Genomic DNA, 142,842 nt, shown 5'->3' with positions numbered 1-142,842 from the left:
TGGGCTGGGGTGGAGGTTGGTGATAGAGCATTTGCCTAACATGGGCAAGGGCCTGGGCAGGATCCCCCCCACACTGCAAAAATAATAATAATAATAAAAAAACACAACATAACACAAAACAACAGCAACAACAAAACTGGGAGTGGGTTAGGGGAGTTTGAGTGAGAACAACTTTCAAGAGTGACAGGCCTTTGGAGCCTCAAAGTCACAAACCTTTCAAACCTCCCAACCCTGGGCACTGGGCCTAATGAGGCCAAGGGAAGCATGTTTGGACCAGGGACTGCACCTGAGACCATCCCCTGACACCAAAACAAAAGTGTCATTTTTACTTTAATTGTAAGCTCCCAACAGCCCTTGGGTCACTCTATCCCCAAGCACTGCATCTGCAGTCATGCCCACTTTATCAGATCCTTGATTCACACATCTAACCTCTGACAGCTGGGCCCACCCAAGACACCCCTGCTTCAGCATAAAGTAGCCTAAGGTTATTAAAGGAAGATGTATTTTAGGGGTCATGTTCCAAAGCCAGCTACCTCTAACTACAGATCCATCCTTGACCTATGCCAAGACACACATTAACATGATTTTGCATTTTAAACAACCTACCAGTCTTTCAAAGAGTACTGATTGATGAGTAGCAATTAACAACTAAGTAATCAGCTGCAAATTACCAATAATTGCTATCATTTTTTCTTCTTCATTTTCTTCCCTCTGTTCCCTGCCTCTTTTTTTAAACCAACAAATATTTTTTGATCTTCTTTTAGACAGGGGTGGGCTAGAAGTCTGGGGGGACAAAAAGGTATATCAGCCCAGTATTTGCATTTAAGATATTCATAGTCTGGCTGGAGTAGTAACATGATAGACCAAATGTCAAAACACAGATACATTGATTAAATACCAATTCTTTAAAGGTAAAGGGTACATTGGATGTGCAAGGAGTTTGGTTTCAAGTTCTTTGAGTTTGTAAACTACTTCTATTTCCTGTGAGGGGCTTTCTTCTATATCAATGGTTCCCTAACTTGGAGGTCTATGAAATACTGGCATCAATTTCATGTAAAACGTGATCGATCTATGGCCAGAAAAATTTGAGAAACATGCAGTTTTTTTTAAATTGAAGAATATGACAGAGCTTCAAGAGACAGAGTGCATTGTGAATCAGCTTGAGACAGGGCATACAGCAGATTCCAGAGTTTACCACCGAATAGTCCCTCCTTCACGCCCTTTTTCCCAAAATCAAAAGGAATTAGCATCCTTCTGGACACTGTGATCCCAGAGAATCTAAAAGTTGTTTAAAAGGTGGGGAAAAGTGCTCAGGAAGCCTTGCTCTCTCCGTGAAGTTTTCCCCCTGAAGTTCAGCCTGTACTGATCTCTCCATCTTCAGATTCCCTAAAACACTTTGGTGTTACCAAGTAAGAACCCAGACCTCATCTATCCCCTGTTCATACACTTCTGTGTCTCTCATACCACTCAGCTCAGTGAAGAACACAGCCAACACTCACTAATGACTAGTTACTTGATTGTTAAATGTGCTTCACCATCATGGATAAGACCCGACCTTGGACCCAGGAGGCCAGAGTTGAAATAATGACTCTGGCTTATTGACTCTACAACTTTGGAAAAGTTACGTAGCATCTCTGGACCTCTGTTTCCTAAACTGTACCTTATAATGTTGCTATGAGAATCAAACTAAAATGACCACACAGCATAAACATGCAATAGGTATGTTATATATTTTTTAATATTTATTTTTTAGCTGTAGTTGGACACAATACATTTACTTATTTATTTTTCTGAGTGTGCTAGGCAAGCACTCTACCACTGAGCCACAACCCAAGCCCTAGGTATGTTATATTGATCACCAATCCTAAGCATGTTCTAAAACCTGGTTACCAAGTAAAGGACAGAGCATGGCCAGTGCCATGGCTTTAAGGGGACTCCATAACATGGTCCAAAACATGGGGATATGGCATACTTCATCCAAGATCTTGAAGCACTTTAAAATCCCAACATCAGTTCCTTGATGCAGGTTGAAGTTCAGTATAATCACTCTAGGGATGACCTGATCAAGGTTACGTGCCAGGGTCAACCACAGGCTAGGAATAGAAATTGGCTCTGCGGTCACCCCTTTGTCTCAGCAATTTCCTCCGGGTGTGGTTTTGGCAAAGAGAAAACACCCAGGAGTGATGCAGCAACTGGAGTGAAGGTCAGAGAATAGCATGTGAGGTTAGCAATGCCACTTGTAATTCATTCTCCCACAAGCAGGCCTATACATACAGCAGGCTCCTGTCCTGCTCTAAGCATCACACAGTTGCATTTCCTGCCCTCCCTCCACCCAGGATATGCCAAGGAGTGAGGAAGTAGACACATTTAGAAAGCCAAAGAAAGGCTTCCACACACGAAGGGACTCCCTGACACCAGGAGGGTCTGCGTCCACCCATCCTTATCCCTGCCTTCCCCCATCACTGAAGTCTCACCAGCACCTTGGCTTGGCCTTGGATGAAACCCACAATTCTCTCTCTACTCTCCTAGCAGGAAAATGATCTCTGCAGCTGGACCCCTGCCCAAGCGCCCTGGGACCAAGTTGGTGACAGCCCTATTTACAGCTGCAAAAGCAGTCAAGTACAGGAAAAAACAGAACCGAAAAACCATGTCACAAGGCCACTGAGAAAGCTCATGGTGTGTGCACACGTGTGTGTTTTCAAACCCCTCTCTGTCTTCCCTCTCCAGTTACGCAGAGCTCTTTGCTTTTACAATTATAACAGTGAATTATTGATGGAGTAGCATACTGCATTCAGAGTCTCCCAGGATCATGTAGATTATTACAGCCTCAGGAACAATGGGCAAGCGGGGCATAAGGTGGACAGGGACCTAAGTTGGGGCTCCTGGCTTCACCAAGGGTTAGTAGGAACAGGTGGGAGAGGATGATGGAAGAGTATGGTTTGCCTAAATTCCTGGTGGTAGAAATCTGGATATGAAAGCAGGTAGAAAGAAAAAAAAAAAAAGAAATGATAAAAGCCACAATGAATTCCAGACCAAGCTCTCAGGCAACTTCTGTTGTCAATTCACAGTTCTGGAGTGAAAACTGGAGAACCCAAACTTTCAGTTCTAGGGCTATGATGAGAATCATGCATAAGCAGATCAGAATTTGGCAGTCTAGCCTAGGGCTGAAGCCTTGAGCACTGGGGTATGCTCTGGATCCTCCACTCGTCACCTCTGGCACCACTGGCCTGTGGCTTTCCTTCTACAAACTTTCTGTTCAGTATTTCTGCTTGCATGGCTTTATGTCTACTCGATTGCTCTTTATGCAGAGAGTATCAAGATGTGCCTTCCTTTGGGTCTCTCTCTTCTTAACAGCTTACAAAATATGGCAGAATGGATGAGTGCTACTTTTGTGAGCAAATGTGCTGGAATGCTGTTCTGGAATTGTGCTCTCAAAATTATGCAAGCCTAGAACAGTGTTCCAAATCTCATTTTTAATCTCCCATTTAATATTTATATCAAATAATTAAAGCTGCTTATTTGCATTTATATGCATTTTCAATGCCTTCCCCTATACTGTATTTCACCAAGCTTAAGAAACCATCAATACTAGATGTACTTTTTATTTTTGTATAACCACAAAGAAAGAAAAAAAAATTCCATTGGTGGTAACATGCATTCTGATTTCAGAGATATGAAAGTGTGAAAAATGTGCATCTTAGAATTGATAAATATTACACATAAAGGAATTTCATTTTCATCAGGTTCTTGCCATAAATCAGAGAATGCCTCCTTACATGCCTGCAAGTCTGATGTGGTCACCTTCTTTTATAGTTGATACTATGGAAGAAAAATCAGGAGAAAGAAAAGCAAGGGGATTCATGTATATATGTACATCCATTCTTCTCATCTCTGTTTCCTTAGTCTTCCTAGGAATTGACTTCTTTTTTTTGGTTGTTGTTGTTTGGTGCTGGAGATTGAAGTCAGTGTTTCAAACAAGTTAAGCAAGTACTAGACCATTGAGCTACACCCCACCCCCCAGTGAGCTCATTACTAATGGAGAAGGAGATGCCTTCCAGACCTATCTTTCACAAAATGAGCTCTGTCTATACCTAGGCAGCACGTAGGCTGGGCTACAGGAATGATTCTAGCAGTGGTTTGGGCAATGACATTGAACTTGACTTTGAAGGGTGGGCAGGCAAAAGCATTTCAGGACTGAGCAAATGCAGAAAGACAGGAAGACATACAGCCTGGTTGACTCTTCAGTGACAGCAGACAGTGGGCTCTTGCCCACTGGAGAAAGATGTTGGAATCAGACTCTGAGGTAGTAAAGAAATGGTTAAGAATTTTAGACTGTCTTATGCTGGCAGGGAGCCACCATACTGGTTTTGAGCTCAGAAATAATTGATGTGAAACAATATTTCAGGGGTGAAAAACAGCATTTCTGAAAAAAAAAAAAACTAACAGAATTTCTGGAAGATAAATCAGCAAGCAGTTCTGCATATGAAGAACTCAATGGGAAGAGGTACAAGTTGAAAGAACTAATGAAAATAAAAATGAACATTTATCGAGTGAGTATGAACAGAAACAGAAATTAAAGTAAGAGTTGTTTTGAGACTCTGGGGTGGTAGAGATAATTCACTTAGATGATAAATTCGACATAAAAGAAGAAATAGGCATTACGTGGGTGGAGATAGAGAAATGAGGCTGAAAAGAAAACCAGATTTGGGAATCATTTTCATAGAAGTGAGAGTTGAGTCAAAGGGTTCTAGTGTCATGATGAAGATGAGATTTAGGAAGGAAGAACTTTAGGACTGCAATTAAAAAATTAAAAAAAAAAACTAAAAAATACTTCAAATGTGCAGGATAGTACAGAGAACAACAATATGATAAACACTCTGTACCTGTCATCCGGATATTCAAACGTCGCTTTTTTGATACATTTGCTCCAGATACTTTTTTTTTTCTAAAGGAAAAAAAACACATATAGATACATTACAAATACAGAGAACTAATGTCATTCCCCTCCATCCTTCCCCAGAGATAAACACTATCTTCCTATTGCTCCATGACCCTGCTATTTGTTTTTGTTTTGTTATCACATATATACTGAGAGCCAAAGCTATTATGATAAGTATTTTAAATTGTTTATGTACATGATATGTCCTTTTGCAATTTGTTTTATTTCAGTTAATATTATGCTTCAGAAATAATTATGTATACACATGTATGAAATGCATTCATTTTAGCTTCTGTATTATATGAATATATCTTAGTTATTTCACCACTTTTTCCCATTTTAGTTAATGTAAACATTCTGCAATAGATGGTCAAGTGTGTGCTCCAAGTACACGTTATGCATTTCCCTAAGAGTTTCTGGGGAGTATGTATTGAAGTAGAATCCTTGGTTGTAGGATATACATGTGTCTAACAGATATTGACAAATTGCGTTCTGTCTGTCCATATTAATTTAAACTCCACATCTCCACTGATACTTGATCTTTGATACTGTCAGACTTTAAAAGTTTTGCTAATACAATGTACAGGAATTGTTTTATTTTCTAATTTATATTGTCCTGATCACCAGTGTGGATATCACTGTTCAGTTTTCTTCTGGGAATGGAATTGTTTATTCTCACCTTTGCTGATACGTTTCTATGGGATTGACAGTCTTTTTTTTTTTTTCCCTAAACTAATTATAAGGAATTCTTTGTGTATTTTGGATAGGAATTCTTTGTAGGGCAAGTGTTCTAAATATCTTCTCCTAGGCCATGGTTGTTTTTAAACACTATTTGCAGGTTCTTTAATTTCTTGCTCCCCCCTACACACACCCCGCCCCCCGCAGATGAAACCTAGGTTTTCTGCCACTGAACCACATCCCTATTCCTAATTTTTTGTGGGGGGTGGGAAAGGGGTACTGGGAATTAAACCCAGGAGTGCTTAACCATTAAGTCACATTTCCAGCCCTTTTTAATGTTTTATTTTTTAAATAATGTTGATACTAGTCTCTAGATTTTTAAAAAATATTTATTTAGTTGTAGATGAACACATAGTATATTTATTTTTATGTGGTGCTGAGGATTGAACCCAGTGCTTCACACAGGTGAGGCAAGCTCTTTACACTGAGCTACAGCCCCACCCACTTAATGTTTTATTTTGAGAAAGGGTCTCACCAAATTGCTCAGAGCCTCGCTAAATTGTTGAAGCTGGCCTTGAACTTGGGATCCTCCTGCCTCAGCCTCCCAAGCTGCTGGGGTTACAAGCATGCACTACTGCACCTGGCCCTTATTCCTAACTATTTTTTAAATTATGGAAAGGCTCAATCATCCACAAAAGTTGAGAAAACAGTATATGCAGATCACATTACCCATTACCTAGACTCACTAACAAGATTTTGCCAAATTTGCCTTATCTATTTTTTCTTTCTTATGTTTCTAACATATTTTAAGGCAAATTCCAGATTGTGTGTAATTTCATTCCCACATACTTCACTAAGCAGGTATACAACTATGGACATTTTCTTACATAGTCATCATAAGAAAATTAACAATTATTATCAAAATTGACAATTATTCTTTCATATCACCTAGTAGATGGTGATATTGAATACACGGAAGTCTTTAATGGAGTCTCATTTTTCTATGGCAAAACACAAATAAATGTACTATTGCCTGGCCTGGGATTGCAACATCTGGCTTCTTATGTGAGGATGCCCCAGGGGTGATTTCATTACTGTCCAATCAGCAGGTTCCTCTCTGGAAGCCTGCAGGCCCTTCACACCTGGGAGAGCCGTGAGATGCCTGCTTTGTTCTATAGTTCTGGCATCTGCTTAAAGCATGTGACCACCTAAGTCACTATCTCTCTGACACTTATGCTGGAAAATAGCCATTGCCCCAGAGGAGGTAGTCTGTCTGCTGCTGGAATTTCCCAACAACCACACCAATGCTACCAGAGTTCACACATAAAACACTTTAACCTTTAGGGAAGATCAAGCTGGAGAAACCTGTTCGAGGATGGCTTGGGGGATGGGCTAGGGTTAATCCTTCAGTCATGATCTCAAAATGAAGAAAATAGATATTTGTTTGTTTGCAGTACTGGGAATTGAACTCAAGACCTTGCACATTCTGGGCAAGCACTGAGCTACATCCCCAGCTCTTTTAATTTTATTTTGAGACAGGATCTCTCCATGTTGCCCAGGATGGCTTTGACTTTAGCAATCCTCCTGCCTAAAGTCTCCCAAGTGTCTGGATCAACAGATGAGCGCCTCTGTGATGATCAGCCTCAGCAACTTAGCAAGACCCTGTCTCAAAATGAAAACAAAGCAAAAAAAGGACTGGGAATATAGCTCCGGGGCAGAGCACCCACGGGTTCAATCACCAAAACAGCCCCCACCCCTATATTTACTGGGAAAAAGAACAGACTTGAATACACGTTAGAGTAGAACTTTTAAACTTTGTGTGTTCTGTAACTCCCTTTACCCAGAGGGGGAAAAAGGCTATATAGATTTCTCTCTATACTGCTTAATATGGCAAAAGACCCCAAACTGCTGGAATTAATGGGAAGACTGGAGTAGCTCTGGATAAGACACCAGTGAGGTAATGTCTGGTTTTTGTTAAATATCCCAAATAGATTACTCACTCTTGCTAGATAAGAGGTAAAGACACTGTCATGTTATAAACACAAATCCTGCTAAAAACAGGGCCCCATGGGTACCTGGACTGGGGAGCGGCTGTGCTATTCAGATCAGTGGCAGTGGTGTCACAGCTGAACAGTATCCTGAGGGGGGGAAAAAAAAACCCCAGTCAGCTCTGTGATCTTTGCAAACTCCTTTTAATTAGGAATCCCAAACACCAATGAAAGCTTGGGATGCTCACGTTAGAAGAAGTCAGAAAGAAGGTTTATGAAAAAGGTCCCTTTTCTGTGTGTTCAGGAGAGGAGCTGATTTGGAACAGAGCCAGGCCCAGAAGGCTCCATTCTGCTCCTTTTGTCCTCTAGGCCTTCAATTCTGTGCCTAGAGCAATACCTCCCTTTTGAGGTAACTTTACAGTTTGCAGATGCATTTTTTCAATGGATCCTCACAAGAGCCTTTTCAATAAGCTAAGACTATGGAGGGTCAGATTGGTTAAGGCATTAGGCAGGACTTCCTACTAGGATCTGGTTTATTGAAAGGACTGGAGAAAGGGCTCACGGTAGTCCCCTTCTCAACCTTACAGTTTAGGATTATCAGAGACCTGGGAGGGACTGGGAAGAAAGCCAGGGAACTGGCAGAATCTTCTGTTCTGCAAAGGGACACATGGAACACCAGGGACATGGCCCGATTAGCCTGAGGATTCTTGCTTTCAGCCAAGTCATCCCACACAATCTCTGGCTCTGGTTGGGTCCTTGAAATTTCATTTCACAACTTCCTGGCAGATATCAGGGCAGCGGATGGTAATCCCGTTAGTGCTGGCCAGTCTCCCGAATAGGCCCCTGTGCTGTCTGCATGCACTTCCCAGACTTCCTCCTCCCCCACATAATGTTGCCCAGTCAGATGACCTTAATCTTGGTGGCAAGCTCTGTAACCTCGCCAAGAAGTCTCCGGACATGTGAAAGTAACTCCTGATAGTGAACATACAGCGAGGCTGACACCCCTCATCCCACCCCCACCCTGCCTCACCCACCTCCTCACCTAGTTCTGCATATAACCTTGCCTGTGCCCAGCCTGCCTTGCAGGAGCCCTGAGACACAGCCAGACTTACAGAAGCTAGGAAGCAGCACCCCCACCCAGATCCAGAAGAACCTGAGTCTGAGCCAGGGACCGTTTGTGCTTGTCATATCTGATGGGATCATTCATTAACTTTTCCTCTAAGGAGCTCAACATGTCTCACTGTGCTTCTTGTTGCTCCCAGTTCCTCCTTCTAAGGAAATCACCAGCCTCCTTGGGGTCACGAAGCTTTAGTAATCAGAAACTAAATAGCACGGAAAACAGGAACAATCACACGGAGGCGAAGCACTCTCTGCTATTATTAGTCAGACCAAAGCGCCTGCCTTTTTCATCATCTCTCAATTACCCGTGTGATGGACCTGGGGGGTGGAGAGAGAGCAGAGAGAAAATCATGACTGCCCTGTGTGTTGCATTTTAGTTTACAATGAGTTTTTTAATTTTAATTTTTGTGGTGCTGGGGATTGAACAGTGCTCTCCCATTGAGCCTGCCCCAATCCCTAACATACTTAAAATATGTTCCTTCTCTCAATTCTCAGAAGAAAACTGTATTTAGAACATGAATAGATGCCAATGTTGGTTTCTCTTTTCTCCCAATGATGTCAGAAGGGAAAATCTTACTATCCCCACTTTACCAAGGAGCAAGTCAAGGTCATAATTATTGAAGGTCAAATAAGTATATTATATAGACTCTAGATTCCAATATAGCTTTCCTGGCTATAAATGTCCAGAATCCCAGAATCCTAGAATTTGTGTATAAGCCCTTTCTTCTTCTTCAATCCTTCATAAGTTAGTCCTGTGATAACAAGCTTTTTTGTTTTGTTTTGTGTTTTGGACTAGAATTAAACCAGGGGTGCTTTTACCACTGAGCTACATCCTCACTCCTTTTTATTTTGAGACAGGGTCTCACTAAATCCTGCAACTGGCCTGGAACTTGCAATTCTGCCTCAGTCTCCTGAGTTGCTGGGATGACAGACATATGTCACTATGACCAGCAATACCAAGGTTTTCTAATGTTTATACACGGGCATGGTTCTGAGCACTTTGAATTCATTATCTAATTTGATCCTCATAAAACACTAATTTCGATAGCAGTATTATTCTCATTCTACAGATGAGGAAACTGATGAACATAGTATATGAGTTTGCCCAAAGTATATTGCTTGTAAGTGCAGAGCAGGAATATGAACCCAGCCAGTCCTGAGTCTGGGCCTTTGGTCACTCTACTACAATGGCTTTCACTTGCTTCACAGTAAGTACCTACCTCTTTCAGAGGTCAATAAGGTCCCTTGAAGGCAAGGACTTTTTATCCTTATTCCCAAGCCCTAAGCACCATGTGTGGAACATGGTATGTGCTTAGTAACTATCTTTTGAATAAATGCATGGATAACTGGTCAGGAAGAAATCTAGGAAAGATCATATGTTTAAATCCAAACTCCCAGAGCTGGGCTGGGGGTGTCGTTCAGTGGAAAAGCACATGCACGAGGCATTGGGTTCAATACCCAGCATTGCAAATAAATAAAATAAAATAAAATACCAGAGTTTGAGTCTTTTTCTGCTTTTATCCAAGATATTAAACAAGCCACTAGAAGAGATTCTTGATTCCAACTTAGTCCATCCTTTGATGAACTTTGAGTGACGGCTCTCCTAAAGGCAGCACCAGCTTTTGAAGACCTTTTAAAGAGCTCCCAGAGACCCCATCTGAGCTCTATCTTCAGGTTCCAGGGCTGTACTTTAGATCAGGGTTTAGATAAGTAGTCATCCTGCAGAAACTGGAAATCCAACCCACAGCCCCTGTGCTGAGGAGGAATTAAATGGTGAGGACTTCCCCAACAACCGAGGGAATCAGCTGCTCAGGTTGGGACAAATCCAGAGCACATGCCCACAAAGGGTGGCGAGTTGCAAATTGAGATCTAATATGAGCCATCTGGTCGTGTGAAATAGCCAACTGGAGGGATGGGGGCCTGGACACTGCCCAAAAGCAAACTTATCTCAGGGAAATGATGAGTCAGATCTACCAAGAAACAAAAGCCTCTAATGAAGTCCCCTTGCAATAGGCTCCATCAAATCTCCCTGGAGGAGGTAGACGTGGGTAACTCCATCTGAAGGTTGCTCCTGGATTCACAGTTTTAAGCTACCTGGTCTCTGAGCACGGCACGGGTGATAAACCTACATTGCTTTCAGACAGCATGAGTTTCAAGAACCTTTTCACATCCAGATAGGTATGCCAGATAGGATGTGATGGGACATGCCACACTGGCTAGGAGCCAGCATTGTCTCCTAGAATTGGGACAGTTCAGCTTTGGTCCTGGAGGACAACTTTCTGGTGTCTTCTGCTCCCAGCCATTGTCACTATTGCCTGTAAAAAAGGAAAAAGCAACCAATTACCAGGTCTAATTATCTTCCTTCAGCCTCTTTCCTGGCAGCAACTGCCAAGGCTCTTGCCAAAACTCTGCTTCACCAATACTCTGATCCAAAAAGTCTCAAGTCAGTGAAGGGAAGGCTCTGCAGCCCAGAGCAGCTGTAAGGCTTCCCAACACCAAGACAGGGCACCAGAGGTCAATGACGGCTTCTTCAAAGCAACTCTCTCTCTTGAGCCCCGTTGGCCTCAGCATCTGCATGGAGGAGAGGTGGTGGCGCCTGCCACCTGGAACCGCACCAGAAAATGACACAACAGCAATCAAGGCACTAACCTTCATCCCCACCTCCCCACCCCCAGGAAGTTAGGAAGCTTTTTAAAGGCCTGTTTGTGCTTGTAGTGGGAACTTCAAGGTCAGGGTGAGCTCCATGGCCATTTCTGTCAGGGCTTGCTCAGACTGGAGCCTGCGCCTCACAGCGGAGCCAGAGCCAGGAGATGGGCCAGGAGCTCACAAGGGAGGTTAGGTGTTCTTAGGGAACCAAGTACTGATCTGTACCACTTTGGACTTCCCAAGTAGTTCTCTACCCACAGGTGAGCCTGAGACCTGTTTAGTCTCTCCCACCTGGAATAAGAGGTAGCTCACTCCTGAAAAATGACCTGAACTGCCAAGGCTCTTCTGACTCACACAAGACTGAGTCAGTCTCCAAACCCCAGTGGCCTCAGGAGCCTGGACTTGTATGAGCAGGGAGTGGGGAAAAGGGGCCCTTGTTCCCTGACTATACTTGCTTTTACTTGCTTCTCTGTGAGTCCTTATTCCCAAGTCCTTCCTTATTCCTTACTCCCAAGCCCTAAGAGGTATGTCTGGCACATGGTATCTGCTTAATAACTATTTTTTTTTTTTTGTACCAGGGATTGAACCCAGGAGCGCTTATTCACTGAGCCACATCCCTAGCCCCTTTTTATATTTTATTTAGAAACAGGGTCTTGCTGAGTTGCTTAGGGCCTTGTTAAATTGCTGAGGCTGGCTTTGAACTCACAATCTTCCTGCCTCAGCCTCTCAAGCCTCTGGGATTACAAGTGTGCATCACTGCTCCTGCAGTAACTATTTTTTTTTAAAAAAAATAAATACATGGTTTTCTGATCACAGGGAAGACAGTCTGTTTAAGTACAAAATCCCAGGGCTGGGCTGGGGATGTAGCTCTGTGGCCATCCACTTGGCCTCCAACCTTGAAGCCCCAGGGGAAGAAGGGCCAGGTGCAATTCCAGGGCAGTTATGAAATCTGAGAAGAGGCTGGCGAGACTTTGGGCTGTACCTTGAGAACAGGCGGTCATTGTGTGACTGGGTGCAGAGGAGGTATAGGATACCCATCAATCAATTCATGCACAAACTTGATCCCAGCCTTGTGCCAAGGGAGGGCCTAGATGCAAGGGAATGGGAAAAGGAGGGTTGTGCCCACGAGGGTGTTGGTGACCTATACCCCAAAACCAAGCTGTATATGTTTCCCAAATTTCACCCCTGGACAAAGATAGTTCCATAGATCACAATGCATATGCCTGATCTAACATCTCTGGAACTACAAAAATTCCATCAGTCAGTTGTTAAAGAAGAATGTTTTCCTTAAAATATTTATGGAGGCTAGTTTCTCCATATGTTGTCATCCTGGGCATTGGCAAATATTTCCTGAGCAGGATTGTCTGCATGATCCTGTCTGAGATATTGTGTTACAAAGGTCAGTTTTGCCCTCCCAGCCCCTGCACCTTAAAGACAGATGATAAGGGATAGTGAAGCTTAGCAGATCCAAGCAACCAGACACACTGTCTTTGCAACTGGTCAAACACAAGAGACACAGAACAATGGGTCATCTGTTTTGAAGATAAAAGCTTTGAATATTTTGTGATTGTTCTCTCTCACAGTGGCCAAGAGGCTGGGTAAAATGAGAAAGGAGTAAATGCAAAGAGGAGAAATTGGGTAGAGAGGGTGATCCATGGTTGCAGGGGAGGCTGGAGGAAATGAGGAACCAGGGCTACCAGGTCTGAGTGGGAGAAGGATCCAGGGCAGGCACCTAATGAACGACTCATCATTTCAGCTCTCCCTCTCTGGGCTTATCTTCTCCATCTGCCCTTCCACAGTTACCCAGGGCACTGAGCTGTTGGAGATTTTTAAACCTTTCTCTTTACTGACTGTGATGAAAGCTGTGGTTGTCAGGGTGCTGGTTCCTGCAATCCCAGTCACCACGTTAAGCTCCCAGGCCACTTTCCAACTTTGTGACCTCTAAAGACATAAAGCTGTGACAGGGAAGTGGGAGGATCTCCCTCACCATGTTTCTAGTCCTCATTGCCCACTCCAGAACCTTCTTTCCCAATCAGTCATTCTAGGCATCTCTGCCACTAAGGTCATCACCATATTCCCTGTATCCTGCACCCCCCCGCCCCCAAGAAGAGCTACACTTGTTCCCTAAAAGCTTGTCTTTGCAAACACCCTCCTTGTATCTGGTACAATCTAAATTTTCTCTCTCTAAAATCCAGCTCCTCTCTGGAGCTTTTCCTGACTCACATTCCCACTTAACCTGTCTCAATTAACTTGAACAGAAGTTCAGCAAAATTCTGGAACTTGGCCTATAATCCCAGCAGCTCAGGAGGCTGAGGCAGGAGGATCATGAGTTCAAAACCAGCCTCAGCAAAAGTGAGACAGTAAGCAATTCAATGAGACCCTGTCTCTAAATAAAAATATAAAATAGGGCTGGGGATGTGGCTCAGTGGTTGAGTGCCTCTCAATTCAATTCCCGGTACCCCCCCAAAAAAAAAATTCTGGGACTTGATTGTAAACACTGTTTAAAAGAGCCACTTCTGCATACAGATGTTGCCTTATTCATGCTGTGTTTTTCTGTATTTCCCACCCACCCCCAAAACAAAACAAAACCTAAGTGAGTCCTTAGGTAGACCTGAGGAAGTGTTGATTGTCTTGGTGGACTGAATGACTGGTGATGTGGCAGCTGTGATCAATCAAGATTCTACTGTCACCCTTCCCCAGGCCACCCAGAGGGTTTCCATGACGGAGCTGCTGCGGAGTAGAGATGCCATCTGATTTATTAATTAATGCAAACATTGTTCATCCAAATGCTCCAGGGCCTGGTTAAAACAAAAACAAAACAAAACATTTAAAAATGATAAAAATAACATTCGCCAGCATAGGAATAACTGAAGTTTTCCACCTAACCCTTCCATCCCAGCAGCAATCCTTCCCTCCCCATCCCTTCCCCGCACCACACACCAGTTTGTGGTCCCCTCTTCCCACCTTCCCTACCTTGTGCTTCCTTGGCAGTGGACAGAATTCCTGCCAGAGTTTGCTAATTGGGTTAATGGAGTGACTGTGTAACTGTGCTCCCCACGGCCCATCCCACCACACTGGCTGCTTTCCGACTACCTGCCTCTCATCTGTTCCAGGATCACTAATTTGCAACAACAACTTCCATTGTCATCCACATGTGGGACTTTGGGGTTTTAAGTGAATCTCCCTAAGGCAGAGGAGAGAAAACGCTGCTATTTTAGTTTGCCTGCTCTACAATGGGGCCATTCTGCGGGATTTCTGGGCAGTGCGGGGCTGCCTGTGTGAAGGGGAAATCGGAGCCTTGATGGGACCCAAGCCAGAGAGCAGTGTGCCCAAGAGGCAGGAGGGAGGGACAGAGGGGAACAGGCGGGGGTAAAATCTTGACCTTTTCTTCCAGCTACTTGGGTTAGCATTTCATTTTAATCAGTTTCAGATGAAATTTACAAGCCCAGAGCCTTGGGAATCTCAGTGCCCCTGACATCGGCCTCAGGTCTCTGGAACAGCTAGCCACAGAGGTTGGGCAGTGTGTGACCTGGCCTGACCCAGCTTCCCCTGGAGGAGGCAGCACTGAGGGTGGCCTTTCCGACACACAAGTTTTAATGGGAGCTCGTTCTCGCTCAATACCCTTGGGAAAAAACAAGGCCTTTGCCTCCTGTTGTTTTTTTGAGGTGTGTTAGATTTGCTTGAAATCTGTTTCACTTAAAGGGATCATTATCTGCCCAAAGTATGGAAATGTCAGCATTCTTGGAGTGGGGTGCAACAGGGACAGAGAAGGACAGCCTTCAGGAACTGTGAAATGCCCCTGGGGGTGCCTCTGAAGTAGGGGTGGCATTACTGTGCTAGTCCAGTCTTGATTCCCCAGTCCCCTGAGACTGGCTCCCCTGGGGGCTTTGTTTCTCAGATGAACTTTTTCCCCCCTATTTTTTTGCTCCTCCCTCCCCACCTTTCTAGCCCTCAGCCACCAGGCAATCCTTAAGTTCCCTAGGCAGTTCCAGGATTATGCTCAGAATGGGGCTGGTGGTGTAGCTCAGTGGTAGGGCACTGGCCCAGCATCCTTGAAGTCCTGGGCTCAGTCCTCAGCACTGCAAGAAATTAAAATAATAATAATAATAATCCAGGAAAGTAGTGAATATAGATCTTAGAGTCAGCATTAGGCTGCTCCCACTGATTCACAAAGGCAAAAGGGTTTTTTTGTCCTTCATATACACAATAACACTTGACATTGTTCTATTTGCAAATGGTTTACCTCCTGACTCTCCCAAGGCAGGAGATACTCAGACCTCTTTGGAGGTACTGTGCCAGGTTATGTCCATCAATGCTTGTTTATGCCTTCAGTTTTGATGCTTTTGTGTACATGCCTGACTTTGCATCCTCCTCAGCACTCATCAGCTTGTGAGTTTCTGGTGCATAGCTTTGGATTTGCTGCTGCGCATCTAGTAGGGTGACAGATCCAGGATAGTTGTTTAATAAGAAATGAATGAATTCACCTCCATTGAAAATAGAGTTGGCAATCAAATAATAGCCAAGGCTGTCTCAGGAAAGTGTTGAGGTTGAGCAGGGTAACCACATGCACCAACACCTTCCCAGCTGAGCTGGGTAGGTGCAGAATCCCTGCCCCACTCCTCCTGTGCCCTCAGAGACACTGTCTCCGGTGACTCTCTGCACACTACTGCCCTCCACTGGACATAGCCAAAGCTGCCCTGAGACCGGCCTCCTGTCAGTACTCAGGTTTCCTTTCCTCCCTATTTGGGACACAACTCCTGGGCAAACCGGTTTCTGGCTGGCTTCTCTTACCAGGTTTGTTTTACCCTGACTGCCTTGCATTGAATCCATGAAACCTGGGAAGGTACAAGAAGAACAAGGTCTTCTTTGACTCCTGGCATATACTGGGCTTGATAAATAGTGAATGTGAGAAAATAAACATAATGACACACATTCCTGGCATGCCAGCCCTACTTTGGACTATTATTATGATCATTAATGGAAGAATCCATTTAAGGAGCTCCACCTGTTCTTAGTCTGGAACAGCTACACAGCTATTTTTAGAAGACAACTCGGGCAAACAAAGGGAGACAAAAAAAATTCAAGCAGAAGAGTTCAAAACCAGTCATTCATCTCAATTTAAAAAATAATAATCTTTTGCAGTACTGGGGATGGAACCCAGGACCTTGTGCATGTTAGGCAAGCTCTCTACCAGTAAGCTACAGACCTCCCACCTCAAAAGGAAGCCCCACTTCCTCCTTCTGCCTGCCTCTGCAGTCCTTTGGTGAAAGATCTGGAACTGGAGATAAATGGAAGGGAAAACAAACACAGATACTGTCAAATCTCAGGGATTAGACTGCTCTCTCCCTTGCTGTGACATGCTTTCTGGCTTCAGTTTTAGGTACTTGTAAACTTGTCTTATTGTCTCCACTCCTGACCTCATTAGTTTTTAAAACACTTGGCCCAATACAATGACTGCCCTGTAAAAGGTTTGTGATACATCATTATTGAATTTCTGAAAGTCAAATATCATATAGGAGTGGCTAATAATTTGCCAATGGTAACAATAAGTTTTAAGAAAGGAGGTTTTATATTTATTGCTTATATATTATTTTGATTTGCTGAGAAATTATTTTCATCTCCAAAAATGCAACTCCAGGGTTAGTCCAGGACCTGTCAGGCAGTTGGACATATGAGTCTGAAGCTCAGGGATAAGGTTTTGACTAAGAACAAATTTAGCTGTCCTACAGTATAGATGTAGTAGATAAAACTCCAAGGTGTCACATAGGGATAACTTGAGATGGTGAAAGCAAAGTCTGATATCTTGGGATCCTAGTGCTGAAGGATCAGAGAGGCAGAGGAGACCAGGACAGAGACAGAGGGGAGGAGGATAAGCTAGGAATAATGGGGTCCAAATAACCCAAGGGCATAGGAAGTTTAGGGACAAAAGAGTGGCCAGTGCCTCAAATGCAGCTGAATGACCTAGTCAAGAAAGGACTAATAGATATATGCATGTGAAGGTCAGCTAGTGACCCCTGAAGACAGCTTTGGGTGGAGATGGGGTGGACACAGTGGAAGTCAGACTCTCACGGGAATGGGATTGAATGGGAGGCAAAGACACAAAAATAATTACAGGAGGCAATGAACACAGGGAATGGATGAGGGCTAATCCAGCTTCTGTATCATCAATAGTTACATTTTCCAAAATTCAAAATTATTCACTTCACTTCCTGTTGTGATTACCATCTGCTGGTTTGCCCATTTGCTGGACCATCAAGAGCAATATCCATGCCAATTTGGGTAGTATAGTTTCTCAGACTTGGTTTCTTCAACTCATGTAAAGGAGAGTTGCAAAGTTCTGTAACTCTTAGGGTCAAATCCTCATCTAAAAACCCATCGGGCTGGCAGGGCTTGGTGGTACACAACTATAATCCCAGTTGACTTGAAAAGTTGAGGCGGGAGGATCATGAATTCAAGGACAACCTCAGCAACTCAGTGAAGCCATAAGCATCTTAGTGAGATCCTAATTAAAAAAAAAAATTAAAAAAAATGTCTGGGGATGTAGTTTAGTGATAAAGTACTGAGCTCAATATCCAGTATACAAACTAATAAATACATTCATAAAAAAAAAAATCCTTGAGGCCACATGTGTCCTGGAGTACATAGCTTGTTGGATTCTAGAAAGGTAATAGGATGCACATACCATGTATTACATAACACTGCCTGCAGAGTCTGCTGGGTTCCATTTAGTAATCAAACAACACCAAGTAAAACCAAAGGACTTTAAGCAACCTTAGTTGAGTTCAGGACTGAGATACTTTTATTTTCTAGAGCTTTTCAGAATTTGGAATTGTGATAAGAACCACCCTGGCAGAGTTGTTTTAAGTCTCAAATGAGAGGTATATGGGAAAACGAAGCAGAAAAGGTAACTACAAAGGGCAAGAAGCTCTGCTTTTCCTGGATGGGAATGAAAGGAATTTTTCTTTTTCTGATATTGTGCCTGTGTGAGCAATTTATAAAGGATAAATTGATAGTTTTTGGAAGCCATGTCTCCATGGTTGGAAAGGAATGACCCAGTTTAAAGAATGCATCCGAGGGTGGCTGGAAACATTTGAATGATGAAGGGCAGTTGTCCTAACTTACTCCTCATCTTATTTATCTCCCTCTTCAGGGGCTGGCGCTGGGCTCTAAGCTGGAACTATAGGGTTGGGGAGCTTCACGATGGAAATCAGATTTTAACTGTCTTCCTCCTGGGCCGTGAGCTCTGTGAGGCAGAGCATAACCCAGCTCCAGGTCTTTGCCTGGGTGGGTGCTTCAATTGTGGGGTGTTTATTTTTTTCCCTGAATAGAATTGAAATTGCTCTCTTATGTTCTTTGTTGTGACAGAAGGCAAACTTAGCATTGTCATAACTTCCATTGTTTGCATCTTCAGACAAGAATTCCTCTTCCCAGAGGGTCCTTCTGACCAGCTCTGCCCCTTGTCTCTGCTCGCTTCTGTTTTTTTTCTTTCCATATTTATTTTTTGTAATTGGACACTATATTATTTTATTTATTTTTATGTGGTGCTGAGGATCGAACCCAGGGCCTCGCTTGTGCTAGGCGAGTGCTCTACCACTGAGCCACAACCCCAGCCCCTTGCTTCTGTTCTTTATGGCTCCTACATCCCTACCTCACATGCCAAACCCCACACCCACCCACACACACCTTATTCTCATTAACTGAGGATTTGGGCCCTTGGCTTCTTCTTCGTCTTATTCCTTTTCTTATTCACAAGTGAGTTTAATATCTGTGTAGATGACCCAACTGGCCTCACCAGGAACCATTGCTCCTCTGAAAGGTTAAAACCTCACATTCAATCTATCTCTTTAGTTCCCTTTTCTTATTATATTGACTTCAAATTTCCTTGAAATTCTGAACCCTTAACTTTTCTCTTTTGATTTAATTACCACTTATCTCACCTGCATCCCATGAATTATCACTTCAACCATTCTTTTTCCAGTACTGCCAACATTTTTGTTCCTTTGTCCTTCTGCCTGACCTAACATCTGCCATTTTCATTTTGGGTGGTGCTGGAGACAGACTCCAGTTAAGGATATACCCAGAGTGTAACTTCCAATACCAGCAGGGCTTTCAGCTCTGCTTAACAGACTGCTTTTGAGGGTTTTGTTGACTTCCTTACTCATTCTTCACAATGGATTTTCTAAATCTTCTCCTAAACCCACTCTTGCTCTCCTATCTCAGAAGATGCCTTTTAGGTGAAAAAGAAAATGTACTTTATTGCCCTTGTATCTGCACATTCACTTAGACTCTCACTCCTCTTTTTCTCCTTCCCCACTACTTCAAAGGCAATGGTGAACCTTCTCTTTTCACTTCTCTGCACCTTCGATCTTCTCTTTACCTTTCTCCTTCAGATCTTGCTTTCCTCAATTTCTCCATCTCTTCTGCATACTTCCCTGAAAGTTACAAACATGCACAGAATCTTTCCATCTTAAAACACATTTTTTTTAACCCGGTGTTCCCCTCTGATCACAATAATGCATTTATAGGGAACAGAATAAAGCAGCTTCCATCACTTTCCTACCTTTTCAGCCTCCTGCAGTGAGTTCCACCCTGAATTCTAGTCTACTGAGGCTTCTTTGGCACAAAGTCACCATAGACCTCCAATAACTAGAAGCAGTTGATTCATTTTGGTTCTCATTGGACTTACACTCTGCCATCTGATACAACTGATCACTCCCTTTCCAGAACCCTCATCACCTCTCACTCTCAATCTCCTTTTACCTCCTTGATAATCTCTTCCTCTTTGGTGGACTCTATTTCTTCTCTCTAAATCTTTGTCCATATAATCATTACCCAGAGTTTGTCTTCTTACAGTATATCTTCTCCCTGAGAAAACTCAACTCAGACCTATCTGCTGATTACTTCTGTATCAAACCTCTCCTGGATTTTCATGTAGAGAGGCTCAGCTCAGCTACCAGCCATCTCCACAACTCCACCTGAATGTCACAAAGAAACTTCATGCTTATCAAGTCTAGAAATTAATCACTGTCTTCCCTGATATATTTCCTAAACCTGTTCTTCCTTTTCCCCTACATCAGTCAATGGTATCACCTCCTCCACTGACCTAAGAGTCACTCTCTACTCCTTTCTTTCCCTCATAGCCCTCATCCAATCATTGACCAAGTGAATCTCAAATCTGTAACTCTCCATTCCTAAACTAGTGCCTTAATTCAGATCCATATCCCATAGTCTCTCATGCCTTTTTATGCAATAGCATCTTTCCTGTCTTTCTTTTCTTTTCTTTCTGTGCTAGAGATCAAACTCAGGGCCTTGTGCATGCGAGGCAAGCATTCTACCAACTGGAGCTATATCCTCAGCCCCTGCAGCATCTTATGAGGTGTCCCTGCCTCCAGGCTTGTACCATTTCAATTCAGTCTTTTTTATTTTTTGGTACTGGGAATTTAACCCAGGGGTGCTTAACCACTGAGCAACATCCCCAGCCCATTTTTTATTCTTTTTATTTAGAGACAGCGTCTTGCTAAGCTGCTTAGGGCCTTGCTAAGTTGCTGAAGCTGGCTTTGAACTCTCAATCCTCCTTCCTCAATCTCCCGAGCCACTGTGATTACAGGCCTGCACAAGTGCACACAGCTTTCAATCAGTCTTAACATGCAGCTGCAGCCCTGTAAAATGCAAATATGGTTAGAAGCAGGAAGAATGCTTGAGTGCTAGCCTGGGTAATATAGCAAGATAGGAGCGGGGGAGGAGGAAGAGAAGAAGGAGAAAGAGGAAGAAAATTAATAAAAAAGGGGGGGGGGATCTGCTTAAAGCCTTTCAAAGAACAAAAAGTACTAATCTATAGTAGCAGAAAGTATATCTGTACTGGATAGGATGGCACACACCTGTAATCCTAGTGACTCCAGAGGCTGAGAAAGAGGACTGCAAGTTCTAAGCCAGCCTCAGGACTTAACAAGGCTCTCAACAACTTAGAAAGATCCTTTCTCAAAATAAAAATAAATAAATAAAAAGGACTGGGGATGTAGCTCAGTGGTGAAGTGCCCCTGGGTTCAATCCCCAGTACCAAAAGAATTTTAAAAATATGTATATGTTTAAAGCATATTCATAGCAATAGGAGTGAAAGTTTGGAAACTGAATATAAGGAAGCATGAGGGAAATTTCTGGAGATGAAAAATGTTCTATATCTTGATTGTGGTATTTAGGTATGTGGGTATATACCCAATGGGTATATACATTTGTCAAAATGCATGAAACTGTACACTTAAAATTGGTGCGTTTTATTATATGTAAAATATACCTCAATAAACTTTATTTGTAAAAGGTACCTTTCTATGGCACCAATGGCCTGATGGACAAAATTCAAATTTCATATCCTAACATATACAATGATATGGCTCCTCTCCTTTCTACTCTTCTCACGTCCCCTAAACACCTTTTATATTAATAGTTCACTGCAGATCTACAATGGGCCTCTTCCTTGCCTGCCAGTTCAACTTGTGTCAGCCTCTGTGAGCTTATCCCCCACCCCCAAATAACCATTCTTTTGGGCTCGCTGCACTGGCTCTAAATAAATATTTACCATAGAAAGATTTTGATTTCAATCCTGTTATGTGTCTCCCTTCCTTCACCAGACTATGTGTGTGATGGCTGGACCTTGTCATTTCATGCTTATATCTCCGCTCCTATCACATTCTTTGTGATTGAGCCGCTCAATCTTTGTTAAAGGAACCTGGGCTTCATTATTGCAGTCCAACCCAGGGGGCAACCGGAGAGACGCTGCCCCTCCACTCCTGCAGGAGGCGCTGTGGCAAACGCCATCCATCGGCCTGCTCTTGACTTCCTTGGGCTACACGCTGGGGGCTCCGCCCCCTCCCTCGTAACATCCCTCTTGCCCATTGGTCAAGCGCGGTCGGAGCTGTCCAACGGAGCAAGGCGTTGGTGCGAGGAGGCACCACCATCTTTGAGCAGCTGGGACTCCTACGTTGGTCGGCTACTGCAGGTTGTAGGTAGGTAGGTGGGCCAGGCAGTGCCGCCTCCGGTCCCTTAGGCTTGCTTCTCATTCCCATTCCATCCCAGGCCACGATGCCGCAGTACCAGACCTGGGAGGAGTTTAGCCGCGCGGCCGAAAAGCTCTACCTCGCTGACCCTATGAAGGTAAATAGTGGGGCCTCTGCCTCGGGTACCAACCCGGGATCAGAATGTCTTCCCTGTCGTCCGCTTGAGCTCAGGGGGTTCTCTAGTATTCCCAGGAGGTGGTGGGAGGGAGCCGAGATGGACCCCGCCAAATCTAATTGTACCTGCTGTCCTGTCCCTATCCCCGACTCGAGTGGCCCAGTGAGGTCCTGATGACATCAGTTAGGATCGTTTCATTCATAACCGTCAGTACAGACGCTTCCAGTCCCTGAACTTCCTCTATGGCTTTGATGGATTTACGTGTCTCTAAGGACGGGGCTCCTCCCTCTGCAGCTCCGGATTACTGTCCGTTAGGTGTCTTGGTGCCCATTTCCCCTACCACCAAGATGTAAATAAATGTACCTCGGATATATAAAACAGTGATGTTAATTCTTTTGACAGCCCAGGCTTTCTTTAAAGAAATCTGTTTGGAAGCAGATATGTCCCTGCCCAAAGGGGGTTCTTAATGTTTTGAGGGTCCGTGGCCTTTTTTGAGAATGTTTGCACCCTGTTCCAGGAAAACGCACTTATGCATAAATGTTTGCAAAAGGTTTCATTCCCCACCTCACCATGCCAGATTTACTTCTGTGGGAAACACAAAGGGAAGATTGCAGCCTATCCCTTAAGGAGCTGGTATTTTTGGAAGGTACTATGGATAAATGTGAATATATCCTTTGGAGAAGAAAGAAAAAGAAAAGCGGTTACTCTTAAGAAACGGGGCTCAGATTTTACTGAGTCAGATTTTCATTGATCAATCAGTAAATAATATGAACTGTGTTTTAAAGGTATATATTGGGCTGGTAACCTGTAACTCCCACGCCACATGTTGTTTATATTGAGCATCATTTAAATGGGGCAGCAAAATGTGTTGATACTATAATTAAAAATAGTATTAGACCAATGGAAAGACCTAAATAACCAAAATACTAAAACATTTTCAGTGCCATTTTTAAACTGATATAACAATACTTTATTAGTTTCATTTGTAAAATATTAAGGTTCTTCATAAAGTGATATAATAAATAATGAAGTGAATTAGATATTTTTGAAATCAAGTACTTACTTGTGACACTAGTGAGTGCTGACTGTTCCATTTGGTGGTTTTCCTTTCCCCTGGTCACAGGGTCATTTGTTTCTTCAGTCCATGAAGATAGTATAAGATTTTTGTCCAAAAGCACCCACAGATTTATATATTCAAATATTTTTGTATTTGAATATATAAATATTCAAATATTTTGAATCAAAATATTTTCAAAAATATTTGAAAAGACAGTAAAGAATATACAGAGTCACCTCAAGAGGGGCTATATTTCAAGAATGTGGCAGTAGTTATAGGGCAAATGAAAATTAAAATAGTAATTGGAGAACATCACTGTGCAAAAGCATTTCTAGACTAGACAAGAGGGAGAACCTTTCAGTTCTTCACCCAGCTGAATAATTTCAGTGGCCTAAAAACTCCTGCATCCTCATGATGGCTTTCTACTGCCTTTTAACTGATTTTTGGATGGAGAGGATGAAAAGAGTTTTATTGAGTGCGTTCTATGTGACAGGCATCTTTCATATATGTATAGTTTAGGGCTAGAGATGTGGTTCAGTGGAGAGTGCTTGCCTGGTAAGCATGAAGCCTGGGGTTCAAAACTAAAAATAAAAACAGCAGAATGTATAATTGGAATGTGTATGTATAATTTATTAAAACAACTGCAGCAACTGTGTTAGTTAGCTTTGAGTCATTCGTGTCCTTAATACTTAACAAAAGCAATTTAGAAGAGGGAAAGTTTATTTTGGACTCATGGGTTCAGAGGTCCATGGTAGGCCGATGCCATTTCTCTGAGTGAGGCAGAAGATCATGCCAATGGTGTGGTGGAAGAGAGCTTCTTAGCTCAGGGCAACCAGGAAACAGAGAAGAGGCCAGGGACAGATATTGCCCCTAAGGTCATGCTCCCACTGACCCACTTCCTCTAGCTGTGCCCTCCCTGCATATTGTTAGCACCTAGAAGGCCATTCAGATTATTAATCCATCAAATGGATGAGTTTACTGATGAGGTCAGAGCCCTCATGAATCATCATTGCTGCATTGCCCACAACATGAGCTTCTGGGGAAACATTCAAGATCCAAACCATGATAGCAACCCATTGAAGTGGATAAATAAACAGTCTTAGATTCCATAAATTGTTTGCCTAATATCTAAGAGATTAAGCTGAAATACAGATTTAGGCTCTGAACTCCAAGTCCATTCTGCTCTTACCAGGGATAAAGAAAAAATTTTGGCCAGGTGCAGTGACACACCCCTGTTATCCCAGTGACTTAGAATGCTGAGGCAAGAAGATCACAAGTTCAAAGTCAGCCTCAGCAACTTAGGGAGATTGTCTCAAAAAATAAAAAAGACTGGGGATATAGCTCAGTTGGTAGAGTGCTTGACTCGCATGCACAAGGTCCTGAGTTCAATCCCCAGCACCACAAAAAAAGTAAATTAAAAAAAAAAAAGGGTTGAGGATATGGCTCAGTGGTTAAGTGCTTCTGGGTTCAATTCCTGGTACTAAAAGAAAAAGAAAGAAAGAAAGTTTTTTTTTCAGGACTCTGGAGTCTATTTTCCAAAATCTCTGTCCTCTCATACCAGCATATTTAGGTTGATGATTGTATCTGTCATCTTTTACCACTCTCAACATAGCTCTAATTGAAAATGGTATTACTGATAGACTGTATAATAACTTCTTAGTTACTCTGTCTGCCCTTTTTAGTCTCTCCTTCACACCTGCTACAGCTGTCTAAAAAATAAAAATTGAATTGTTCCCTGCTTTAAAAACTTCATTAAACTTCACTAACTCTCAGTCTCTGTCTGACCCTCTTTCCAGTCAGGCATTATTTACCCCCATTTCCACCATCTTCAACTATAGACTCAATGAAACTACAGAATTCATCAGATCATTATTCAGAATACTTATCCTTTCTCCAACCTTCTTTCTTAGAGGGGGGAAAAATGCATTTTTCTTTTAGTCAACTTTTTGTCACTCTGACCAAAATACCTGACAAGAACAAATTAGACAAGGAAAGGTTTATTTTGACTTGCTGATGCAGAGTTCTCCATCCATGGTTAGTTGACTCCATTGCTTTGGGCCTGAAGTGAGACAGAAGAAAGGTATGGTGAAAAAAGCTGCTTAGCTCAGGGCAGCCTGGAAGCAGAGCAGAGAGTGAGAAGCCAGGGACAAAATATAATTTCCAAGGTGTACCCCCAGTGACCTCCTTACTCCAGCCTCATCCCACCTGTCTACAGTTACCACCCAGTAATCCATTGAAATTATTAATCCAGTAAATGGACTAATTTCCTTATTAGGTGATAGTTCTCATAACCTAATTATTTCACCTCTGAATGTTCCTGCATTAAGTTAGCTTTTGGGGAGGCATCTCATATCTAAACTATAACACATTTTCAAGGATAGCTCCTAAAAGAAGTGACTCTTTCCCTTCTCCCAGTGTAAATTGTTTTCTCTTTTTAGTGGTTTACCTATGTATGCCTTTATAGGACTTAATTAATTCTGTTTTATGTTTTGATTATTTTGGTTGGTTGAATTCAAAGTTCCTAAGAGGGCAAAAATCTTGACTTTTTTCCTCTCCTTTCCTGGCACGTGCATGACACAGTGGCTCAGGTGCCCCTTAAGCTACAAAACAGAATCCTGTCTTACAGAACCATATGCCCTTTAACTCTCATTTCTTCTAGTGAAACCAGTGAGTATTCTCTTAACTGAGAGTTAAAACTTTATATAGTTGTCATGCTTAGTATATTTTTAAATTTTGGTTTCTTTTGTTTTTAAAATTAAATTTTTAAAAATAAGTTAAAACAGTTTAATAGTTCAATAAATATTTCACAAACATTCTGGTTATTATTTCTCTCTACTTAAATGCGGGTGAATTCCGTTTCCCTTATCAAGACACATCTCCAAGAGATGTAACTTTTTTTTTGCAATCCCAGGAGTACAGAGAGCATAATGGGAAAAGTTGTAGGTTATAGCTGTATTATTAGCCCTTTTTAGTTTCCAGAATTGTTTTTGACACTTTTTGTGCTACATTGTAAGCATTTTAAAACTATATTCCTGTTTTGGCTTGTAGATTCTTCGCAGTTTTTGAAACAGCTAGCTAAGCAAGAGTTACTGGTATTGTATAGCAAAAACAAACAAAAACAAAACAAAAAACTGACTGCTGATTATGCTTGCTTACATCCATCAGTAAAAGAACAAAAAAAAAGTTCACAGAATCTGGAAGTTACTGGATATTGTCTTATATTATATTCTAATATCTGAACAATATCTTGGCTACTTAACTAGAATACTGAACAACATCAGTGCAGGTTTTTGGAAAAGTTGTTGCTAAGAGACTTCTTTTTGAATCTACCTTCTGACAGCCATGGAAGGATAGAAACTCTATCCAGCACTGAAGCACTGTTTCCCTGAAAAATGAATTTGAGCTTTTTGTTTGTTTTTATTTTTGTGGTGGTGGGGATTAAACCCAGGGCTTCAGGCATGCTAGGCAAGTGCTCTACCACTGAGCTATATCTCCAGCACTGTAATTGGACTTATTAACCAGCCATTTCTGCTTATTTGTTTTCCTGTTATTTCTCCATGACTAGGTGTGCTGGCATATATTCTCATTGGGAAAAAAAGCCAAACTATCTTATAGTCTTCAGAGACATTCCCTGAGTATGAATATGCTTTGGGAGTTTTCTTTAGACTGGCTGCAATTATAATATCCAAGTTTTTAAAAAATATTTTTATTTATTTTTAAGTGGTGTTGAGGATTGAACCCAATGCCTCACATGTGCAAGGCAAGCGCTCTACCACTGAGCTACAGCCCCAGCCTTCCCACTTTTTTTTTTTAAGTATTTAAAGTGTAGCACAAGGAATGAACTAAAATGACTTCTTTTTTTTGAAACTTATAATTTCAGTAATGACAAGACTACAATAAAGATGCCTTTAGATGTTTTGGGTGTTTATTCTAAAAAGGATCCTTTCAGCCTACCTGAAGACTAAATTATTTAGAGAAATGACATCTGTCTTTACTATATCTAAATATGTGTTTTTATTTCAGGCACGTGTCGTTCTCAAATATAGGCATTCTGATGGGAGTCTGTGTATTAAAGTAACAGATGATTTAGTTGTAAGTATACATTTTTATTTGTTGCATACTTTCAGATTTTTTTGAGTTGATCACTTGAAATTATTTATATAGAATTTATGCAGATTACCCATTAGGATGCTTCTTTTGCCTTTTATTCCAAAATGATGAGCCTCATTCTAGAAGCTACTTTTATAGACATTCAAGAAATAATTTTACTTGCCTCATCATTGCAGCTTGTCAGGTATGGCTTAACAGTTGCTTTCTCTGGACCTTAAGCAAAAGAAACATAGAGACCAAAATTGAATATAGGAGAGGAAAGGTTTCATTTTTGTTTGTGAGAGAAATAAACAGTGGGGCTGGGTATATAGGTCAGTGCTAGAGCACTTGCCTCACCTGCATGAGGCCCTGGATTCAGTCCACAGCATCACAAAAAATAAAACAAGTAGTAGTAAACAATGTATTTGAACACAAGTTATAGACTTTGTTATTGTATCTCTCTTCTTTCTTGATGTTCTCACTCTTCTTACTTCCTCCCATCCCATTCCTTCCTTGGCCCTCTGTCATCTGGTTTGTACCACTCACACTGCTCTTGGTGAGAGCTCATGAGCAGCATCTTTTTTTCAAACCCAGTAGTCTCATCACTTCATATTTTGTTTGATCCTTGCTCATTTTGATACAAAGACTGCTCTCTCATGGAAATTATTATTTTGACACATGTGGCTAAATTTTATCTTGGCTTTCTTTGTTTCTGTCTCATTCTTTGATAATTATTTCTTTGCTGTGTCTCCATAAATATTTGTTTCCCTAGAATTCTCTCCTTTATTGTCTTTTTCATATTATGACATCTGGAGCAATTCCTTCAGTTGAGTCCAGTATTGCTTATATTTGTGTCTCCTTGCAAGTTTGCGTGTTTAGTTCCCATTTTTCTTCTGATGTCATGATTTAACTCTTAAGTATCTTTGCCTCAAATACTATTCAAAGTAAGTCCCTCCAGAGTGGAGCTTATCAGCTCATTTCTGTCTGGCTCCTTCTCTTCCTACTTGAGTTGCATTGCCATCCACCTGGTCAGAAACCTTGGGATCATTTCCCTCATTCTCCTGTCCACTCATTGTTTATTTGAAACCTGTTTTGATCTCCTCATAAATCACACACACTTTGCTAGGCATTTGGAGTTACTGATTCAAGAGCTCCTTCCTCATTTTTCCTGCACAGACTCTCCATCTTTGCACTTACTCTCTTTATGTTTAGGATTTTATCTCTTGTCTGGCCTGTTAGAATAGACTTCCAACTATATCCTTTCTTCTTTTGTTCACTTTTTATTGCTGCCACAATCTTTCTTTCTTCAATTTCATATTCCCCTATTCTCTATTTTCTATTTTACTTAAGAGCTCCTTTAACATACTGTGGTTAGGCCTCTGCTTTTGAACATTTTGTTTCTTCCTTTGCAATATTGAATCCCACCCCCATTCCCAATGTGGGAAGACTGATCATCTTTCAGAACCAGACTCATGAGGATTGTTTCATTTCTTTTTGATTTCTCTTGTGCTGTATCACAATTATCTTTTTAATAGACTTATTGCTGGGCTGGGGTTGTGGCTCAGTAGTAGAGGACTTGCCTCGTGTGTGTGAGGCACTGGGTTCAATTCTCAGCACCACACATAAATAAATGAATAAAATAAAGGTCCATCAACAACTAAAAAACTTTTTTAAAAAAATAGACTTATTGCTTCAAGATAATAGAGGTAGATGAATAATATTCTTACCTGTATTCTTACCCTTAGTCTATCTTGATCCAGAGAGTACTCAGTAAATATTTTTAAAAATAGATTAATTCTTCTAAAAAATCACTTTTGGTCATATATCATATTTGTGTCTGGGGTTCTATTATGAGGTTGCATGAAGTCAGAACTTTTAATGATTACCATGTTTCCTAAGGAGCAGTTGAATCTGGTGGAGTAACTAAAAATGTAGAAAAGGAAGAAAAAATTGAGATGATTCAAGAGGTCTGAATCCTAGCTTAACCATTTATTAGCATTTTGACCTTGGAAAAATTTGCCCTTCTGGATCTCAGTTTCCTCATCTATAAAATGCCATAATAATAGTCTGTTTACCTGATTGTGATGTTGTGGAAAGCAAACAAAATACATGAACGTATCTAGCATTAGTGCTTGTGACTTGTTAGATTAAATAAATGTATTCTTGAATCTTGAGCATTCCACATTAAGAAAAAGTTTAATTGTGATTATCCCAGAGTGGTTAAGATATACCTGCTGAAGAGAAACAGATATGCCTTGTTTTAAAACCGGGGAGGGGAAATGCAGAATAAATTTTAATACAAAGGCTTTATCTCAAGGTGATTTTTTTGTATGTGTGCCCCTCTGGTCTCAGTTTTGGCCAGAGGGATATCAAAGTCACCAAGAATAATTTGGAGGTTGCCAAGGACTTGTTTAAAAGTTTTTTCAAGTCTGACCGAGAACTCTGACATTTAGAAATAGAAAAGAAGGGCTGGGGATATAGCTCAGTTGGTAGAGTGCTTGCTTAGCATGCACAAGACCCTGGGTTCAATCCCCAGCAACATACACACACACACACAAAAAAAAGAAAAAGAAATAGATAAGGAGAAGTGAATTTTTTTTTAAAAAAAGTCTTTATCTCCAAGTAATAGCTTTTTTGCCCCTCATAATTTAAGGATCCATGTTAAACAATATCAGAAATAATTTATTTGGCATTTTTTTATTCCATTTCCTAAAACTACTAAGAATTAAACCATATCTAGAAATATCCAGAAGGGACTAAAAAAAGTTTGTATATTGCCTTCACTAATTTTAAAAGCTAATAATTTTATCAGAAAACTTGGTCTTAAACTGTATTCATCATTATCACCACATAGCTTTATTTTTTATGATTGCATGTATGTATCACTTTTCCCCCTAATCCCCCAAATGATTTATAATTTTCTCTTTCTTGGGCACTGGGTATTGAACCCCGGGGTGTTTTATCATTGAGCTATATATTCCCAGTCCTTTTTATTTTGAGACAAGGGCTTTTTAAGTTGCTGAGGCTGACCTCACACTTAGGATCCTTTGCTTTATAGCCTCCCAAGTTTCTGGGTTTAATGTAGGCATGTACCACCGTGTCTGCCTTAGTATGGCCTTATTACAAGGTTTTCATACAAATTTGTACAGTGTGGGTAATTTTTTTAATTAATTAATTTTTTTTTAGTTTTAGGTGGCACAGTATCTTTATTTTTATTTTTATGTGGTGCTGAGGATTGAACCCAGTGCCTCGCGCATGCCAGACGAGCACGCTACCACTTGAGCCACATCCCCAGCCCTAAATTTTTTTTTTTTTAAGTGAGTTCTTTAAAGACTACATGAATTCAGATCAGTTGGGCATGGTGAGGTTGAATTTCCAAGTCATTTAAGTTAATGACTTATTATAGGATCATTAGTTCCTGTTGTATAAAACTCATGTGGACCTCTAGGTGGGTTAAAGAAAAAATGGACCTAATTACAAAATGAGAAAAGGCTGCCAGCTCAAAGTTTGTGTGTTTGAAGATTTTAGAACAAATGGTTTTTGACTAACTATAAGCATATCTAAGGTTTTGGGTTGGTTTAAAAATTATAATAAATACCTTCAGAAAATCAAGATTGGACAGACTTAGTTGGTTTGATTTAATTATGCACCAGCTAGAAGCAGGGAATTCTAGACTTTGAAGAAAAATATTGTTAAACCCATAATTTCACAGATAGGGAACGGGATCCTAAGATTTTTTTGGCTTTTTTTTCCACTGTAACTCAGTTATTAGTGACTGTGTTCCAGGAGAGAATATCTAATTTAAGTCCTTGAATTCTTCTCAACAGCCCACAACAGGATTTAATACATTACTAACTGATCATTTTTTAGAAGTTTCTAGTAGATATTGAATAATTTTGAATCCTCAGAAGTAGTATTCAAAATGCCATTCCTAAAGCCAGATATGGTGGTACATTCCTGTAGTCCCACTGACTTGGAAGGCTGAGACAGGAGGATCACTAGTTTGATGCCTGCCCAGCAATTTAGCAAGGCCCTAAGCAACCTAGCAAGATTCTATCTCAAAATAAAAAATAAAAAGGGCTGTGGAATGTTTCTCAGTGGTAAAGTGACCCTGGGTCCAATCCCCTGTACAAAAAAAAAAAAAAAACATAACAATGACAAAAATACCATTCTTAAGGAATGTAATTGCTGGAAGCTTGTGAACTTGAGTACAGTTTGTCCTTTGACTGTAGAGAGAATAGAGCAAAACAATAGTAGGAAGGACTCTCAGAGTTTTTCCTAATTACTGTTTTCACAGTGCCAGTATCTGGTTTTACTTAGTTAATGTATAATTTTAAAATTTCTGACAGTGTTTGGTGTATAGAACAGATCAAGCTCAAGATGTAAAGAAGATTGAGAAATTCCACAGTCAACTAATGCGACTTATGGTAGCCAAGGAATCCCGCAGTGTTGCCATGGAAACGGACTGACTGGTTTGAAATGAAGACTCTTTTTGTCATGTTCTTAGGAAGTAAATATCTTTTGAATATGAGGAAGTGTTGACAAAAAATACTTTATGTAACTAAGTGAGCTATTCAAAAGCTGGGAGATATTTTTTTTGTACTTTATTTTTAATGTTTACTTTAGAGAGCTAGGAATATAAATGCTTTCTGTTAGAAAGCCATTATTTATCTTTGAAAATTAAATAAGAAATGCATCTGTCTCAGAAACTTTTTACAGATTATTTGATGTTGGCCAAAATATACAATTATTTCTCTGATAAATTTATATTAGTAATTTAAAATGAAATACCAAAAAAAGCCAGTTCTTCTTAAATTTAGTTTGTCTGTCTTTAAGAGAAAATTAAATGTAACCATTGTGCTGGATCATTATATTTCTTTTGGAACATAAAATTTGTGTTATTAATAACCAATAAACTTATAGTAACTGGAATTAACTATACAAAATAGTATGGCTGATTATGTCTCAGTTATATCTAAAAGTAGTTAAGAATAACATATTCTTTACTTTAAGCTTTTCCAATTTAAACTACCTTTTTTTTTTTGCTAATAAGGATTGAACCCAAGGGTGCTTAACCACTGAGCCACATCCCCAGTCCTCTTTTTATGTTTTATTTTGAGATAGGATCTCACTAAGTTGCTTAGAGCGTCGCTCAGTTGCTGAGACTGACTTTGAACTTGCAGTCCTCCTGCCTTAGCCTCCTGAGTCACTGGGATTATAGGCATGCACTGCTGTGCCCAATTAAACTACATAAGGGATTTATAGTATCAGTATCAGCTTGTTAAGCAATGAATGACTGTGATAAAAACAACAGCAGTTATTTGAACACATGATCAGAATAATGATCACTATAATGGACTGGAACCACTGTATTACAGAATATTTGCTACATATTTCCCATGAGAAATATTTCTCAGAAGGGCTAAGGATTATATGAATTGTTTAATATTTGCATACCTCCATGATACCCCTGCCCATTTTCTTTTCTTACCTAAGCTGTTAAACATATTGTCATGCTGTTATATGTCTTCTAGTAAACCAGAAATATGACATTATTTCATATTTATATTTGTAATTTGATTTTACTATCTAAATGTAATGTTCTTATGTTGATTCCTTGGGTGAAGTGAAAGCACTATATTAAAATACATATATTTTTGTAGTAATTGTCATGTTGAACAACATTTTAGTTTGGAAGGTTCCATTAGCCATAAGAATTTTGGATTGTTTTAGAGGTCAGTAAATAAAAAGCATTACATAGATTTATGTTGTTTTGGTTGAAGTTTTTAACTTCTCAAAAATTATTGATTTCTTGACTAGAGTATACTGTATTCACTTAGTCTAAAGTAAGCCTCTAATGATACTGAAAGCATTTTTTGTTATTTTTCTCAGCACTTTTTTATTACATGACTTTTTAAAACTGTATGTTGATGGTTGGATTATTCTCCTGAATTAGAAAAGTAGCATCAAATAATATAGAGGTTTTTAGATTTCCAGTTTTTTCCCTCAAAATTAATGGGGCAATGATGGGGTTTGGCTTTTTTCCTTCTCATTTACAATTTTTCACTTTAACACTACTTTATACAGACAGACCTGAAAGGGAGGGACTAGTTGCAGCTTATAGATGTTCAAGAGCAGAGGTTTAAAGTTACACTGCCCAAGTTGCAATATTGGCTCTGCTAGCTCCTAACTCTGTTCCACACAGGATACTTCTCTAAGTCTTTATTTTCTTCTCTGAAAATTGAGCTAACAACAGTACCTTCCTCATTGGTCTTTATGAGTATTAAATGGCATGATCCATTTTAAGATTTTTAGCACAATGTCTAGAACACAGTAAAGAACAATAAACTGTACTATTATTATTAGGATGATTATTTTTGAGGAGGAGAAGAAAGAGTATAAGTAACCAGCTCTTTAAGTTTTCTCATGAGGATTTTTGCTCTTTTTGTTCTGTTTTGTTTTGTTTTAGTGATGGTGGTTCAACCTAGGGCCTCACACATGCTAGGCAAGCACTCTGCCCGTGATCCTTTGCCCATTTTATTTTTATTCTGAGACAGGGTCTTGCTAAGTTGCACAGGCTGACTTCAAATTTATGATCGTCCTGCTTCAGCCTTCTGAGTACCTAGTATTACAGGCATGTGCTGCCATGTCCACATTTCTCATAAGTACTAGTTGGTAAGTACTAGTTGGGCTGGTTCCAGATAAAGATGGAGTAAGTGTGTCCTACTGAAGGTCTCCTGCTGTTAATGCATAAGCTATCTCTGGAAAAAAAATAGTAGCAGGTAGATTGGGGAAGACAAGAATTTGAAGTAATACTGACACAGTGGCAAGTCCTTTCTGTTTTTTACATCCTGTCTTCCATATAGTCCAGTGGTAGTGACACTGTTGACTATTGGCAGTGGGAATCTACAAGAGCCAGCTCTGAAACCAAGGACCCCTTCTTCAGTAGAGTTATGTTTCTGAGAGGATTAAATGGCATGATCCATTTTAAGATTTTTAGCACAGTGTCTGGAACATAGTAAAGCTAGTCCCCGTTGTTTTTCCTCTCTGTCCTCCATCCATGTGGCCTTGGACGCAAACACAGTGGCAAAAGTACACAGCCTCAGTCTTTTTGCCAAAGAACAAATAAAAGGAACCAGGAAGTATTGGGAAGATTACAGAGAGGAAGGAACTCTGCCACAGAAAATTGATCCCATTAAGTTGTTTATGAACTCTTCAGTTCACCCCGCCCCCCAAACTACTCATGGATCTTATCTCATGCAGTATACCAAAGACTTGAAGAGCTGCGCTCAGGAAGACCACCACTCAGATCCCAGGCTAGAAAATGGAATAGGCCCAAATAGCCTTGCCAAAGTTTTAAAAGTTAAACTGATTCTGGAATCACAGCCCATATAAGGTAGGTTGAGCTGGAACCTAGCCAGAGTGCCTTCAGAATCAAACTGAAATTCAATATTCTTTACAGGATTTAAACAAGACCCAGAGCTTAATAACATTATTCAAAATCTTGGAATATAATCCAAAATTACTCAGGACACCAGGAAATGGGAAGATCTCAACTGTTATGGGAAAAGACAACAGATGCCAGCACTGAGATGTCACAGATGTTGAAATGATCTGATAAAGACATTAAAGCAGCTATTTAAAAAGTGTTCCAGCAAAGGCTGGGTTTGTAGCTCAGTGATAGAGCGCTTGTCTCGCTGAGTGAGGCACTGGGTTTGATCCGCAGCACCACATAAAAATAAATATAAATAAATAAATAAAAACAAAATAAAGATATTGTGTCCATCTACAATTAAAATACACACACACCCACACACATGTGCTCCAGCAAGTAATCATGAAAATTTGAAACCAGTGGGATGGGGGGGAGGGGTACATAATCTCAGCAAAGAAAAGATACAAAAAATATCCGAAAATTTTTGAAAAACCCAACAACCAAAATTTAAAGCTCACTAACTGGTCTCAGAATGGAGGAAAGTCCGTGAAAAGTAAGATAAACCAGTTCAACTTACCTAATCTGAAGAGAGAAAAAGATTGGGGGAAAAAAACAACCATGATTTTTTTGAACAGAGCTTTGGAGACCTGTGGGACAGTAATAAAAGATCTAAAATTACACCGTCAGGGTTTCAAAAAGGAGAAAATGTAGTGCTGAAAAAAATTGAAGAAATATTAACTAGAAACTTTGCAAATTTTGTGAGAAACCTTTGTACTCAAGCTCCTGTCCACACCCAGATACATGATAATGAAACTGGGGAAAACTAAAGTGATACAGAAAGCATCCAGATAAAATAACTTATTACCTATAGGGAATCAATGATCTGAATGACTGGATTTCTTAGCAGAAATCATGAAGGCAAAAAAGAAGTAGCACATTTCTAAAATGCTGAGAGAACTGTCGACTCAGGCTTCTTTCTATATCCAGTGAAACCAGCCTTCAGGAATAAAAATTAAATAGAGCCAAATATGGATCAAAGAAAACACAGATAAGTCATTATCAGGAGACATTACCTAAAACAAATTATTACAGGGAGTTTCTCCAACAGAAGGGAAATGACACAGAAAAACTGGAATAAAGGAATAACAGAAATGGTAATTATCTGGGTTGAAAATAGATTTAGTTCTTGAGTTCTTAAAATATGTTGAGGACATTCATCCCAACTATTCTGGTGGGGCTGAGGTAGAAGGATCACTTGAGCCCAGGAGTTCAAGGTCACCCTGGGTAACACAGGAAGACATGATCTCAAAATAAACAAATATAAAGGAGGTAGGCAAAGAGACTATATAATACTTTCCAGCATTCCACTGGAAGTGGTGAAATTTATTTTAAGTAGACTGAAAACTCAAGTATATTCAAATCCCTCAACCAACCATGGAAAGAACTATGCAAAAAAGACGTTTAATAAAAAGCCAGAGATGAAATAAAATGAAATGATAAAATGTGTTTAATTCAAGGGGAAACAAGAAACAAACACAAAAATGATTCAATGGTAGACCTAAATGCAAATATATCAGTACTTACATGAAATGCATATAGCCTGAGCAAACAAAGGTGATCACAAAGGATTTTTAAAAATTACTGAGCCAAATATATTTTCAGTATAAAAAAATTACTTCAAAAAAAAGATACCAGATAGGTTAAACCTCCAGGAAAAGAGATGACCATGCAAATATGCTAGTCAGAAGAAAACTAGCATGACTGTATTAATATTAGACAAAGTAGAACTCAGAGTAAAGAAACTTTAGGGAGAAAAAGGTACAGAATATATTTATAATAAGGTCAGTTCACCAAGAAGACATAATAATCATGAACGTGATCACACATAAACACCTTCAAAATGCATGGAACAAAGCTGAGACGACTGAAAGAAACAAAAATCCACAATAGCAGCACCACATTTTCTCCTTTTTGGAATGGTGGCACATGCCTGTAATCCCAGAGACTCAGGCTGAGGCAGGAGGATCAAACTTCGAGGCCAACCTCAGCAATTTAGTGAGGTCCTAAGCAATTTCGTTAAGATCCTGTCTCAAAATAAAAATTAAAGGGCTGGGAATGTGGCTCAGTGGTTAAGCACCCCTGAATTCAACCTCAGTACAAAAAAAAAGTTCCACAATAACATTTGAAAGCCAATGTCATTCTGACACTGTAAAGTTAGTCTGGAGTTAACACAGACTTTATAGATTAAGAGCAAAAATTTCAGGGCTAGGGATATAGCTCAGTTGGCAGAGTCCTTGCCTTACATGCACGAGGCCCTGGGTTCTAATCCCCAGCACCACAAAAAAAAAAAAAAAATTCCATGAGGCTCCCTCATTCTACAAGTTATAATCTCTGTATTCCCAGAAGAAATACATAGTGTAAGGTTTGCAAGGATCCCAGATGGTGAGTGGCAGTGTTACAGGAACATAATAATAATGTTTTATATCCTCAGCTCAAGTTACTCTCCCAAAGCACTGATGTGGGATTATCAACCAGGAACCTTCACCCAAGCTTCAGGTACCCAGAGTTCCATTATGTACGAATTATTGAATCATTGGCTATGTGATTAAATTCAGTCTCCATTCCCCCCTTTTCCTGCTCAGAGGATGGGATGATATCACTTGGTTTAAAACCCCAAGTCTTTAATTTACATGGCTGATCTTTCTGTCATGGCCAGCCCCTATTCTGAGTTATCTCATTAGGTTAAATTCAGACAGTCCCAGGGGCCCACCATGAGTAATAAAGGCACTTTCTATTACTCAAGAAATTCTAAATAAAGATTTAAAGATTGTCTCCTAGGAAACATGGACAAAGACCAGAAAGTTCTTTATGTACAATAAATACCTCAACGCCCCCTTCAATAACAGTACTAACAACTAGAAAATTAACAAGGATATAGAAGAATTGAACAATATCATCAACCAACTGAATTGAATACACATTGTCTTCAGTGCTTATGAAATAGTTTCATCATATGGAAACTAGCCAATGCAACAAGGCAAGAAAAATAAAAGACATTTACTTTGGAAGGGAAAAAAAAAACTGTCTATATTGATAGATAACTGATCACATACATAAAGAATACTATGGGATCCACAAAAAGAACTACTAGAACTAGTGAGTCTCTCAAGGTTGCAATTACAATATCAACATATACAACATGTACAGTTTTATTTGTATGATCAACAAACAGTTGGACACTGAAATAAAGAGAAGTACATTTTTAATAATATTGAAAGATATGCAAGACCTGTCAATGAAAGCTATAAGATGTTGATGAGTTCTTTTTTTACCATCTGGGACCCTTGCAGACCTTACACTATGTATTTCTTCTGGGAATACCAGAGCTTGTAGAATGAGGGAGCCTCATGGAATTTTTTTTTTTTTTTTTTTTGGTGCTGGGGATTAGAACCCAGGGCCTCGTGCATGATCCTCAGCAGGATCTTTTTTTTTTTTTTTTTTTTTAATTGACATGCTGACTAAAATCCATATGGAAAAGCAAAGGACCCTGAATAGCTAAAACAACTTTGCTAGTAGAATTAAAGTTGAAAGACCAACATTACCTCTTTTCAAGTCTTATTATCAAGCTACAGTTGTTCAAGAGAGCATCAAGATAAACAAATAGATCAGTGGAAAAGAATAAGAGTCCACAAACAGATCCACATGTATATAGATAGCTGATTTTTTTTTTTTTAATTGTGCTGGGGATTGAACCCAGGGACTTATGCAAGTTAGGCAAGTGCTCTACCACTGAACCACATCACCAGTACTTATATAAATAGCTTTTAACAAAGATTCAAAGACAATTGAATGGAGGAAAGGATAGTCTATTCAATAAATAGTACTGAAGCAATTAGATATCCATCTGTTTTTAAAAAGTGAACTTTTTGATGTCTACCTTGCATTATGGACAGAGATTAACTTAAAAAGATCAGAGTTCTTTTCTAATTGTAAAACCACAGAAAGATAGGGGGGGAAATGTTGAAAAAAATGGTTTTTTTTTTAATGTCTATTTTGGGGGGCAAAGGAAACTGAGGCTCAGAGAGGTGATGTCATTTAAAAAATTTTTTTAAGACTTAAGACTTAGGTATAGCACCAGAAATACAGTCTATAAAGGGAAAAGAATTAGTAAACTGGACTTCTTCAAAATTAAAATAATCTGCTCTCCTAAAAATACTGCTGAGAGAATGAAACAAGCCACGTATTAGAACAAATTATTTGTGAAGCATATATCTGAAATGTTATTTATATCCAGAATTATATAAAGAATTTTTTAAAACTCAATAAGAAAACAACTCTATTAAAAATACCTCAAAAATTTTTAACAGAAATCACTGAATATGTACGTACAGATGTCAAGTAAGCATGTGAAAGATATGCAGCACCATTAGTTGTTAGAGAAATGCAAATACAAATCACAAGGTACAGCACACCTATTAGAATGACTAAAATAAAAAAGATTGACCATACTAAGTGTTGACAATGATATAAAACAAACAATTTTCATACACTGGTGGAACTATAAAACAGTACAACCACTTTGCAAAACAATGAGCAGTTTCTTAAGTTATACATGGAGGCTGGGGTTGTGGCTCGGTGGTAGACCGCCTGCCTAGCGCGTTTGAGGCCCTGGGTTCAATCCTCAGCACCACATAAAAATAAACAAATAAAATAAAGGTTTTTTAAAAAAGTTATACATAAATCTGCCATATGGTATAGCCATTTTACTCCTAGGTATTTATCCCAAAGAAAATTTGTGTCCATACAAAGAATGGATGTAGTGTTTATTTGCAATAGCCCCAAACTGGAGATAACCTCAAAGTTCATGAAGAGATTTTTTTGTGGGGGTAAATATATCATAGTATATCCATACACAGGAATACTACTCAGCAATGAAAAGTAATGGGCTATTTATTAAACATGACAAGGTAGTCGAAACTCAAAATAAGTATACTTATAAGGGAGCCAAACATAAAAGAATATATGCTGAATGATTTAAGTTATGCAAAATTCTAAAAAGTGCAAACTAATCTATGGTATAGTGACAGCAGATTACTGGCTTTTTAGGGAAGGGAAATGGAGCTGTGAGGTATTATAGTGGGACCTGAAACTATTGGGGTTATGGATATTTTAATGTTTTAATTATGGTGACAGTCTCATGGGTATACACATATATTAATACATTGTACATTTTGCCATTCACTTTTTAAAGAGGGAAGGAGAACCTGCTGTGATAGCTGCCTTTAGCCAACAGCCTGCAGGCCATACCTGTGCAATTTACTGTAGCTCATGCTAAGGTCATGCTTCTGGGCTGCTTCCAGCCAATAACTGATTGTGGCAGGGGCACTTGAACTGGACTGGTCCTGCCCAATTTGACCTGGCCCAGACTCAGAGCTGCACTGCAGTTTGAAGCTCTTGGGGTCTTCCTTCCCCACTCTCATTTGAAGGTGTCAGATCTGCATGTGGTCTGAGGGCCTCTCCTACTACTCCTTCCCCTTCTTCTTCTTGTCCATAAATCTCTCACACTCATTCCATCTTGGTATCTACTTTCTGGAAGGTTTGTATCATGGCAATATATCTTCAAGTATTTGTTGCCCATTTGAATTTAAAACTTTTAGCATTTTCTGTTGGGTCCCAAGGATCCTGGGACCTTGGACAAGTTATTTAACCTAAGTGCCTCAATTTCCTCAGATGTATGATGGGAAAACTAATAGTATTTATCTCATAGAGTATTTATGAGAATTAAATGAATTAATATTTGTAACGCATTTAGAACAGTGCTTGGCAAACAGTAATTCTATGTTTATTAAAATTTAAAAATAGCAGTTCTTGGGCTGGGGATGTAACTCAGTGGTAGACCTCTTGCCGAGCATGTGGAAGGCCCTGGGTTCTATTTCCTTATGTATTCAGAATATCCTTTGTTATTATATAATATAAGTATATTGCAAACATTTTCTCCTTTCCTGGTACTTATAATTTATCTTTGTGTAAAAATACTTGTTTTGGCTTTCTGGAAACTGTTTCCTATTACAGCCATTTTACAATTTATTTAATAATAAGTTGCCTCAAATTTAGTGGTTTAAAACAGCACAAGTTTTATTCTCTGATGGGGCCAGATATTTGAAATGAGTGTGACATGGCTAATATCAAGGTGTTCACAGGACTAGTTCCTTTTGGAGTTTTAGGGGGGTGGGGAACTGATTCTTGTGTTTTCCAGCCATTCTCATTCCTTGGCTTAGGGTTTCATGTGACACCGCCTTTCTTCACTGCATCCTTTGGCTCTCTCGCTGCACTGTCTTCTTCCTAGTTTGGTCTTGCCACTCTCTTATCAAGACCCTTTTGATTACATTTAGTGCCAACTAAGGATAATCACCCCATCTTAATCTGCAAAGTTCCTTTTGCCATATAAGTACTGGAACTAGATGATCATGGAGCAATGCCTTCAAGATTCTGAAGGAAACTTCTTCTATCTTGGTATTTTATATCCAGCCAAACTATTCATTAATGGTAAACATTGGATAAAAACATCTTACAAACATTTAAAATTTTACTGAGTCAACAACCCCCAAATCTCACTAAGTCAACAAAAAGATTATTTTTCCACTCAAAGTCCTGCTTCTGCTCCAGTGTTATTCCAGGATCCAAGCTGAAAGATCAGAACTTGCAACAGCTCTGGGTCTGCTTGGATATCACATCATATTCTATTGATGAAAGCAACTCACATGGCCAAGCCTGATGTCAGCTGCAGCAGGAATTATGTGCATCCACAGGGAGGCACTGGAGGTCCCATGGCAAAGGGCAGGACTATATAAGCAGTGGATGCCTGGACACAGTAATCTACATAATGCTTCAAAAAAATTACAAAGAAGTTATTCAAGGATATGTTCCTTTAAAATAAAGGAGTGAAGCTAGAAAGAAGAAATGTGGGAGGAAGCAGGACACCAACGGCAGAGAGTGGAAGGGATCCTCGAGGATGCCAAGAGAAAGTTCAGCATATAGCGTTAGGTTGGGCACACCCCAACCAGAACTAGGCAGGTCAGAAGACTCCAGACACAGTCTTTAGGGAAATGAGATTGCTGGGCGCAGTGGCACACTCCTGTAATCCCAGCATTTAGGCTGAGGCATGAGAATTGCAAGTTTGAGGCCAGTCTGAACAACTTAGTGAGACCCTGTCTCAAAATAAAAAATCAAAGAGCTGGGGATATAGCAGCTGTGGTAAAGCACCCCTGGGTTCAATACCCAGTACCAAAAAGAAAAGAAAAAGTGAAATTGAAGAAAATCAGACGTCAATGAATTTTTTTTTTGAATTTTTTAATATTTATTTTTTAGTTTTTGGCGGATACAACATCTTTGTTTTTGTTTTTGTTTTTGTTTTTGTTTTTTTTGTATGTGGTGCTGGGGATCGAACCCGGGCCGCACGCATGCCAGGCGAGCGCGCTACCTCTTGAGCCACATCCCCCAGGCCCTCAATGAATTTATTATGAAGGGCAAAATTAAATAACTGGTAAAGAAGTTGGTGTTGAGGTAGTGACTAATATATGTGTAGAAAACCAAGAAAAAAATTTTAAATATTAATTCTAGGGAAAACAAAATATCAGAAAGAAAAATAAACCATAGTTTACTGTAGTTCAGTCCTGAATTGCCTTCATTATAATAACACTGAATATTCATATGACTGAAATGAACTATTTTGAGAATATGGAAGAGTATGGGAAATCATCTAGGTATTAAGGTCAATTGAAGAAAGAGCTGATCTCCAAATTTGTTGAGGCCTTCCATATATAGTGCCTAAAATGAGGTTTTAACAAAACGATGTTTTTGTTTTTGTTTTGCAGTAGAATGCTTGTTAGCATGTGCAAGACCCTGGGTTCAATCCCTAGCACTGCAAAAAATCAAAAAGTAAAAAAAAAACAATACTACAAGCATGTTATTTAGAGATATGGAGGGAGATGTCAAAAGAATCAGCTAAAGGGCTGGGGTTGTGGCTCAGCAGTAGAGCACTCACTAGCACATGCAAAGCCCTGGGTTCAATACTCGGTGCCACATAAAAATAAATAAATAAAATGAAGGGTATTGTGTGCAACTGCAACTAAAAAATAAATATTAAAAATAAAATAAAAAAGAGTACAAAGACACTCATTGTGATGTTGTTTAAAAAAAAGAAACAGCTAAAAGGGTTAAATGTGGTTTTTGCTTTTCAAAAAAGGGAATGGGGGTGGGGAGATAAGAATTGTCTTTATTTGATTTGTTTATTTTTATGTGGTGCTGCCTCACGCATGCTAGGCAAGCTCTCTACCACTAAGCCACAACCCCAGCCTTAAGAATTATCTTTAAAACTTTGTAGAGCTAGTTGATACTTTGAACAATTGACTCTGATTAAAATATGAAGCTTAAATAACAGTCCCCCAATCCTCTGCAAACCAAGAACAAGCACATGATTCTTAGGGCACAGTCAATGCAGTGCCCAATGCAGGTCCATAGGGGGCTCAAGAGGGCCTTTATTTATTGTGACAAATTGCCACAATTTGCTGCTGTGTTTACAAACTACCTCCTTCACTTTCTTCAATTGACTTTGATCTTCACACTATTACATTGTTGGTCATTGTCCTTGAATTCCTGAGAAGATAATACAGTCAGGGATCTCAAAATTATTATCTATTTGGAGTGATTATATATGGGATATATTATTTTACTTTATCATTTCTGATATCTCCCAAAAGTCTGTGTAACTTATGTAACCCATTTTACATGGATAAGTTTCTAGGAACTATAGATTCTGCTTAATTTGTGTTTTGATTGATTGGTTAGCACCATAGGAACACAGGCAGTTGGTAACCACACTTGATCACAGAAATGATGAGCAAACACAGGTTTGAGACAATTTTATGCAACTGACATTTTTACAAAATGCTCGTTCCTTAGGACATTTGGTAAAACGTCCATTTGGTATCCCAACCATTTGGTACCCCTTCAATCTCCCTGTGGATTTTCAATCTGTTCATTTTGAAGTAGATAGTACTTTTGTAATAAGTAGTAGCTATAGCTGTGCCCTTTTGAGAATCTAAGTTAAAGTCTGATATAATCCTTGATCTGTTATGTTTCTGTGGTGATAAGGATTGAACCCAGGGCCTCACACAAGCTAGGCATGTGCTCTACTACTAACCTACACCCCTGACTCTCAATGATCTTTAAATTGTCATCTGGTAAGGAATTTATTGGCACATGTGGAATGTTTCCAGAAAGGAGAAAATGCAGGGCAGAAACCCAGTGGTGATTAACAATGAAGGAAAAGTTTGATGTGAGCAGAAAGAAAGAGCAGGTTAGTAGCACTGACCTGAAACCTGGGATTTGGAAGGGTGCAGGACACTCTAGAGGAGAAAACAACAAAGATGAGGGTGACTGATGGCCTCAGAAAATAGTATTTTAAAATTAAATTTTATTTTTATTCTTTCACATGGTTTAAAATATATGAAGTAACCAAGACTTAGAATAAAAAAATAATCCTTTGTCCCTCATTTTTCCCATTCTACTTTTGAGACTTTTGGTATTTACCTACTGTATATCTAAATAATATACTTATAATGCATTTTTTTCATGTTAAGTATATTATTTCATGGTCAATTTTACACACTATAAATTGATTTTCCCTTATAGTAGATAAGGGCTTAACTCTCTTATACCCACCCCTGCTGCTCCCACTTCATCCTCTCAATATAATAATAATAATAATAATAATAATAATAATATTTACTAAATTAATGATGTCTACATAATTGTATAAATTTTGTCCACTAAAAGCTAGTGTACCATCATTACATTTTCTTAAGCAATTTTGTTTTTCCTATAGTTAATCTTTTTTTCTTTAGTATTCTATGTACTTTCCTTAGTTTTCTCACCAATATGCCATCATTTCTAACAAATGTCTGTTTATATTATTTTCCAAAAACTTTAACTTTGTCAGTTAATTCAGTCAGTCTTCCCCCTAGAGATCTGCCTCCTGATGCCCTTTATCTTCCTTTTCTGATCTAGACAGGTTTCCCTCAAAGTTTGCTGCACAATTGTCCTTTGCTGTATTATATCCCCAGCTTCCCAAATCCCTTATTTTGCTAGAGCCTATCTTCTTTCTAGTAGTTTCCAAAGAGAACAGTACATGAGATATAAAAATGTTTTAGTCCTTCCATATGTGGAAATGCCTTTAATTTGTCCTCACACTTCATTATGAAATTCTTTGTTGGAAATACTCTCCCACAGAAGGCTTTGCTTCACTATTGTTTAACATCAGTTGTTGCTGATGAGAAGTCTGATGTCATTCTGATATTGAGTCTTTTGTGTTAACCTGGTTTTTTATTGTCAGTCTCTCTAAATACTTTTAGGATCTTTTCTTTTTCTTTTTTCTTTAGTATTCTAAAATTTCACAACTTGAATTGGTGTGAATTTTTTAACATGAGTGTGTGTGTGTGTGTGTGTGTGTGTGTTTTACCATGGCCTCTTGAATGCCGGGCAAGTGCTCTACCACTGAACCATATCCTCAGCCCTTTTTTGACTTTTGAATGCACCCTCTCAATCTAGAGAATCCTGTCCTTTGGTCTGGGAAATATTCTTGGATTATTTCTTTAATAACTCCCTTCTTTCTCTCTTATAGAACTCATTAGTCTGATGACTTCAGGATAGAACTTATGATTTTCTCCCCTGCCCCTTTTTTTCTCCCTCTGTCCATCTCTTTTGATTTGTGTTTTTCTTAATTACTCTGTTTTCTGACCTTTCTATTAAAATTTATTTCAAAAAGTGTTTTCTAATTTTCTAAGTGTTTCTTTCCCCACCCTGTTTTATAGATGCAATGCATATCCTCATGTCTTGTAGTTTCTTTGAAGACTTTTCTACTTTTTGCCTTGTTTTGAATGACTGGGAACACTTTTTCCTCTATTTTGGACTCTGCCTTTCATATTAGTGGCTTTTATCAAGTGTGCAGTGATCCTTTACTATTTAGAAGTGAGGCACTGGAATGTTCTGTGTGGAACCCTTGTTGACCTCAGTGGAGGGTGGTCAGACAGGAAGACATCTGTTTTGTTATGGGACCCCAAGTGTCATTACCTGTGGTTATATTCTCTGAATCTGCTCATTCACTTCAGAAATTCATACTTCTCCTTCCCTGGGGATTACTACCTGGAGAGAGCAGTGTTCTGCGAACCCAAGAGTGGGAAGGGGCTAAGGAAGCCTAGTTCAAAGACTTTATTTGATTGTCCTGTTTTCTGCTGGGTGTATCATCCCTGTTCCTGTCCTACATGTGCCTCGTATTCCTCAGTTCAGTTTCCAGAAAATAAATCTCTGGTCCGCCAAGGAGGACTGGTAGTCCTTGGCTTAGGGCAAGGACAAAGAACAGGGGATATAACATCTTCTTATTAATCCTTCTGTTCTCTTTTATCCAATATTTTAAAAATTCTGGTAAAATATATATAAGATAAATTTTTCCATCTTACCCGTTTTTTAAATGTATAATTCAGTGGCATTAAGTACATGATATTGTGCACCCATCATCACCATCCATTTCCTGAACTCTTTTCATCTTGCAAAATTGAAACTGTATCCGTGAGACATTACTCCTCATTCCTTCCTTCCCTGGACCCCTACTTTCTCTCTATATGCATTTGATAACTTTAAGTACCTCATATAAATGAAACCATTTGGTAGTCACCTTTTTTGTGACTGGCTTATTGCATTTAGAATAATGTCTTCAAGGTCCATCCATATTGTATCATGTTTCAGAATTTTCTTCTTTTTTAAAGTTGAATAATATTCCATTGTTTGGGTATAGCATGTTTTGTTTATCCATTAATCCCTCAATGAACACTTGGGTAGCTTTTACTTTTTAACTAAGGTTAATAATGCTACTTTGGGGCTGGAGTTGTGGCTTGGCGGTGGAGCGCTTACCTCATATTCATGAGGCCCTGAGTTCGAGCCTCAGCACCACATAAAAATAAACGAATAAAAATAAAGATATGTGCCCACATACAACTAAAGAAAATATTTAAAAAATAATACTACTTTGAATATGAAATTAATCTTTGAGATCCTGCTTTCAATTCTTTTGGTAAGCATCCAGAAGTGAAATTTCTAGGTCAGATAATAATTCTGTTTAATTTTTTGAGAAAAGGGTCCTACTGTTTTCCACATTGGCTGCACTGTTTTTACCTTCCCACCAACAATGCACAAGGGCTCCAGTTTCTTTACATTCTCACCTACACTTGATATTTTCCACTGTTTTGATAGTAGCCATCCTAGTAAGTATGAGGTGTTATCTCATGGTTCTCATTTGCATTTCCCTAATGACTAGTGATATTGAGCATCTTTTTAAATGGGTTTAATGACCATTTGTATATCTTCTTTGGAAAATGTTTATTCAAATGTCTATCCTTTGCCCATTTTTGAATCAGGTTGTTTGACTTTGTTTTAATCCTCCTGTTTTTAATCCCCATTATCAAGACTAGTGTCTAGAGATTTTAGTTTATGTCCAAACTAATAAGCCTAGCCTGTTACTGTTGCATGGATAACAGCAGAAGATAAGAGACTCCTAGGTCAGAGACAAAGAACTTTATCATTCATGGAAAAGCAGTAGCCAAAGCTTCATGTTCCTGTTAGTTCCCTTGCCACAAGTCCCACAGGAACAAAGGCCCCCAAATAGATACCTGCACACATAGAGAGTTCTGTTACAGAAGATATCCACTCTTTTTCTGAGGAGATGGGTAGGGTGGCATTGCACCAACCTTCAATGTTGCTTTCTGCAAATACAAGACTAAGAAGTGGCCTGGGTAGGAGTCAGAGAATGCAAATCAGATTCTTGCATTCTTCGAATGAATACCCAGCATTAATAAGCAGGGACCCTCAAGGCCTAAGGCAGATTCCCACTTTCAACATCTCCCTGCCCCTTGCCTTCACAGCTTCCTGATACCTCTAGTTTCTAAAAATTTTCAGGGCTCTAAAGCAGAAGTTGGTAAGCTTTTTCTGCAAAGAGCCAGATAATAAAGATTCTGAGCTTCAGCGTCAACTACTCATCTCTGCTGTTTTAGTTTGAAAGGCGCCATAGGCAGTATATAAACATGTAAGTGTGAACACAGTGTATTCCAATAAGACTTTATTTATAAAATAGCCTGTGAGTTGAATTTAGCTCAAGAGTTGTAGTTTGCTGATCCCTACAAGTCTAACATGAGAATCTGCTTGCTTTAGCCATAGTAAGTTTTTAGCTTTAAATGTTATGCTAAATTAATCATTCTATCCATCTCCAAAAAATGTGTTGACATCTCTCCTTTTGTCCTAATTACTTTCTGCTAGTAAAATTGATAATGTCCCCACCACCACCTATAATTATTTTCATGGGGTTTTCCTTAGGAAACTAAAATAAATAAATTTTTGATCTTCCAGTATTTAAAACTTCTTACACACACATACACACAGAACCATATCCAAGTAAATTTCAGTCATGATATCCTATTACTCAATACTTAAGTGTATATTTTCTAAGATCAGGCAATATTCATATAGGAAACAACTCAAAATAATATTGTTTAATCTATAGAACTTCTTAAAATTTTTTATAATTGTTTCAATAATTTTATTTATTTATTTATTTTGCAATACTGGGGATTGAACCCAGGCTTTACAAATGCTAGGCAAGTGCTCTTGCACTGAGCTCCTGCCCACATTTTTTTTTTTTTAATGACAGTATTGGGGATGAATCCAGGGGTCATCTGCCACTGAGCCACATCTCCATCCCTTTTTATTTGTTTTTATTTTTAGTACCGGGGATTGACCTCAGGGGCACTTAACCACTGAGCCACATCCCCAGCCTTTTTTTTTTGTATTTTATTTAGAGACAGGGTCTCTAAACTCTCACTGAGTTTCTTCGAGCTTCACTTAATTGTTGAGGCTAGCTTTGAACTCCAGATCCTCCTGCCTCAGCCTCCCAAGCCACTGAGATTATAGGCATGCACCACTGCGCCTGGCCCCTTCTTATATTTAAGGCAGGGTCTTGCTAAATTGCCCAGGCTAGCCTCAATCTTGAGATCCTTCTGCCTCAGCCTCCTGAGTACCTGGGATTCTAAGGGTATGCCTCTGCACCCAGACCAATAATATTCTTTTTTTTTTTTAGATATTTATTTTTTAGTTGTAGTTGGACACAATACCTTTATTTGTTTATTTTTATGTGGTGCTGAAGATCAAACCCAGGGCCTCACACGTGCTAGGCAAACGCTCTACCACTGAGCCACAACCCCAGCCCCCAATAATATTCTTTTTTTTTTTAAGGGAGAGGGAGAGAGGGAGAGAGAGAGAGAGAGAGAGAGAGAGAGAGAGAGAGAATTTTTAATATTTATTTTTTTAGTTTTTGGTGGACACAACATCTTTGTTTGTATGTGGTGCTGAGGATGGAACCCGGGCCGCACGCGTGCCAGGCGAGCGTGCTACCGCTTGAGCCACATCCCCAGCCTCCCAATAATATTCTTTATAGAAACATTTTTTCTGGTCCAGGATTCAGTGTAGAAGAGTACCACTATTAGTTTTCATGATGCTTCAGTCTCTTTCTTTTTTCTTCTTTTTTGGTACTAAGAATTAAACTCAGGGTTTCACACATGCTCTGCAAGTGCTCTGCCACTGAGTTACATCTTCAGCACTTTTTATTTTGTTTTGAAACAGGGTCTCGCTAAGTTGCCCAGACTGGCCTTGACCTCGTGATCCTCTTGCTTCAGCCTCAGAAGTAGCTGATATTACAGGTGTGTACCACTGCACCTGGCCTTCAGTCAAGAAGTTTTTCATCTTTCCCTTATCTTTCCTGACACTAACTTTTCTTTTATTGGCAGTGCTGGGGCTGGAACCCAGGGCCTCACGTGTGCTAAGCAGACACTCTACTTCTGAGTTACATCCCCAACCCGTGACATTGACATTTTTGAAGAGTGCAGGCCAGCTATTTGGTAGAATGTTTCTTAATTTCTTCATGATTAGATTTTTATTGTACGTTTTTTGCATAAACAAATTATAATTTCCTTTTTGGTGAATCAGGGGTGAATCTACAATCTTTGTCCAAAATTGTCCCCCACAAGATATATTTTGGCTCATAGTTTTAGAGGTTTCAGTTTGTGATCAGTTTGTCCCACTGCTTTGGACCTGAGGTGTCACATAATGGTGGGCCTGTATATAGAACAAAACTGCTCACCTTATGGTCAGAGACTTTGAAGGAGAGGAAGAAGGCACTGAGGCCCACATCCATTTAAGTGCATGCACCAAAGATCTGAAGACCTCACTAGTTTCTGCCACTTCCCAACAGCCTCACGCTGGGGAGCAATCCTTTAATGGGCTTTTAGGGTATGCTCAGGATCCAAACTATAGCACCTGGAAACTCTCTAGAAGTTTATACGGAGGAACAGTCTTTGTTCGGATTGTTTAAAAATGTAACTTATTCTAGAGCTCATGCTATACCTACTCTTGGTCCATAAACCTTTCAATGGCTTTTCACCAAAAATGGGGAAGTCTATCTGGCTTGGTGGCACATGCCTGTTATTCCAGCAGCTCAGGAGGCTGAGACAGGAGGATCATGAGTTCAAAGCCAGCCTCAGCAAAAGCAAGGTGCTAAGCAACTCAGTGAGACCCTTTCTCTAAGTAAAATATTATTTATCAATGGCCAATATGTGAGTTGAACTTGGAGATATCTTGAACTATTTTAAATTTTATAGCCTATGCCAAATGGATGGTTAACCAAGGAGGGGGATATGAAGATACTGAAGTGAGAAGTGAGGTTGCCATGTGATGACAGTTTTGTTTTTAAATAAAATAACAGCTTTCTTGAAATGTAATTTACATACCATAAAATTCAGTCTCTTAGCCGGGCACAGTGGCACACACCTGTAATCCCAGCAGCACAGGAGACTGAGGCAGGAGGATTACAAGTTCAAAGCCAGCCTCAGCAAAAGCAAGACACTAAGCAACTCAATGAGACCCTGTTTCTAAATAAAACACAAAAAATAGGACTGGGGATGTGGATCAGTGGTCAAGTGTCCCTGAGTTCAATCCCCAGTGCCAAAAAAAAAAAAAAAAAATCACTCTCTTTATCTATTTATGCAGTGCTAGAGATCTTTGTAGGCCAAGTATTCCACCAATGAGCTACATTCCCAGCCCCAAATTCACCTTCTTAGAATGTACAATTCTGTGTGTTTTAGTATATTCACAGTTGTGGTGATGCATCCATCGCCTGCGTCTACTTTTAGAATATTTTCATCATCACTTCAGTTTTACGAGTAACAAATTTGAGTTCTTCGGTGAAATGGCCAGAGGCAGAGCTGTCCAAATTGAACAATTTGGAGGGCTGGAAGGAAATTCTCCCAGACTGCAAGATTTGAAGGAATACAGAGATGCCAGAGACTGCAGGTGCAAGAGAAGGCGTATGTGGGAGGGTGTGGAACTAAAGCACAGGAGATTCCATGTTTGGATGGAGGAGGGTATCCTGCCCTGAGGCACCATATGAGCAAAGATTGTGGGTAGGATTGAGTTGAATGTATTTGATGGCCCCAAACTGCCTATATTAATTTAAAATGGAGAGTTCTTGAGCTAGGATGAGCAGGAAGGTTGGGGACCAAGGGTGGGTGGCTGGTGGTGGTGGTAAGCTTTATTCTGAAGTTATTTGTGCTGAAGATCAAAGCTTAAAATTGATCACAGGCCCTGTACAAGGCATCCTAGGGGACTGGTTTGTCTGATGAGATCTTGAGAATCTCTGGTTGAAACAACTGTACTTCTGAGTACGTGAGGGTGTTGGCAGGGTATTCAGGAGATAAGGAGAGATATTGAGAGAGGTGAATGGGCAAGTTTTCTAACAGTGTCCATCTGGAGATTAAACCAAAGCCAAAGGAGTCCCATGTCTGGGCCCCGACCTCCTTCTTTCTGGAAGCTGATTCACTCCCAGTTGCTCTCCCAGCTCGCAGTGTCATTAGTCCTCACCATCAAGCCCTCAGAGTGGGTCAGACTAGTGCTTCTCAGATTGTGTTGAAAGTCAGACTTGCTTTTATATTCATCACAGACCAGTACGTTTGTAAAATACAAGTAACAATGAATTGCTAGAAAGATGAAAGTGCTTACCTAGCATGTAAATAAATAAAATAACGGTCCATCGACAACTTAAATTTTAAATAAATAAATAAGCGTTTGTCTCCAGTTCTGTATCGGGTCCCCGGACAGCCCCTTTGAGAAGAGAGTTTTTCCCAAGCGCAGACGGATGGTCGGGGAGGTGAGACTTCCTGGCGTCGCTCAGGTAACCCGGCGGGGCGGGACAGAACCAGGGCAGGCCTGGCTAGGGAACGCCCCCCTGTGTCAGAGGCCGGGTCTGGGCGGAGACAGTACCCCGGAGGCCAGCTGACCGGCCCAGGACGAGCTGGGGAGTCGGAGGGACCGCACGCTTGCCGCCTCCGGAGCCCGCAATCTGAGACCGTAAGCTCCTAGGACAGCCAGGGCCCGCGTTCCTAGGACGCAGACGCGGACGCGGATGCCGGTCCGCGCGCGCGGGAACCGCAACGGGGGCGGAGGGCGGAGGGCTGGGAATCGCGGTCCGCTTGCGCCTTCGCGCCAAGAGTGCAGTAGGACTTGCAGGTCACTTCATACTTCTGGGGCCAGTCACCCCCGGCTACCTCCCAGAACCGAAGGGCTTTGCTTGGCGCCCCTCGCACACAGCCATCCGGAGTCTGGCCCGCAAATGCACGCATCCCGGGGGAAGAGGCCTCAGCCGGTTTGGGACTTTGGGTTAGGAATTCCAGGGCCGGGACGGAGGGTGGGCATCCCAGGGCTGCTGACAGAGGAATGCACACGGGTCCCCTTGCTTCCAGGGGTGCGTCTCGCTTCCACAGTGAAATGAACTTGTCACTCAAGTCCTAATACTGATCACATTGAAAGATGTCTAATTGTCATCGCTGTCCAGCACCCGCCCCTCTCCACTTCCCTCGGGAGAGCAGCACAGCGCGCGGCGCAAGCAAGAAGAGACCGGCCGGAGGTTAAGAGTTCTAGTGTCCTAGAAGCCAGGGGCTGTGAGCCATCTGAGGAAAGCGCGGCAGAGACCCGAGTTGGGTCTGCCTCCCTCTCTGGCAGGTTCAGGTTTATTCCAAGCCATCCTGCTTAAACTGCTGGCTCGCCCCGCCTCTTCCCCACTCCCACCTCCATTGTTTACACTTGAGGCTCCACAAGGCCTAGATCCGCCCCTGAACACCCCCGCCCGCGCTAGTACTGAAGGATTTGGGGGCTCAGCAGGCGGGGTGTGGTTGTAAGAGAAAGGGTACCCATGCTTCTGGCACATAACCTCAGGGCAGTGCCTCTATTGCAATTTATGACCTGTACTGTGGGAAATTGTTGAGCCGGACATTTGAAGATTTATGTTTTTTTTTTTTTTTTTTCCTGTGCTGCTCTGCAGCCTCCTCGGATTTCTGCAAAAACGAAAATAAACAGTTTCAGGAAGCCACACCACCCCAGAGAGTAACATTGTTTTCTGGTGTGATGGTTGCTTTTTTCAGAGAGGAGGAGCCTTTACTGGCCCCACTTGGGCTGATTTAGTTGGAAAGAAGGGGAAAACAAACAAACAAACAAAACAAAACTGTGTGTGTTCAGCAAAATTTTTCTTTCCCAAATTTCAATTTTGAGGAAGGTTATGTGATGATTTCATGTTTTCTTGGGAATTGTGGACAATGCTTAGAAACTGGAGCACTGCAGGGAATGTGCCCTCATTGAGTCTGTAGTGTTTTTTGTTTGTTTTGGTGGGGGCAGTAAATAAAATTGTAAGATATAAATTATACTAGAAGATGAAATGTGCTATGGAAAAAAAAATAAAGCATTAAAGATAAAGGGAATGTTAGGTGAAAAGAGGGCCTTATGTTCCATTATACCTGGGGAGCTAGGGATCTGGGCTGGCTGCAGAAAGCCAAGAGAATAGTAAGACCCATGAGGCACGAGTGTGCCTGGCATGCATGATTTTATGTCCGGGTTTGTAGCGTATGGGCCAAGCTGGTCTGAATCACCCACGGGATAAACTAGCCCAGCCTGTAAGTGAGGACTGCAAGCTACTACTGCACCCCTCTTTCCAGAAAAAGAAGACCTTCCACAGAAAATAACTGCTCCACAAGGGAGTGAAACCCAACACCATCCACAACAAACTACTCCCATGCTCCCTGGGTGATCCCACTGCCTCTCAGCTATGCCTTAAGCAGGCTGGCTGCAATCTTACAGATGTGGGGATGTCCGTGGTGAGCCCTGAGTGAGGGTTCTGTGGGCAGAGGGACCTTTAGAGAAAGGGCATCCTGACAATGCCCTCCCGAGCCTCGGGTGGTGCTAGGTTCCAGCCTAACATCCACATTCACTCAAGTGGGGACCCACAGGGAGCTCCTCTGTCACCATGTGAGTGTTTCTTCACCCATCCATTGAAGAGCAAACATGCCCAGGCATGGTCACTGCTCACCTCTCACCTTGATTCTTTTTTTTCTGGTATCTTGGCCCAGGTTCAGATAAATGAACAATAGAGGCTGTCCTCAGACTGTTTCTCAGTTCTCCTGCAGAGAGACTCAAAAGCATGAGCACAGCTGAGTGTAAAAATAAGAGTGGGCAGTATGTGCTGGCCACCACTGCTGAGGACAGAGCACAGAGCACAGCCACTTGGGACTGGAGTGAGCACTGCTGTGGAGGGCATGCGATTTGAGGGGCCTCTAGAATCTTGTGCTCAAAGCCCAGCTCTGCTAAGGTCACAGATCCTACCAATCAGTTCATTCCTTTGAGAAGTAACAGAGTGATGGTGATGTTGAAAGAGAAGGGCCTAGGAAGAAGACTCAGCTCAAGTCTCAGCTCAACAATTAAAATGGGTCCTCTCCCTGGACCTCCTTGGTAAAATGAGGGAGTCAGTCCTGACAATTGGCAAGTTTCCTTGCAGCTGTACTATGGGATGATTCTGTGGTTAAGAAGCCCAAAAGGATAGGAAATGTGTAGGCGGGGAGTGGTCAGTTTGGTTAAGGGCTTTGTGGTCCAACAACCTATGCAGGTTCCACTAAGGATGGCTGCAAATAAAGACCTTGGCTCCGAGTTGGGGTGAGGGACAACAAGCCTGAGACAGAGGTCAAGGGCTCTGGGTAGAGAGAGACAGGAGGGTCACTGCCCAGCCCAGCTGGCTATCCAAGGTCACTGGTGGGTGGTTGTGCAGTCAAGCCTAAGGGCTTTGGCAGAGACTCCTGTGGGCTGCGTGGTAGAGGGGAGGCAGCAACAGGAAGTAGTTCCCCAGCAGTTCCCCCTAAAGGGAACCAAAGCTTTGCCTAGAATTCAGCCATACCCTCTCCTGAGGGGGTGTTGGTGGGTGCTCCAGGAAAAGCTGTATAGTCCTATCCTTGGTTATATAACTAAAAGCAGGATTGTGAAATCAGGCTCACTGCTTCCTCTGCCATCATGGTTTATTTACTTTCTTGGGGGAGGGTCATCCTTTCTCCCTACAGAGAGCAGTGTTCACTCTCTCACAGTCTGGCCCTAACCATTCCTTCAGCCAGATCGCGGAGGCCCACTGACCCCCTGCCTGTGTCTCTCCTTTTGTTGAATGGCAGGGTAGCCCTGTTTAGTGCATAATCCAGCCATTGCAAAGCCACAAACGTTAGGTTGTCCCATGACTAATTGAGGGGGCTCACATTAAGGAAAAAAAATATTAATATTCCTCTATGAGGGGTTAAAAGACTTTCTAGAAAATGCTCTAGTTAACCTACAACTGGGACCATGAATCTTATTCAGGTCAGAAGCAGGCGTTTTTGCTGCATTTAGCAGTTGGGAAGGTTGATGAACAGACAGAATATGAATGTCTTTGGAATTTACTAGCTGGGATAACTGGAACAAACAACCTAAACTCTCTGAGCTTCATTTTTAATTCTCTTTAAAATAGAAAAAGCTATCTCTTACTTCTGGGCAATTGTATTACACGAAACAATGAGGTAAGGGTCTTCCTACCCCGGTGTCACAGTCCAGGGCTTCTCTGGTCTTCCTCACAGAGGTGGTGGCTGTCCAGACACATATTGAAGCCCTGGAAGGGTCGAGTGTTTCTGCGATGTGCTTGGATATCTGGCTTAGCTGGGCCTTGGGCTCCGCCCCATGACCTGTGAAGGCTGTGAGAAGCCATGACCAGGAGCAGAAGGTTCCAGTGCCTTCATAGAGCATCAGAGAGCCATGCAGTACACTTCAGAGAGGCTGGGAGTAGACAGCCTCCAGCCCTCCACCCAGCTGAGGAGGTTAGTCCTCCACAGCTCAGGCTGAGCTTGGCTTTCCCTGTGGAGGAGCAGCCTGGGCTGTACTGGGGCTGATTTTGCAGTCACACATGTTACTACCTGCTTCTATTAGGGCTGAAGAGACTTAGAGCTTTTGGGCCCAGTGCATATACTTTCCCATTTTTCCAGATAGCATTGAGTTTCCCATTTCCAGAGTTAGCATTGAGGGGAAAGCAGACTTGCCCCCTTCCCTTTATGTGCCCCACAGAACAGGACTTCCAGACTGTCTCTGGAAGGCTGTTCTCAGGGACACAGTGGAACATCTTCATTTCAGAGTTGCCTCAAGAGTTTTTTATTGCGATGCTGGAGATTGAATGAACCCAGGGCCACGTAGATGCTTGGCAAATGCTGTACCACTGAGGCACATCACCAGCCTACCCTCAAACTAACCCCCACCAGGATAAAACAACCCAGAGGGCATTCCTGGGGACTCTAACCCTAGTCCTGAGGGCTGCTGGCCATGAAGCACAGCCAGCACTCTCAATACTGTTCCAGACAAGAAAGCCTGCTCAGGTTGCTCCATGAGGCCGGGTTACGAGAGCTATCCCGTTACATGCTATTGAGCAAGTTTTCAGACCAGCAAGCACATTGCGGAGGAAAAACCAACTGAGGGCAGAGAGGTGCAGAGTGTGGCTAATGGTGGGAAGGAAATCAAGTAGGTGTATTAGATGGCCCACTCCTATTATCCACAGAAATAGGAGTCTCTGCTCAGAGAGTGCCAAGGATTGAAAGTCCACAGAAAGGAATGCTTTTCCCTGATGGGTCATGAACTTGCTCCACTTGGTTCCCCACCCCACCCCCTGGTAACTTAAAACCAGTGGAAAACAGAGTAACTCCTATTTTAATTGGCAGTATGAGATGGGACAGGGCTTCAAATGAAACTCCAGAGCATTCACACATGAACCTTATAAGTTGGAGTCTCGTACCCTTCTTGCATTATAGGACTTAAAACCTGCATGGAGGTATCCAGGGGAAGAAAATAAAAATGGGGTTTAGGTGTAGCTCAGAGGTAGTGTGCCTAGCATGCATGAGGTCCTGGGTTCTAGCCAAAAAAATAAAAATTTTTTTAAATGGAGTAGTTTGAGGAGCTGGGGTAGTAGCTCAGTGATAGAGCGCTTGTCTAGTACGTGTGAGGCACTGGATTTGATCCTCAGCACCACATAAAAATAAATAAATAAAATACAGGTACTGTGTCCATCTAGAACTAAAAATTTGTGTATAAAAAATTGAGTAGTTTTGGTTCAGGCCTTTAAAACAGAGTTGGGAGGCCATTATTAATCAGATCTCAGACACATCTGCAACTAAGCCTTTGAACTGAGCCACAGATATGACCATGTCTGAGTGCCAATTGATCTTTGAAACATTGTTAAACCTTGCTGACCTTCTATACAACAGACACACCCCACCCAGGCACCCACAGATCCAGCCCACACCACTTTGTACATAACAGTTTAACTTCTGACAGCGCCAATCCTAATTCCTGACTATCAAATCCTCTAATTTCCAGGCTCCTGTGGTTTAAAGCTATAAATACAGCCACTATTTTATAAAACCCCAAAGCATATTTTCAAGACCTCTGAATCTATTTTCCTGGATCACAATCCTAATTAGCCCCCAATAAATGTAATCTGTTTCCCCGCCAGGTTGACTTTATCTTAGGTTGTATAAATGAGTTTGAGTGGCCTTTAAACACTGTGAAAGTATCTGTCCCCTCTGTAGATTCTGCAGGGCCAGCCAGCCCACCCACGTGGTCCTCCCCTTCCTCCAGCCAGACCCTTCACTCCGGGTGATGGAGACTGAGGCCTGGAGAAGCAGAGTCACTGTCTTGGGGTACCATGGCTGGCAAGTGGCAGGGCTGGGATTCAGAGCAGGCTGTGAAGACCTGGTCACCAGCCATGCTGGCTCCTGATGCCCCACCCATCTTCAACACTGTGCGGTCCCAAATTGCGTGCCTTCTATCTGTCCCTCCTGACATGTAGAAGTCAGGGGCACGGGGAGACCCTCCAGAGGAGATGCAATGTTCCCTTCCCTGAGTCCTCCCTCCCCCAGGAGGTTGTCCCCCACAATGTTTTTACTCTCTTTCACTCCTGTTTGGTTTTGCCTACAAACTTATTTGCACTTTCTCTCCTTTGCTGGCTCCAAGCTGTTCTCCAGGCTTGGCTCCCAGTCCTGCATGGAGATAAACAAGGCCTTTGGCTAGTGCAGAACAATTTCCATAGCCCAGCCACCAAGGTTCAGGGGCAGTGGCTGAGAGGGGAGAGGCTGTTCCCTGGCTGGGTTCTACAGAGTTCCAGGAAGGTCCCCACAGGGTTTGCCTCACCCCTCCTGGGCCAGCTTGTAGCTGGAGCCAGCAGGGCTGTTCTATCAGGAAGTCCCCAGGAGCCCGAGGCTTGGGCAGCTGCTAACAGGGAGTCAGCTGTGGAAACAGTCCTGTTCTGGGTTGCCTTGGCAGGCCAGCCTGGAATGGAGGAGAAGCCATCTGTTTCCCTATCTTCACTGGGGGTTCCTCTCCTTCCCCCAGGGAGAAGAGGACAGGCTGGGGGGGCAGGGAGGGTTGGGAGGAGACAGGCTTGGGGCCTGGGTGAGGAAGCTTTGTAGACCCTCCCAGCCCCACCTTTCTGGCATGGCATCTGAGGGGCATGAGGCACCACGGATTTTCCTGGACTCCTTCTGCCTCCACAGTTTCCCACCCCAAAGTAGCAGACATCTCCCAGGAGGAGCACAAGGTTCTGACACTACTGTGAGTCTGAGTCACCATCAGAAAATGTCACACCGCTCTACAGAGAGAGGAATCCTCACATGTAGATAGAGCCAGAGCCTGGCCCTGCTCAGCGGTGGCAGGGCTGTGTGCACCCTCTTGGCCTTTGTTCTGGAAAAACAATTGGGCAGTCAGCCCTGTAAGGTGCTTAGCCAAGACGACATATGTGCTGAGTCATGGTCAGCTAGTACTTTATTAAGATTTTAGGAGCATTTTTCCAACTCGTGCCTGGGCTTGAGGGAGGGGAGTCTCCCTCAGAGGGCAGCTGAGTCTGATCCTCATCTTTTTAAATCAAACCCTGAAATTGGCAGTGGGTCTCCAACACTGGCTGTCTAGTCTTCTTGGGGGAAAACTTGCCACATGCTATCCACTCAAGTTTTTCCTGCATCTTATGATCCTTCTCTATAAAATAGACTGAGAAGCAAGCTGTCTATTACTCTTCAAGAAAAATTCAGCCATCTTTTTATACAGAAGTTCTTATAATTTTCTACACTGGTATCCAAAGAAATTTTATATTCATTCAATAAATATTTACTGAGCATCCAAAAAATGCCAGGTCCTGGGGATCCAGAGGGGAACCAAAGCAGACATGGTCAGTAGTACCCCAATGGCACTTCAGTGTAGTAGGGGAGGCTATATTAGTTACACAGTCACAAAGACAAGTGTGGCAGTGACAACGGCCAGAAATTACAGGTGCATCATGTTGGAATAGGTCAGGAGAAATTGTCCAGAAGGAGAGATGCTTGGTCTAAAATCCAAAGGATGAGTAGAAATTAAGGAGGTTGAGAGGGAACAACCTTTCAGGAGCCCTGTGGTAGGAGGGAGGGAAAAAAACTGAAGGACCTGGGCTGGGGCTGTAGCTCAGTGGCAGAGCTTGCCTAGTATGTGTGAGGCACTGGGTCCGATCCTTAGCACCACATAAAACAAACAAATAAATAAATAAAGGCACACTGTCCATCTACAACTACAAAAAATAAAAAACCCAAAAACTGAAGGTCCAGTGGTGCAGAGGGGTGTGGCTGGGCCCAGGCCTTGAAGGTCATTTACCAGTATTGCTTCATCTCAAGGGCATTGGGGAGCTCTTCAAGGATTTTAACTGGGGTGTGACAAGGTCAAGTCCAAAATATGACTCTGGCTGCAGAGTAGAGTGTTCGAGGGACAAAGCAAGTTAGGGGACCAGGCAGGGGACTTTACAGTAGTCCAGAGGAGAGGCCACAGGCACCTGGATTGGGGTGTGGTGGCAGAGATGAATTTGAGATGTATTTTGGAAATAGAGCTGTAGGAACTTGCTGGTGATATGTGATATATGGGAGTGGCATGAAGGAGAAAGGTTTCAAGGACCTCTCCTAGGTCTTGGGCTTGGCACTTGGAAACAGTCCCAGGTGCTGTGAGAGAGAATCCTGAAAGGAAGCACAGTTTAGGGGTCAAACACACCATACAATTTCAGATGCAACGCAGGTTTGGAGACTCTGAGAAAGTCAAGTTAGCAGGTGGGTGTACAGGTGTAAAATTCAAAGGAGGTCTAGGATAGAAACATAAACACTGTCATCTGCAGAGATGAAAGCAGGAGATTATGGCCTCCACATGGATACTAGTTCTCTGGCGGCCACTGTTTCCCAACAGCCCAGATGGCTTAGTTTACCCAGTTACACATTTTTTTCTGGACTTTTGGTCATCAGGTGCCATGGATTTCTGGATTAACCTTTGTCCCACAGGCTTCTTGGGCGGAAGAAAGTCATGCAGCAGCCGTCCTAGTCTTGGTTGCTGGAGCATATTCTGTGAGGCTCTGGTGTTGTGAAGCGTCTGAATCACTGAGGAAATGGACTCACAGGAAAAACCCTGTCACCCTTATGATTTTTCATGTTTTAAAAATGTAAAATTATTTGTGCTTGAGTAGATTGTTTTTCCACTGGGCAGCTCAGGAGGCTGCGGCAGAGGATCACAAGTTCAAAGCCAGCCTCAGCAACTTCATGAGGCCCTAAGCAACTTAGCGAGACCCTGTCTCTAAATAAAATATAAAAAGGGCTGGGGATGTGGCTCAGTGGTTAAGTGCCCCCTGGGTTCAATTTCCTAGTACCAAAAAAAAAACTATGTCCCAAGGTACAAAAGTTAACTTAACACATTTCCTCCTCTGCAGTGCTAGGGAGGAAACCCAGGGCCTGACATGCTAGGCAAATGCTCTACCACTGAGCTGCATCCCCCGACCCCTATTCAGTGCAATTTTGCTCTTACCCTCTCCCTTGTTGCCTGGTTTCCTCTTTGCAGGGGTCACTGTTACCAGTGTCTCAGGTGAACTTCCAGAGATAATCTTCACTGTGGATGTTTGTATTCTTTGCTCCACACAAATGGTACCTGTTAACTCTATACATTTTTCTGCACTTGCTTTTTTTCACTTATCTACCATGGTACTCAATGCCTGTGATTTGTCAGGTACCTTTTTATAGAAAGATACAGTGAAGACTTAAGGTTGAAAAGGACATCACCCCTGCCACACAGTTTCACTGCACAGAGAAACCCTCCCCAAGTAACAGAGCAAAAAGACTAGAGGTAGCCTAGGGAAGGGTACAGAGTGTGGATTGTGGCATCTGGCTGGCTAGATTTGAAAGCCTCCCTCACTTATTGGCTATTTGACCTTGAACAAGTGACTCAGCCTTAGTTTTCTCATCTGTAAAATGGGAATGTTTTAAAGATGAAATCAGTTAAACAATACAAAATGCTCAGAGTGGTACCAGAGAAAGCTCTATCACCCTCAGACTCTGCCCACCAAAGCAAAAGGCCTCTGGGTCACAACCCAGAGGAGGATGTAAATACATTCAGCTCAAAGGGTGAGATTTTGCTGGCTACTGAAGGAGTAAGAACAGGACTTTGAGAGGTGAGAAATGAAGGGGATCCTAGCCTTCAGTGGTCTGTTTTGAGGGGACAGAAGGTTGCCCAATGAGGCTTCAGGCTTCAGAGCAGGGCTGCTCCATGTTTCTGGCTGAGAGTTTAAATTACAGCATGCAAGCTGTGAAGGAGGGTTAGGGGATTTATTTGGAGGCTCCTCCTTAGAAAAGAGAGTTGGCAAAATTTGAGGGTTGAGTTGCTAAGCCTTTCACAGTCCTGGCCAGGGGATGAGCAGCAGGTAGCTCTGAAGCTATAGCATTTATTTCACATTTCTGGTGGTATCATAGTGTCTGTGGATCCAGAACCATTGGATCCATCTCCCCAGAGGCTCTGGGATTCTCTACTCTCTGTTACCTGGAGATGGTTTTTCTCTTGCTCCTGCACAGAGGCCATGTCTTTCCACCTCAGGCACAAATATTCATTCAACAATGGTCAGTGGGATCCTTGCATCTGCCTGAAGTGAGCTCGGTGCAGGACAGGTAACCTGGTCTTCTTAAGGCTCATACTCTAATCTAGAGCAGGAGTCTCAAAGCGTGGTCCCTAGACCATAGCTCCAGTGGCCACTAAGAACTTGTTAAAGCCAGAGCTTCTCCAGCTCCACCCTAGGCCTCCTAAATCAGAAACTTTGGGTTTAATAAGTTCCCTAGGTGATTCTGATGCACCCCAAACTTGAACCATCCATCAAGAACACTGGTACTCAGCTGAGAACAACCTCTACCCCCCAACCCCAATTCCAGGGTCAGTTGGCAATGTCTAGGGAGAGGAAACCACTGGTATCTTAGTGAACAGAGGTCAGAATGCTTGCTAACCACTGTACAAGGCATAGGACGCCCATAGGCAAAGAATTACCTAGTCCCAAAGGCCTAAACTGCAGAGGTTGAAAATCCCTGCTCTGGAGTAGTTACACGAGAATGCAAGGATTATGGTGTGACTCTTTTCTCCCTTTATTCCAAATGTGCCACTGCCTGGCCACATGACCTAGAATGCCTCCCTCCCATCCACCTCAGTTTCTGAACTATGAAGTGAGAGGATTAAACTGGATGCTTATGGCATGACCTTAGCTCCTGGTCAGCTCGGTGGAGCTGAGTTGATACAGCCCCTCTCTTCCTTTTAGGTACTGGGTGGCCATCAGAGAAACCGTGAGAGAGAAGGGAGGGCTCCGTCATCTGCCTAGTGCCAACCCCTCCCCAACCCAGGCCCGCCGCTAACCAGAATGGCTGAGTTCCCTGTGAACAGCCCCTCTCTTCATATTGGGCGATGTTTGCTTCCACCGACCCCACCCCCAAACTGCGCTCTGAGTGTGGTCTACTCTGGACACGTTGCCTTCCTAGTCGCTCTGGCCCTGGCCTGTGGACCTCTGGGGAGCTCAGTCAGGCAGGGGGGCGTATGGGGGGAGCTAGGCAGATTAGAGTAAGCGCTTGACTCTGATTGGTCGGGCTCCAGAGCTCCACCCCTTCTCTTGGCTCATTGAGCGGGAAAAGGTGTTGAGGCCTGGGAGACAGGTTGGAGCAGATGGACGCAGCTCCGGCTCATCTGTGCTCTGGGGACGGGGGTTCCCAGAGAGCTTATATGAAGGCTCCAGATCCTGCAAAGAGTTAAATAAACCGAGGGTGGGAGGAAAGGGGGGAGGGGGGACGAACAACACATTCAATGACAACCGAGAAAGCATTCTTTGGCCACAAATCTAATCCTCACAGTTGACTTGGGACAAGGCCTTTGCCTACTCTGATTCTTGCCTTAATTGAGTGAAAAGGAAAGTCGAGTTTTATGAGTCGTGGCTCCTTGGCGAATTTGCTTGTACCATGGTTTATCTCATCCTTTGAAATCCCACCAGCAGACAATGCCTGATTTTACTGTGGGCTAATCCGGAACACCTTTCTTTGTGCTCATTCAATACCTGCTATTAAATAAAGGGGCTGTTCCTGGAGGGTTAATTAACACACTGCAGTTATGCCTGTTTTATAATCCAAGATCTGTGACTCTAAGGCACAGTCCCAGAGCAAAGTACTAATATTCTTGTTATCTTAATTAGAATGCAAGAGATAGAGCTTTTAATTTTTTTTAATCTATTACTTTGCACTCGACCTGAGCTATACAACAATCTCCCCTTATCTGAGGGGAATGCAGTCCTAGCTCCCTACTCCATGAATGCCTCAAACCAGGGACAGTATTCAACCCTGTATATACTGTTTTTTTTCCTATATGTACATACTTATGATAAAGTTTATAAATTAGACAGTGAAAGATTAACAGCAATAACTAATAATATAATTTAGCATTTGTAACACAGCAACATAATAAAGTTTCCAGCATCTCTACTCCTGCTTTAGTGCCATTATGAAATGAAATAAGGATTTTGGGGTGTGTGTGTGTGTGTGTGTGTGTGTGTGTTACTGAGGATCTGAGGATTGAATTCAAGGGTGCACTACCAGTGAGCTACATTCCCATCCCTCCTTTGACTCTTCTTCCTTTTTAAATTTTTTATTTATTTATTTTAGTTATACATGAAAAAACAGTACAGTCTATTTTGACATATTTCTACAAACATGAAGTATATCTTATTCTAATTAGGCTACCAGTCTGTGGATGTGCATGATGTTGAGATTCACTGTGGTATACTCTTATATCTACATAGGAAATTTATGTCACATTCATTCCACTGTCTTTCCTATTCCTGTCCCCCCTCACTTCCCTTTATTCTCCTTTGTGTAATCCACTGAACTTCTATTCTCTCCCCTTCCCCTTTGATTCTTATTTAATTTTGAGACAGGGTCTCACTAAGTTTAGGAGGCTGGTGTTGCTTGAACTTGTAATCCTCCTGCCTCAGCCTCTTGAGTCGCTGGGATTGCTGGCCTGTACCCCTATACTTGGTGAAATAACAGTTTCTTGAACACAAGCCCTGCAATACTGTCACAGTCAATTTGTATGGTTTTTCTGTTTTGGTTTGGTTTTTGGTACTGGGGATTGAACGCAGGGGCACTCAACCACTGAGCTACATCCCCAGCCCTATTTTGTATTTTACTTAGGAACAGGGTCTTACTGAGTTGCTTAGCACCATGCTGTTGCTGAGGCTGGTTTTGAACTCAAGATCCTCCTGCCTCCCAAGTTGATGGGATTACAGGCATGCACAACTATGCCCAGCCATTACAATTTGATAACTAAGAAGTCTAAATGACTGAAGGGTGGGCGGCACATTCGGTGTGAATACATGACTTGGCGTGATGGAGCTAGACAATGGGAGATTTCATCATGCTACTCAGGATGGCACACGATTTAAAACTTATGAACCACTTCATACTCATTTAATATTTTCAGACTGCAGGTGACTGTGGGTAACCAAAACATATATAAGGGGGAACAACTGTAAAGTCCTGGGCAATTCAGGATGCCCCAAAGATGTCCTTTCTTTGTCCTGGATTCCCCCCATTTAGGTGGGACTCAATCAGTGATCATTCAACACTCTGTCTCTGGGGTCAACATGGTTCAGTTTGCTGTTTGAAGTCCAGGTGAGATAACCACACTGTGCACACATGAGCTTAGCTGAGTCATCAGGACTGTGCAATTTTAAAAAGGAGTGGTGGGTGGCAACCTGCCCTACCTCTCCCACAGTCTCTAGAGAGGCAGAGCTCCACAGCTCTGCTTCCCAAGGAGGTGATCAAAGGGTGAGAACAGAGCCCAAGCAGACAGGTGAAAGCACTGGGATAACTGCCCAGAAAAGGGAAAGTCGGGCAGTCATATCCCAGAAGGAAGATACCACAGTGCCCTGGGCCTCCTGCTGCTGAAGTCAGGTAAGGAGGGCAGATGGTCAAGTTCACTTGGGAGGTTGATCCTTTATTGTTCATTATGCTTGCAGTTCCCTTATAACATCCTGCAAAATGTGCCTAATTTGCATCCAGTGCCTGTGAAGTTGGTACAAATATTGGTAGAATGTCTCTCTGTATCGTGCTGGGTGCTAGGAGTTGGGACAGTGACCAGGACAGATGTAGTTCCTGCTTTCCAGAACTTCGGTTTATTATGGTGTGATCCGTGTGCCCAGAGAACTATATCCACCTGCTCCTGCTGCTGGGAAAAGCTCTGGTATCTGCTCTCTACCTCCTGCTTGTTCCGGCTGTGCACCACAGCCCCTAAACCCCACCCTGCCTTCAATATCATGGAGGCTAGGCTTCCCCATATTCTCAAAAGGGGAGAACTGCCTGGGATGGACAGAGGGTCTCTCTAAAAATGGAAAAAGTTTATGCAAGTTTTCTTTTCTGAATACCTTAAAATCAGAGACAGCCGAATGTTTTCTCTGATAAGCAGATGCTGATCCATAGTGGGGTGGGGGGATAGGGAAGAAAGAAGGAACTTTGGTTTGTGTAAAGGGGACTGAAGGGAGGGGTGGGGCGGTGGGGATGGGAAGGACGGTATAATGAGACAGACATTATTACCCTATATACATGTACAATTACACTACTGTAGTGACTCACACCAGGTACAGCCAGAGGAATGAGAAGTTGTGCTCTGTTTATGTACAATATGTCAAAATGCATTCTACTGTAAATAAATAAATAAATATTCTGTGGCCAAAAAAAAAATCAAGGACTCCTCTCCAGGCATCCCTTGTCTTGTTTTAGTTGTAGGTGTGCTGGTTCTAGCCACCCACCTGATCAGCTGTCACATACAGGGCACTTACAGATAGGGACTGCTGGTGTTTGGGATTGAAAGATGAAAGCCATGGCCTGTCTTAGCTAGGGATAGAACATGCACCAACATATTCTATTGCAACCCCACATTACATCTCAGGCTGAGATGGTCAATACCTACTACTCTGGCATATCACAGATTTTTAGGAAAACTTCAGAGTTTTATATTCCAGAGAGGAAGATATGTTGAACATTCAAGTATGGTTTCCAGGAAAAAGATTGGAATGACTTCTAAAAAGTGCACTGGTGGCTAAGATACGGGGTTTGGGGTTGTCTCTCTTAAAAGCTTTCCCAGTTTTCTAAATATGGAGTGATAAGGGCTCTGGCCAAGGAGGGGACTGGGCAAAGAGGGGACTCAATCTGAATGGCATTAGTACCTATGTAGTGATGGGTATGAAGGAAGAATCAGATGGCTCCAAGGGACTGATATGAAAGAGCTAAGAGGTAGTAGGGAATAGCCAGTTTTCCAGATTAGTTCCCACTGTGCTAAAGGAAGACAGTAAAGTTGACACCATGGATAGATCTCTAGGGAAGTTCCATTGCTGGATCTCTGTGGACAGGAATGGCTGCCAGTCGCCAAGTTCTTAGCTGAAAGGGGCAACTCTTGGCAGGAGCAAGCCTCTGCAAACCCCTGGCAGGATCCTGAACATGTAACATGTAGTGACTAAAAGGCACATAAATTGTGGTTTCTTAGCAGGGCCCTCCTCCTGCCTTGAGTTTCCAGGATGGAATCAGGGAGGTGCTGGGGCATGGTGGTAGGTGGGGCATCCTGCCTTTCTTCTAATTGGGTCCTGACCACATTATATCCAATAGAACCTCCTCTGCTCTGGCAAAGGACCATGTTCATGTTCATGCAGGTTTCTCTGAACATGAATAGGCCATGAACTTCTTCCCCAGGAAGTTGGAAGGTGAGAAGCCAGACCACAGTGCTGGGCTGGTATCTTCCTGGCATTAGTTGGCAGAGAATAAGTTCTTCTTTATTTCTCTTCAAGAAAAAATGCGCAGGATTCAGACCAATGGGGATTAAAACACACTTGAATTTATTTGAAACATAATAGGTAAATCTATAGTGACAGAAAGAAGAATAGTAATTGCATAGGGCCCCGGGGTGGGGGTGGGGGCTGAGGCAATAGAGGAGTGATAGCTTCAGGGTAGGGTTTCTCATTGAGGTGACATAAATGCCCTAAAATTGGCTGTGGTAATGGTTGCATAATGGGGGAGCCACAGCCAGAGTTTCATTGGGGGTTCTTCTTGCCGAGGAGGGTGTAAGCCACTGAAAACTAAAGTCTAAAATATAATTAGTGAAGAACAAAGGACTAAGAGTTAGAAATATATTTACAAAAGCGGAGCCCCTAATGCATCCAGTCCACACAAGAGCTGGAACTAGACAAAGGAAAGATGGCTCCGGTGGTTTATTTAAGGGGGTACATCAAAGGCAGGGATAAGGTTTCCAGGGCAGGAATGGCTGCCAGTCACCAAGTTCTCAGCTAGCTTCATGATGTCTTGCAGTCCAGCAGGTTGACTGGCATCTTGGCAGGTCACACCCATCTCAGGTGCTATTTGGGACATGGCAGAGTGAGATAGAAATTCACAATTGTCCCTGGGCAATTGACCAGAGAAAATGTCCATTGGTCATTCCCAGACATCAGATGTTTCTGTCCACTAGGCTTCGATTCGTGGTGACCCACAAGCAATCCATGGATGGCTCATGACAGTTGCACATATCTGTGAACACATCTCAAAACTGCTGCATTGCCCACTTTAAGTGGGAAAACTGTATAATACATGAATTATATTTCATAACGCCATTAAACATACACACAGCCAAGATGTGTGGCCATAGTAGCATTTCTAATATGACCCTCTCACCTAAACTTAATCTTCCAGCACTTCAGACTTCCCCTTTAACCTTTGTAAACCATGGGAACAGGCCCCTCTCCCAGAGAGAGAGACCAAGGGCTGAGCCACACTTAGCCTTGTGCCCCATCCCTTCTCCCAGGCCCACTGTGCCAGAAAGCTCCTTGTCCTGAGGGGGAGTCAGGAGGTAGGAACAGAGCCTTCTCAGAAGGCCTCTTAGAGGACTTGAGGCATTAGAAGTGCAGCCTTCAGGGCCATGCACAAGCCAAGTTCATGTTTTCCCAATGTGGTCAATGATTTTCATTGCTTGGTAGAATTATAGGTGATTTTTTTTCTTTCTCTACTGTTTTCCAATTTTTCTATAATATATACACATGTATATGTGTATATATTATAGAAAATGCATATATGGACAAATATATCATGTACATATATGTATATATTTTTCTTTTTTTAGGATTGTCAACCTAAATTGAAAAACAGGGGCTAGAGGGGCTGGGGTTGTGGCTCAATGGTAGAGTGCTTACCTCACAGGTGTGAGGCACTGGGTTCAGTTCTCAGCACCGCATATAAATAAATGAATAAAATAAAGGTCCGTCAACACTAAAAAATATTTTTAAAAAAATCAGGGGCTAGAGGTGCAGCTCCATGGTAGAGCATGTGTTTAGCATGCATGAAACCCTGGGTTCAATTCCCAGCACAAACAAACCAACAAACAAAAACCACCGGTGTATTCAAAGAAGTTGAGGCAAGGGTAAATTTTAAAGACAAAACCAAGGAGAATCATATCTATTATTTTGAAACAATAATCCTTGGCCACAATGATTAATAACAAGACTGGTGTCTATCCGAGGTTGTACAGAGAGCTGCTGGGCAGATGTCCTTGTAGAAGTACTTTTTGTATGCAATTGTGGTGGCCTCTGGACAAGATGGTTTTGGCAGAGTCTTTTGTATACCTACTATCAGGCTATCATGCATAAGAATCCTTTCTTCATAATCTCTTAGTTTTATTTATTTATTTATTTTTGGCATGGTTGACACAAGTAATTTTGATTCTGGCAACTTTCACATTTCTTTCACAGGACATATATACATAAAACCAGGGATTGGGTGGAAAGAGAACTGGGGGCGGTGGGGGCGGTGGGAGAAGCCTGCTGAGAATTGCAGTCTCCCAGTCTCTTGCTGATGGCTGCTCCTTCGTCTTGCAGGAGTCATGTGGCTGGAAATTCTCCTTGCCTCAGTGCTGGGCTTCGTCATCTACTGGTTCATCTCCCGGGACAGGGAGGAAATTTTGCCATTTGAAGATGGGTGGTGGGGGCCAGGGGTGAAGACCATAACCAGGGAGGATGAGAGCATCCGCCCTTTCAAGGTGGAAACTTCAGACGAGGAGATCAATGTAAGTAAGGCACCTTTTCCTTGTCAGGCTGGGCAAAGGGGAGGGTGGGGGCACTGCTGTGGTTTCTCTGTGATGAGTTGGGCTTAGACAAGGGTTGGGGGAGTAGTCCTCCTTGGAAGTTTTTTCTTTCTAGCTTCTGTCACAGGGCAGGTGCAGGTTGCTCACAAAAGGCATGCCCAGCTCCCCCCTCTGCCCCTTCCCTCCTGCTCCTTTCCCCTCCCCGAGGCCCCACAGTGCCCAGGCAGGAAGCTGCCAGCTGGACCAGTTATGTGCATCAAAGGTCACAAAAAGCAGATGTTTTCCCTTCTTCTGGGTCCCAGGTGGAGACATGAAACGCTGTAGCACTCAGAAGGCAGTGCCAGTGTTGGTTAGTATGTGTGTCAGCCATCCAACGTCACCTTCAGTCCCTGCTCACAGTTGTAGAAACTGAAGCTCAGACAGGTAAAGCAATTTGTCCCAGGTGATCAAGCCAACAAGCAGAAGGATTTGAACTTGGGTCTAACTCCAAAATCACTGCCCCGTCCCACGAGAGCTAGAATCAGGAAGGAAGTGATCAGTGGAGTGGAATCACCTGAGGGTGCAGTGAGCTGTGAGCAGGGCCAAGAGGATGGGTCTGCCCATCCCCTGCTCATTCTTTCCTTCATTCTGTGGCACTTGAACACCTACTGTGTGCAGGTGCTCTGCTGAGTGCTTGAAAGAAACCAGAGACTCTTTCTTCAAATAGCTTACCCCAGTAGGTGAGAAAAGGAACATTCACAGAGATATATTAACTAAAACATTAGTAAGGATGATTGTGCTGATAAAAGGTCATTGAGAATTTCAAGAAGGAAGGAATTTAAAAATGGAAACTAGACTAAACCCAAGAGAAACCAACTGGGGCTTCCTTGATAGAACTTGCTATGGTCTTGCTAGTGAGGGCAGAAGCTGAGCTCTGAAGATAATAATAACTTCTTTTGTGGATTCTATATACTAAAGGAGTCTTGAGGTTTTAAAAATCTGTGTGAGGGTAGCCAAAGCACTTGGGAAGAAGCCCTGGGAACAGTGACACTTGAGATGATCCATGAACGATCATGAACATCCCCCAGCAGGGCTGCTGGCCTTTTAGCCTAATACATGTCTAAAGGACTTGCTTCTATCTCCTTGGCAGTAATTTTTTTTTTATCTCAATTGAGTTACAGCATTCAATGCTGCACGTCAAAACTTGGCAAGCCAGAGTCCATGGGTCAAATGTAGTCTGCCACCTCTTTTTGCACTGCCCCCATGCCAGGAATTGTTTATGCAACTTTAAATGGCTGGGAGGAGACAATCAAAAGAATGATATTTAGTGACATGAAAATTATATGGATGGGCTGAGTTTGTGGCTCAATGGTAGAGCCCTTGCCTAGCATGTGTGAGGCACTGGGTTCAATCCTCAGCACCACATAAAAATAAATTAATAAAATAAAGGTATTGTGTCCACCTACAATTAAAAATATTTTTTTAAATTATATGGATTCAAATTTCAATGCCCATAAATACAGTTTTATTAGAATAGAGCCATACCTTTTAACCCATATATCACCTGTAGCTGTTTTCTCACTACAGAGACAAAATGGAATAGTTGCATCTTACAAAGTCAAAAACATTCACTCTCTGGGCCTAGGGCTGTAGCTCAGTTGGTAGAGAATTTGCCTCATATGCACAAGGTCCTAAGTTCAATCTCCAGCCCCACATAAAAAAAAAATGCTATCTGTTTTGTTTTTTTTTTTTACCAATAAAAATGTTGCTAATCCCTGATATATAGAAGTAGAAGTGTTGGTAAATTTAAGATGAATATTATTCATATATTTCAAACATAGAAAATACGAGCTGGGGATATAGCTCAGTGGTAGAGCACTTGCCTAGCATGTGTGAGACCCTGGGTGCTCTCCCTAGCACTGCCAAAAAAGTAAGAAGGAAAAAGAAAAGAAAGAAAGATGAAAAGGGAATCTGCAGCCTTCAGTGACAGACACACATGCCTAAAAGTAGGGGGAGCTTTTCTTTGCCACTGCTCTGGTGCAGTGAGGTTGCAGGGTTGGTTTTGTCCTGTAGAAACAAACCTTCTCTTGTGCTTTGTCCTTGGGGCCCTGCATTTCACTCCAGGACTTACATCAGCGGATTGATAAATTCCGCTTAACTCCACCTTTGGAGGACAGCCGCTTCCACTATGGTTTCAACTCCAACTACCTGAAGAAAATCCTGTCCTACTGGAGGAATGAATTCGACTGGAGGAAGCAGGTGGAGTTCCTCAACAAGTACCCTCACTTCAAGACTAAGATTGAAGGTATGTTTCCAGAACACCAGCTCAAAGGGATGTATGTCACAAGGAGCAGCCATCTTTCATGAGTTGATTCAAAGTCAAATAAAGCTGGGGGGACCTTGAATCCAATTATAAGTCACTGTGACCTTACCAGAGTGCAAAAATATCGCCAGTTCTCAATGAACTGTTGATCTTCAGAGGTAAACAGGAAAAACATATAAATAACATAAAAACCAAAGAAATGCAGAATCCAGCTGGGCATGGTGGTACACATCTGTAATCTCAGCAGCTCAGGAATCTGAGGCAAGAGGATCAAGAGTTCAAAGCCAGCCTCAGCAATTTAGCAAGGCCCTAAGCAACTCAGTGTGACCTTGTCTCTAAATAAAATATTTAAAAAGAGCTGGGGATGTGGCTCAGTGGTTAAGTACCATTGGGAAGAGAGAGAGAGAGAGAGATTCAAAGTCCAGTCTGACTATGTAGCAATCCCTGAGAAGGAGGGAGAGGATGACTGGGACCTGGGTATGGCCTCAGTCAGCTCAGCCCCTTCTTAAAGTTTGGTACCCCCTGATATTACAACTGTTCAAAGATGCTCAGATGGTCAGTTCTTTGAAAAATTTTCCTGTCTGTTTGCAACGCTAGACCTTATGTCCCAATTATGTCACGGATTGTCATAAAAATTCTCCAGAAAGAAAAGATCACTTCCAAATTTTTCTTGGGAATGTGACCCCTGGATCATGTGGGATGAGTAATAGTTTCCTAATGGAAAAGAATTTTTTAACTGAACAAAGTCTTAAAATCAAATATAGAAACATTTAAGAAATTAGAGACATTTTGTTAACTTAAAACATTTTTAAACTTTTAATTGTGGTAAGATATGCATAACATGAAATTTATCATTGTCACCATTTTTTTGGGGGGGTGGGTACCAGGGATTGAACTTAGGGGCACTCAATCACTAAGCCACATCACCGGCCTCATCTTTGTATTTTATTTAGAGACAGGGTCTCACTGAGTTGCTTAGCGCCTCACCATTGCTGAGGCTGGCTTTGAACTCTCAATCCTCCTGCCTCAGCCTCCTGGCATAACTAAAGTTTTTGAAAAGAACATTGAAGCTAGGCATGATGGCACATGCCTGTAATCCCCCTTAATCATAAGGCTAAGGGCAGGAACATCACAAATTTGAGGCCAGACTGAGCAACGTAGTGAGACCTTGTCTCAAATTAAATAAAAAAGGTTGGTGATGTAGTTCAGTGATAGAGCACTCGCCTAGCATATGTAAGGCCTGGGGTTTAATCCCAAGTACCTGCCTCTCCCACCAAAAAAATTTGAAATTACACAATATTTAAAGGAGGAGCATCATTAAACAAGTTTAGAAATATAATGAACTATTAATCAAAGTTCTCTGGAAAGTAACTAACTTCACATTTGCTCATAAATATGTGGCACAAAATTCATAAGCATAACTCAAATGCTTACTGAAAAAATAGTTTTATAAACTTGTAAGTTTAATAAATTGAAGAATAATTTTAAAAAATCAAAATAATCTCTGAATATTCTCCTCTATATCCCTCAAGACCACTGGAAACTCACAATGTAGGTGGCAGAGCGCACCCTGGTGGTGGGAATGCTGCCCCCAGATCCAGAGAACTCAAGCTAGGGCTGGTGTCTGAGCCTCTGAGCCTCAAAGGCTTTGTTATATGATGGGGAAATGATGGTTCCCACTTCACAGAGTGGATGTAAAGATGACAGGATGGGATGGGTGGAAACCCTGGCCCAGAGACGCCTGCTGTTGTCCTCTGATATGAGGAGACTGGGTCTGAGGAAGAACAGGAAAGGGAAGAGCTAAGTAGAATCCTAGTGGATCCTGGACCTGGAACCCTTCCTGGAGCTAAGCCAGCAGCACATAACAAAATTCTAGAATGATTTTTGCCTTCTTTCTGATTTCTATTTTGAGATGGGGTCTCGCTATGTTGCCCACAGTGGGCTCAAACAATTCTGCTGCCTCAACCTCCTGAGTAGCTGGGACTATAGGCACATGCCTAGCTTTATTATTATTATTATTTTAATTTTTTCAGTTGCCAATATATTTTTCACTTTATTTGTTTATTCATATGTGGTGCTGAGGATTGAACCCAGGGCCTCACACTTGCTAGGCAAGTGCTCTATCACTGAGCCACAACCCCAGTCCTGAAATTATTATTATTATTACTATTTTTTGGTCAAATTTGGACTCCTCATTGAGTGCTGCTGTGCCCTTTGGAGGATTCTGGTGTCTTCTGACATGAGCCTAGCAAGAGGGCCAAGGCCAATCATACACAGGTTGTCATATACAATTTCCAAGGATCATCATTTAAAACTTTGGTGCCAAATCCTGGCCTTCTGCCTCCTGGAGTTTGACTTGGATCCCTCAGTTACCCTCAGCTCTTCAATTCCCCTCTAGCAGATACTGACGGGAAACTTCCAGATCCCACTCTGCTGGGGCTGGGGACACACAGACACTGAGGACAGGGTCCCTGTCTTTGTGGCTCATGGGCTCCTCAGGGGTAATTACAGCACATGACGAGGGACACCAGGAGAGAGGAGGCTTCAGGACCTTTGAGAGCCCACACTTCCTTCAAGTGTGAGGAAGACTTCCCAGAGAGAGGGCTCCCTCCGCCAAGATGAATAGAAGCTTGCCTTGTATGTGGGGAAGGTGGTCCAAGGAGAAGAGAAGAGCAAAAACTTACAGGCAGGAGGCTGTTTCCCTTCTAGGTTTTTTTTTGTTTGTGTGTTTGCTCCTGGAGATTGAACCAAGGGACTCTTTACCACTGAGCTACGTTCCCAGTCCTTTTTACTTTTTATTTTGAGACAGCGTCTTGCTAACTTGCTGAGGTCTACGTTGCTGAGTCTGGCCTAGAACTCTTGATCCTCTGCCTCAGCTCCACTGAGCCCCAGTGGCTGGAATTACAAGCAACACCATCACTGTGGCCTCTGTTTCCTTTCTGGAGGCTGCAGGCTTACCCCACCAGACCATCTCAGGGTTTCCCAGGACACCAAGGATATACAGGACAAAACCTCTCTCAGAGCACAAGGCTCTGAAGAGGGCAATTCCTGGCATTGAGTTCATCATGGACAGTGGCCCACTGTGACTAACCCCTGTGCAGTTCTGGCACACTTCCTAGGGCTGGCAGCCTATTTTTGGCCTGGTCCTTGCAGGATGGAGTCCTTCCCCTGGGACTGAGTTTTTCTTACCCCACCTCCATAGCACCAGCTGATGGCTTTGGTCCTCAGGCCCAGCAAACCTTCAGCTCATCTCTTTCCCTGGGCTTCCCAGGTTGGGGCTGGTTCAGGAAGGTCCTGTGTCAATCTCTGTTTGCTGCATTCTTCTCCATGATGCTGGACCTTTTCAGGGTCCTCTCTGACCCTTGTGCTCCTGGTAGTTCATAGCTTCACCTGTGACCCCTACTCCAGTGTTCTGTTCACATTCCCACTGGCTGCGCTGTTCCTGCCACTTACCTTCTAATTCTGTGATGAACTTTCAGATCCAACCCATGTGTGGGGCCTCCTGTAAAAAAATTAAATAAATTTAAAATGTCATGGAACTGGGGGTATAGCTCAGTAGTAGAGCATTTGCCTAGTGTGCAGGTATAGCTCTGGGTTCTATTCCCAGCACCAAAAAAAAAAAAAAAATCAGCATCATGAAAATGTCTTAATTTTTACTATGCAAAAAAAAAAAATTTATATTTAGAAGTACAGAAGGGAATACAGAGAAAAGGAAGTCTCTTTTTCCTTCCTGCCCCCAGCCTGAGACAGCTCCTGCTTTCTGCTTTCCTTATGTACACTTCCAGGGAGAACCCATGTGTACGCAAGCATGTGTGTGGGGTTTTTTTTGTTTTGTTTTGCCTATTTTTAAACTCAAATGATAATGTGGTAGAATTTGAATTAAAAATAATCTCACATCATGCAGTGTGTCCCCAAAAGGATAAGATTACCTACTAAAATAAACGTTAGGACAGGAATAAATTTAGTAACACAGAAAGATGCCCAGGATATATTGTTAAGTTAAAAAAAATAAGTTTCCAAAATAGGATGAATGTAGGGTTCTATTTTTGTTAAAAGAAAGTTATGTTCACTAAGTATTTTTTTAATATTTTATTTTTTAGTTGTAGTTGGACACAACACCTTTATTTATTTATTTTTATGTGGTGCAGAGGATCAAACCCAGGGTCTCACACGTGCTGGGTGAGTACTCTACCACTGAGCCACAACCCCAGCCCCCACTAAGTATCTTTTAAAAGTTCAAACTGTCACAACCAAAAGGGGCCTAAGGAGATTTGACAGTTAAATGTAATGTGGGATCCCAGGTGGGATCCTGGGATGGAAAGGGGACACTAGGTTAAAACTAAGGAAACCTGAGTAATATTCCATTGACTATATATACAAATATTATCCATCCTTAACAAAGAAGGAAATCCTGCAAAATATGACTACACAGAAGAACCTCAAGGATATTATGCCAGGTTAAATAAGCCAGTCACAGAAGGACAAATACGTCAAGACCCCGCTATGTGAGGTGCCTAAAACAGGCAGCACAGAAGAGGAGAGGAGGGGGCAGGTGGTGGCCAGGGGTGGGGAGTAGAGGAAATGAGGAATTGCTAATCAGTGTGGATAAAATTTCAGTTATGCCAGATGAATAAGTTCCAGAGATCTGCTCTAACAATATAGTACCTATAATGAACAGTATTGTAGGGGTGGCAGGGGGTGGGGGTGGGGCTTAGCGGTAGCACTGGCCTAGCATGCCAGGCCCTGGGTTTCATTCCCAGTATTGCAAAAAGAAAAGAAAAAAAAAAAAAAAGATCACAAAAAAATCCCCAATACTATGTTATATACTTCAAAATCTGTTATGACAGTAATCTCATATTGTGTTCTTACCACAGTAAAATTTTGTGGGTTAGGGGGAGCACTTGCCTAGCATGTATAGTGTGTAGAGCTCTGGGTTCCATTCCCATCATTAAATCAAAAAAAAAAATTAACAAAGAAAATCTGAATTGGGATGTTCAGATGCCTACTGTAATTCCTGCTACTTGAAAGACTGAGGCTGGAAGATCACAAGTTGGAGGCCAGTCCTGGCAACTTAGGGAGACCCTGTCTCAAAAAAATAATAATAAAATAAAAAGGGCTGGGAATGTAGTAAGAATGCCCTTGGGTTTGATCCCCAGCACTGCAAACAAACAAACAAACTAAACTAAAATGCTAAGGAGATCTGAATAAGTATGAACTTCAATTAATAATGTATTATTGACTATAAGGCATGATAAATAAATTACCATATTAATGTAATATGTCAAGAATAGGGAAGACTAAATCCCACAGCTTGGGAGACTGAGGCAGGAGAATCACAAGTTTGAGGTCAGCCTCAGCAACTTAGTGAGGCCCTAAGCAACTTAGCAAGACTCTGTCTCAAAATAAAAAACAAAAATCGAAAAAAGCTGGGGAATGTGGCTCAGTGGTAAAGCACCCCTGGTTCAACACCCAGTACCAAAAAAAAAAAGGGGGGGGGGTAATCTGGGTATGGGGGCATTCTATGTTCTTCATTTTTTCAATAATTCTAAAACTGTCCCAAAATAAAAAGTTTAAGAAAAATCTGGATGACAACACAATATTCTCTTCTGATACTGGGATTACATGTGATTTTCCCCCATTTGGTTTATCTGTGTTTTCTAAGTTTTCTGTAGTGGCCATGTATTGTTTGTATCACGAATTAACAGATCAGGTCATTAGCTAGACCGTGCTGTTGTCTCCACCCTCAAGGTGTAGCGAGCGTCCCTGGCACGGCAGCCAATCTGCAGTGTGTGCTGTGAATGCTCAGGTGCATAGGGCCACACTCCAGGAAAAGGGCTGCTCTCCTTGGAGACATAAAGACTCAAGGTGACTCTGGGGGGATTGTAATGTACTCACCTATTCTTAGCTAGGACCGACCACCTTCTAAGTTCACAGCATTCTACTTAAAAAGAAATTCTCCACTTAAATAAAAAGTCATGGGCTGTGTGTGTGTGTGTGTGTATATATGTGTGTTAGTGGTAGAGCGATTGCCTAGCATGCTCGAGGCCCTGGGTTCTGTCCCCAGAAAAAAATATAAATAAATTGTACCACAGAAAAATAACGATAACAATTTTTTCTTTATTATGCCAGGGGAATAAAAAACTACTGAGCCACAAAAAAAATCCCTTTTTTTATATTTTATTTAGAGACAGGGTCTCACTGAGTTGCTTAGGGCTTTGCTAAATTGCTGAGGCTGGCTTTGAACTCACGATCCTCCTGCCACAGCTTCCCAAGCCACTGGGATTACAGGTGTATACCACCACACCTAGAAACAATAACAATTTTTTAAAATTAAAAAATTATGTTTTATAATTGGCAAAAATAATAATAAATGTTTATGTCAATGCATATGGTAATTATGCATTGGTAATATGTACTAATTATGCACATAGTATGTGTTCATTGTAGAAGAATTAGAAATACATATAACACAATGAAGAAAATCAAAGCCTTGGTTCTACTGCTCAGGAAGAATGACTTTGTACATTTTTGGAGTTTATTCTCAGACCCTTAAATCCCTACATTCATAGTACAGACTGTCCCTGACTTATGATGGTTCCACTTAAGATTTTTAACTTTTACAATGGTGTGAAAGCAATATACATTCAGTAGAAACCATATTTTGAATTTGGATCTTTTCCCGGGCTAGTGATATGCTATACAGGCATAGTTCCCAGCCTGTCCCACAATCATGAGAGGAAGCCACTGATTCTCTACTGTGGACTGTGTTACTAAGCTAGGAGTTTAGTAGGTCATGCATATTCAATGCATTTTATTTAGTATTTATGTATTCATTGTGGTGTAGGGGATAGAACATAAATGGGCCTTGCATGTGCTAGACAATTGCTCTACTGAGCCACATCCCCAATTCTTAAGTGCATTTTAGACTAAGAAAAATTGCAGCTTAAGCTAAGTGGTACATGCCTATAATCCCAGCTACTCAGTAGAAGGCTGAGGCAGGAGAATCTCAACTTCAAGGTTAGCCTGAACAACTTAGCAGGGGCCTGTCTCAAATAAAAAAATAAAAAGAGTTCAATTCCTAGTACCATTATCAACACACACACACACACACACACACACACACACACATACCAAGAAATTTTCAACTCAAGTTGAGGAACATCTTCATGAGTATACATGCATACATATAACTGTTTGGAAAAATTGGATCATGTAATGACTATGACTTGATAATTCACTTTTACCAACTAGCAATGAACTGTTTTTTATGTTAAATAAATACAAATCTTCTCCCTCTCCCCTGATTTTTAAATAAGTGAACAAATATTTATGGAGTCCCACCATAAGCTGGGAAATGTTCTGGGGCCTGGGAACCCAGCGGTACACACAGACCCGCTCTACCCTCCCAAGCAGGCAGGCTGTGAAGTCTAAACAAGGACATCTGCGTCGCTGGGCCATGGTGTGAAACAGTGCGTGAACAGTACGTGATGTGGGGGCACAAAGGTGGCAGCACACACTGCCTGCGCCCTGCAGGGTGCAGAGCCTGCGCGGGTACTCTCGGGACTTCAGCCTCCCCATCTTCTCCCCTCCCTCATAATTGTGCCTTGTCCTCCAGGGCTGGACATCCACTTCATCCACGTGAAGCCCCCCCAGCTGCCTTCAGGTCGTACTCCAAAGACCTTGCTGATGGTGCACGGCTGGCCTGGCTCCTTCTACGAGTTTTATAAGATCATCCCACTTCTGACTGACCCCAAGAGCCATGGCCTGAGTGATGAGCATATTTTTGAAGTCATCTGCCCTTCTATTCCTGGCTACGGCTTCTCGGAGGCATCCTACAAGAAGGGTACGGGGTGGGAGGGGTTGCTGCTGGGGGCCATGGAATGCTCGCCTTCCAGGAGGATGAGATGGGCCGGAGACCAGAGAGGCTGGGAAAAGAGGAGTCCAAGAGGCATTTTCTTACGCTAAAGGGCCAGCAGGTCTTAGGATCTGAATCTGAGAACGTGGTGGGCCATAGGCTGGGTAGAACAGTGGTCAGCACTGTTCAGTGCTGCTCAGGGCTTGGACTCTTGGGCTCTATGAGCTCTCCTCAGGAGCGGGTCCACATCTAGGCCCTAGATTGTTCCAGTCCAGAAGACTGACCAAGCCTCTGCAGGGTGGACCCAGAGACATCTCACAGGGGCTGTCCCAAGCCCCTTGTGCCCATACTGCCCCTGCACAGAAGTAGGCATAGGGCACACTGTCTTCTGGAACTAGAGGACTCCTCCTTGCCCCCTGTGAGTGACTCTCCCCTCAACCTGGGGGGAGGTGAGCCTGAGGAACTTCACAAACCCAAGGAGTGACCTCCCTGAGACTATTCTTTTTCCCCTTCACAACCAGGCTTCAACACGGTGGCCTGTGCAAGGATCTTTTATAAGCTGATGCTGCGGCTGGGCTTCCAGAAATTCTATATTCAAGGTGGGGACTGGGGGTCCCTGATCTGCACCAACATGGCTCAGCTGGTGCCCAGGTGAGCTCTCATTCAGGTGCGTGAGCATGTGCACAGCCTCTAAAAGGATCTTTGTTCAGGGCAGGCATCTGGACTGGAGGGTGGTTCATACCAGTTCCTGCCTGGGCATAGTGTCTGAGCCTTGGGGTTCCCTCTTGCCAGGGGCCACCCAGGCAGGGATGCTTGTCGGCCCACGGGAGAGAAGACAGGTTCTGTAATCATTCTGCAGGGCATATGGGCATGTTGACCTGGACCCTCCCATTTGGTGTAACACAAAGTTGGTGACTCTGGGCCAGGTATCCAGGCAGAGACTGCCAGTGAGAGGAGGTAAAAGTGGGGGATTAGACCTTTCTTGGGGACGACGCTCTGGAGGAGCCCTGAACAGAACTCTCTAGGAACTATTTTCTTCCCCAACCCCTCTGCTCCAACACTTGTGGACACCCCAGAGGGGCAGGTGCTGAAGGAGCCTGGCACATCAGCCCTGTAGCTGTCTCTTCCTCCTCCATCTCTTCTCTCTCTGCCTTTCTTATACTAGCCCAGCCTCACCTGAGCCCATTTCTCTGCCCTCAGACACGTGAAAGGCCTGCACTTGAACATGGCTTTTGTTGCAAGAAATCTCTCCAACCTGACCCTTTTGTTGGGAAAGCGTTTCGCAGGATTTTTGGGCTTCACTGAGAGAGATGTGGAGTTGCTGTTTCCTTGGAAGGACAAGGTTTTCTATAACATCATGAGGGAGAGCGGCTACCTACACATCCAGGCCACCAAGCCAGACACCGTGGGTGAGCACACCGGGGCAGGGGGACCTCACTACCCCCAGGATGAAAACCCCTTATAAGGAACTAAGAGCTAGTTTTGTCATTGTTGTTTGGGGGATGGGTTGGGTGTTTTGTTTGTTTGCAGTGCTAGGGATGGGACCCAGGGCCTCAGGCATGCTAGGCAAACAGTCTGGCACCGAGTCATGACCTCAGCCCTTCTCAGAACTCTTTAGACCTTTAACCTGGATTTCCCCATAGAACTGAAAAGTTTATGTATCATCATCAGATTCCCAAGATAATCCAAACTCTGTGTGGTTCACTCAATGTTGGTTAGTAGCTTTAAAGCCCCCCACCCCCTGCCCCTGAGGCTAAGTCCTGTCATAAGAAGCAGAGGGGCCTTGGCAGCTCTAGAGCTATTGGAAAAGGGTATAGGGGGCCCACACTCTGGGGGAAAATTCACCCTAATAGTGAGGGGTGGACCCAGCAACCATTTCTGCCACTAGGGCCCTGTTATGGGATACTTTTCTGAAAAGCAAAAAAATTATGATTCTCATGCAAATATAAAATGAACATGTGTCCAAAATTGTATTTAACTCAGTTTCTAAAGGAACTAGTAAAATGTTAAAACAACAATAGGGGCTGGGGAGATAGCTCAGTCGGTAGATTGCTTGCCTCTCACACACAAGGCCCTGGGTTCGGAGTGATAATTAAATGTCCACTGGACAAAATTTACTTGCTTTTCTATGAACAAAAACGATTTGCATCATTCTCACTGTTCCGTAATGGCAGGGCTTGCCTAGCACATGTGAGGTACTAGGTTCAATCCTTAGCACCACCTTAAAAACAAATAAATAAAGGCATGTTGTCCATCTACAATTATAAAAATCTTTTTTTAATTTTGAAAATCACAAAAAAAATAAGACAGAAGACAATCAATCACCTGTAAGCACTCTTCCTCCCTCCCCCTTTCCTTCAGAAGAGCTTTGCTAACATTTCAGTTGATGAATGTTCACAAGCCACTACACTCATATGCCCCACATGACCAGACACCGGTGGTGATCTCTTGCAGGCACTGTCCCCACCAAGGATGGCCTCCCTCCTGACTTTCAATCACATTCTTGATAGTTTGGCTTTGCCTGTTCTCACTCTTCCTAAGAATGGAACCATAGAACATGTCTCATGGGAGTCTGGCTTCTTTTGTTCAATATGGTGTTTGTGAGGTTATTTATGGTATTATCCCAGACATTTTTTTGGTGCTGAAGAGCAAACCCAGGGCCTTGCACATGCCAAGAACATACTCTACCAGTGTGAGTTCCACTCCTGGTGCCCTCAGCTTTTTTTAACATTTTTTGGGGGGCTGAGGGGGAGTACTGAGAATTGAACCCAGGGGCACTCAACTGCTGAGCCACATCCCCAGCCCTTTTTTGTATTTTATTTAGAGACAGGGTCTCACTGAGTTGCTTAGGGCCTTGCTAAGTTGCTGAGGCTGGCTTTGAACTCACAATCCTGCCTCAGCCTCCCGAGCCACTGGGATTACAGTTGTGTGCCACCGTGCCCAGACCCTCAGTTATTTTTAATTACCGCACAGGATTTTAGCTAATGGGTGTATTGATATTTATTTGTAACTGATTATCCTATTTTGGATTAAAATTTTAGGTTGTTTCTTGTTTTTCAATATCAGGGCATATGGATCCTCAAAAAACAGAAAACAAAACCCCCCAAATTTATCTCTTTAAAAACAGTGTCCTGGGCTAGGGAGTAGTATTCATCTAGCAGGCACAAGACCCTAGCTTGATCCCCAGCACTACAAGATAGTTCTCACTTGGGTATCACCAAACCCACATATAGACCCTTAAGTTTGAAGAAAGGTACACATATTCCAAACAAATCCACGTGAGATCATGGGAAGTAGGACCCCAATCTATCCCATGAAGCTGCCCAGGGTTAAGGATGTGGCATGCATAGCACTCTGTGGGGCCAGCACCATAGCTCAGTCATGATAGCCAGTGCCCTGGTGCCCAGGTACCCAGGCCTGAGTCCCTCCCTTACTCCTTCCCACCCAGGCTGTGCTCTGAATGACTCTCCGGTGGGACTGGCTGCCTACATTCTAGAGAAGTTTTCTACCTGGACCAATTCGGAATTCCGAGACCTGGAAGATGGAGGCCTGGAGAGGTGAGGTCCCCTCTATCCCCCTGACAGGGCCCTGGTCCCAGCAGCCACCTTCCTCACTCCACTCACCCTATTGGTCCTCATTTCCGGTTTTTCCATGTGGGGTTCCAGCAAGTTCCAGCTCTCTTTGGCTTCCCCACAAATCCTAACCCTGTGACCAATGTGTTCCCATTTGGGGGATGAGGAAGCATCTCGCTGCTGGCTCCAAGCCTCACAGTGGGGTGGTGAGGAACAGGATGCAGGACATACAGCCTCCTCCTGGGATGAGGAAATTGAGGGCACTGAACACTTCTTCATTGTCAAGAATAGCCCTGGGAGCCTGGCACCAGGCACTGTGTGCTGTGTGGAAGCTGATCAGGTTGGGGGCTGCAGGAGGACTAGGGGTGGGGGCAGCGTCCTGTCTCCTGGAGCCTTAGAGGCTACAGCCTTAGAGTGCGTGACTCCTCACTCCTGGCCTGACTACAACTTCAGGGTCAGCTCTGACTCACTCTCCAGGGCCCACCTTTTCTTTATTCCTTCAGTGACATACATAGCACCAGACCCAGAACTGAGGGTGGGGAATACAGAGTGAAATGAGACTGGATCTGCCTTGAGGGGCAGGGGCTCTATCTCTGCCATGCTTAGTCCTAGCACCTACAAGAATGCTGGGCTATAGTAGGTGCTCAGTAAATAGGTGTTAGATGAATGAGCTCTAAAGATAATATGCAAAGGACTGTGGGAAATCAGAAAAATGAGGGTTCACTTTGTCTAAGGGGGACAGAGAGGAAGTGACTGCTAAAATATATTTGATCTGGGACTTGAAGAATGAATAGGAGTTCACTGGATGGAAGAATGAAATTCAGGTAATGAGAAAAACAATAAAATGCAAGATACACTTGGAAAGGGTGACTTGTCCACAGGCAAGTCATTAGACAGACCTGGAGCTCATTCCTCTAAGCAGGTCCTCCAGGAGCCTCAGCAAACCCTCCCCCTGAGATCTCTTTTTCCCACCTCACACTCTGCAGGACCCAAGGGTGGATGGAGTTTCATCAGGACCACTGTGGCGGGGGGCCTGGCCTGTAGCAGGTGTGGGGCCCCACCAGACCTGGGCAGCTCCTGCAGCATCTGCCCTGGCAACAGAAACACCAAAGCTCTGAGCAGGGGACTGACAGGATGAGATCTGTGTTCTAGAAAAAACACTAACACAGGAAATGGTGGTTGTGGTAGTTTTCAAGCTGTGATCAGAACCAAAGGGAGACAGAAGCACTCAGCTCACTTGGCAAAAGCCAGTTCACAGAGTTTACATGTTTGTTTTAATTATACTATCATTGACTGGTTTTTATTTTATCATCAAAATTATATTTAAAAAGACATTCATATAGGGGCAGTGGGTGTAGCTCAGTGGTAGAGCTCGCATATGCAAAGCCCTGAATTCAATCCCCGGCACCACAAAGTTGCATATGCTGCTGGGCACGGTGGTGCATGCCTATAATCTCAGCAGCTCCAGAGGCTGAGGCAGGAGGATTGTGAGTTCAAAGCCAGCCTCAGCAATTTAGTGAGGTCCTAAGCAACGCAGTGAAACCCTGTCTCTAAATAAAATATAAAAAAGGGCCAGGGATGTGGTTCCGTGATTAAGTGCCCCTGGATTCAGTTCCTGTTACCAAAAACAAAACAAAAAAAAAGTGCATATAATTTCAGTGCAGCTAGTGAAGCCTAAATAGCCAACCCTAAGTTCATTCCCCCAATCCTGCTCCATGCTGTTGCTGCTAGAGATCAGGATTTTAGAGAGGAAGTATTAAGGCCTAAGGAGAACATATTCCTGAATATGAAAATGTCTTAATATGTTCTTTATACCCAAGAAGCCCCTTGTTACACAAATTCTTGATGTTTTCCTGTTTAATATGAAGGCCTTCCTGAATGCCTCTCTTTTGCCCTCAGCCTCTCCTCCTTCCAGCTTCTAGCTTCAATAGTCAGGAGCAGGGTAGAAGTAAATTGAATATTCCTTAAAATAAATATAGTTCAGAAAGTGAAAATATAATTAACTCAGGCTGAGGCAGTAGCTCAGTGATAAATACTTGCCTAGCATGAGTAAGACCCTGGGGTTCCATCCCCAGTGAGACACACACACTGGGTGTGGCAGTGCGTGCCTGTAATCCTAGCTACTTGGAAGACTGAGACAGAGGACTGAAAGTTCAAGGCCAGGCTGTGCAACTTAAAATTATCTCAAAAAGTATCTCAAAATAAAAAAGAAAATAAAAGGACTTGAGATGTAGCTCAATAATAAGCTGATCTAAATGGCTGAGGGAAACAAGTGAACTCAGCCAAGTGTCCCTTTGGAGTGAATTGGCTTCTAATGAATCGACTCATTGCCCTGGAGCTGAGGGCCAGGCAGGAGGCCCAGGAAGTGTTCTGTGATTCAGGGAACAACCACAGGAGCAGGGACGGAGACGGGTGTGAGTGGAGGAATGAGGGCAGCCAGGGCTTGGAGGGAACAGGGACAGGGAAGAGTCCACGAGGACCCAGGCTTCCGGCTCCATGCCAGGGCCTGGAGACACCATTTTTCAATGGGGAATGAGGATGAGAAGGGGAGCCACCGTGTGTGAGTGGGTACAAGTGTGGGGGCGGGGCGGGGGGGTGCTGGCATCAGGGGAGCAGAGATGCCGAGCTCTTTCTTGCTGTGGACTTGGTTGAAAGGCAGTTACCAGAAGGTGTCCAGGTCGAGATGTTCACTTGGTAACTGAACCCGCAGATCTGGAGCGCAGGTGGGGCTGGACCCGAGGAGCTTATTCCGCTGTGTTGGTGGTGGAGTTAGTGGGTAGAGGCAGGGGGATCTCCACAGAGAAAACACAGGCCGCAGGATGCGGGGGAAAGCCTTATTGGCTACCAATGAGCGGGGAAGTAAAGAGGGAGGGAGAGAAAGAGATGGACAGTTAGACCTGGGGGACAAAACCTAGTTGACAGGCCCCTACCCACAAGGCCTGGGCAGGAGGGGCAGCTTCAGGGTGCAGGATTAAGGAGGGATGAGAGGAGAAAGGGGACAGGAGCATGGAGGGAGGGCAGGTGGAGAAAGGACCTTGGGGTGACATGAGACCTTAGACAGGAGGAGGTCACTGGCAGTTGGGCCAAGGAAGCAGATGGAGGCATTCAGGAGTCCCCAAAGGCAGTCCCCTGCGACTGCCCTCTGCATTCGGCCTGCTGCCCTTGCCAAGCTAATCTGAGTGAACACCTTCTCCTCATTTTATTCTCCTCTTGAGGCTCAGTGCAGAGGTCACCTCTGAGAAGCCTGCCCTGACTTCTCCCTCCACCTGGGTAAAACTTGTCCCTATTGCCCTCCCCCACTTCTACCACAAACTTACCCCTACCTCTGTCACGGAACAGTATAGTCAATGACTTATGACTCAGTCTCCCTGCCAGGCCATAAGGTCCCTCCTCCAGGAAAGGCACCCAGCCCCATGCATCTTTGGAGCCTTAGCACCTAGCACACAGTTGGTGCTCAATGAGTGAATCCTCACTGCACTCACTTGGGAGTTCCAACATTCTAGATGAATGGGCTGTCTTATTGATGGACCTGGATTTTGTAGAGTGGTTTTACTTCTGATGCTTCCACGTGTTTTCCATTTAGTGGTGATCCTGTTTTTGTCAGAGGAAAAACTGGAGAACCTACAGGATAAACAAGAGTTCACCAGAGTCCCGGGGCTCTCTGGTAATATGGCCGGGTCCAGAACCTGGGTCTCTTGACTCCTGGTTCATCGCCTCTAGTCAGCTGTGTGCTGGATCCTGAGGAAGACTCAGAGGTCCGGCCTCTTCCTGCCTCCAGGGGCTCCAAGTCCAGACAGCACCCAATGAATACAGAAGTCCCTCAGGATTCTGGGAAGTGAGAAATTCATTGCCCTAGAGAACCCTGGACCCTTGGAACTGGGCTTTCTGGAGAGTGGAATTGGCAGAGTCCACTGTGGGAGAGCTGAGACAGGCAGGACAGGGGCAAGGGCTGTGGAATGTGTATCCTGCCTTGGGTCTGGATTTTCCTCCTAGCAGTAAAACAGATAATAATACTACCTACATCACATGAGTGATTGAGCAATCAATGGATTAGACACACACTCTTCCTTGTCATTAGCACTCTGCATCAAGGGTCCTCACAATAGCTGGTGACCCTGGACCAAGCCTGCCTGTGGCAGGGGATAATGTTACCTACCTTGAAATGACATCTGAGGGGGGAAGCCAGGGGGCTTGGCTCATGCCTACAGCTGAATGTAGCAGGGCTTTGCTTTTTATACAACTACATTTGGCACCAAGAGTGGACCTTCATGTTCTGCTTCCCCAGGAAGTTCTCTCTGAATGATCTGCTGACCAACATCATGCTCTACTGGACGACAAAGACCATTGTCTCCTCCCAGCGCTTCTACAAGGAGAACCTGGGTCAGGGCATGAACCAAAAGCATGAAAGGTGAGCCTGGCTGAGCTGGGAGTAGGAGTCTCTGAGGCTGGGAACAGGGAGTTGGCCTGGTTTTTAACTCAAGCAGGGGGAAGTGGGGGGGGTGGCATAAAATAAGTGTAGCTGAGGGAACCCCAGGCCTAGCCCCCAGATGTCCCTCAGGGCCTACCCCCTGGCCCATATGCAGACCCTCAGGTGGCAACAAAGGGAAAGGCAAACAACATGAGGCCTTAGAGGCTGTCCCATGCTCCTGCCTGGGTGGCCTCATAGAAAACACAGGGTCCTTAGTTAGTTGGAATTGAGGGGTGTCGTGGGAGGGTGGTTAAAACCTTGGGTCTTTCTTTATGACTCCATGTGGGCTTGCTGAGCCCTCCTCCCGTGCCCTTAGGGGCCAGAGAGTGCACACCACAGGCTCACCCCTCTTGGAATCTGTGTTCTTCTAGGATGAAGGTCTTCGTGCCCACCGGCTTTGCTGCCTTCCCTTGTGAGATCCTGCATGCTCCAGAAAAGTGGCTGAAATCCAAGTTCCCCAAACTCATTTCTTATTCCTACATGGCGGCAGGAGGCCACTTCGCTGCCTTTGAGGAGCCAAAGCTGCTCGCCCAGGACATCCGCAAGTTTGTTACACTGGCAGAGCAACAGTGACACCTGTGGGGACTGACCGTGGTCTCAGAAGCAGCCCTGGCTCCCCAGTCTTGTCTTGAAGAAGATGCCCCTTTTCTGAAGATGGGGCTTGCTTTTGTCCCCTGCCCTCTCTGGGAGCCCAGCTTACCCCTCCACTGTCATCCACACCCACTGTACAACATGGCTTTCATAATAAATGATTTTACTTCTAAGAGTGGCTGGAACCAAACAGCATGTCTGGAGCGCCCCTTTTAGAGGAGAGCCCGTGGGTCCACATTTGTACAGAGAAGGGCCCCCCTTGCGGCCCTCTGCTGCCCCTCCTCACTCATAAGGGTAGGAGAAGCTTTGGGGGGCCAAGGTCACTGGCCAGGACTACCCTGTAGGAGGCAGCCCCAAAGGACAGGTGGTGCTACTCTAGCCCCTCTCAGGATCAATGTCACTCAGCAGAGGCGTGCCTGAGGGGCTCAGTGTGAGATGACATGGAAAGCCCAGGCCTGGCAGGGACCGTGGGCCAGCGCAGGTGGCGCCTACAGAGCGCCACTGGACTAGAGGAAGCCTTTGTGCACCGAAACTGCCCCACTCACAGGGCCCTCGGCAGCGCCCCTGGCCTCTGCTGCATCTTGCCAAGCCCTTGTGCCTCTGGCGCCCTCTGGAGGCAGCAGGAAGGAGGTGTCTGGGCAAAAGTTCAGACGGGTCCCAGCCCCCGGATCCTGAAGGAAGGAAAAAGACAAGGTGCTGCCAGTACTTCCTGCTGGGGTCGCAGCTCAAGGGCAGCAGATAGTCCTGCATCCAGCCCAGACACCTCCTCCACTCCTCTCTACTTAACCACACTGGCCTCCCTTGGCTCCAAGAAAGACCTGAGCACTGCCCCTACCCATCTTGAGCCTGGAGGGAGCCGCCCTGGAGTGAACCCCACACACTTGCCCTGAGACCAGATCTCACCAACCTAGCCCAACGGGCACTTTATTAGTGACCCTCATTTTCTCTGCCTTTCTCCCCAATCTTGTCTTGAAGAAGATGCCCCTTTTTTGAAGAAGGGGCTCACCTCTGTCCCCTGATCCTCATCATCTCTCCCTTACCGAGTCACAGAATCCCTGGCAACATGATAAAAACCTACACAGCTGGCAGGAGCCTGCTGCAGCCGGTACTGGTGCTCCTACCCCAGCTCCCCCAGCTCACTTCAGGAGCAGCCTGGAGGGCTGCCTGGCTAGGGCCAGCGGGGTGCTGGACTCCCCTCTAGGTTTCATCTCAGACGTGATCGCTGCAGGCTTTCTGGTCACTAGTCGTCCATGAGCCTGTAGAGGGACAGGCTGTGTTGGGTACTCAGAGAGACAATTTCTCCTTCTCATCCAACATAATCTTTGCTGGGGAACAAAATTCCAGCACATGATCTTGGCTATAAACCACTGGGACTGCTAGAGCTGGAAGCTTGCTCAGGAGGTGGCTGGGAATAGAAATGTGCAGAATCACAGGTGAGCAAATGAGGGTGGAGAGCCACAGCTGTTCCCCACACTTCTGCTGTGAGCAGAAAAAAAGAGGACCCACTTGATGGCTCTTAACCTGGCCGCCCCAACCCTTCCCCCTCAGCTAAGGGCCTGAGTCCCAGACCCTTCTGGTTCTATATTTTCAGAACAATGGGGCTTAAAACAGATGGAAAGAAGTCCTGAACTTGGTAGGGGTTGCAGTCAATCTGCTTTTCCACCTGAGTCTTCTCTGGGGCTCCTGAGCCTGGCCCAGACCAGCAGCTTGCCCACCCTCAGGCCTCCTGGTAGGCAGAGACCACACTGTCCGCAGGGCTCTGGGCTAAGTGCTGTCCAGGGAGAGTCCCGCTGATGTTATGGATGGCGCCATAGGTCTGTTGCTGCTGCGGGGACAGGGCTGTCCTCTCCGAGGCCAAACCATTCAGAATCCGGGGCACATAGGGCTGTCAACAGATAGGGGAATTAGTGTCTGGGTGGTGGCAGGCATGAGATTCCATACCCATTCCCCTAGGGCCCCTCCTTCCAGCTGAAGGACCCATGCAAAGAAATAACAGCATCACCTTAGGACGTCAGGGCACAAAATATGCCAATTGCAGAATTTCCCAGCAGCCAGGGCAAAACAGAAAACACAACCAATGACACAGTTCTCGTGATCATATAGAAGGAAGCACAACAGAAAAGTTTCCTTCATTTCTCAGAAGAAACAACTTCCTAGCAATGGATTCTAGGAGAACTTTCACTTTATAGAGGAAACAAGTCTTTCTACAGAGGCAAGTCTGTAGAGATTATGCATCCTCCCCACTCCAGGCTCCAGCCCACCCCCAATACCGTCCTGCCCCACCCCTCCCCAGACCCAGGCTGAGAATGAAGCATTTACACCCTCCCACTGCCCTGCTTTCCCCTTGGCTGGCTTGCATAGCCACAGGTGTCTCTGGGTAATGAATCTCTCTGAAGACCTTTTCCTCTGGGGCTTGTCCAAGGACAGACACTGATAAGAGTGCCTGACATAGAGGAGGCAGACACTGGAAAGAACACTGCTAATGAGATCAGCCACCACCTTGGCCTCACATATGTCAGGATGACCAGCAGTCACAGCTGTGGCATCCTGTGGCTTTGGGATCTTGCCCCACTCTGAGAGGAGGACACTGGAGACCAGAGGCAGGGTGAACTGGCCCAGTAAGAGTCCTGGTATCTTTTGAGCATTATGCCTCACTCTGAGGCAGGTGCATCATCCATTTGTTGAACTCAAGGGGGGACTACATTGACACCTCTTGGTGCCTAGTGGAGGACCACACAGGTGGGTGAATGACTGGTGGTAAAGCTTCGTCCAACCACAGGGCTCCTGATGGCGTTCACTATGCCCCAGACTCATCAGACATTAGATATGCAGAGAGGAAAAGTGAGCACGGAACTGAACCTAGGGGGATGGGCAAACATCCGCCAAGACCAATTATCTTCCCAGTGACTGATGTGGCTTCAGATATGCAGGTTAAAATATCCAGAGGGACTAGGGATTCTTTCTCCATTCACATTAATTCCGAAACTTGCCTGCCGTGTGATCAAGGGATTTCTATCCTAACAAGAGACGATCAAAGCACATCAGCCAGAACCTGTCTGAAGGGAACCTCTACCACCAGAGTGAGACAGAGCAACAAGCACTCAGGGGTAAAGATAGATAAAGACAGCTTACTGTGAATGGTAGGGGCACTTGGGCCTCCGTCTCACTTCCTTTGTCACTTGATGATTCTTCTGTCTGCAGATAACAGCAAAGATGCACAATGATAAACAAAACGGATCTCCCTGAACTAGCCCCTCCAAACCAACCTCCAAACAAATGACTATTAACATGCAGAATAACAGTACCCCCTGGCACCAGGCTCCCAGCAGCCCAGCCCCAAGTGGGATAGGGTGTGGGTGCTGGGAGCAGGGATGAGGGAAAGGAGGGAAGCTTCACATCACACCCAACTACCCACGCCTTTCCAAGGAATAAATACAATCTGGAGAAGGCTGTTGCTGTGTGGATATGGAAGGGGTGGAGGGGAACCCGCGGTCTTCTCCAGCATCCTCGCTGGGCAGCAGAGGAGGGGGCCCTGTACCTTGTAGTTCAGAGGGCTGAAGTGCTTGAAACATCCAAAGCAAGTGTAGGCCAGGCAGACCAGGATGGTGAGCAGCACAACCAGGAAGGCGAACAAGGTGGCAGGGGCCTTCAGACCTGGGGACAGAGATGCCAGCCTTGGAGGAAGGGGTGGAGGCCACACCTGGTGCAGGAATTGTGTGTGAATTCTCCCTATCTTCACCCCACCCCACACTCCAGCAGGTAGAATGGTGTTCTCACACAGCCAGGAGCACAGAGAGTGATCCGTGGAATGGTGACCATTATCCCTGGTCAGATTTCAGGCACTGGGAGGCCAAGTCAATGGCCATTTACAGCGTCCTTGCTGGGACAGTTCCCTCCAGTCTCTGGGAGAGACAACCCTGGGCTAGGTAGGATGGAGGCTCTCCCAGCCTGACTGTGGCAGAGTCACATGTCTTCTTTTTCTTTTTCCTGAAAGGGTCAGTTTTCCCTCCAGCATGCCCCATCTCCTCTGTTTTATAAGTTGTGAGGACCTGGACTCCTCCACAACACCCAAGCAATCTGGACCAGTTTTCCCATACCCTTGAGTTCAGTGCCACCAGAATTGATAAAGGGAATGTCTTCTCCCTAAGGAGGTCTGAGGCAACTGACCAGGCCTTCAGGAGGTTATACCCGAGCTTCAGCTAGCTCAGAGGCTAGGTTAACACCACATTCTAATTGGATAACCAACCTAGCCTCCCCCTGGGGCACCACATTCTGATTGGATGCCCAACCAGCCTCACCCTGGGGCACCATGTTCTGATTGGACACCAAGTTGATACCATTAAAGCAGCAAGGGATCTGATAGGCTAGAGGGATGCAGGAATATGAGGCCAAGGGCTGGGGCCCCAGGTCAGAAAGGCCACTCACCCAGGCGCAGGAAGGAGAAGAAGAAGAGCCAGAAGAGGCAGAGGATGGGAGCAGCCAAGGCCTGGTTCACTGCAGCAAAGTGGATCCTCTTCTCCAGCTTGGCGGGAAGGTAAGCAAAGTAGAGGTTGTGTCGATCCACCATGTGCTTGAGCAGAATGTAGATGAGGCCTGCAGAGGTGGGGCTGTGAGCTGGAGTCCCTGCTAGGCCCCAAGGGCATCTCTGTCCCTTTCCTCAGGATAGCAATTTTTGGCATGGAGAAGTGATCAGGCTGCTGATCTATGGCTTAAACCTGAAATTAGGCAAAATGTGCAACCTACCTGCTGGTTCTCTATTTCTCTCCTTTTCTGCATCTTTCCTCACTTTCTCCTGACCCCCAAAGAATGGCAATGTCTGTGATTCTGTCCTCATGGAACAATGAAATTCTAGAATCATCTTGGGAAAGGCTGTTTCACATGGAGATGCCTGGCCTCAATCTTCCTGGCCTCGATCTTCCTGGCCTCAGTCTTCCTGGCCCTCCCATACTGAACCCCCATACTTCAGCACCCCATGCCCTCCTGCATCCTCACAGTCTACAGATGCCCAAAGATCGTACTCCAAGGGGAGGACACAGAAAGTGGGTGCTACCTTTCCTGCCTGCCAAGTTCTGTTTTTTGTTTGTTTTGCAGTACTGGGCATAGAACCTAGGGCACTGGACATGCTAGGCATGCATCCTGCTAATGAGCTACACCCCCAATCCCTCTTGGTTGATTCTTTAGCAGTAAGTAACACAATGCAGTAATAACCAAAGTTCTCACTTTGGAGATAATGTTGTAGCTCTTTGTAGAGCAGGTATTTGCATGCACAAGGCCCTGAGTTCCATCCCCAGGGGAGTAAAAAAAAAAAATCAACCAAGAATAATATGGTCTGCTAGCCAGAGAACCTCACACCGGGACAAGTATACTAAGGGATTTATTTCATAGCTAGGAGGCCAGTGGAAGGAATTTATTTAAAGATAAAATGAGATTTGGTGTCCCATGTGGTTCCTTGGCAGCTTTGGGTTCTAATGGCTATAAGAGGTCCATTGTGTCTGGGATCCACAATGTCCTGGTGATGACTTTCTCTAGGAGGCTTGGTGGAATCAGCTGCCCACATACCCTGGAACAGGCCCCAGGGCCACTTACCAAATGGCACGATGATGGGGCAGGTGATGCTGTAGGCCATGATGACAGTGAAGACGCACAGCATCCACGCATACATGGCTCCAAACTCATACTCGAAGGCCTGGTTCTGGGAGGAAGAGGTGGTAAGGAGCTCATGACACCGCTTGGTGCAGTCCAAGCGGTGGCCTAAGCTGGGTTAGGGAGGACTTGGAAAATAGGAGACTTCTGGAAGTCTTTGCTATCCCTCCCCAAGCCTGATCCAGTTTCTCTTGTGGTGCTGGGGATCAAATGCAGGCCTTATACTTGCTAAGCAGGAGCTCTATCACTGAGCTATATCCCCAGCCCAGGAATTTGTGGATTTTAGTTGTTTGTATGTATGTATATGAGACCAAACTGGTTAAAATGTAAAAATCCTTGCCAGGCGTGGTGGTACACACTTGAAATCCCAGTGACTTGGGAGGCTAAGACAGGAGGATCACAAATTTGAGGCCAGCCTCATCAACTTAGGAAGTCATTTCAAAATAAAAAGGTCTGGGGGTATAGCTCAGTGGTAAAGCTCTCCCCTACTCCCCAACCTAAATTTAAACCCTAGTACAAAAAGGAAAAAAAAAATCCCAAAGTTCTCTCCTCTAGCCCATAGAGAGGAATCTAAATGGTGACATTCCAGGTTCCAAAGCAGCTTCTGGCAGAAGTGGCCCTGGATGAGGTTTGAGAAGCCTTTGGCCCAGCACTTAGCACTAGTAGGTGGCCAGGTAAATCCAGGTCGGGGGTTCTAGCAAGGGAGTCAGAGAGGGGATGGTACCTGCTTGACGTTCCGGCGGTCAGCGGCTGTCTTGGCCATGATCATGCGGAAGGTGTAGAGGATGAGGCCCGGCAGCCGCAGCAGTTCCATGCCGTTGCCGATGAAGGCTGAGGCAATGATGTAGTTCACAAAGAAGGCACCCTGGTCCGGCAGGAAGACGCACCTGGGGAACCCAGCGGGGTGTGTAAGCTGGGAACCAGGGAGCCTCCTTCCCACCAGAGGGAGAGGCAGGAGCCCCTTGGAGGGCTTCAGCCTCATTCTCTCATTCGGCATGTGTTTGTGGAGCACATCTATGTGCCAGGCGCGGAGACTGAAGCTTAGCCTTCCGCTCTGCTGTCCTTGCATTTACGTGCCGTCTGGGGGATACACACAAATGTCCAAATATACTGTATGCCGGGCAAGTGCTCCAGGGGAACTCAAGCAGGGCGGGATGTCCACGATGTTAGCAGGGTGGTGAGAGAGGCCTCTCTAAGGAGCCCACACTTTCCAAGGAGGTGTGTGCCTGGCATTTCCAAGGAACAGCACAAGGGTGGGGGACCAAGCAGACAGCTACTACTGTCATCCTCCCAGCTGTGGTGCTGGGAGGAGAGAGATATGGTCCTGGGATTCTGGATCTATCTTAGAGATAGATAGACTGGGTGTGGTGTGAGAAAGAAAGGATATAAGGTGAACTCCAAGGTTTTTTGCTGCAGAAACTAGAAAGACATTATGGAAGGGGGGGGGGGGGAACTGTGGGAGGGCAGATTTGGGAATAAAAAATCAAGCATTTGGTTTTGGGAAAATAAAATCTGCAATGTCCAGCAGAGCTCCAGATGGAGTTGAGATAGGGATTGGGATTTGGATAGAAGAGTCTGCAGGTGCAGTGTAGACTGATTAATCTGCTCTCTGAGTGCGTGTGCACGTGTGTGCTGCAAGCCTCTGCATGATGCTAAGCCACCCTGCATCGGAGTTACATCCCCAGTAGCACTGAAGTCAGGGATGCACTTGAGGTCACCTAGAGGGGGACTATGGATAGAGAACCAAGTGTGAGCCCTCAGGTAGCTAATGTCTAAGTTAAGGAGACTTGAAGGAGCTAGGAAGGAGCCGCCACTGGACAGGATTGCTGAGAGCAGAGGCCCAGAGCTGAGTGAAGATAGCGTTTCAAGGGAAGGGAGTTTCAATCAAATGTGTCAGATGTTGCTGATAAATCACAGAAGATAGGAACTAAGAGTTGGCCATTGAATTTGGCAATCTGGAAGTCACTGTCAACTAGACAAGAGCTAGGTGGGTACAGGCCTGGCTGCCAGCTCCCGAATCATTGCCCTACCCAGAAAAACTCACTTAAAATAATTAGCCCCTTCCTTACAGGTAGGTTCACCAGTTTGCCCTGCAAACATACCCTTGGAAGAGTTAATCCCAGGCCTCTGGGCCTATATTTAGCCCCAAAGTACAATGCAATAGAGGCTGGGCTTAAATCCCAACTCTGTCTAATTAGCTGGGTAACCTTAAATGAGTTAATCAAAATCTCTGCGTCTCAGTCTTCTCATCTGTAAAATGGAGATAATAACAATACGTACCTCATAGCTTGTTATACATGTTAAATGAGAAAAAGATGTATAAAGGATTTAGCATAGCACTTTTGTAATTAACATTATTGTTCAGTGGGTGTAGTATAGGTTAACAATACTAATAAGACACACATCAGCCATAAATTGAACCCCATTTTCCCAACAAAAATAATCCCCAGACCAGACAGTCTCTCCGGCTGCTGTGCTTAATTATTATCCTCCTTCCTTGCTCCCTGGCACCACAGAGACCCAGCAGTTCCTTTTCCCTGAGCGGCTCTGTGCTCAGTAAGTAAGATTCAAATAATAGAAATGACTGTTGCTGAGTTTTGGCCTAAAAGATTAATCACATTTCTGCAAGGGTAGCACAAAGTGGGTCAGTTCCCCTGGTGTGTACCAGGCACCTGGCAGGGGTACTTATAATGCCCCAGGCCCTACCGTTGCAGGTAGCAAGATGCCTGACTACCACCCCAGCCCTTCTACTGTGGCCCCAGACCGAGGACCTGTGGACCTGGACCCAGGACGGTGGTTCCAGAACTCCATCTGTCTGATACTTACTCCAATCTGATAGAGGTCTCAGAGGAAGTTTTGTCAAAGAGCCACCGGAAGAAAAAATCCAGACTGAAACACAAATGAATCTCAGTTTATTTCTTTTCTTTTTTGTAGTGCTGGGGATGGAACCCAGAGTCTCACACATGCTCTGCAACTGAACCACTGGGCTACCCACCCCCAGCCCCTAAGAGTTTATTTCTAACACTCCATGTGACCACGATATATTTTCATCTTGTTCCACTCTAAAAACAGGCCAGATCTTAAGATCTACCTTTGTTCTCTACAATGCCACTTACTACAATGTGACTCATTGGGGCTTTTTAACTGAAATTTCCCTCCCTCCTTAAGATAATCACAGCTCTGATTAGACCCTCCCTAAGAAGAAGTCCCTAATAAGTTCTGTGTGCAGACTTTTTTTTTTTTTAAGGAAGATGAGATTTTCAGGAGAATCAATTAATCAGTACAACTGGAACCCAAGTAAACAGCACAGGCTTAAAAGTTGTTAGGGAGTTGCATCTGCTCCAAAACCATTCACATTCTCCTTGGGGCAAGCCTTCCCAGAGGTGGCCCTAATTCTGAATTTAGGACAGGAGGCAGAGGTGTATACCTGGTGAGGCCCAGGGAGGGCAGAATCAGCACCATGAAGATCAAGAATATGTAGACCTTGGTCATCATGATCCGGTTTTCCCCTGACCTGCAGGAAGTCAGAGATGAGTATTTATGGTCCCCCAAAAGCTCCAGGTGCTCCCAACTAAGGCCCTGCTATGTGCCCATTGCCCTGGCTTGGAGTGTCAGAGACGTCCTTTTTAGTGGGGGGACGTTGAGGCTCGGGCACTCACTTGGTCCAGTGAGACTCCAGCAGCGTAGAGTAGTAGACAATGGATGGGAGTAGGGCCGAGAAGGACCAGAGGAGGAGTGTTGGGAAGAATTGGCTGACAATCGGGTTCTGGAAGACAAAGTCCATAGCAGAGAGAGTTGGAGGGGCTCTGGGCCACAGGAGCTGACCCGAGGGCATGGTGGCTCAGTGGACTCTTGGGGCAGAGTCTTGGTCATCCTCCAGAATCAATGTTGTGCTGGGTACAGGGTAGACAGTTCTCAAATATTGATCAAATAAACAATAATAGCCCCTTATGATTCTATAGCTCTTTATAGCAAAGAAGGCAATTTCACACATAACAGAACTCCATTTATCTGATGGACAACATCTCTGTTCCCTATAGAAAATGAATGGCTGATGCTAAGGAAGACCAAAGCTTGAGGCCAGGGCCCCTCTCCAGTTGGCCTTCCCATTCAGCTCCCACTGGTCCAACTGCAGCTTACCAGGACGCTGTGCTGTTTGATCCCAATCCTGTTATGCTGGTTATACTTGTTATTGTCATTATATGACTTAACTTATTATTTTCACTGATTAAATGGACATAAAAATAGGAAGAAATTCTCTTTGGATACTAAACTAGGGCTGAGAGTGCAGTTCAATGGCAGAGTATTTGCCATCGCTCATTTGAGGCCCTGGTTTCCATCCCCAGCACCTTGAAAAACAAATAAACCAACCAATGAAAGAAAGGGAGAGGAAGAATGAACAAATGAACTAAGCTGGATATTTTGAAAAGATTTATAAAGACAATTTCTTAAAAGTGCTGTTGAATCAGATAAGAGTAAATTAACTGTAAAAGACCAAGGGATATGAAATCTAGAAGGTTTTATACTTGGAATGGCTTTGCAAGTATCTTTTAAGTCCTTGCTTTGCTTTATTTATCTATTTTTAGGTGCTGGGGTTAGAACCAGGTCCTTGCACATCCTAAGTACTTGCTCTACCACTGAGCTTTGTCACCAGACTAAATTCTTACTGTATTTTAAAGAAACCCAAGCTGGAATCACAAATGATGAAATAAGAGTGCAATTTATGTAAAATAGACAAAGAGGAACCCAACCCAGCAAATCCATCTTCAAAAGAACAGATCTTGTCCCTATAAAAGATTACCAAAGGCAATAAGCATTTACCTGCTGTAAATCTAAATCAAACTGCTGGATGTATACCTAGGTAGCCTTTTATCACATGTCAGATAAGAACTCCAACCACACACCAGCTCGCTGGATCATCATCACAACCTGAGCATTCTATGGCAGGTATTCCAACCCCAGCTCCTGGGTGAAACACTCAGAATCAGAATTCATTACCCAGGGATGATTAGCCCAGTGGAATTGGAAAAAAGAAAAGAAAAAAGATCCAGGTAGATATTTTAGCAAAGTTAAGTATGGGAAAATTGTTTCTCAATAGATGTCTATTTAGAGGGTGTTCAGGCTGTTATTCTAATGATTCTTCTTTGCTTTTTGTTTTGTTTTGTTTTTGAAACATGATCTCACTAAGTTGCTGAGACTGACCTTGAATTTGCAATCCTGCCTCAGCCTTCCAGGTTACTGGGATTACAGCTGTATGCCACCTCATCTGGCCATCTAAGGTGGGTTTTTTGTTGTTGTTGTTTGTTTGCTTTTTTTTTTTTTTTTTTTTTTTTTTGGTATCAGAAATTGAACCCAGGGGTGCTTAACCATTGAGCCACATCCCCCCCCTAAACTTAAATTTTTGTTTTTTATTTTGACACAGGGTCTTGTTATGTTGCTCAGACTGGCCTCAAACTTGTGAACCTCCTGCCTCAGCCTCCAAGCCACTGGAATTACAGGAATGGGTCATTGTGCCCCAGCTAAGGTATTTTGAAAATCATTCATTAACTATATAGAATAAACTACTTTAAAATGAGATTATGAGAAACTAAAACATAAAGAAATCATCATCCATGATCCTGCCACCCCAATCAACAAAGTGCTTTTCATTCTTTCCTGTCCCTTCTCCATAGTGTCTACGATTTACACGAATCACTGTATATTCCCTGGAACCAATGATTAGAGAATTTGACATTCTGCTTTTATCATAAGTCCCTCCTCTGTGCCAAAAAACCTTTATAATTTTTATTAGATGCTTAACATTCTATCAGGCTGAATATGTCTCATTCAGCTCAAATGATCCCTTCTGTTGAGCATTTTTAGATTGATTCCATTAACTTAATAAATGTATCTACATAGACATATTAACTGTAAAAACACTGTAATAAACATGGTCATGCTTTTAAACCCCTGCTTGGGGTTTAAAAGTGCAGACATGAGCTGAGTAATTTGGCCTCCTGGTTCAGTCCCCCCAAACCCTTTGACCCTCATTCCTCCCCCACCCATGATGCCCCTCTCTTGCTGGCCCTCCTGGATGGGCCTCGCAGCACAGTCACTCACATTTAATGCATGGATGGGTTTGGTGACATTGAACTTGTCCATGGTGGACAGGATGATGGAGGGTGTGGTCAGGAAAAACAGCACTATGAAGAGGGTGAAGTTGATGCCCAGCCACTGGAGCCACCAGCGGAGGCCCTGGATGGAGAGGTTCTTCCTGCAGAGGGGGGGACACAGGCCCAAATGCTTATCTCCCAGGCATAGGCCAACAGTGCCAGCAGTGCTTAGGTGGGTGAGAAGGTCAGATTTAGACATGCCAGGAGACCAGCCTGGGGGCTCTGGCTGAGTATGTAGTACTTGGCCTTCAGGAGTAAAGTCAAGTTCTCTGCACTGGCCTTCAGCTACAAGAAGGCCGAGTTTCAGTTCCCCAGCTCAGACAGAAAAACACTATTCACTGCTGACGTGGCTCCTCGCCAGAGTCTGGGAACCAAAACCTACCAAAGAGATGTCACGAGCACCCAAATGGACCAAACAAAGCTCCAGCGTGACCTTTTTTCGACATCTGCAATGCCCTGTGACTAGCAACACATTCTTCCCAATGGTACCATAGGTTGGGGTGCAAGGAGGTAAAAGGCAGAGAAAAAGGGGCACAGGCACAGCTGGAGCCTGCCCTGGACCCTCATTTCCACCAAGAACAGACCATACAAATCAATCACAAGTTTGAACCAGCAAGCAAAACTGTCAGAGGCTAAACTTAAATTCAGTGGAGATAGGCATCCAGAACTCCTTCTGTGCAGGTACCAGAGGCCACTCTGGACAGGCAGCCAGGCTGGGCCTCCATCCTCAGCATCCACTATACTTAAGTCTCCTCCATGGCTCTGGGGATAGCTTGGCTCACCAGCTGTGCTGTATGTATAATGTGGTAGCCATAAGCTACATGTGTTAATGAGCACTTGAAATATGGTCTCAACTGAGAAGTGCTAGAAGAATAAAACATGCAATAGCTTTCTAAGACTAAGCATGTAAAAGAGAATGTAAAGAAGTCTCAATTAAAAAAATAATTACCTCTGCCAGTGTTAACATTTTGGGTATATTAGGAGAGATATATTATTAATATTAACTTAAATGGTTTCCTTTTTTAACAGACCTACTAGGAAATTTAAATTACATATAGAGTTCATATTATCTTTTTGCTGGACACTGTTTGAATGCTAGGGAGTAACAGTGGAGGCAAGAGCTAGGTGTGGACATCCCAGTTGGGCCACATAGAGTACATCATGGCACCTGGGCCCAGTGAATTACACAAGACATGTGTAGATCTCCACTCAATGTCAGGTCACACCTATGCCCTGGGTGACAGGATGGCCCAGCAGGAGCCCAGGTCTCTCTTCCACCCCTTCCCTGGCCTGGGAGCTCACCAGCAGATGTCCTCTGGGTACGAGGCAAAGGTAACTGTCCAGTTGGAGATGCAGAGTTCTCTGCTGTAGGAAGACGGCTGGGGCTCACCTTTGCACCGAAGGCCTTGACACTTGCAGGCGTTGAAGTCTTTCAGGATGCTGCCAGGAAATGCAGAACCAGTCAGGGCCCAGCTCAGCTGAGGTACCACATACATCAAATGGGGACCAAGGAAAAGTGGGAGCTGCACAGCACAGGTCTTTGCTTTAACATTCTCTTATTGTAGTGAAAGAGGTGTCATGCTTGGCACACTACATCTTTTTTAAGTTTTTTTTAATCCTCACCCTGCAGCAAGGGATTACTGGTCCCATTTCATACACAAGGAAACAGGCTCACCCAGTTAGCCCGCTGTTTGCACTTCCCCAACACAATGCTCCTCCGAGGGCCACTCCCTCCACCTGCCCATGAGGCTGGAGCTCTGATCTGAGTCTGCTGCCAGCCCAGGGGCTTCACCTTTCCATATCTTCCCTTCACCCCTAGCCTGACAGCATTAGGCCACATCATACACTGCCTGATCCTAAACTCCCTCCCAGGACACCCACCTGCACCCTCATCATCTCCACTCTTTCCCCATTTGGCCTCCCATGAAGAACCCAACACCTCTTGACTCCTGTCTCCCTTCCTACTGGCCTCCTCGCACCCCTGGGTCTGAGGCAGGGACCCCAGTGAGTAACATCCAAGAGTCCATAACCAAGGTCATCATGCCAGAGACAGTGAAGGCAGAGGAAGGGGCGCTGGCGTGGCCTCCTCCTTTCCTCATCCCACTCCCAACCTACACCCTGCTGTTCCCAAGGCAAGGTGACACCAAGGTCTCAGGTGTAGGAGCACTTTATGAGTTTATAGCTCCAGACTTCCCAAAGCTGTGAATACCATAGTGTCCCCCATGGGTCCTCCCTCCCAGCTACACATTGGGCCTGTGAGCAGAAGCCTCTGCGGTTCTAGAGCAGATGTCTGCAAGGAGGGAGCATCCACTCAGAATGCTAGACACAGAGCCCAAGGGAAGGATCCCTGGAGCAGCTGGTGAGAGCCTGGCAGTGGACCAGGCCACATCAGCCCAACAGGAGTCAGGTGAATCACCCCAGGCCAAGCCCTGTCAGCTGTCACACAAACATGGGTTGGGTTCCCTGAAGGAGGAATGGTAGGGTGGCCTCTACCCAGAATAGAAAGCAAGTTATCCAGATGGGGCCTGGGAGTCAGCTAAGAAAGGGCCCGGGATGGGTTCCTACTCACTAGGTGGCCATGGACTTCTCCTGGAAGGTGACAAAGGCCATCCCCAGGGGCTGATCCTGGACATGGCATTCCTCTGCCGAGATCCTCTCTATCAGCCTGTCCTTCAGGCGTGTGTAGTAAGAGATGGCATCCTCCTGCCAGAAGACACAGCCCCTTGGAGTGATGCGGCCCTGGACAGGTGTCAGGAGCACCCCTACATCAGTGCCCCTGCTCCTGGCAGGGATGTGGGGCCCTCACCCTCTCACAGCCCTTCACTTCACAGCAGCAAAACTGGCCACAGGGCTTGGGGTTGATGAGGGTTGCCAGACCAGTCTTCATCTGCAGATTTGTGTAATAAGTCAGGCTCTTCTCTGTCTTCTTTCTGTAGAGATGAGAGTGGGGTTGGAGATAGGGCACAAGTGTCAGACTCATAGTCCTATGGACAGGGGTCCCTTGCACACAGTCTGTCACCAGGGCCTCATGCACACCATCTGTCACCAGGACAGAATGGGAGTTGAGTTTTTTGAACCACAAAAGGGAAAGACCACCCTTCTCCCTTCTCAGTGGAGGGATCCCAGGATAGCCAGGAAGAAGTTGGACATTCAGGGGACAAGGGGTCAGAAAGCTCCAGGACAGGTGAACCAAGGCACACTCCAGCAACCCTCCCTTACCTCTCCCTGCACAGGTAGATGAGCTTGGCCACGTTGTAGCACAGCTGGACATCCACCACCTCACATGTGGGATATGCATCCCTGTGGCCAGGGCAGGCCAAGGCAAAAGACAGTCATTGGAAGAGTGACCAGATCAGGAGGGACAAATTGCCCCCAATCACCAAAGGAAAGAATGGTAAAGCATTCAGGCTACTAGTTTCTGTGCCAGCAGAGACCTCTTTTCTGTTTGTCTTTTATTCCCCAAAAGGGGAAAATTTTTGAAATCTGAAATTTTGAAGTTTGAAAAAAATGTTTTGTTTTGTTTTGTTTTTTCTTTTGGTGATGCTGGGCTAGAACCCAGGGCTTTGCAAATATGCTAAGAAAGCATTCTACCCCTGACCTTCATCCCAGCCCTTTATATTTTTGGAGATAGAATCTCACAAAATTTCCCAGGTTGGCCTTAAATTTGTGTTCCTCCTGCCTCAGCCTCCCAAGTAGCTGGGATGACAGGTGTGCACTACCACATCTGGCCAAAGAGACTTTTTTTTTTTTTTTTTAATATCCTGAAGGTAACTGTCTTAAAACTGACAAGTTTATATCTACTTGGCTTTCAATCAGCAGGTACTTCTCATGGGGAAATTTGAATACATCAGGGCTGGGGTGTGGCTCAGTGGTGGAACTTGCCCTGGGTTCCATCCCCACCACCAAACAAACAACCAAACAAATCCCACATCTGTTATTCCTTCTACCTACCCAAAGGAAGAGATTTATCATTTGTCCTAGGGTAATATCTATCCTGGGCTATCATTGAAATCCTAGTCAGTTCATAAACTTTGTGAAGGTCAGAGACCTTCAGTAGGTCTAATGAAAGCAAAACATTGCAATCAATCAAGTGTCTACACACGTATCAACAATCAGCAAAATATGTAATCAATTATTATTGGCCAGATACTGTTATATATGTTAACATATGTAATCCTCATCATAACCTGTGAGTTTTTGACATTATTTTATTTTTTGGCAGTACAGGGGATCCAACCTAGGGCCTTGCACATGCTAGGCTAGCACTCTACCACCAAACTGCATCCTCATCCTTTGTCCCCATTTTACAAATGTGTAAACTGAAGCCCACAAATTCTAAGTGGCTTTGCCCAAGGTCACGTAACTTGTGAGTGGTTGATGTCCATTGCCACCACACAATGTCATCTCACCATACACACAATTGTACTCTTGGGGACATCAAGACCATGTCAATCTCCACCCACTACTCTTCTAAGTAGTGGCAAAAAAAAAAAAAAAAATCCTGATAAGCTTACATTCTAGTGAGAGGACAGCCCATAGATGTGGAAATTATTCAGCTAATCAATAGGACTATTTCAGGTCCCAATAAGAGCTTCGAGGAAGAGATGCCCCATTTAAGTATCTCTGCTACAAGGGAAATTCACACATGGGTCCCCATGGACTGCAACAGCATTCACTAAGAAGGATTCTTAAAATAGGAAAAAGTGTGAGTCATACAATGTTTGCTTGGGAATGAGGGGACCTTTCTTTTCTTCTTTCAGTGTATACGTGAAGTAGAACTGCTATTTCCAAATGCTGCCTCGCAGGCAATTTGGGGGAATTGTTTCAAGGAATAGAGAAAAATGATTGTGGTGTTGAGACTTTATATGAAGTGATTATTTCTAAAATACTTGCAGTTTCTGAAAAAACATTAAATATTAATTCAAAAATCGTAAATATTCCTTTCACAATTCTGTTTATAGTAATAATTTGCTTAGCAAGTGCTTTCTTCATAAAAAGCACAAAGTTAAACTGTAGCCCACTTCTAGTGCATGCTATAAATTAGTGACTGCTGAATTGATAGGAAAGACCTCAGTAAGGGAGCTTGACCTTCAAGTCCTCCAGCCCTGAGCCTTGGGGGCCTGTTGCTCCACCCCACCCCCTTGCCAGTTGTTCCCTTGGAGGCTCTGGGGCTTTTCCCTGCCTTCGGCTATACAGATCCTCCTGCCTCCACCTACAGGAATTGCATCTAAGGGTCTGTTGGAAAGGAGGTTTTACATGGAAGGCCAGAGCTGGGCAGAGTGCTCCAGCAGAGTGCTCCTTCTGAGTGGATAAGCCAACAAATGCAGGCACCTGAGATCCTTCTGCCATAGACTCTAGTTCGTGGTTGGCAGAAAAGCTCCGCTTACGTAGCTCTTACTTGGCAAAGTAGACACTCAGACTCCAGGGTGAACAATTTTCTTTTCCCACATACTCTCAAGATGTTTCTTTGCACCTGTGCCCTGGTCCACACTCTGGACACTATGGTCAATGTGGCGCAGCCATGGTTATTTGAAGAGAATGGGCCACCCCACCCCTATCCCTTGTATAGCACAAACAGAGCCAGCACACAGCAGCCATTCAATGCCTTTGTGGCAGTGCCAGTCCTTCTCGGATCTCACCTGCATACCCAAGTGGAAGACATAAGGTGTTCACCTAAGGTACCTGCCTGAGGGTACTATGTTAGGACTATCCTCTGGGACTATCCCAGAGCTTCCCAGCCTTGGTTTAGGAAGCCCTGGGATACAGAGCACAGGGCACCTGGACCAGTCCTAGGATGATGTCCATCCAAGTCTTTTCAGAACTACACCAACCAAGGCCTCTGCTTGACTCCAGAATGCTCCCTGACAACTTCTCAACATCCTAAGCTGTCCCCTGGAGGGACTCAGCTCCCCTTCTGTGTCCCTCAGCCCTGCTTACCGAAAGTGGCTCTCCACTGTCTCTTTTTTGGCATCTCTGGAGAGTCCTGTGATGAATAAGGTCCTTCTCACCTGCCAGAAAAACATGACAGGAAGAAAAGTCACGGAGGCAAGCCGGGATCTGAGTGGGCCCAGGTCTGTACCCCATTCAAGCCTCCTGAGAGAAAACAATAGAAAATTAGACAGCTTGGGTTTTCTTTTCTCATGGCCTTGGCAAGCCCTGGAGCATGTTATTTATACAGCATCCCCTTCTGGGATACAGAAGAATCCATTTCCAAAGCAACTCTCTGAGCCTCCTTTGCAGGGCAGGAGACTGAGAAAGAACCCAGAGAAGATTGTGATTCAAATGGGTCACACAGAATACAGAGGAAGACCCAGGCCTGGGACCAAGTCACACAAAGAAGGACTGCCTCAACCTAAACTTTTTTTTTTTTTTTTCTGTTTCTGGTTGTATTTTTGCATTTGAACCAGAGCCTTGTGCATGCTAGCCAATCACTGTACCACTAAGCTACACCCGTAGTCCCTCAAACTAAACTTCTTTACTCAACGTCAGAAAGTACAAGTCCAAACCCCAAAGATCAAAGAACGAGTTAGCAAGGGTGTGGATGGAGCAGGGAATTCAATCAGGTCCATGCTGGAAGGGGGAACACCACACAGCTCAGCATGTAAGACAAAAATAGCCAGACATTGACTCTCTCTTGGCCCACTCTATTCTACTTTACAGAGTGTTACTTCTCACTTTCATTTTCAATAAATCTATGCTTTGCCTGTTTAAAAAAAAAAAAAAGAATGATTTGGGGCAAAATATCCAAATCTTTTATTTTATTTATTTATTTATTTTGGTACCAGGGATTGAACTCAGAGTCACTCAACCCCTGGGCCACGTCCCCAGCCCTATTTTGCATTTTATTTAGAGAGAAGGTCTCACTGAGTTGCTTAGAGCCTCGCCATTGCTGAGGCTGGCTTTGAACTTGCAATCCTCCTGCCTCAGCCTCCCAAGCTGCTGGGGATTACAGGCGTGCACCATCTTGTTTAGCAAAATATCCAAATCTTAAAACAATCCACAGGAAATTAAAATAACAACAACAACAAAAAGATAATGTCAAGTGAGAGTATGATTATCCAGGCAGATTCTAGAGGCTCCTCCCTGAGCTCATTGCTGTCATGGTCCAATGGCTCAACTGGGAGGCTGTTCCCCTCTGGCTCCCACCCACGCCCCTCCTCACACATGTCCCAGACCCCTTGCCTCACTTACCAGGCTCTCTTCTTTGTACTTGATGGACTGGGTGTGGTGCCGCATGAAGCCCACGGTGAGGATGAGGTAAATGACAGCAAAGATGGTGTGCAGCCAAAGAAGGTCATTGCTAAGGGGGGACACCACCTAACATCAGGGCTGTGCTCCCAGGCAACAGGGTTGGGGGCATGGGCTGAGGCCAGGTGACCTTCAGTGGGCATCATGCTGAGTGCCAATGGTTTCATCACAAGAGAGCATCCAACAGAGGCCATGTAGCCAATACCCCTTCACCCTTATAAATACTTCAGAGAGGTCCCTGTCCCTATCCTGAAAAATGAACTCTAGATCCACGGGACCCTCTGTGATTCCTAAACCCCCTGCAAACAGCAGCTGCCTGCGTCGTGTTCACACCCCCAGCTTCAAGAGGCTTCCAGACATAGCCTGCTGCTTTGGACTCCCTCCAGCCTACCCTGGCTCCTCCCCAGTTTCACCCATCAGCACCCCCATACCAATGGGTCCATACTTACCCAGTCTGCAGGTTTGCAATTGTTGTTCTTCCAAAGCTATAAGGATCTTTGTCTGTGGAGAAGCACAGATGATTAGTTCCGGTTCACACTGGGGAAGCAGGAAGGGCATAACCAGCCTTGGTTTGGAGCAAGGACACCTGGACCAGTCCTAGGATGATGTCCATCTAGTCTTTTCAGAGCTACCCCAACAAGGCCTGACTCCAGAATGCTCCCTGACAACTTCTCAACCTAACATGAAGGTAAAGTCAGAATTTTAATTCATCTTGTTTTGAGATTTACAAAAACAGAAATACTTTGAGAAAACTAGAAACATCCTAAGCTGTCACCAAAACTGAGACTGGGAATCGCTGGTGTTATAGGTGGATTCGTGATGGCATCTTGGAAGCTGGGGAGATGTGATTCCACACTGATTTTGACTAAGCATCTTCCAGATCCTCAACTGTGGCCTCCTGATCTGGGTGAGGGCAGGAAAGTATAAAACACTTTCTAAAATTCCCTGATCTGATTCCATAAATGTTTGGATCTTTTTTTCCTTCTTTTTAGATAGAACCAGAAACTGATATTAAGGGGGTCTCAGTTTTTGACCCACATTTGGAGCAGATTCTCTTCTAGATCTTGAGTCAGATGGGAAAATTTTCAAAAGTCACCTCAAGGCTGTCTCACATCTGAATAGAGGCCTGACTCCTGGACCTGGTCTATCACAATGAACCCTTTCCCCAGGGCCACTGCTCTATACCATCCCAACACAGACAAGGATGAGAAGGGGTGTTACCTAGCAAGTCTCCTGAGAGGTTGACAGGCAGGATGACACACAGGGACAAGAAGCTGACCACCACCAGCAGGAAGATGAGGTGCCTCTGGAAAGACAGGTAGTGGATGGCATCCTCCCCACACCACTCCAGGATCTGGTCATCACTGGCCAAGACACACATGGAATCTTAATAAGTAGTGATAACAGCTGGGCCCTGGCATGGATTGTCTCATCTAATCCTTATGACAATCCTGTGAGATACTCTGCTATTATTCCTCTTTTTTTTTTTAATATGTGTGGATACAAAGGTACAGAAAATTGCATAGCTTTCAGGCCTACACAGTTTGTAACAGTAGAGCTACGTCATAATTTTCAGGACCTACCCTCTTACTAGTGGGGCAAAGGTACTGCTGCTGCCCCACTTCATGTTGCCAGAAACATCTGTGCCCATGTTATGCACGTGGTGAGGTGTGTAGACATACAGACCCTTTCTGCTGCTGGAGGTCACATTTGGATTTGGAGTGTGCCCAGGCCTATGGTCCCACCCTTTCTCCTGTTTCCCCTGCAGGTGAGGTGGGAGAGAAGGTGAGCCAATGTTCATCCAACTGCACCTGCCACCTCCCTGTGTCCCTGGCCATGGCCCCAGAGACAGGGAGGTGGTAGTCTGCTCCACCATTTTCCACCCTCCGAAGTGCCGCATTAGGAAGCTCTGGGTCAGCTGGGAAACTGGAGAACTCTAGGCTCAGACAACCAGAATTCCTTGCTGCAGAGGGAGAAGGGGCAGGTGTTCCACTTGTTCTTACTTTCCTGACAGGAAGGGATCCCAAGACCCTCCCTTCCAGAAGGCCTGGAAAGCAATGCACTGGATGAGCTCAGAGAAGCAAGTATAGCATAAAAGAACCAGTCTGAAAGGTGTCAGTGTGGGCTTTGCCATCAGAAATCCAGTTCAAGCCAGGCGAAGTGGTGCACGCCAATTATCCCAGTGGCTTAAAGGCTGAGGCAGGAGGATCGCAAGTTCAAAGCCAGCCTCAGCAACCACCGAGGCACTAAGCAACTCAGTGAGACCCTGTCTCTAAATAAAATGCAAAATAGGGCTGGGGTTGTGGCTCAGTGGTTCAGTGACCCCGAGTTCAATTCCCAGTACAAAAAAAAAAAATCCAGTTCAGCCACCTCTGTCTGAGAGCAGATCCTATGGCCTACCTGAGCCTCCGCCCAGAACAGGAAACTGTCCACTACCTATTTCATCAGCCTAGTAAGATTCAAAAAGACAGTGATCACCAAGTACCAAATGCTGCAACTGAGCACCAGAGGATACTTAGAAATATGCATGTGAATGTGACTTCTGCTTCCTCTCCATCTCCAGGACAAAGCTTGGCAATGACTACATGCTTTCACTTCTAAATAAGCCACCCCTCCTCTATATTTTAACATCACTGAAATGGGGTGTGCCCTACAGTTATAGTTGATGGTAGCTTAAATGGCAGCATTTTCTTGCTTTTAGTGTTATAGCAAAATAATATATAGCTTCCAATGATGGCTTCTTAGACTCAAGTGGCAGAGCAAAGATTTCTCCAGCCCCTGTAATCCCAGCTCCTTTTACATGAGAGGTGATAAACCAGTTCTTAATCACCAAGAACCTCTCTTAGATTTCTCTCCATGGGCTCCAAGTTTTTTAAAACAGAAAACTTTTAAACAAATGAGCCAAATGTATTTTACTTCTCCACTTTTCACTCATTCAAAAATATGTACACCTGCCTAACAAAGCTTTTACCCACATCTAGACAGTGTTAAATATTAAGTAGAATAACTCCTGCTTAAGGGAAAAAAATAATGTTAGCTATGTAGCAACATGAAAGAAAAGGACATCATAGAATTGATGAAATATAGTGGCTGCAGAACATTGAGTAAGTTCCTCTCTCTGGGCCTCTGATATAACACAGGTCTGGCCCAATTCAAATGAACTAACACATGAGAGATAAATTGTTGACTTTGGTGGGAGTTGTTCCCAGGAGACACTGGCAGGAGACAGAGCCATGTGATGCCAGTGAACTCTGGCCTGCTTCAGGAGGAGAGGTGGCTTATTTAGAATATTTTGAAATTCCATGGATTATTCTGGGGGAAGAAAAAAAAGTTCATTGCTACTTTAAGAAACCTTGGGGGGGGGGGGCTGGGGTTGTGACTCAGTAGTAGAGTGCTCGCCTAGCATGCATGAGACACTGGATTTGCTGCTTAGCACCACATAAAAATAAAATAAAGATATTGGGTTCACCTAAAACTAAAATAAAGAAAGAAAGAAACTTTGGGGTCCAACTGCAGTTTGGAAACCCTGAACGGTGTTCCTCCAACAGAACTGTGTACCCTCCAGCATCTAGGCTTCAGTCCTACAGGCCTCCCTGTGACCTTGATTCAGGAGCCTCAAGGGCCACCTTTATTTTTAGTCCCCACATATTGCTTTGGACCTGAACTGAAAAGTATCTAAGAGATCACATCTCAGGATCAAGCATCTTGGCTTTTTCCTCCTGATTGATCAAACACCTGAACAAAGAAGCCCAAACAAAGCCACCTGTCCCCAGCAGCTGTCCTCTAGTGTACTCACTGCAGGCGGAAGATCGCAGTCAGCCAGGGGCAGCATCCCTGGAAACAGAGAGAACAGGGATTGGCATCCAACATCTGTGTCTTGGGGGAGGTAGATGTAATCATTATCCTTGAGATTATGTTCTTTGCAAGATGTTCCCCATGCCTGGAATTCTTGCTGAAGTCTATCAAATTTTGACAATTAGTGTTATCACACAAGCTCCAGGGTCACATCACAATACATGGATCAAGAGCAATAATGACAGGCATAGTGGTTCAGGACTATAATCCCAGCTTCTCAGGAGGTGGAGGCAGGAGGATAGAGTATAAGGTTGTCCTGGGAAACTTAGCAATACCTTGTCTTTAAAAAATAAAAATAAAAATAAAAAAAACAAAAAAACAAGAAGTGCTAATGAAAGCTCAGGGCAGACGCAGAGAAAGTGATATGGGCTTCCATTAGACCGTTTCAAAGTGACCTAATGAGGTAGGACAATGAGAGGAAACAAGCCTAATAAATTGAACAATCCCCTGGAGTGAGATTTAGAGAGAGAAAGGGGTGTGGGGGGGGGTTTTACTGTCCTTCACATCTTTTAAACCTAACACCCCCTAAAGCTGGACTATTATCCAGCTGGAAAAGACAAATATTTGTTCACCATTTATTCAACAATGACTGAGCACCTCCCAGGTACCCGGTGCAGGGGAACAAGGACAGATAAGGCAGGGTTCCTACCTACATCTGGCTCACAATCTAGCAGATAAGTCAATAATTAACTGTAATACCAAGCCATAAGTATAAGAGACAAATACTGGGCGGGGCACAGTGGCGCACACCTGTGATCCCAGTGGCTCAGGAGGCTAAGGCAGGAGGATCGTGAGTTCAAAGACAGCCTCAGCAAAGGTGAGGCGCTAAGCAACTCAGTGAGACCCTGTCTCTAAGTAAAATATAAAAAAAGGGATGCTGGGGATGTGGCTCACTGGTTAAGTGCCCCTGGGTTCAATCCCCAATACGAGAGAGAGAGAGAGAGGTGTGTGCTGGGACACCCCAGAGGATTCCATTGCTCTTTCTGCCTGAGAATTGATCAAGTCTCCCGATGCCAGGTCTCCATCCAGCTGCCATCTTCCCTGTGGTACTTCCAAATTCAGGTGCTTTGGTTGATGTAGAGAAGAACTTTCTCCAGCACCAGCCACTCAGGAACCATAATAGGAAGTTAGCCACTGAACCAAGATTACAACTGCCCCCACCCCACTAAGCATTACTGCAGGTCCCCACCCCTAGCCACACTCCTACTGTCCTTTGGATACCAACCAGCTCATTTTCAAAGTCGTGTTGCCCTGAAGAGGAAGTCGATGACAATCTCTGGAATCTGGACTCACTAGAGACACAAAAGGAAAAGAGAAATATATGATTCTAAAAAATAAAAAGTCAAAAAAAAATTATATCCAGGATTTTGCTGCCCAATCTTAAAGATCTATCCCTCACAATCTAGCAGATAAATCAATAATTAACTGTAATGCCAAGCCATAAGCCAAAACTACTATCCCTCAATGGTTGTGAAAATAAAGAAAAGATAATACCCATTTCACTCTGAAAAACGCAGTCAAGGATAATACCCATTCCCAGATACAGCATAAAACTTTGTTATGTGAAATTAATAACATGGGGTCAGGGCATCAATAGACCATCCCTGTGTGCTCACAACCTCCAAGCTCAGGACAGGACTCATCCACCTAAAGGGACTTTAAAGTGCCACCTGTTTATAAGAGACCTCCTAAAATATCAAATAAAATTGGGAATAAATACTGTCTTTGGTCCTACCCTGGTGACCTAGAATGACAGAGAATCGGAGTTCAACTCTGGAGAGGGGACCTGAGAAACAGACACTCCACAGAAGGCATCAGACTACATACTCTACCCAGGGAGGTAATACCAGAAAGGAGGAATGCAGGACCTTTCAGGGCCCTGTAACTGGAGTGAGGGGGAGGGAGAAGAGGAAGCAGAGGAAAGGGGGATGGGAAAGAGAAGAAGGGGGAAGGAGAGGGGGAGAGCAAGAAAGTGAAGGAGAAGGAGGAGGAAAAGAGAAAGAGGAGGAGGAAAAGGAAGAGGAAGAGGAGGAAAAATAAGAACTACAGAGCCAGGCACAGGGGCATATACCTATAATCCCAGGGACTCCAGAGGCTGAGGCAGAAGGACCACAAGTTGGAGGCTAGCTTAGTCAACTCAGCTAGGCCCTGCTTCAAAATAAAAAAAGGGCTAGGGAGCTGGGTGCAGTGCACACCTGTAAGGCCAACAACTTGGGAGGCTGAAGCAGGAGGATTGCAAGTTCAAGGCCAGCCTCAGCAACTTAGTGAGGCCCTAAGCAACTGAAATAAAAAAAAAAAAAGAACCGGGGATGTGGCTCTGTGGCAAAGCATCCCTGAGTTCAATCCCCAGGACCCCAAGCCCTACACCCTCAAAAAAAGCCTAGCTATGCCCCGGAGCCATGCTATTAATTTCATATAACACAAGTTTCATTCCATACCTAGGAATGGGTACTGCCTTTGTCTTCATTTTTCAGAGTGAAAAGGGTATTGCCCTGTCTTTATTTTTTCACAGCCATTGAGAGTCAGTAGGTTTAGTCCAAAAAATAAATGAATAAATAAGTAAATACTATATTTTATGAAATCTAAAGTATCACTGGTTGTCAGTTGCATAATTATTTCATGAACCACTAAAAAAGAAACAATGTTGCCAATCAAACTGTGACCATCATTGATAAGACACATCTCAATTTCAGACCTGAGAAAATGTCAAAATGTGTGTTTTAGGTAGGTGAACTGTTATTTTATATTGTGCATTTTAGTCAGATCCCTTGTTTTGAGTACTCCACATTCATAGTGAATTGGAGGTGTCATCAGTAGGTGAATTTTTGCTTTTCTCCCACTCCTGGACCACTGTCCCACTTTTAAGAGCCTAAAACACCATGAAACTTAACTTTCAAACCATTTACACAGATAGTCTCATTTGACCTTCACACCATGGGGAAGAGAAGGCAGGAGGAGACCCTGATTAGCCTGGACCAGGCTCACACAGCTCTGGAAGTGGCAGCGCCTCCTGATCCCTCGCACTCTCCTCTACTGTACAGCACAGCCACACTCAGGGCTTAATGTGCCGGGAAGGTATCAGATGTCCCCCAAAATTCTTCACCTTGCTTTCACAAAGGCCAGAGGAGAAACAATCTTCTTGTCAGGAAGATGCATTTACAGAGACTCCTCTTCCTAGCCCAGAGCACCTCCACACACACACACAAAAGACCACATGTCAAGAGGGGCTGCGGAGTGGAGGGGCTGCCCAGAAGAGAGGCTCTGGGCAGGTGGCTGGTGGGTCCCTGAGTTCTCCCTTCTTGTTGCCACATCTTACCCAAGATTCAGGGATGTGCAAAGCCCAGCTGGAGCTGGGAAACCCAGGTAAACCGTTGAGAACTCATCACCTCCCCTCACGTTAAATGAACAGAGCCATCAGAGCCCCGGCTGGAACTGGAGGGGCCTGAGGTCTGAGTGGGGGGAGCTGTGTTTGTTTGTTTGTTTAAATATTTTTTAGTTGTCAATGGACCTTTATTTTTATTTATTTACATGCAGTGCTGAGAATCGAACCTAGTGCCTGACACATGCTAGGCAAGTGCTCTTTCTCTGAGCCATGACCCCAGCCTGAGCCTGTGCTTTCTAATGAGCTCCTCCAAAGTCAGTGCTGACCCAGAAAGAGGACCAGAGATCCCTGGCAGCCCTGTTGCCCTTTTTGATCCACCTCAGTCAGCCCAGGCCTAAGCTAATAATGAAGATGACACATTAAAAATATTCAAAGACAAAAGAAAGCAGGCATCTTGCTCCACAGACAGCAAAAGCCTTAAAAGTATCAGGTTTTCCCAGGTGGTCATGGCAGTTCCAGCAGCAGAGGTAGCTATGGCAGTGGCAGAAGGTTTTAATGCTGCCAGGAAACAAAACGTAGCAGGAGAGGAGAGCCAAAGAAGTGACAGGGATGGATTGTGAACTCAGCCAAGCACCGTGGTGGCAGGCCCTCACTGCTACAAAGAAGACATGGTTCAGACAATATTCATGTGTATGGGCAAAGAGCCTTGAGGTCTATGTTGTGACTGACTGTACACAGGTTATTTTAGTTTCTGTTCTATGGAAAGTGTCGAGCATGCCAACACGGGGTTTTCATGTAGATTTTTTAAAAAATTTTTTGGCCCCCATGCTGTTGATTGCTAATAGTCTGATCATGATGCTGAATAAATGTCTTTAAAAAAAAAAGTATTGGGGTTTCTTCCATAGGCAGAAGCCAACGGGGCTCATGGCCATGGCCCAGCAAGAAGCCCCAAAATAAAGTGGGTGTCTGGGCCTTGATTTTCTCTTGAACACAGTTATTGTGTAACAAAAGGCTGATCTCATGGGTCTGTGGTGATGAGCAGAGAGAACACAGCTATTGTACAGGCCTGGCAGATAAGCCCAATGAACACAATCTAATACCAACATCACTGGTGGGCCCTGCTCCTGCCCATTCCAGTGTCTCTCTCTCTCTCTCTCTCTCTCTCACACACACACACACACACACACACATACATGTACACACAAGGTCATATTCTAGGTGATGAATCTTTTTTACCTGTCTGTTTCTGACACCAGGGCAATGCGGCCATAATCCCAGAATCTTCTTCTTATGATGGAAAACACCAATATTAAACACTAAAGTAGAAAAGACACCATGTAAAAGTATATTGGGTGGATTCAGGAGCAAAGCCCACCCTCTCAGACTCAGCAAGGTAAGAAGAAAATCATCTCGGCCCAGAGATGGCACGAAGCTACTCAATGTCACACAGCTCAGTGTCCCAATGCTCTGTTTGCCTTCTTCACTAGCTCCCATCACCTGTGCCCAGGTCACCCAGGCTGTCAGCACTGATGCCAAACACAGCCTGGAGCCCTTCCAGTCAAGAACACCAGTCCTAACCTTTGCCTTCAAGGTAGTATTAATGCCACAAGGCTCTGATCTCAGCCAGGATCTGCTTCAGTGGCTTCAACAACAAGGTCTGGCCTTGCAGCAGTTCTGGGAACCCGCTTCCTTCCTCACTTTACATAGAACTTCTTTTTTTGTTTGTTTGTTTTTTAATTTATTTTTTGAGATAGGCTCTCCCTATATTATCCAGGTTGACCTTGATTATTCCTTGGCTGAAACAATTATCCTGCCTCAGCCTCCTGAGTAGCTGGGGCACATATGTTACCTTGCCCAGATTTAGAGCTTCATTTTAAATTATAGAACCACAAGCTGGGCACAGTGGCATATACCTACAGTCCCAGCAAATCAGGAGGCTGAGGTAGGAGGACCGCAGGTTCAAGGCCAGCCTGAGCAATTTAGTGAGGCTCTAAGCAACTTAGTGAGACCTTGTCTCAAAATAAAGAATAAAATATTAGGGATGTACCTCAGTGGTAAAGCACCCCTGGGGTGGGGGGGTTCAATCCCCAGTACAAAAAAAAAAAAAAAATTACAGAACCATAGCAACAAAGCCACCCCAGGCTGAGCCAGAGATGGTCAGGTTTCTACTTTGAGTTTGGTTCTCCTGAAAGCAATCTATGTGGAAACTGGCACAGAAAATGCACAGACAGAAACCCAACAAGGCCCTGGAGCTCTGGGTGCGCTCAGCCTCAGTGAGCTGGGACAATCAGCAGGCCTATGTGTCCCACAGCAGCATAAGGAGAGGACTGAGGACCGCTGAGGACTCTCTTGACTTTTGCTGGCTCTAGATAGCTAAGAATTCTGGACCTCCTTACACCCTACATGTACAGAGAAACTGGCAGGTTCTTTGATGGGTCCCTGACTTTCCCTAGGCAGGCTCCCTCCCTTCAAGATTCATGGAGGTGGAGAGATACACCTCAATTAGCACACTATTGCTAATCAGACATTGGGGTTTTGTTTCTTTTATTGTTATTTTACGTATAGATGGTGCCAGGGACGGACCCCAAGGCCTTGAACTTGCTAGGGAAGCATTCTACTTTGAGCTACACACCCCCAGCCCAGACCAGATTTTAAAGGCAGGTTTTCCAAAGGGCCTGAATGAACCCCAGAAACCCTGAGTTCCTGTGGTGTTTTCTCAAGGTGAATCAGGAAGTTAGGGATATACTTCCAAAGATTAATGAGTCATGCTGTAACATGAAAGTCACTCAGCAATCACCTGCCCTCTATCTGCAGCTGTTTCTACTTTGGTATGTATGGTACGGACATCTCCCATATATCCACATTTTCCAGGGCCCTCTGAATCTTATATGTCCCCAATCACTGTATAACTTCCTGCAATAAAAACCCACCCCCAGAGTGGGCTGGAGATAAGGCTCAGTGGTAGAGCATGTGCTTAGCATACGTGAAGCCCTGATCAATTCCCAGCACCAAACAAATGAATTCACCCCCATAAGGCCAGGCACAGTGGTATACGCCTATAGCCCAGTTACTCAGGAGTTCAAGATCACTTGAGACTCTGTCTTAAAACAATAACAAAATCTATACCATCACCACCACCACCACCATCACCACTACCCCGCCCAATATGCGCCAATAGAATATCTTTCTTCCCAATAAGCTACCCAGACTGATTGGGGCCCCTGCCCAGGCTCCAGAATCCTCACCTCAGGCAAACTTCCCACCCTGAAGATCCAGGGCCACCTGCTTCCATTAATCCCACAGGCTCTCCATCAACTGTCTATTCCTCCCTCTCAACCAAGGCTAGTAGGCATGACAGTGCTTTCCACCTACAAATGGATCCTAGCTCTAAGAAATGGTTACTTGGGCCTGACGTAGTGATGCATGTCTATAATCCCAGGGACTCAGGAGGCTGAGGGAGGAAGATCACAAGTTCCAGGTCAGCCCCAGCAACTTGGTGAGGCCCTAAGTAACTTAGCAAAATCCTGTCTCAAAAAATAAAGGGCTTGGGATATGACTCAATGGTATACTGGCTCTGGGTTCAATCCCCAGTACCAAATAAATAAATAGAAAGAAAGAAATGGTTACTTGTTACTTAGAGAGCCCTTTTTCTGAAAGCCAAGAGGACTAAGTAATGTAGCAAACCTCTTGTGCAACAATGTAGACCTTGATCCTAGGATCAACAACAATAAGAAAAAAAAAAAAAAAGAGGAAGAGAGGAAGTCCCTCTCTCCTTCCAGTGAACATATTTTGTACCAGCAAACTTGGGTTTGGGACCCTCACCTCCTACCATTCAGGGCGCCTTCCAACTCCCCTCTCAGCTTTCTCATTAAATCTAGCCTCCAGGCCTAGGTGGTCCAAGGGTGTCTTGTCAATCTGTCCCCATCCACCTGGATGGCCTTTGTTAGATATTAGGAGATGACACCAAGAGGGGCCCAGTATCCCACGTGCATTTGTAAAAAGAAGGTGCAAGATAAACCAAATGAATTTTAACTAGCTGGCCTAGGGGCCTGGCTCAGTGGTAGAGTACTTGCTTAATATGTGGAAGGCCATGGGTTCCATCCCCAGCATTGAAAAAAAGAAAAAGGCCTCGTGTTGAGGGTTGATTCTGAGAATCACTTTATGGTCCTCTAAAGCCACAAGAATTCCACAAGAAGCGGGGCGCAGTGGCACACACCTATAATCTCAGTGGCTCTGGAGGCTGAGACAGGAGGATTGCAAGTTCAAAGCCAGCCTCAGCAACGATGAGGCACTAAGCAACTCAGTGAGACCCTTTCTCTAAATAAAATACAAAATAGGGCTGGGGATGTGGCTCAGTGGTTTAGTACCCCTGAATTCAATCCCTGGTACCAAAAATAATAGGACTAAGGATGCATGTGGCTCAGTGGTAGAGTGCCCCTGAGTTTAATCGCTGGTATCAAAAATAAAATAAAAGAAGAAGAAGAATCCCAGAAGGGGACAGCAGGTGACCCTAATGAACTTGGAATTGCACCTACTCTATTCTAGTTCGCACCTTCTCTTCCCATCTCTCATTCCTCTGAGACTTGCCCTTCCCAAGGGCCATGAAGACAAATTAGGCTTGTAGCTCTACAATCAGGGTCAGAAGAAAACAGCAGCTCTGTGTGCTTGCTCTATATGTGCATGGCTTCTTCCAATCTTCTCCAAAATTCTCTGAGGGAGGAATTACTCCAGATCAGAAACCTGAGGCCCAGACAAACTATATCACACGCTAAAGGTCACAGAGCTGGTAATGGTAAGTAGAAAACTGGGATTCAAACCAGGATCTGAAACTTCATCTGAGTCTCTCTGAAGGCTCTGGGGGGATTAGTTAAACACGGAACTGAGAGGGGACATGTTCATGAGGGATCTCACCAGGAAGCAGCTGACGTCTATGAGCAGGACAGTAGGGATGCCTCCAAAAGTGACTCCCTGGAGCACGGTGCTGTTTTTGGCTGAGTTGTAGCAGTAGGAGTCATTGGGCTGGTCCCCAAGGCCCAGTTGCTCTCGGATGGACACAGTCTTGGGCTGCCACAGCTCCAGGAATGGGGAGGTGGTCATCGCACTTGCCGTCCCTGGGGAACAGGACAAGACAGGCAGTGAGGGTGCAGACTCTCCCACAGTTTTCCCAGGCAATGCTAGCAGAGCCAGAGATGGGTGCTCCCCAGGGGCTGGTGGGGCACAGAGAGCCAACAGGAATCAGGGATAGCTGGACACTGGGCCCTCTGGTGCCTGGCAGAGTCTGCAGAGAATAGTCCCATTGTGGAAACAGCCCTGGAGGGTCAGATGGTCCCAGTGGACAGCTCATCCAGGAACTTGGCGGGTGATGCGCCAGAGGATGGGGGCTGGGGAGAAAGGAGGGACAGAATTTATTGTGGCTGGTAGCTAAAGAGGTACTAGCTTCAAGTACAACTGCTGGGAAAATAATTCCTATGGAGTCACCGGGAGATCCAGGCAAGGGAGAGGAGAAAGGGACACAAAGGCAGAGAAGAAGAAAGTACAAAGACAGGCAAACGGGGAAGAAGGGAGGAGCCAAGGACACACCCCAGTCTACCCATCTGAGCCACAGATGAGACTTCATTCCCACTATTCTCAGAATGTCAGAGCTGGCACCTCAGAGACAGGCCCAGGTGACACACTTGGAAATAGAGGTACAGATGATTTGAAGGCCTGCCCTGAGACTAGGAAGCTGGCTGATGCAGGATTGAGTCTCCTGACTCCCCAGCTCTTTTTTTTTTTTTTTTAAATTGACTGATTCATTGATTGTTCCAGGGATTGAAACCAGGGGCACTTAATCACTGAGCCACATCCCCAGTCCCCTTTTTTTTTTAATCTTAGAGACAGTCTCACTGAGTTACTTAGGGCCTCTCTGAACTCATGATCCTTGTGCCTCAGCTTCCTGAGCCACTGGGACCAGATCTTTTTGTCTAGGCCACAATACCACAGGCTAATCCACTGAGAGATGGAAGGCAGGAAGGGCAGCCAGAGGGGGAAGGCAAAGGGGGTGGTCTAGTGGGTGTGTGGGGGGGAGTGTCTCAGGACTTCCAAAGACCCCTCAGCTCTGTCCTCTCAGCCATGTCTCCTAGGTACCTTTGATTTCACAGAAGTCTCACCTTTCCAAAACAAATACCACTCCAGGCTGGGTTTCTGGCATTCCTGGTGAAGCTAATGGAAAGCTTCAATGTCTGTCCCCTGGCACCGAAGACCAGGGATTTAGTACCCAAGTTCTGGCCTGCTCATACTGCCTGTGGCTAAAGAACAAGAGATGCTCAGCCCTCCCTTCCTTGAGTTTCTCCCACCCCTACATCTGGCTAAATTAGAATTCTTGCAGGACATCATCTGCTTAGTTGGGCCTTTTTACCTGTTAGGGAGAAAAAAAAATCTTGGAGAAAAATCCAGTACCAAAAAAAAAAAAAGACATGGAGAACCCAAACCACATGTTCAAACTACCTGGGAGTATTGATGTGGTGTTCATGGCAGGGTGTGTGGAGGGGGATGATTCTCAATTCAAAATCCTGGGATTGTCGTGGTAGGGATAATATCTATCTATCTATCTCTCTCTCTCTCTCTCTCTCTCTCTCTCTCTCTCTCCCCCCCCCCCCCAATACATACACACACATGCACACACACACTCATTCCCCCCCAGCCCCAGAAGTGCAGGAAAGATGGGTGGATGGCAGGCCCCAGACAAGGGGGGGAATGCCTGGAAAGTCACGTCATTTTCTCACCCTGGTAAGAGACTTGGCAATGGCTGGAGGTATTAGATGTTTTCATGTCACACCCATGAATTTGTGGCTCTGAACAGACTTACAAAAGCTATGTCCAGGAGCAAATATTTTTGACTTCTCTCCTTTGAACCGCACCCATGGGCACTACCCCAACAGAACACCCCAGTGGACACTGAAGGCCAATGCCCACCCTTCTTTCCTATCTCCACACTTACCAGACACCAAGGTAGGGGGATTGTTAGAGAGTTCTCAGCTGAAATTGTCTCCAGACAGGGCAAAGGCAGCCCCCATCCCCATACACACAGCCCAAATTGCAGGTGGGCCAGGCCTGGGCCTGCCGCACCCTTCCTGCCAGGCTTTCCTGACCACAAGACTCGTCCCGAGGCCCACCCTGTGAGACCTGAGACTCCAGACTCCACAGACCTGGGCATAGGCCTTTACAGACTCTCCTGCAGCAATGCGGATCACGGCATTACAGGGGAGCTGCCCTCTTCCAGTTTAGGGGTTCTGTTTTTTGGGTTTCTGTTGTTGTTGTTGTTGTTATTACTGTTTTTGGTACTGGGGATTGAACTCAGGGGCACTCAACCACTGAGCCACATGCCCTATTTGTATTTTTTAATTTAGAGACAGGGTCTCACTGAGTTGCTTAGTGCCTTGCCATTGCTGAGGCTGGCTTTGAACTCACCATCCTCCTGTCTCCTCCTCCAGAGCTGCTGGGATTACAGGCGTGAGCCACCACACCCGGCCCAGTTTAGGGATTCTGGACAGAAACCTTTCACCATTTTTCCACTGCTCACATATCTGCCCAGATGTCTCTGAACCCATTTGGAGCTTCTGGTTCTGCCCTCCTGCTCTGGATCTCCCCCAAACTCCGAGAATTGGGGCTCCATGTGCCAGTACTCCGGTGTACTGCCCTATTCCTCTCTCCTCACCCAGAAGTACCTGTGGCTTCAACATCTCCCCTCTTGTCCAATGTCTTGAGGCAGTGACCAGGCCAGCGGAATGGTCCTCTCCCCACAGAAGCACTGTGGCTGTCAGCTTAAGGTAGGACCCCAAGATGAGGGTCTTATGAGGGAACTTGAGGACTGTACTGTACCCCAAGTTCCCCAGAGTGCTAAAATCAGGAAAAGGGAACACAGGAGAATAAAAAAGGAAGGTTTGGAAAGTGAAGTAGAAAGGGAAAAATTCCTCATAAAATGCTCACAGAGGAAACATTGACTCTGGAAAGGGGAGGCTGCTATGGTGGTGCTGGATGGGAGTGGGGGACTCTTGCCAGTGCTGCTTTGGAGAAACAGAGGAAGGAGGGTCCCTGTGACTCCTCTTCCCCTACAGCCCCAGTCACATCTTCAAGTCATTTTGCTCTTGCCATACAAGGACCTCAAGTGATTACAAAGTTTGAAGAACTGCCAGGCATGGTGGCGTATGTCTGTAATCCCAGCTGCTCAGGAGGCTGAGGCAAAAAGGGAGGATCCCAAGTTCAAAGCCAGCCTCCATAATTTAGTGAGGCCCTAAGCAACCTAAGACCCTGCCTCAAAATAAAAAGCGCTGAGGATGTAGTTCAGTGGTTAAGCACCCCTGGGTTCAATCAATTCCTGATACAAAAAAAAAAAAACCCTGAGGAAGATCAGCCTGCAAGTAAGCCAGCCTGATAATCTGCAGGTCAGGCCAGATGTCAGGACTCTCTCATCCAGGTGTCCTGTCCTGCCAGCTCCAGGTGAGGAGCAAGGTGAGGGCATAGCTTCCAGTCCAATCACAGACTGTCCCTGCCCATTAGATCCATGAGTCAGACCCTGATGAAACATCTCCCATCTCTGACTTTCAGTGGGCTAGGCCCCTCTGTGTCTTCCTAAATAGGCATGCTTGGAGAGGACAGCTTGGGAACACACCCATCACGAGGTATTCCTGCCAGCTGAAGAGAAGGTTGTGAAGGGTGTGGGAGGACAGCTGGCAGTTATGGGGAGGGAGCCAACCCAGCAAATTGGGGTCCTGGGTTCTATTGCCAGCACCATAAAAAATAAAATAAAATCAGTTCACTACTCAGGAGGATCACAAGTTTGAGGCCAGCCTTGGCAACTTAGTGAGAACCTGTCAAAAATAAAAAAGGACTGGGGATGTAGCTTGGTACAGGGTTTAATCCCCAGTGCCAGAAACACACACACACACACACACACACACACAACAAACAATCAAACAAAAACCCAGCAACTAGGACTGGCTGCATACTACTGGCAGTATTTGGTCATCTCGTATTTGTTATGCACATATAGGCAAATGCCTGGCATTTATCCATGACTTTCATCCTCTCATTCTTATCCAATACCTAAGATTACAGAAGGCAAAATTACTTATAAGACCCAAAAGCCAGGTGAGCTAAAGGTGACAAAGTTAAGCCCACAAACACCCAAAAAGTCTGGTTGTGGTCAGTGAACACGGCTTTGTCCAACAGGTGGTCTCAAAATTACCGAAGTTAACCACAATACTAACCCACTGCCCACCTGAGTTTGCAGCAAGGACCAACCTCCTGTAGCAGGACTTTGAAGCATACTAGGCCTCCCAGAATTGGGGCCCCATGTGCCAGCACTCCAGTGTACTGCCCTCTTCCTCTCTCCTCACCCAGCAGAAGGCCCCAGAAAGTGTGTGAACATTGTTGGTTCTTACAAGCAAAGAGGCAATGTGCAAATTCAGAGCCCTTACATCATCACTACATCTTTCAATTTTGTTATGATAGCAAGACTTCAAATGACTTTAGCTCTTCAGTTTTTCATCAGTTAACTTGGATCTTCCAGGTGCAGACAAAGTCATACAAACACAAACTTTTTTTTTTTTTGGTACAGGGGATTGAACTCAGGGGCACTTGACCATTGAGCCACCTCCCCACCCCTATTTTTATTTAGACACAGGGTCTCACTGGGTTGCTTAGGGCCTCCCTTTTGCTGAGGCTGGCTTTGAACAGGCCATCCTCCTGTCTTAGCCTCCCTAGCTGCTGGGATTACAGGCAAGCACCACCACACCTGGCCAAACACAAACTTCTTATGGCCCCACCAAACAGGGCCCAAGGACCTGGACAACTATTTTACCTCTACAGACATCAGCCCTGGAGCACAAAGAGGATTTCAGCCTCTGAAATATGAAAAGTCTCCAGAGCTGGGGTCCTACCACCATGGAGATTAGATGTTTAGCCACTCTGTGCCTTGGTTAAAATAGGGGCAGTGACTCTATTTCTCTCATAGGGCTGCTGGGAGGCCCACACATGGGCCAATGCTAAAAAACACATAGCCCAGAGCCTGGCCCTAATGACTACTCAAAAGCTGTTTGTTTCATTTTAAGTCACTTTCAAAACGAATGCAAAACATAGTAGCAGGGGTCCCCACCTGTCTTCCCTGTTAGAGCCAGATGAACAGCTAGGAGAGACTTTTGTCCCAACACTGAGCAAAGGAGGCCTCAGCTTCTGTTTTGAGGGCACAGAAGATTTGAGGACATCTAGCAGGTGGCAGAGGAAGGAAGTAGGGAGGAAGACAATGGAGGCAAGAGTGTTTCCCAACTATGGGATGACCTGTCTTCCATTATCCCCAGTCAGTGGTGGTCTCCAACTCTGCCAGAGCCAGCAAAAGAAAAGCCCCAGGATGCCTTCTACATCACCTTTTGCTGAGAGCCACGGCAGAGCCTTTGATCCCACAGGGCTTGTATTGGTGACCACCATCCAATGGCTTAATCCCAAACCCTCAATAGAGTAGGAGTGGGGACAGAGAAAAAGCTTCAGGGCTAGAAGGAAGCTGAGAGGCCATTGGCTCCATCAAGCTCTTGGCCCCTGCCTTTGAGGACACAACCTGGGGCTGAAAGACAGAGGCCACCCCAGGGTCTCAGGTAGCCAGTCTTATCAGGTACTAGAACCTTGGAGGATTTGGTTTCTTTGCTCTGGCCATCCTCCTTGCACCCCCCCCCCCCCACCAGCCTCTCTCATCAGGATGCCACCAGGGCAGCAGGGAGTGATCACCGGGGGCTGATTTCCTTGGACACCTGGCCCTTTCCCAGGCTTGCCTCAAAGAAATGAAGAAAAGCCTCCTCGTTAATCCGAAAGAATTAATCCGAGAGAGCTCCCGCTGCCAACAAATTGCAAAGAGAAAGGAGGAAAGGATCCGCCACTGGGTGAACAGCTGGAGCCGGGAGAGGGAGGTCTGGTAAAGCTGTCAGGAAGTGCGGAGGAATTCGAGGCTGGAATGAGTCGTAAGGTCCCCCAGACCGATCCTCTCCTCCGACCCACCCCGCTATCGGCCCCCCTGCTAGGGGATGGGAGCCGCAGAAACTGGGAACCGCGCCCGGGAAGTGGACAGTTGGCGTGGCACCTCAGTGTAGACCCTCGGTCGCGCAGTCCCCAAACCACGGAGGGCCCCCTTCGCCCTCCTCAAAGCCCCCTTCCCACTTTACCTGCGACGGCGGCGCGGCTGACGCGGCCTGGGGGAGTGGTCTGGCTCCACCTGGCCGGGCGGGGCGACTTCCCGACCACTTAAAAGTTACAAAGTGAAACTCTGGCGCTTCCTGCACATGCGCAGAACTGCGTCCACGGGTTGCCCAATTTGGAGTTTTCGCCTGCGCCGGCACGGGCCACAATGCCACCAACTGCGCCCTAGGCTCTGCGCCCCTCCTCTGTCCTCCGCAGCAGCCTGGGACACCTGTCGCTGTTCGGTCCTCGCAGCCCTGGCCTGCTTGCAGGTCCTGGGGGCCAAGGAGGGCTCCACCGGACTTTCTTCAGTCGCGCTGGACGTCGCCTCTGCCCGGACACTTTGTGGGGAACTGGGCAGAACACAGGGTGGTCGCGGCGCGCGGAGAGCATCTGCAGACGTTCGTGTGCAGCCGGGTGTTGCTTGGGGTTCCCCCCTCGAGCTCTTAGGCCCGCCCAGGGAAGTGGGGGTGGGGTGGGGTGGGGTGGGAGTTCGCGGAGCTCAGCCTGAGCCTGGCCCCCAACTCCAGGCAGCCTGCGGCTACACAGAGCCCCTCTACAAAAGGCCATGAGAGTTCAGATGGGTCTCCGTTCGAACCCAAGTGGAGGTCGCAGCATTTTCAGCCCTTCCCGAGGCTAAGCCCGGTACAGCCCCTGCCAGGGCTCTCTGGGGCGCCAACCCCTCCGCAGCTCGCTGAGCTCTAGGCGTCTCCTGGCGGGGAAACCAGGTGTTTCCGGAGTCAGTGACCTCCGCAACTGGTCTGCGAGCTCTCCGAGGGCAGGACCCGCGCGAGTTGGGCAAGGTGGTGTGGCTAGGACGGCTCGCCGGCCGCAGCCAACTGTCCCCCTTCTCGGGCCTGAGTTTCCGCATCTGCGAAGCAAGGCTGTTGAACTAAAGCCTGCTCTCGGGGTCCTTTGCAGCACGATCTCTGCATCCTGAACTGTTTTGCACTCCCCAATGTACAAGGCTTTGCAGGTTCTCTGACCTCTCTTCCATTTCTGGGCTTTCATCTTGTACTGTAATGATAAAAATATCCTCCTAACCTCCCTGTCCCTGATTCTAGCACCATCCCATGGCTGCCTGGGCAGGGTGGGGGTGTCTTGTCTTTCCTCTCTCAGTTCTAGGACCCATCTGGCTTCCATCTCTCCCCTGAAACTCTTAGCCACTAGTTATTTCCCAGAGTTTTCCTCTGCCACGGAACTCTGCCCTTGTCGTCTCCTCGTGGTCGCCCCCCCCCCCGCCCCCTTACCTCTGCCTTTTATGACCCCTACTGCTCTGGTATCTGCTGTTGCCAAGAACCCTGCACCTGATCTTGCCAGGTTCCTGCTGATGGTCCCCTGGACATCCCTCTAGCTCCTCAGACTGCTCCTCTCCAAACTCCTTCCTCCCCTCTCACCCCCCTGCTGTGTGTCTTCATCTCTGCCTAAGATGATGATAACCCCACCTGCCTGGTCTGTGCCCTGGGACCAGGGAAATACAGGTTCTAGCCCCAGTTATATTAGAATGGCGAAGCCACTGATGAAAAGAAAATTTAAGATCCTCATTTTAGGGGTTGGGGATTTAGCTCAGTGGCAGAGCGCTTGCCTAGCACCTGCAAGGCCCTGAGTTCAGTCCTCAACCCTGGGGGATAGGGAGGGAAGGAGGATCCTCAATTAAATTTATTTCAAAATTAAGAGAAGTCTGTTGTGAATCCGAATGTGAGTTGAGATAACCATAACCCTCCTTATGCCAATGTGTGAAGTGGTTATAAAACAAGTATTTCCCTAAATCAAGAGTATGGAAGTTGGGAATTGTTCCTACTTGATAGAGAAGGAATGAAAATTTAAAGGCTATTGAATTTACAGCTAACAGAAGATGTGGAGACTGGTAAAGAACCTAGAATGTCAAGGTTACAGCTTAAAAGGCCCTGTAATCTTGGCATTTGAAAATATTATATCCAACATTGTGAACATTTGCTCTCTTTGTTTGCCTAAGATCTGAAGGAGTGACCCACATTCTTGTAGTATCAGTGATGATTTAGATAACAGCTTTTTTTATTTTCATGCAACTATAATTGAAATAAAGTCCCAATCACTGCCCAAAAAAGTCTAAATGTCAACAACAAAAAGATCTCTGTCCCAATTCTGAAAAAAAGGCACCACAGATACTAGAATCTGAATGCATTTAATTTTTAAATTTCGAAATTACTTAAGACCTTAACCAAATATTAGCCGGCTCTTTCCTTAGTTTTCCAATCAAGTTGACCTCTGTAGAATTTTCTGTTCTCTCATCAATTTGCAGAACTTTGGTTAAAACAGAGAAATATAAAATTACAGAATAAATGTGTTTTATTTGGGTCTTGCAAAGCCCTGATTATCTGGGTTGGTGATGCATAAATTAAACCTTAAATTCAGTTCTTAGGTTAAGAGTAGAGACTGGAGCTCAGCCCAGACCCAGTGACCGGTCAAGGAAACAATGAAAATTTGTGGGTTTCTGCCCATATGTTACAGTATCTACACATGTAAGTGCTTAGAATACAGTGCAAGGGCTACCCAGCAGCCAGGGAGTCCGATTCCTGGGAAGCAAATTTTAGAAAGTAAGCTGAATTGTCAGAGGAAGCAAAGCCAGAGCTCAGTTGAGAGCACAGAGCATTTGTTCTTCAGGGTTCAGTCTCTCTGGGGCCGTAGAACACTTCAGACACACACTGAAGCCAAGTCCTTTTATGGCTACACCAGGGCCTATGGCTCGAGCCCCCTTGGCACAGGAGCCCCATCTGAGGCACAGCTGCACTTCTGTACCCTCATGTTGGGCAGGCTGACCACCTGGGGCCTGGTCCTGCCTCCTTCCTTGATGTTCACAATCATGGGCAGTGAGGTTGTCTCTGAGGCGATGCACTGTCTTGGCCCCAGATATGGCCACTTGAAGGTCAGGGACTCTGGGGGCTGCAGGCAGCTGCCCACACATTCATAGACCAGGAAGCCTGGGGGCTCCAGGACCCAGTTCTCAGCCCACTTCATTCCCTGAAGGTCCAAATACATCTGCTGGCGGCAGCAGCGGGTGCCCTGGGTCACTGGTGCCTCTGGGTCACAATTACCTTGAGCTCTGTGGGGACAAAACGAGATAAGTCAGAGATGAGCTGGAAGAGCTGAGGTCAAAAGCACTGAAAGTTTATGATGCATCTCAATATATTCAAAAAGTTGGATACTAGACTGGCGGTGTAGCTCAGTGGTAGTGTGTTTGCTTAGCATGCACAAGGCCCTGGGTTCCATCCCTAGCATTATAATAATAAAGAAAAACGCAGGATGTTTGTGTCAGACACTGGATAACTAAAAATAACTATAAAACAAATAACTGATATTTACTGACAGCCTCCACTTAAGAGTCACAGGGAGAATTTATAAATGTTCTCCTTCATTTACACACTCTGAAAAGTTGCCCATTTCAAAATCAATTTAATTCCCTTTTTGTCTCTCTACTTGAGCTCATCAGTTTGACCCACAACGCCTACCCATAGTCTTTGAGATCCAGCGTGTGCAACTCCAGCTGGGGCTCGCTCTGCTCAGCGCCCAGTGCCCCCTGCGCGGCGAAGCGGACCAGCTGGGGTGCGCCCGAGGCCCCAGGGCCCAGGTGCTCTCTCTGCACCGACACCTGCAGCAGCAGGGGCTGCCGGGGCCGGCTCAGCTGCTGCCAGAAGTTCACAGCCTCGGTCACATCGAAGGCCTTCCAGCCGCTCTCGTGGATGGACACCAGCCTGGACAGAGACCCGCACGAGGGGTGAGGACTGGGACACCCGTCTCGAGGGCCCTGGGGGAAAGCTACCCCTCCTCCGCCTCCATCCGTGACCCCGCCCTTTCCTGCTCTCCTGGACAAAGCTGCCTCCTTCCTACCTGTCCCTTCCCCTCCCCCAGCGCAGAGCAGCTGGAATCCCCACCTGGAGTCTATGAGAGAGGTGCGGTTGGAGCCATCGTCGCGAAAGCGCAGCCACTCAATGGTGACCCGAACCCAGGCATTTCGCTCGTGCCTGAGGAGGGCAGCCTGAGGGACCGGTTCCTGGAAGAGCCGCAGCACAGCCTGCACCAGTTCGCTGTTGGCTGGCAGCCGCTGCTCCATGCCAAACACCAGCAGGTACGTGGAAGCCTCGGACACCAGGAACTTGCCAGCCACCTCTGGAGACAAGAGCAGGGTTAGTTGGGCCTCTCGGGGCACCAGGAGAGCTCAGAGGGTTGCAGGGCTCAGGGTCAATAACCAGAATTTCCTGGTAATCCAAAGGAAAAGTTTGGAGCCTGGGAAACTGGTGGACCAGGAAAGAAGCATTCTTCCCCATCCCCCAATAAAAAAATAATTTTAAAAATTTGCAGACAGGCGTTGTGTCCTAAAACAATCACATGGAACTGGGGCTTGTTTACTAGCAACCTCCACCTTGAGAGGGTAGGGGCAGCTTTGGGACTGTCTGCAGAGGACTGGGCCCTCAAGTGTGCAGCAATGCTGACTTCCTTAGGAAAAGGGAGTAGGGTATCACAGAAGGGAAATGGAGAGGGGGCTACAGAGAACCTAGAATATGGAAATCTGTGGTCACCAGTTGAACTGCACTTTTCTTAAATTCAGAGAGAGGGTCCTGAATTTACTCTCATTTCCTCCTGTAGTGAGGGAACTCATGCTCAGCTAAATGTCCCCAAAGGGAGGAACAGGGAGCCAAGTGCTTCTAAAACTTTGGCAGGGCTACTGAGCCTTGAGGAAGATGTCTGGGACATTTATAACACTGTCCTCAGAGGCACCCATCAACCTGTCACTAACACCTGAGGCTCCAGGTTTGCAGGATGATCACCCGACAGGCCACATTTGCTGCCAACAGTCACCTCAGCTGCCTGTTTTGGATCCTCATCTCCCTAGGCATGGCAGGAGAGGAGAAAGGGGGTGGGTGAAGCTGGGGCATAAGGGGGTGATTCTAGCTCTGGGGGTAAAAGGATGCACTAGGTTAGAGGTACAGCTGGAACCCTGACACTGGACACTTCTGCTGTCACACTTAACTATTTCCAGCTACCAAGCAGCTTCTACCCACAGCCACTCACCCATGCTGGGAGGCAGACAGATAAGACATAGTTGTCCACTGTTCCAGGTGAGCAAATGGTTGAGAAAAGTTTTTAAGGCAATTTGTTCCAGGTCACCCTCAAACCAGAGTGGCAATGTGGAAACAGACCCCAGGAAATCTTGCCTGTACCCTACCTAGCTCTCTGGGGAAACCTGGTCCTAGCCACAGCTACCCAAGCCTAGTGGCTCTGCTTTCCTCTGCCTCCTCCTCTTCTCTGGGACCTAGATGTTGCCAGCAGGTCTAAGTGGTCCCTCAGTGGATAGCCAGAGCCTAAGGACCCAGGCCCAAACACCCTCCTCACTGCCTCTTGGACCATAGCCTCCACACATCCTCTTAACAGAGCACCATAAAACAGAGGTGAAAACCAATCCGTATCTTCCCCACAAGGACCAAGATGCAGAAAGAGGAAGGCTCACCTGGAAAGCTCTGGCTGAACCTCTTTCCACGGGATCGGTCCCCATGGCTGCGCTGCAACAGGGCCACATACTGGGCCCGGACCTCAGCAGGGATGGTCAACCCCTTCACATCAGCCTTGTCCAGGACTGGCACTTGGTTGAGCCTCAGCTGCCTCAGCAGGCTTCCCAGGACCTGCTCTTCGGTCAGGGCCTCCCCAGGCCTGGTCAGGGGCAGCACCCAGAGAGCCCAGCAGAGCCACAGAGGTCGCATGGTTCTGCTCGAGAGCAGCAAGGAGTCTGTGGATGTATCTTCAAGGAGGCTGCAGAAGGGTCTTGGGTCCAGGCGCTGGGTGTGCTGAGAGTCAGAGCTGGTTAGCTTTATAGCCGGCCCTGGGCTGGAGAGGGAGGGGGTAAGTCACACCCCTTGGACCTCCTGGGAGCTCAGCAGCTAGACAGGCTCTTGAGCCTTGAGGAGGGGGATGTCTAGAAAGGGCACAAAGGGCTGTCTGGACTGAGGATAGCTGATTGTTGCTGTCTCATGGCAGTGGACCTCTACCTTGGCTTAGTTAAATTAAAAAAAAAAAAAAAAAAGTTTGGGCTAGGGATGTGGCTCAGCCGTAGAGCACTGGCCTGGCATACATGAGGCTCTGAGTATGATCCCTGGCCCTGGAGATGGGGGGAGTTTTTTTTCCTGGAGAAGAAGCTTTCATTTCCTACAGGAGGCCAGTTTCCCAACTGCTGGAATTTGGACTTAGAATGCTGTTCTAGGACTCTCTGAGGACCAATCCTGCCCAGTCCTCTGACTGAGGTCCATGCTTCAGAGGGTGCCGGGGGTTAACGAAATCCAGGGTTTGTGATCAATAGTTGGGAAATCTGGTGCTTCCCACTGTTGGGGGTGGGGGGCTTACTTGGCCAGGGGTTCTGGGAGACTTTAGTACCAGTGGGGTTTGTCCAAGAAAGGTTCTAACCTCTCCCTCTTTCTTAGAGCTGAAAGTCCACCCTTACACACACACACACACACACACACACACACTTTTTTTTTTTTTTTTTTTTTTTGAGACCTGGTCTTGCTAAATTGCTGAGGCTGGAGCTAGCCTGGAATTTGTGATCCTCCTGCCTCAGCCTCTGGAATTGCTGAGATTACAGGCACGCACCACCACACCCAACTCCTCTCTCCCAATTTATGAGCCAAGAAAATTGAGACTCAGAGAGGACAACCTCCTCCGGCTCTTAGTTGAAGATTGAGACCCTGAATAAAGTCAGGTCTTTCAATTCCCAACACCACAAAAACACTTGTGGCAGAGTCCTGTCCTGGGGGCCTTGAGGGGAGCCAGGTGGACTTAATTCAGATGATCAGGTCTGGGAAGGCATGGTGGCAATCCCCCAGTCTCCTGAGGCTTCCCCAAGACACAGGAATGTGGATTTGATTGAAGAATTATACTGAGGAAATAAAATTGGGCAATCAGCCATGGAAAGCCCTGCCAGATAGAATACATATATCAATGCAATTTGACATATATTAAGCATTCATTGCTTGTCTGTGCTTCAGATTTTGCCAGTCCTATGTTTTATTTGCGGAATCTGGCAACCCTACCCAGAAGCCAAAAGAAAAAAGCCAATGTGGATTGGGAGACTTGTCAACCGGCTGGACTGTTGCCCAGTGGGAGGTCAGCCCCACCCTTTGTTATGCAGAAGAGGAGCCTGGCTATCCCGCCACCCCCACCTGTGTCTGGCCCAGGTCCGGCAGCTGGAAGTGGTAAAGTGACCTCAGAAAAACATCTTCTGTTCTGAGCAAAGAGTCAGGGTCACTAGAATGAGACTCAGTTCCCCTAACTCAGGTCCCATTTTGACTCTGGCCCTAGGTTCAAATCTAAGGACACAGGAAAGGGCAGTGATCTGACCGTCCTGGGGAAATTAGTAACAAAAGGGGCTGGGGTACAAGTGGAACCCTCACTACTACCCTCCTTTCCCTGCAAGGACAGGATTTGACCCCAAACAGAAGTCAGGCTGCCAGTTGAGGGCCAGGAGAAAACAGTCAGAGGTCATCAGGGAACTCTGTGGATAGGAATCAGCTGAACCCAGACTTAGAACCAAGGAGGACTCAGAGGTCAAAAAAGATAGGATCCAGGAGTGGGGTCACTTCCAGGTTGGAGCCCAGCATCTGGGGGTTTGGCTGCTGTCCCCTTCCTATGCAGGAACAGGCACTGCTGTGAGTTCTTAGGTGCTCCAGGCTGCCCCAACCCCACCTTCAACCTCCTGACTCCATGCGGCTTCTGGGGTCTTTAGACACCCCCTGGATGAGCCCTTATTGTTCTCCCAGAGCAGCCCAGCCTTCCCTGGGGCTCTCTGGGAGCTGAGGAAGGTGGGACAAGGCAGGAATAAGAATTAACTTGCAATGGTGCATGCCTGCAATCCCAGTGGCTCGGGAGGCTGAGACAGAGAATCAGGAGGCGCTAAGCAACTCAGTGAGACCCTATCTCTAAATAAAATACAAAATAGGGCTGGGGATGTGGCTCAGTGGCTAAGTGTCCCTGAGTTCAATTCCTGGTACTGAAAAAAAAGAATTGTGGGGTATTTTTTGGTACCGGGAATTGAACCCAGGAATGCTTAACCACTGAGTCATGTCCCAACACTTTTTATTTTTTAACACAGGGTCTCACTTAATTGCTTAGGGCCTCATTAAGTTGCTATGTTGCTCTGGAACTTGTGATCCTCCTGCCTCAGCCTCCCAAGTTGCTGTGCCACCACCACACTCTGCAGGATTCTGCCTTCATGGCAAGTGTGAGTTCAAACTGTAAGCACACTAGCTGTGTGCTTTCTCTGTGTGTTTTCTGCCATCTTTAATATGAGTCTCTCCCTAGAAATAAGGATAATGTCTTTTTCTTTCTCTCTCTCTCTCTCTCTCTCTCTCTCTCTCTCTCTGACACTGGGGATTGCCCTACTACTGAACTATATCCCTGGTGTTTTTCATTTTTTATTTTGAGACAGGATTTCTCTAAATTGCCAAGGCTGGCCTTGAACTTGCAGTCTCCCTGCTCAGCCTCCCAAGTTGCTGGGATTACAGCTAGCAGACCCACTGAGCTAAATAATGGGCTTTTTACAGTAAATTTGTCCACACTAATGGAGGTATTTGCAGGCCTCCTGATAACAATAGGTGCTTAATACATAGTAGGAGACTTTCCCACTGTTATTAAGTATTTAAGTGTTTAGCTTTTAAAATATAGATAGATTAAAAACCAAATATAGGGACTGGGGATGTGGCTCAAGCAGCGCGCTCACCTGGCATGCGTGTGGCCCGGGTTCGATCCTCAGCACCACATACAAACGAAGATGTGTCCGCCGAAAAAACTAAAAAATAAAAATTAAAAAAAAAACAAATATAGTTTAACATTTCTAAAATTTTTTGATAAATAATTTAAATAGTGCAACATTCAAATATATGGAAGGAAATAAGGAAATGTCATTCTCCCTTCATTCCTGTTCCCACCATATGCATATAATTCTTTTTAAAATTATAATTTCTTTTTTTTTAAATACACATTCTTTTTTTTTTTGAGAGAGAGAATTTTTAATATTTATTTTTTTTTTTCGTTCTTGGCAGACACAGCATCTTTGTTTGTATGTGGTGCTGAGGATCGAACCCGGGCCACACGCATGCCAAGCGAGCGCGCTACCGCTTGAGCCACATCCCCAGCCCATCAAAATTATAATTTATCTTTATGATTTTTTTTTTTTTTTGGTACCCAGGATTGAACCCGGGAGCTCTTAACCACTGAGCCACATCCCCAACCCTTTTCTATATTTTGTTTAGAGACAGGGTCTTGCTGAGTTGCTTAGGGCCTTGCTAAATTGCTGAGGCTGGCTTTGAACTCTCAATCCTCCTGCCTCACCCTCTGAGCCACTGGGATTACAGGCGTGTGCCACTGCGCCTGGCATCTTTATAATTTTTTGCATTTTTGGAGATCGAACTCAGAACCTGGAAGATGCTCAGCACAGACTCTACTACTAAGCTATACCTCCACCCCCAATTTGTTGTTGTTTTTGTTGTTGAGGTGAGATGAGGTCTCACTATGCTGTCCAAGCCGGACTTGAACTCACCACTCTCCTGCTGCAATCTTCAGAGTAGCTGGGGTTATAGCCATGTACCACTACACCCAGTTTTTTTCCTTCCCTCTCCTCTGTTCCTTTCTCCTTCCTACTTCTCCCCTCCCCTCTCCTCTTCTTTTCTTTCCTTTCCTCTGTTTTTATGGTGCTAGGATTAAACCCAGAGCCTCACACAGGCCAGGCAAGTGCTCCACCTCTGAGCTCTACCCCCAACCCCTCCTCTGGTTTTTTCCTGTTGTCTAATTTCATTAGCTAGTATCTCTAGAACAATTTTAAATAAAATTAGTGATAGGAGATATCATTGTTTTGCTCTTGATTTTAACAGGACTCCTTTACTGTTTCTTCATTAAGTTATGAGCTTTACAGTTGAGGTAAATATATTTTATCATGTTAAGGAGGTATCTATAATAGCTTTAAGAAATTTTGTTTTTGTTTTTGTGTTCGGTGCTATGAATTGAACCCAGGGCCTCAGGCATGCATGTACTCTATGCTGTGTACACTATGCTACACCCTGAACCCAATAATAGGAGGATTAAAAAAAAATCAAGAATAGATGTTGAATAATACTAATTTGGTAACTATCTGGAGGAATGAGAACTCTTATATATTGCTAGCAAGAATATAAGCATACTAGAGAACTCTTTGACAGTATTTATAGCAGTTCAAGTTATCTCATTACCCAAAGACCCAACAATTCCATCCAGTCAGACAGATATTCATGCACAAGAATGATTATCACAGCATTGTTTTATGAGTCCAAACAGGCTGAAGGGGTATCTCAGAAGTAGAGTGTGTGCTTAGTATGGATGAAGCTCTGGAATTCAATCCTCAGTAACACACACACACGCACACACACACACAAAGAATCTGGGACTGGGATTGTGGCTCAGTGGTACAGCACTCGCCTAACACGAGGGAGGCCCTGGGTTCAACCCTCAAACCACATATATATAAATATAATAAAGGTATTATATCCAACTACAGCTAAAAAATAAATATTCTTTAAAAAACTGAATTGAAGCAACCACCAACAGTGTAAAAGAAGACAATGAACCAGAGTTGTATAAAAGTAGCAGTAGCCAAACACAAAGGATGTAAATGATTCCATGTATTTAAAATCCAAAATGAGGGCAGAACTAAGCTATAGTATTTAGAGATAATATTCCTTTACTTGGGAAAGGGAAAAAAAATATTTGCTAATAGTGATTGTTCTGTTTCTTTTTGTAATATTTACCTCTCTGATTGCCTTCTATATGTACTCACTGAAGGATTTGCAATCATAGTGCACAATTTTCTTTTTAGGAAATACCCTCAGGCTTGCAGAGAGCCTGAGGTGGAAACTATAGGACCACCTTTGTCCCCCCATCAAGGGCCCACTTGAGTCCTAAGGAGGCTGCAATCCCTGCTCCTGACCTATCCACCAATACCCTGCCCACCCTGCCCTCCCAGCCCCACAGCCTCATCTCCACCCACCATCTGATTCCCACCCAAGGCCACAGCCCAGCCCAGGGCTTCAGTGTTATCCTGCTGTTGCTAAGTGGTCCTCCAGCAGATAAAGTGGGACTGCCACTGGCCTCGCAACTCCCCCTGGATTCAGGCCTACCAGTGTGTGTGTGCTGAGGGCAGCGTGCTGAGACCACCAGCCCTCATGTCATACAGAGGACAACTGGACCCACATCCGACTCAGTGAGTGCATGTGTGGACAAATGTGGGTGCACAGTGACTTGGCTACACACATTTCTCAGGACCCTAAGTCCTCCATTATTTCTGCAGTTTGTGCAGTAGAAAAGGCAGGTGACTGTGCCCAGAATACCAAAGCCAGGCATGGTGGTGCACACCTATAAGCCCAGGGGCTCAGGAGACTGAGGCAGGAAGATTGAGAGTTCGAAGTCAGCCTCAGCAATTGAGTGAGGCCCTAAGCAACTTAGTGAGATCCTGTCTCTGAATAAAATATACAAAAGGGCTGGGGATGTGGCTCAGTTGGAAAGTGCTCCTGGATTCAATCCCTGGGACCTAAAAAAAAATGGACACCAGAGTCACCAGCTGCTTCCTCAGGATTAGCTCTGTTCCACCCATCTTTTCCCTAATTTTAAAGGGTATCTCAAGAGTTTGTCCTATCTTTTCCTTATTGTGGGCTTCTCTGGGGAACCTCTTACTTACTTAGCCCAGAAGAAAACCAGCCTGAAACTTGGTTGGAATTGGAATCAGTTAAACATATGCAAAAGTGAACTGAATATATTATTTTATATCAACATGAAAAGAATTTCACACACCACTCCCCACCCTTTTTTTTAAAATTTTTTTTAGTTATTGATGTACCTTTATTTTATTTATTTATATGCAGAGCTGAGAATCGAACCCAGTGCCTCACATGTGCTAGGCAAGTGCTCTACCACTGAGCCACCACCCCAGCCCCCCTTTTTTGTTTTTTACAGAAAAAAAAGAAATCTCTCTCTCTCTCTCTCTCTCTCTCTCTCTCTCTCTCTCTCACACACACACACACACACACACACACACACATACCCATACATACACACCTTTTTTTTTTTTTCCTAAGGGGACAAAATGATGAAACCTCAGGGACTAGACTGGAACAAAATAAAGTGTAGCTTAATATTCTGATAGCTCTCAAAACAACAGTAATTAAAAAATAATCGAACAATCTTGAAAAATAATCGACAATCATCAAACTCATCTATTATAGGGAATACACAAATAATGTAGCAGTCATTTTTTTTTTTTTTAAATAGAGTCCTGCAATGGACTCCTCTGCAGCAAAGGTCCTCTGCACCTCAGCATTCACAGTAGTATCTGTTCCTATGCAGGAAAGGGACAGTGGCCACCCTGGAGACCCCCAAATGCTGGGCTCCAACCTGTAGTGACTCCACTCCTGGCCTCAACCTTTTTGACCCCCTTGGTTCTGAGTCTGGGTCCAGTTGATTCCCACCCACAGTTTTTTAAACTGGTTTACAAAACAGAAAGGGGCTTTTCAGATGGGAGAGACTCAAACAGACTTGGTTTCATTTTGTTTTGTTTGTTCCCTTTAGGGCTTTAGTCACACCTGGGCTCCACCTACCTGTGAATCACTTCCAGATGGGGAAACCACCTGGGAGGCCAACGGCCTGGGTGTGTGTCTTGGCCACATTTCCTATCTGTGGCAGCATCGACTTGAAGCAGGCCCTTGTGCCCTGAGTAAAAACCACTGATAGGGCTGGCCTTGCTGCTCTCTCGCCAGGGTAGCAGCCTGGAGCTTCCCACTCCTCCTTCCATAGCTGTGAGCTGCCTCATCCCAGCAGCCAAGCTGAAATCCTTCCCCTCCCTTTTTAAAGGAAAGACTTCAGGATTCAAAAAGATCACATTGGCTGGGATTGTTGCTCAGTGTTAGAGCACTTGCTTAGCTCACCCAAGGTCCTGGGTTTGATGCCCAACACTGCAAAATAATAATAATAATAATAATAATAATAATGAAAACACTGGAGACAGGTTTTTTGAGGGGGGTGGGAATTGTTAGCAGTATTATTCTCTTATTTGCCCTCCCCAATAAAAAATGTTCATGAAAAGCCGAGTGCGTTAGTGCACACCTGTAATCCCAGTGGCTCAGGAGGCTGAGGCAGGAGTTTCACAAACTCAAAGCCAGTCTCAGCAACTTAATGAGGCTCTAAGAACTTAGTGTGATCCTGTCTTAATAAATAAATAAATAAATAAAAAGGGCTGGGGATGTGGCTCAGTGATTAAGCACTCCTGGGTTTGATCCCTGGTACCAAAAAAGAAAAACAAAGGTTCATGAAAGAAGAGACTCATGTAAACTAGCCTCTTTCCCCAAATCTAGAAACCATTCATTTCCATAAGTTCGTCTTCCTGCTTTCCTGTCTCTTCAATTAATTTATGATGATTTTGACCCTTTTCGGTGTCCTGAGGGGACATAAAGGCAACTGGTACAATAGGAAGCTCAGGTGCAGGAAGGCACTTTGCTAAGGTGGCCCAAATGCTGCTGCAGGGTTCCAGTGTCTCCAGGAGGGAGGCACCCTCTCACCCTTGGGCAACCTTTCCTTTGTGTGCTTTTACTTACCTCATGTGTCCTCATCATCATCAAGAAGGTTCTGTTGCCATTCCACAGAGGAGACACAGAGCTGTCCAGACCCTGAGGTCACATGTTGTCCACAAGAGCACCAAGGTGACAGGTTGTTCATGGGAGCAACACCAGATGCAAATCCTGGCTGGGTGACCTTGGACACCTTTATCAGCTATGGGCGTCTGGGTTTCTTTATCTGTGAAATGGGGGCATTAATAGCATGGATGCTTGGAGCCAGGATTTGCCTAATCTGCACCTGGCTGCCAAGCTTCCTCCCGCCCTCCTTTCAGAGTCCTGCCTGTCCTGACCTTACCTAACTGATGAGCACACAGCCTGTCAGAAGGAGCTGCCTAGATTTGTCCGGGGCCATGCATCTGGTAAGTGGCACACAAAGGACTGAACTATCCAAGAAGGGGCCAGATGAACTGAAATGTGGGTTCTTATTCCTACATTGTCCCCCACCCTCCTTAGCCCCAGAGAGCGCCATGGAAGCCTGGGCTGCTCTGGGAGAACAATGAGGGACTCATCTAGGGGGCATTTGGAGACCCCAGCCACCACATGGACCCCAGGCTGGGGTCAGGGAGGTCAAAAGTATGGGCTTAGGGCAGCCCAGGGCAGGAAAGGGACAGCGGCTACCCTGGAGACCCCCAAATGCTGGGCTCCAACCTGTAGTGATTCCACTCCTAGACTCAACCTTTTTGACCCCCTTGGTTCTAGGTCTGGGTCCAGTTGATTCCCACCCACAGAGGCTCCCTGATGACCTCTGACCTTATGTTTTCCCCTGGCCCTCACATGGCAGCCTGAACTCTGTTTGGGTTCAAATCCTGTCCTTGCAGGGGCAGAAGGGGGATGGGTGGACACCAGGCCCCACTCCTGATGCTCACCTGTCACAGACTCCCTCACCTACCTCATCCCCCCACCCCAGGTCCTCAAATCGAGGCCCAGGTCTGGGCCCTGGAAGCTGGTCTGCCTCTTCTCATCTCCATCCCCCTTCCCCCCCTAACTTCCCCACCTCACCCAATCTGACTTTGCAACGCCAGATCCCCTCCCCCAGCCTGCTGGAAGCTGGGCTACTTCTTCCGCTTGACACAGGGCGGGGTCTTCCTCCTGCCTGACAACTAATCAGCCCATTGTGAAAAGTCTCCCAATCCACATTCGCTTTCTTCTGGCTGATTGGCCAATTACTTTATTTCCCCAGCGAAACATTTGAACCTACCTAGAATCCACATTCAGGAAAGAGGCCTGTGTTTGCAAAGGGATATTTGCCCTGTGTCTGGGGGATTTGCCCTCTGTCTGCCTCTACTGATCCTCTCTCCAGCCCCTAGCTAGAAAGCCCCAGGGCCTGAACTGCAGGTTGCAAACAGCCCGAGGTCAGGGAAAGAGCCTCGACCAGCTTCCCTTTTTATATGAGTGTTGGCTTCAGGTTCCTTTCACCATGGTTGCCTTCCGGGCTCTCACTTCTAGGTAGGTCTCCCCATTGCACAACAGAACCTTATGTCCAAATGCCCATCACTCCTACCTATCGCCAGCTCATACATCCAACTAGGCCTCCAGATCCAGTGTGGTCATTCTGGATTCCTTTCCTATCTTACATACTTCACAGTCCATCCCCAGCCCTTGTATCAATTTGCAGCCCTCCACCATCGCAGCAGCAACTACAGATGCCCCCTCTCACTCCATCCCCCACCCCTGTGGTCAATGCAGTAGTAGTCTTGGGAGAACTTTAACCAGTAAATGCACTCCATGAGTCAGAACCTTCCAAAAATGAACTAAAAAATGAATCATGGACCTAAATATAAAAGACAAAACTATAAAATTCCCAGAAAATAACCTAGAAGAAAATCTAGATGACCTTGGGTTTGGCATTGACTTTTTAGTCACAACACCAAATCACTGTCCATAAAAGAAGTAACTGATAAATTGGACTTCACTAAAATTAACTTCTGCTCTGCAAAAGACACTGTCAAGAGAATGAGAAGACAAGATACAGACTGGAGAAAATATTTGCAAAAAAAAAAAAAAAAAATCTGGCCAGGTGAGATGTCACATGAATATAATCCCAGCAACTCAGGAGACTAAGGCAGGAGAATTGCAAGTTCAAGGCCAGCCTTAGCAATTTATTTAGATGCTATCTCAAAATAAAATAGAAAATGTAAAAGGGCTGGGGATTTAGCTCAGTGGTATAACCCCAGTACTGCAAAAATAAATAAATAAATAATATACACACACATATGAGTTAAAGGTCTGTTATTCAAAATAAAAACAAATTGTGTGTGTGTGTGTGTGTGTGTGTGTGTGTGTGTGTTGCAGCTGCTTCTATTGCTGGGCATCAGCCCAGGGCCTACTACATGCCAGTCAAACACTTTACCATTGAATTACATCCCCAGCCCACTATAAAGAACTCTTAAAACTCAACAATAAGCCTGGGAACAGTGGCACATACCCGTAATTCCAGCGGTCCAGGAGGCTGAGGCAGGAGGATCACTAATTCAAAGCCAGCCTCAGCAATGGTGAGGTACTGAGCAATTCAGTGAGACCCTGCCCCTAAATAAAATACAAAATAGGGCTGGGGATGTGGCTCAGTGGTTGAGTGCCCCTGAGTTCAATCCAGGTACAAAAAAAAAAAAAAAAAAGCAAAAGACCTGAATAGACACTGCACTAAAGAAGATATACTGCCAGGCACAGTGCTGCATGCCTATAATCCCAGTGCTTTAGGAAGCTGAGGCAGGAGGATAGTAAGTTGGAGGTCAGCCTCAGAAACTTTGTGAGACCTTCTCTGTCTCAAAAGAAAAAAATAAAAAGTACTGGACAAGGGACTGAAGCTGTAGCTCAGTGGTAGAGTGCTTGCCTAGTACTTGTGAGGCATTGGGTTTGATCCTTGGCATTATGTACAACTAGAATGTGCCAATAAAAAAATGTGGGGAAAAAAGGACTGGGGAT

At 44.7% G+C, this 142,842-nt stretch overlaps 4 protein-coding genes across 5 annotated transcripts; 2 read left to right on the top strand and 2 right to left on the bottom strand.

Moving 5' to 3' along the window:
* The first annotated feature begins 22,282 nt into the window (after window positions 1-22,282).
* Srp9 (signal recognition particle 9) lies at window positions 22,283-33,444 on the top strand. The gene is made up of 4 exons (XM_071600021.1): window positions 22,283-22,370; window positions 22,441-22,518; window positions 27,617-27,685; window positions 32,032-33,444. The coding sequence occupies exons 2-4, from the start codon at window positions 22,447-22,449 to the stop codon at window positions 32,149-32,151; spliced, it is 261 nt and encodes an 86-aa protein (XP_071456122.1). The 5' UTR covers window positions 22,283-22,370; window positions 22,441-22,446; the 3' UTR covers window positions 32,152-33,444.
* Window positions 33,445-52,513: 19,069 nt separating this feature from the next.
* Ephx1 (epoxide hydrolase 1) lies at window positions 52,514-89,013 on the top strand. The gene is made up of 9 exons (XM_027954751.2): window positions 52,514-52,619; window positions 69,847-70,034; window positions 72,156-72,336; window positions 79,970-80,197; window positions 80,731-80,860; window positions 81,410-81,618; window positions 83,658-83,766; window positions 88,067-88,189; window positions 88,621-89,013. The coding sequence occupies exons 2-9, from the start codon at window positions 69,852-69,854 to the stop codon at window positions 88,820-88,822; spliced, it is 1,365 nt and encodes a 454-aa protein (XP_027810552.2). The 5' UTR covers window positions 52,514-52,619; window positions 69,847-69,851; the 3' UTR covers window positions 88,823-89,013.
* On the bottom strand, window positions 88,987-126,652 carry Tmem63a (transmembrane protein 63A). Of its 2 annotated transcripts, XM_027954749.2 has the most exons (23): window positions 126,250-126,652; window positions 119,972-120,171; window positions 116,297-116,376; window positions 112,964-113,030; window positions 111,680-111,717; window positions 109,105-109,247; window positions 108,333-108,384; window positions 107,827-107,935; window positions 106,573-106,643; window positions 103,855-103,935; window positions 103,442-103,565; window positions 103,205-103,338; window positions 101,938-102,075; window positions 100,583-100,736; window positions 98,143-98,249; window positions 97,911-97,997; window positions 97,310-97,372; window positions 95,208-95,370; window positions 94,427-94,532; window positions 93,266-93,433; window positions 92,379-92,494; window positions 91,973-92,035; window positions 88,987-90,725 (listed from the first exon to the last, which is right to left on the bottom strand). In XM_027954749.2, the coding sequence occupies exons 2-23, from the start codon at window positions 120,155-120,157 to the stop codon at window positions 90,558-90,560; spliced, it is 2,418 nt and encodes an 805-aa protein (XP_027810550.2). In that variant the 5' UTR covers window positions 120,158-120,171; window positions 126,250-126,652; the 3' UTR covers window positions 88,987-90,557. The 2 variants fall into 2 exon arrangements, with proteins under 2 accessions (XP_027810550.2, XP_027810551.2); XM_027954750.2 differs by lacking the exons at window positions 119,972-120,171; window positions 126,250-126,652 and having other exon boundaries at window positions 109,105-109,189; window positions 116,297-116,319.
* A 2,328-nt stretch (window positions 126,653-128,980) lies between these two features.
* On the bottom strand, window positions 128,981-131,997 carry LOC114107336 (left-right determination factor 2-like). Its single transcript, XM_034637301.2, has 4 exons — window positions 131,748-131,997; window positions 130,174-130,408; window positions 129,751-129,993; window positions 128,981-129,344 (listed from the first exon to the last, which is right to left on the bottom strand). The coding sequence occupies exons 1-4, from the start codon at window positions 131,995-131,997 to the stop codon at window positions 128,981-128,983; spliced, it is 1,092 nt and encodes a 363-aa protein (XP_034493192.1).
* Window positions 131,998-142,842: the final 10,845 nt, after the last annotated feature.

This window comes from Marmota flaviventris, chromosome 12 (assembly GCF_047511675.1).
Source record: "Marmota flaviventris isolate mMarFla1 chromosome 12, mMarFla1.hap1, whole genome shotgun sequence".
NCBI classification, from domain to species: Eukaryota; Metazoa; Chordata; class Mammalia; order Rodentia; family Sciuridae; genus Marmota; species Marmota flaviventris.
The sequence above is the reverse complement of the archived record's forward strand: the minus strand, read 5'-3'. Positions and strand labels throughout refer to the sequence as shown.

Bases quoted from the DNA above. Each gene is read 5' to 3' on its own strand.
- Tmem63a (XM_027954749.2), bottom strand. From the start codon at position 120,157: ATGACCACCTCCCCATTCCTGGAGCTGTGGCAGCCCAAGACTGTGTCC. The intron at 108,385-109,104 runs GTAACACCCCTT...GCTTCTCCACAG, and splicing joins CCTCTCAGGAGACTTGCTAG to ACAAAGATCCTTATAGCTTT. The intron at 90,726-91,972 runs GTAAGCTGTCTT...ATCTGTTGACAG, and splicing joins AAGTGCCCCTACCATTCACA to CCCTATGTGCCCCGGATTCT.
- Srp9 (XM_071600021.1), top strand. From the start codon at position 22,447: ATGCCGCAGTACCAGACCTGGGAGGAGTTTAGCCGCGCGGCCGAAAAG. The intron at 22,519-27,616 runs GTAAATAGTGGG...TTTTTATTTCAG, and splicing joins ACCTCGCTGACCCTATGAAG to GCACGTGTCGTTCTCAAATA. The intron at 27,686-32,031 runs GTAAGTATACAT...AATTTCTGACAG, and splicing joins AAGTAACAGATGATTTAGTT to TGTTTGGTGTATAGAACAGA.
- Ephx1 (XM_027954751.2), top strand. From the start codon at position 69,852: ATGTGGCTGGAAATTCTCCTTGCCTCAGTGCTGGGCTTCGTCATCTAC. The intron at 70,035-72,155 runs GTAAGTAAGGCA...ATTTCACTCCAG, and splicing joins CTTCAGACGAGGAGATCAAT to GACTTACATCAGCGGATTGA. The intron at 83,767-88,066 runs GTGAGGTCCCCT...CTGCTTCCCCAG, and splicing joins GAAGATGGAGGCCTGGAGAG to GAAGTTCTCTCTGAATGATC.
- LOC114107336 (XM_034637301.2), bottom strand. From the start codon at position 131,997: ATGCGACCTCTGTGGCTCTGCTGGGCTCTCTGGGTGCTGCCCCTGACC. The intron at 130,409-131,747 runs GTGAGCCTTCCT...TCTTGTCTCCAG, and splicing joins GTTCAGCCAGAGCTTTCCAG to AGGTGGCTGGCAAGTTCCTG. The intron at 129,994-130,173 runs GTGGGGATTCCA...GTCTCTGTCCAG, and splicing joins ACCTCTCTCATAGACTCCAG to GCTGGTGTCCATCCACGAGA.